The sequence below is a fragment of the Lepus europaeus genome, chromosome 22 (assembly GCF_033115175.1).
Source record: "Lepus europaeus isolate LE1 chromosome 22, mLepTim1.pri, whole genome shotgun sequence".
NCBI classification, from domain to species: Eukaryota; Metazoa; Chordata; class Mammalia; order Lagomorpha; family Leporidae; genus Lepus; species Lepus europaeus.
In genome coordinates this window covers 4,659,463-4,800,587 of record NC_084848.1, presented here as the reverse complement: position 1 = coordinate 4,800,587, position 141,125 = coordinate 4,659,463, and the positions used below count along the sequence as shown (strand labels likewise).

The window sequence follows — 141,125 nt, the reverse complement described above, 5'->3', positions numbered from 1 at the left end:
AGACCGTGAAAGTCAAAATGATGAGAACCCATTCCACTCTTCAGGAACTAAAGACACACAGCAACTAACTGCGTCCTGTGATTCTGGATTTTCATGCTCCTGGGACACGGGCAAAACTAATGGCTTCTTCCTACGGCTGGATGGTAATAATAGCCCAGCGATAATCTCTGATTCTGACAAACGTCTTATGCTTATACAAGAACACATCCTTTCATTTTTCTTTCTTCCTTTTGGTGAAGGAATTACGTCCTGAATTACCTGTCAGTGATAGGACATGACATCAGCAACCTACTCGCGGATGGCTCAAAGGTAATTATCATTACTACCCTGCCACTTTTCCATAAGTTTGAAATTATTTCCAAATTGAAAAATCAAGATAAATATCATATTCCCAGGAGAATTTTAGCCATTGAGTATTTGAACAAAACAAACGAGATTGATTCTTATCCCAGTCATGTTCACTTCTATACTCTTAATCAATGCTAAACTGATGAATTTGGAGAGCACAGTGGGTTTGGATTAACCTAATCAGATGATGAATCCAATTGAAGCTACTCTTTCCACATCTGGTCTTCCTGTTCTTTTGAAACTTCTCAAAATGTACACTTAACTCATTTACTTTTAGAATGTTTTGTTTCCTACCAAATATAAATGATACTGTCAATTTTCCTTTAAATACAAATTTATCTACATCTCCCAAGTTCTTATGTCAGTGATTTCACTGTAATTCAGTTCTGTATATTTTTTCTCTTATAATTTTCTACTTAACCCATGAATTATTTAGAAGATTTATTTTATATTTAATGTTTCTACATGCATTAGAAATAATGTCTTCTTATTATGGACATTTCATTTTGTTTCACCTTGGTCAGAGGATATGGTTTGTATAATGGCTAGTTTTTTGGAGTGTACTGTGACTTCCTTAATGATCCAACACATTACAATTTTCTGTAAACAACCATTGCATGCTTCAAAATAATAAATATTCTCCAAAGAGGATTCTTTATATATTTTCTGCTGGATCAAGATTGTTTTTATTTATCTTTACTTATGAACATTTACTTAGTCCATCCACTCGCAGAGCTGGATAATAAAACCTTCCATGACTGTTCTAAGTTGAAGCAACTACATCTTAGTGTTGTGAAACTGTTGTTCATATTTTCAAGGTGTGTAGATACATATAAATTGAGGTTGTGTGTCATCTTGATGGATTAATCTTCTTAACAGTATGAAATAAGCCTCTCTAAATATTTTAATGCTATTCATATTAAATTATATTTTTTCTATTATTAAGAATGCCACACTAACTTCCTCTTAGTTCATAATTGCCTAATATCTCTTCTCTTTAGACCTTAATTTTCAAACATCCTCTGAATTTTTATCTATTATAACCGTTATAATCTTATAAATTTTAACGTAATCTGAAGTCACTATATTTTGCTTCTGAATTTAACCTATTCACATTTATTGTGATTGGTAATATGTATGTGGGTTTATTTGTACCCTTGTTCTTCCTTTTTCTTTGTTTTTCTCCTTTTATATCTTGTTGGATTGATCAAATCTTATATTCCCTTCCATTTTCCACTACTAATTAATCAGTGATGTGTTCTGTCATTCTAGAATTCTCTCTTACATTTTGATAGCTTACTCTGCATCCCCTTCCCTCCCTCTAGAATCTTTTTTCCTGATTAGGTGTTTCCTCTAGTGACTATGTTGGGGAGAATTCACACAGAGCATATACTCCACTTTCTGGTTCATCTAAAAGTCCCTTCGTGTCGTCCTCATCCTTATAGTTTGTCTGGTACACAGTTACATGTTCACAGTCATTCTCTCTCAGCTGCGAAGAGATTATTCCATCCCCTCTGGCATACGCTGCTGCCCTGAGAATCTAACTGATGATCTGACTGCTGCTCGGCTGAAAGCACTCCGTGTTTAATTCCTGGTGGCCTGTAGGATTCCTGCCTTAGTCCTCATATGCTTCGGTTTCATCCTAAAGTTTCCAAACATGGGGATTAATGAGACTTTCTGCTCTTCTGAAAAACTCCTGGCTATTATTGCTTTAATACTGGTTCACCGCCATTGACTCCAGTTTCTTTCAACACATGTCGCAGCTGCCTTTGCTGTCGTCTGTGTTTCTTCAATTCTGTTGTAGATTTTTCATTTCAATCATTCTTATCCTTGCTGCACTTACGGCAGGGCTTCTACCTTCCATGTCCTAATTGGTATTCTTTTCACATTGACCATCAACCCTGTGTTTTCCATCCGACTCGTCATAGGCTGCCACTCCTAATTCTGTCTTCAAATTCTCTTCAGTTTTCCTGTGTGTTCTCCGTGCATTTAACAGCTTGCATCTCTAACTCTGTGTGCCAGAGGCGACTCCATCAGTTTAGTGCTAATTCAGTGCTTACATTCTAGTCTTCCAATTTCTGTGCCCTTTTCTCTGCAGTGTCTGGTTGATCACACACACCGTGACTAGCCCCTACTTTTTTTTTTTTTTTTTTTTTTTTTTTTTTTTTTTTTACAGGCAGAGTGGACAGTGAGAGAGAGAGAGACAGAGAGAAAGGTCTTCCTTTGCCGTTGGTTCACCCTCCAATGGCCGCCGCGGTAGCGCGCTGCGGCCAGCGCACCACGCTGTTCCGATGGCAGGAGCCAGGTGCTTATCCTGGTCTCCCATGGGGTGCAGAGCCCAAACACAATTTTTTAAGACTTGTTTATCTATTTGAAAGACAGAATCTCCCATCCACTATTTCTCTTCCCAAATGGCCACAACAGCCAGAGCTGGGCCAATCCAAAGCCAGGAGCTTCTTCTGGGTCTTCCAGGTGGGTTCAGGGGCCCAAGCCATTGGGTCATCTGTCACTGCTTTCCCAGGCCATAGCAGAGTTGGATCAGAAGTGGAGCAGCCAGGAATCGAACCAGTGCCTATATGGGATGCTGGCACCATAGGCGGTGGCTTTACCAACAACACCACAGCACCAACCCCTAATCTATTTTTGCCCTCAGCTGCAGAGAACTGTGCCAACCACAGTCTTCATTTGAATGCACCTTGCTCTCCTGCATTTTTACAAGACACTAATTTTATTTTTTTTCCTTCTCTCTTGATCTCAGCTCCACTTATCGACAGTCGTAACACGCAGCATGTTAACTTGGGGGATCCGTGGCTGTGGCAGGGACTGGCCAGAAGCTCTCCACCCCGGTCCCTGCATTCTGAGACCCTCACTCTCCAGCCCCCTTTGCAGTTGAGTCAAGATCCTGTGACGCCAATGAGGTTGAGTGGAAGCAGTGCAAGGATGGAACTGTATATACGGGGAAGAGGGTGTGTAGGGATGCCGGGCTGACAAGAGAGGAGCTGCAGAGACCATCCCTGGATTCTGCCTGCATGCCTGGCGCCCATCCCCACCTCGTACAATGGCATCCCTCTGTACTGAGAAAACTACCTAACCACTGCTGTATGCCCTTGTCAGAGGACTATCAATCAAAGCAGGACTGGCCACTTCATTTGTAGGAGCCTCTCATTACGATTATTAAGAATATCAATATGGCAAGAGCAGAGCATTGAACCAAGGGTGGAACCCTTCTCTGGGCAGGTCTGTGTGAGCCTGCAGGGAGACCACACAGCCAAGTCACCCTCTCCCCCAGGACATGGATGGGTGGAAATCCTGGGACTGCTTTTCCTAGACAGCCCAGTTGGTCTCTGTTATTTGGGTTCCCCAGGGAAGTCCCCAGTCCAAGTCTTTGACAAATCTGATCCATTTTCTTCCCATGAATTCTAGAAGTCCCAACTCCATTTCCTCCCAATTAACCCTTTGAATTTAGCATCCCTGGTGGTGAGAAACCATGAGTAACCCCACTTGAGTCCTGGGAATCTTAGAGGTCCATCTGTGAAAGAGGAGTCGAGACACACTTGCAGGGACTCACACCTGGAGCTCACTCCCAGGGACTCACACCCCTGGGGACACTCACACCCCAGGGACACTCACACCCCCAGGGACCTCACACCCAGGGACTCACATCTCCAGGAACTCACACCTCCTGGGACTCAAGTCACAATTGACAGGAGAGAAATGAGCATGGTATGTGCAGGCCACACCCATGCATGTGCTTGAAGGCAATTCAATGCCAGCCTTTCTGCCTCACTCCATCCCCTCCACCAGGCCATCAACAGCGGAACGCCAGGCTGTCTGGCACTCAGAGAGAAGCATCACCCAGCTCAGAAAGAGACCTAGAGGTCACGTTTTCAAACACACCAGGTACCATGAACACCTCCCTTGGGTGGACTGGGACGTCTGCGAAGGAAGTGGGAAGGAGGAAGAGCCCTGGGGAGGTTAGTGCACTTCTGCCCATGCCCCTCCCCGGGGGCGGCCACGAGCATGCCCTTGGTGGGTGGTCTCTGGTGGTGCATCCAGAGCAAGTCTCCTGCTTCGCAAGCTGCAAGGACCAGACTCTACCTCTCCGGGCTCCCGGCAAGACAGGGGGTGGGCTCTACGGCCTAAACTCAGCCAATCAGCTCCTGCCTTGCAAGATCTGCCTCTTGGACCACCACATGTGAGAAGAGAGGGTTTTGCTGCAGCTGCTGTGGCTAAAAGCTGGTGCTGGGGGCTCCTAAGCAGGTGCAAAACTTGCATCTGTACTTCCTGCTTCCTGAGCCCCTGTGCTTGGGTCCTCTTAGGTCTCGCTCATTCCCAGCTCTGGGCTCAGGGCTTCCTGTCCATGCCAGGGGTTCCCCAACTTCCCAGGAGAGGGGAAGACGCACCTCCTCTCCAGGGCAGGAACGTGAGCTGGAGCCGGGCCTCAGCCTCTCCATTCGTACAATGTGTCACAAAGTACCAGCCTGCCGGCTTGGGGAGCCCAGCCGTGGGAGGGTGGGCCTTGCCTGTGAGCTCACAGAACCCCAGTCTGATATTTGTCCCTCGATTCCTGGAGTCTGAGCACCTGGGTCAGAGCCATGCTTCACTTCTCTGCTGCTGGGCACGTAGCAGGTGCTCAAGAAACCATTGCCCAAGAAGCGAGGGCTCCTGCTCCCTCTCCTCCTCTCGGCCTCAGTTTCTCCAGCTGGAACGTGGCTCAGTGAACTTTTAAAGTCCCATCTTGCTCTGACACCCTTCGGCCAAACTGCTGCAACCCAGGGAGAGCCCTGGGCTGGCTCCGGGGAAGGTGGTGAGAAGGCACTGGCTGCTGTTAGAGTCCAGGCCCCGGCACCCACCCTGGGGGTCCGGGTCTCCCTCCAGGAGCAGCCTGTCCATCAGGGCCTGATTACCTCTGCCCTGTGAAGTGGCTGCAGGAGGAAGCAGTCAGGGAGGGGCAGTGGCCTTGGCCTTGGGGGCAACCTGGTGAGGTCTGGTACAAGGAGCAGCGTGTTCTCCTGGCTCTCCTCCCTGCCCGGCGGCTGGCCGCCTTTCTTAAAAAAAAAAAAAAAAATAGAAAAGGGGAAAAAAACACTCTTTGGGAACTACAGCAAACTAAAAATGCCAAGAATTAAAAATGCAAATTCATCCAAGATGTTTTCTGTCCAAGACGGAGATGGCCACATGGCTCGATATCGTTTTAAATGTTAAAAAAAAAAAAAGGGTAATTTTCAGTAGAAATCAAATTTGCCAGAGCTTGGGTTTAAACGAATCCCATATAGCACTTGGGCACCCGGCCAGTATTAACGAACAGCAGTCCCTTCGAAGGTTGTGTGCGATGAAAACAAGGCGAAAACACAAACTTCGCTTAGGCGGCACCGGTCCTCGGGGGCCTGGAAAGGGCGGCTGGCGGCCCAAGCTAGCAGATCAGTGCACTTCCTGCCCTCGGTTGTCCCATCTGCAGAATGGCCCTGAATAAACCCCACCTGTGGCTATTCAGTAAGATTTGGAGCAATGTCGTGTAATGGTGTCACCTTCTATCACCGAAAAAGAAAGCTGGAGACTAGGCGATCTGAGAGAGGCAGGGGTTGGTTTTGGCTCCCGGTTCCAGAGCCCGAGGGCATGGGGCCAGCGTCCTCTCGGCTTCTAGCCAGGGCCTTGTGCCACTGCAAGTCCAGCAGAAGCAGGAGGCGGGCACACGTGGAGGAGAAGAGAGGTCAGTGCAGCTGACCTCGTCCCCACAAGGACATCGGCCCTCTTATGGGCATGGCGCTGGCAGCCAGATTTCAACACAGGTTCTGGTGGGAACAAACCACATCCAACCAGAGCAAACAGCAGTAAATGTTTTCTTCGTAAGTGGTGAGCAAATATCTTGCCCACCAAGGACATCCCACTGAACAAAGTGTTAGGGCCTGGGGTTGAATCTCAATTGCACTTCCCACCCCACCCGCTACCCACAGCATCACTTGAAGGGTCCAGCACTTAACAGACGCTCAGTAGGAGCTCTGCTGACCACCACCTTGAGAGCTGGCCAACATGCTGGACACCCTGTGCCAGCCAGCGCCCAGCCCCTGGGCTAAGTCTTGTGCTAGCTCTGCCTGGCAGGAAAAGTGTGAGTGCAGGTCTCATACCCACTGGCCTCTGACAGGCCCTTGGGCCATGGGCAAAGCACTAAGCCACTCCACATCTCAGTGTGTCCAGCTGTAAAATGGGGAGACAGTGGAGTCAGCCCACGGCTCTGCTGAGTGTGACTCCCACACTGAACGCCCCTTTCAGTCCCAGTCTGAGTGTCGCTCAACCCAGCGGCTGCCTTAGGTGTCCCTTGGCCTGAAATGACGCCCACATGTGGCCGACACACTCCCCTTAGACGGCAAGCGAGGGACCCGAGCCAGGGGCCCTGCAAGCGTCAGCCTGTTCACTTTGTCTTGGTCAGGACCCAGCTGAACGCTCCACCTCCCCACTCACCCCAAAGTCTCCCACCCCAAAGTCAGCCTTGCCCACTCCTGCACCTGGAACCTACCAGCCATCTCACCCAAAGCCAGGCCCAGCGGCCCCCTGCTCCTGGGCTACACATGCCCCCCCCCCCGCCTCTGGGCCCCTTTCTTTGATCCTCCCCCCAGGTGTCCCCAGGGGTCTTGCTGCCCACTTGCTGAGACAGCAGCTCCTCCTCTCCTCGCTAGCCGGGCAGTGCCAGTGCTGGCCTGTTCTGGTCCAACCCTGCTCCCCCCACTAAAGACCAGTGAGCTCCATGAGGGCAGGGTCTTCTTGGCCTGAGAGCCTTTGAAGGCCAAGGGTCTCAGGAGGGGAGGGATCAGTGGCCGGCCCTGGGTCACCCACCATGAGAACCTGCCTCCTGCCCTTAGGCTCGTCATTCCAGAGCGGCTGGACAGAGCAAGGTGGACCCACGGAGGGTCATCACAAGGCAGCGTCACTCTGTCCCCTCCTTTCAAATGAATTATGGGGAGGGATTGGCCTTGTCCCTGGACCATCTCAGGCCACACCACTCCACAGGTCACTCAGGCAAGAAATGGTCACCTCTTGTCACCTGTGTCACCGGTCACTTCAGCAATTAAAAGTGCTTTGGCAGCCCTGGTCCTGTCTGGCCCAGTGGTGACGACACCACTTGGGATGCCTTGGTTCCCATCCCAAGTCCGCCTCCGGTTCCTGCTTCCTGCTATTTCATGCCCTTGGAGGCAGCAAGTGGTGATGACCAGGTCCCTCAGACAGGAGCCATCCAGCAGCTCCTGGTGTCCCGTCTGACACAGAGTGGCGCTCACCCCATGGGCCCCTGCCTGGCAGAGGAAGGGCCGGCGACGGCTCCTCCCAGGCCTCATCCTGCGCTCTGCACCCTCGCTGAGTGAGGAGGGGGAAAAACCCAGATCCGTCTCCCTTGGGCTCAGCGGGACTCCCTGGGACTGAGTGCGTCTCCTGGGACTCCCTGGCAGACTTTGCTGCTTCTGGTGGAACTTCCAAGTCGGCCGCCTGCCACAGGTGTCTCTGGGCACTGCTGTGCTCCTCAAACACCTAAAGGCAGCAGCCAAGTTCATGGCGCCCGGATAGCGAGGAGAGGAGGAGCTGCTGTCTCAGCAAGTGGGCAGCAAGACCTCCGGGGACACCTGGGGGGAGGATCGAAGAAAGGGGCCCAGAGGCAAGGGGGCAGGTGTGCAGCCCAGGAGCAGGGGGCCGCTGGGCCTGGCTTTGGGTGAGATGGCTGGTAGGTTCCAGGTGCAGGAGTGGGCAAGGCTGACTTTGGGGTGGGAGACTTTGGGGTGAGTGGGGAGGTGGAGTGTCAGCTGGGTCCTGTCTCCTACCACCGGGGCGGAGGATTTTGGCAAATTTCCTGGAATTTACTAAGGAGGTGTGCACCTGCCCCAACGCCCCTCTGACCCCACATTAGAAGCGCGTCCTCCACTGCATGCGGAAAGAGTTGTGAGGAAGCCGGCCTGCGCCCCTGCTCCCCACCCCCACCCCACCCCCACCCCCGGAGGGTCTCTGAGCAACAGCAGTGGCTCCCAGGCACCAGACACCCAGGGCTCTGTTTGCATCAGCTCCCGTTGTCCCACAGGTAAGGAAGCTGACGTCGTGGGAACACCTGTCCTGAAGTCACGTGTCTGACAAGGGGAGAGCTGGGATGGGAACCTGCAGCTGTGGGGGTCCCAGGCCCACGCTCTTTCTCCTCCTCCAGCCCTGCCTCTGGGGAGAGGACCAGCAGGCAAAGGGCACCTGCAGTGGACGCCTGCTTTCCTGCAGGTGCATTCAAGTCCCCGCCAGGTCCAGGGGCAATGTCTCCCTGATAACTGTGCAATGAGGAGGAACCACAGGCAGCACAGCTGGCCACTGACCCTCCTGCTGTTCCCCCGTCCCCCTACCCCAGCCCGACCACACACACCTGGCCACTGACCCTCCTGCTGTTCCCCCGTCCCCCTACCCCAGCCCCACCGCACACACCTGGCCACTGAGCCTCCTGCTGTTCCCCCGTCCCCCTACCCCAGCCCCACCACACACACCTGGCCACTGACCCTCCTGCTGTTCCCCCGTCCCCCTACCCCAGCCCCACCACACACACCTGGCCACTGAGCCTCCTGCTGTTCCCCCGTCCCCCTACCCCAGCCCCACCACACACACCTGGCCACTGAGCCTCCTGCTGTTCCCCCATCCCCCTACCCCAGCCCCACCACACACACCTGGCCACTGAGCCTCCTGCTGTTCCCCCGTCCCCCTACCCCAGCCCTACCACACACACCTGGCCACTGAGCCTCCTGCTGTTCCCCCGTCCCCCTACCCCAGCCCCAGCACACACACCTGGCCACTGACCCTCCTGCTGTTCCCCCGTCCCCCTACCCCAGCCCTACCACACACACCTGGCCACTGAGCCTCCTGCTGTTCCCCCGTCCCCCTACCCCAGCCCCAGCACACACACCTGGCCACTGACCCTCCTGCTGTTCCCCCGTCCCCCTACCCCAGCCCCACCACACACACCTGGCCACTGAGCCTCCTGCTGTTCCCCCGTCCCCCTACCCCAGCCCCACCGCACACACCTGGCCACTGAGCCTCCTGCTGTTCCCCCTGACCCCTACCCCAGCCCCACCACACACACCTGGCCACTGAGCCTCCTGCTGTTCCCCCTGACCCCTACCCCAGCCCCACCGCACACACCTGGCCACTGAGCCTCCTGCTGTTCCCCCTGACCCCTACCCCAGCCCCACCGCACACACCTGGCCACTGAGCCTCCTGCTGTTCCCCCTGACCCCTACCCCAGCCCCACCGCACACACCTGGCCACTGAGCCTCCTGCTGTTCCCCCGTCCCCCTACCCCAGCCCCACCACACACACCTGCCCACTGAGCCTCCTGCTGTTCCCCCTGACCCCTACCCCAGCCCCACCGCACACACCTGGCCACTGAGCCTCCTGCTGTTCCCCTGACCCCTACCCCAGCCCCACCGCACACACCTGGCCACTGAGCCTCCTGCTGTTCCCCCTGACCCCTACCCCAGCCCCACCACACACACCTGGCCACTGAGCCTCCTGCTGTTCCCCCTGACCCCTACCCCAGCCCCACCGCACACACCTGGCCACTGAGCCTCCTGCTGTTCCCCCCGTCCCCCTACCCCAGCCCCACCACACACACCTGGCCACTGAGCCTCCTGCTGGTCCCCTGACCCCCTACCCCAGCCCCACCACACACACCTGGCCACTGAGCCTCCTGCTGTTCCCCCGTCCCCCTACCCCAGCCCCACCGCACACACCTGGCCACTGAGCCTCCTGCTGTTCCCCCTGACCCCTACCCCAGCCCCACCACACACACCTGGCCACTGAGCCTCCTGCTGTTCCCCCGTCCCCCTACCCCAGCCCCACCACACACACCTGGCCACTGAGCCTCCTGCTGTTCCCCTGACCCCCTACCCCAGCCCCACCGCACACACCTGGCCACTGAGCCTCCTGCTGTTCCCCCGTCCCCCTACCCCAGCCCCACCGCACACACCTGGCCACTGAGCCTCCTGCTGTTCCCCCGTCCCCCTACCCCAGCCCCACCGCACACACCTGGCCACTGAGCCTCCTGCTGTTCCCCCGTCCCCCTACCCCAGCCCCACCGCACACACCTGGCCACTGAGCCTCCTGCTGTTCCCCCGTCCCCCTACCCCAGCCCCACCACACACACCTGGCCACTGAGCCTCCTGCTGTTCCCCCGTCCCCCTACCCCAGCCCCACCACACACACCTGGCCACTGAGCCTCCTGCTGTTCCCCCGTCCCCCTACCCCAGCCCCACCACACACACCTGGCCACTGAGCCTCCTGCTGTTCCCCCGTCCCCCTACCCCAGCCCCACCACACATACCTGGCCACTGAGCCTCCTGCTGTTCCCCCGTCCCCCTACCCCAGCCCCACCGCACACACCTGGCCACTGACCCTCCTACTGTTCCCCCTGACCCCTACCCCAGCCCCACCACACACACCTGGCCACTGAGCCTCCTGCTGGTCCCCTGACCCCTACCCCAGCCCCACCGCACACACCTGGCCACTGAGCCTCCTGCTGTTCCCCCGTCCCCCTACCCCAGCCCCACCACACACACCTGGCCACTGAGCCTCCTGCTGTTCCCCCGTCCCCCTACCCCAGCCCCACCGCACACACCTGGCCACTGAGCCTCCTGCTGTTCCCCCGTCCCCCTACCCCAGCCCCACCGCACACACCTGGCCACTGAGCCTCCTGCTGTTCCCCCTGACCCCTACCCCAGCCCCACCACACACACCTGGCCACTGAGCCTCCTGCTGTTCCCCCTGACCCCTACCCCAGCCCCACCACACACACCTGGCCACTGACCCTCCTGCTGTTCCCCCGTCCCCCTACCCCAGCCCCACCACACACACCTGGCCACTGAGCCTCCTGCTGTTCCCCCTGACCCCTACCCCAGCCCCACCACACACACCTGGCCACTGAGCCTCCTGCTGTTCCCCCTGACCCCTACCCCAGCCCCACCGCACACACCTGGCCACTGAGCCTCCTGCTGTTCCCCCTGACCCCTACCCCAGCCCCACCGCACACACCTGGCCACTGAGCCTCCTGCTGTTCCCCCGTCCCCCTACCCCAGCCCCACCACACACAGCTGGCCACTGAGCCTCCTGCTGTTCCCCCGTCCCCCTACCCCAGCCCCACCGCACACACCTGGCCACTGAGCCTCCTGCTGTTCCCCCGACCCCTACCCCAGCCCCACCGCACACACCTGGCCACTGAGCCTCCTGCTGTTCCCCCGTCCCCCTACCCCAGCCCCAGCACACACACCTGGCCACTGACCCTCCTGCTGTTCCCCCTGACCCCTACCCCAGCCCCACCGCACACACCTGGCCACTGAGCCTCCTGCTGTTCCCCCGTCCCCCTACCCCAGCCCCACCACACACACCTGGCCACTGAGCCTCCTGCTGGTCCCCTGACCCCCTACCCCAGCCCCACCACACACACCTGGCCACTGAGCCTCCTGCTGTTCCCCCGTCCCCCTACCCCAGCCCCACCGCACACACCTGGCCACTGAGCCTCCTGCTGTTCCCCCGTCCCCCTACCCCAGCCCCACCGCACACACCTGGCCACTGAGCCTCCTGCTGTTCCCCCTGACCCCTACCCCAGCCCCACCACACACACCTGGCCACTGAGCCTCCTGCTGTTCCCCCTGACCCCTACCCCAGCCCCACCGCACACACCTGGCCACTGAGCCTCCTGCTGTTCCCCCTGACCCCTACCCCAGCCCCACCGCACACACCTGGCCACTGAGCCTCCTGCTGTTCCCCCTGACCCCTACCCCAGCCCCACCGCACACACCTGGCCACTGAGCCTCCTGCTGTTCCCCCGTCCCCCTACCCCAGCCCCACCACACACACCTGCCCACTGAGCCTCCTGCTGTTCCCCCTGACCCCTACCCCAGCCCCACCGCACACACCTGGCCACTGAGCCTCCTGCTGGTCCCCTGACCCCTACCCCAGCCCCACCGCACACACCTGGCCACTGAGCCTCCTGCTGTTCCCCCGTCCCCCTACCCCAGCCCCACCACACACACCTGGCCACTGAGCCTCCTGCTGTTCCCCCGTCCCCCTACCCCAGCCCCACCGCACACACCTGGCCACTGAGCCTCCTGCTGTTCCCCCGTCCCCCTACCCCAGCCCCACCGCACACACCTGGCCACTGAGCCTCCTGCTGTTCCCCCGTCCCCCTACCCCAGCCCCACCGCACATACCTGGCCACTGAGCCTCCTGCTGTTCCCCCGTCCCCCTACCCCAGCCCCACCGCACACACCTGGCCACTGACCCTCCTGCTGTTCCCCCGTCCCCCTACCCCAGCCCCACCGCACACACCTGGCCACTGAGCCTCCTGCTGTTCCCCCGTCCCCCTACCCCAGCCCCACCACACACACCTGGCCACTGAGCCTCCTGCTGTTCCCCCTGACCCCTACTCCAGCCCCACCACACACACCTGCCATTCAGAGGACCTGCCTTCCCAGTGACTTCACCCTGTAGGTCCCTGGGGACACCAAGGACAAAGTGTGGCCCCGGCCCCAAGGAGCCACACCCTATGGCCATTGTGGGCTAGTGGTGGGAAAGGGTTGCACTGGGCACTGCTGGGCTGTGGGTTGTCCAGGTGGCTGCACAGCAAGAAGAGGCAGGAGCATGGGAGGGTAGGGCCGGAGCTTGCCAGGTAAAGGCAGCAAAGAATCTTCCAGAGGGAGGAACTTCCCAAGACTGTCCACCAGAGGATGGAGAAACCCAGGCCCTGGGGCTGGAGCAGAGGGGCCTCTGCCCCCAGAAAGCACCTCCAACTCCAGCCCAAGCTTGAGTTTGCTGCTCTAGAAACAGCCTCGTGTTTCTTCCCAGGAGCATAGCGGGGCTCCAGGGAAGGTCCCCACTCTCCACCCATTGCCGGGTCTGGCTGGCCAGGCTCGGTTTCTCTAGGCTCCAAGCATGGAGGTGGCACTGAGGGTTGTACGCAGAGAAATGGCGTGGTCACAGCTGCTCTTCAAAAGGGACACGTTTAGGACACACCATGCCCAGGAGCTGAGCTGAGGAGGCTGTGCCAGGTGGACCCAGGTAGAGATCCTGGAGCCAGAGACTGGGGTGCAGCTGGGAGGAGTGGGGAGAGGAGCCAGCGGGGACCCCTGGACCCGCCCTGGCATCGGGACAAGCTTTCACTGCTTCTTGCTCCTCCGCCAGCCCCACCAGCCTCCACGGCCAGAGGAGCCTCCAGGACCCTTGACCAGGTGGGTCACAGCCCTCAGCAGAGGCACCCACCATGACGTGCTCCTCTCCAGCCAGCGCTGACCAGAGGGACAATTCACATTCATCTGTAGAATTCCTCAGTGAAGGTCTCTCACCCCACCAGGTGGTAGGTGCCCCAGATTTGTCGTCTGGTAGGCAGCCAATCTTCAGTTGGGTTGGTTGGTTGGTTGGTTGGTTGACTGGTTGGTCAGTTTGTTAGATGTTACTGTGGTTGGTAAGTTAGTTGATATGTTGGTTAGTTAGTACTTTGGTTGGTTGGTTGGTTGGTTGGTTGGCTGACTGGTCAGTTTGTTAGTTGTTACTGTGGTTGGTAAGTTAGTTGATATGTTGGTCAGTTAGTACTTTGGTTGGTTGGTTGGTTGGTTGGCTGACTGGTCAGTTTGTTAGTTGTTACTGTGGTTGGTAAGTTAGTTGATATGTTGGTTAGTACTTTGGTTGGTTGGTTGGTTGGTTGGTGAACAGGTTGATTGGTTTGGCTAGTTTGTATGTTGGTTGATAGGATGGTTAATTGATTGGCTTGTTTGTCAGTAGGTTGGTTGGTAACTTGGGTGGTTGGGAGTTGATTTGTTGGTCGATTGGTTGATTAGTTCATTAGTTGGCTGGTCAGTGTGTCAGTTGGTAGATAAGTTGGTTGGTTGGTTTGCTCTAAATCACCCTTTTAGTACAGGGCTGTGTCTACAATGGGCCAGTAATAAGTACCGTTCAGCACTCTCACATCCACCCATGTTCTCATTTGATTTTCACAGCAGCTCGGTGGCCCAGGGAGGAGAACCTCCAGGTTGTGGCTGAGGAAACCTGGCTCAAAGAGGGATGGAAGTTTGCCCACAGTTCCACAGCCAGGAAGGAGAACGGGGATCCATGCCAGAAGCCCTCATGCCCAGTCCGGTGTTCCTCCTTCTACTTGTGCACAATAAATTCTGGCATCCCACTGCAGATTCCTGGCCCATGACCAGCCCAAGTTCCAGGATCCCGGGTTCACTTAGGCCCAGCTGCCTTCTCTGCTATGGTTTTCTTACCTTGTCGGCTACGCTCCCCAAGACCCACTTGGAAGAACCGCCTGGCAGGTGTGCAAACCATCAGCCTCCCAAAGCACAGGAAAAGCAAACAGGCCATGGAAAATCCAGGAGTGGCTGCCAAGCCCATAGCCAACAGGATGAAGGTGCAGTCCACAGCCCCTGGGGCTTGCCAGAGGGGGCCACACACGCAGCCTGGGGCCAAGGGTGGACCAGGATGAAGGCAGGAGGGGCAAGCACGTCTCTCCCCAGCCCTCCACAAAGGAAAGCCAGCCCAGCCCCTTACCACCATCTGTGAATAGCTCAGATCCCTCCCAGAACCCTGTAGGCCAGGCCTAGAGGGGCAGAGAGCTGGCTGTGGATTCAGCCAGACCAGTCCGCCTTCAAACCCAGCAAGTCAGAGGCATAGCCAGGCCTAGAACCCCAAAGTCCCTGGACCCCTGCTCCTACCCCCATCCCGCGCCGAGGCCATCAGTCCAGACCCGAGCGAGTGTGGCTGTCCAAGGGCCCTTGCTTCTGATGAATGAGAGGAAATCCCTCGTGGCAACGTCAAGCTGAAAAATGAGGGAAAATAGCATGTTTGTTCCCTATTACTAATTGTGCGGCCTTTGGGTTTTCTTAGTCTGTATTTTTGGTGCACTGGTTTCACATTAGGCTTGCCCCAGTCCACAAAGTTGCTCCACAGGCCACGCTGGGCCGCATGAACAGTGCCCAAGACCACCAGTCTCAAATTGGTCTCCACTGGCCACAAGCAGCTCCCCACCACCACCACCACCACCACCACTACCACCACCTAGAAGAACCAACTGACCACTGTGCTCCCCTTGGCTACAACATACCCACAGCGCGCACCACCAGCTGGGCCCCTGCAAAGGGGAAGAGGAACCACCCCTTCTGTGAGTCCCAGACCCTGCTCTCTACCAACTGGCTGAGGGCCCTGAGCCGGTCATTGACCCCCGTGACCAGCGTGGGAGTAACCCCGCGTGCCCTCTGCAGCATGTGGACCAGACTAAGCACAGCCCCGGGGCCCAGCGGTCACGGTTGGCCACACTCCCGGGGCTCCCCAGGCTGGGTGCTTCTCTGTGCACTTTCTCACTTTCCCACAGTCATCTCCTGTGGCTCTCGCCACCTCCTTTTGTGGTCAGCTCAAATGGTACCTTCCCTGCTTGGGGGGAACTGAGACACAAAGCACTAAGTCCCTCGCCCGGGCTGTCACCGCTGGTGAAAAAAGGATCCGAGGCCTGAGCCCAGGCAGCCGGGTGGAGACGTCCCGCTCTTGGCCATTGCACTAGAGGCCCACCGAGAGCCCGTCCGTGGTCAGGGTCACCACCCCGAGGACATTGGGCGCCCACTGCTATAGAAGCCATCAGGCACGCGGCCCGATTCGGGTGCAGGCTGTCTCCCTGGCGCACTGCCTCGGAAGCAAGACTGTCGGGGAAGAGCAAGAGCAACCTGACTCACAGAATCAACCTGAACAGCATGGTTTCCCGAAGTGGAAACAATCAACAAAGACCTCCAGTGATGCCCGCCCAGCCCAGCCACCCAGTGAGCAGAGCACGCGCGCCCACACACGCGCCCACACACGCGCCTGCGCTCCCTCTGCCCCCTTCTCCCCAGCACACAGGCTCCGAACGCCCAGGCTGCACCCAGGAAGGGAAGCTCACATGCTCTAGTCTGTTGCAAGATCAACCCAAAGCTCCCGCCAGCCCGTCTCCAACAGCCTGTGAGTGTGCGTGGTGCACAAGCGTGTGGGTGTGCCTTTGGAGGACACGAGTGCGTGTGACCCACTGTTGTGTGGGTGCACACATGGCCGTGTTTGTGAATGCGTGAGTGTGCGTATCAGTGCCTAGACACCAAGGGGAAGAGGGGAAGGGAACCCCAACACAGGATGGAGAGCATAGCTTGCCAAACCCCCTGCCTTCCCAGCATGCCTTGTTTCTTGTGCCTTGGAGGCCTGGGCAGCTGAGGGCACAGACCAGTCTAGTGCTCTTCCAGCTGAGGACTTGGGGCCTGGGGGCAGGGAGAAGCGGATGGTTTGGGTTTAGGTTCCGTGGCTCCTATCGGCAGCTGGATGTTTGGATGTAACCTGTTCTCGAGACTTCCTGAAAAATGAGCTCACAGTCCTCTGGGGCTCTACAGCCGTGGTCAGCTCAGGCCAAGCCCTCCCAAGACCCTGAGCCCATGGGGGGGGGGGGGTCCCTGTGCACAACACTGGGCCTGGATTCCTGGTCCTCCGGCTCCTGCCCTGTCCCTGCCAGCCCCAAGTCCAGGCCTCATCTCTGGGAGGCCACCACCAGGGTCTTGGGGTCCTTCGGAGGAAGACCAGAGCCCACATGGGAGACGCAGGGACACAGGACCTCTGGGATGGCCCTGCTGTGCCCCTCTCTGGCCCTGCTCACTCATCCGTTCCATTTCCACTTTGCTACCCTGATTCCGTCTTTGCACGTCTTTCCCTGCGTGTCTGCCCCTTCCTCTCTTCGAGAGCGTCTGCTCTCTCCGTGCCTTGTCATCCTGGCTCCTCCTGTTGGATTTCTCTCTGCCTCGTCTCTGTCTCTGTGTGTGGCTTTCTGCCTGTACGTCCCAAGTCTCCCTTCTCTACAATCATCTCCCACGGGCTCCTGTCTCCACCACAACAGGATGACAGTCCCACAGCAAAGATTCACTTCCAGGCTGGTTCCCCTCCTAGCCCTTGGGTTGGATTCCCTTTCAAAGGAATCATGCCACCATTAAGGATGGAGGAGCCGGGGCCAGGGAGGCCGGCTGAGCCAGGCAGTGGAACACCCCTCCTCTTTACGTCCAGCTCCTCAGCTTTTCCCCTGCAAAGCATCCTAAAATGACCACAGAAAGGCCGCGCCTCAGCACCTCTCTCCCCTCCAGGCTCCCAGCATCTCTCCTTGGCTGCATGGTCTGGGTGCTTCTGAGAGTGAGTGAGGAAGGCACCGCCCAGGAGGGCAGGAGCGTGGCCCAAGTCAGAAATCCAGGCCTTTCAGTCAGCGGTAGTCCAGCTCGGTGGGAGTGGTGGGCAGCATCAGTGGCAGGTGCTCTGCGGGAGGGGGCCAGGGACCCACCCAGGGGACCCACCCCCCGCCTCCACCTGAGCCGGCTGCAGGTCCTAGTTTGGGGAGCATACATGATGATAGTCACAGCTCCGTGTGCATGAGAAGTTCCCGGGAGGGTAAAGGACTCCCCTACAAGAGTGAGTTCACACAGAGAACAAGGCAGACGCCAGCGGCAACCTTTGCTGTCCCCAGTGGTGGCAGCTGAGCCACCTGTGGCGCGGCGCCCCGTCTCCCTGTGAGCCCACTTTTCCACCAGGAGGCGGAACCCCCTGTCACCAGCACAGCCCTCCGCCCACCCTCTGCACTCCAGCTAAAAACGGGTCCTGTCTCCGCCACGGGTTTCTGAGGCCCTGTTTCCAGGGTGCCAGTCTCCTCTCCAGGCGAGAACCCGAGAGCCAGGGCCAACAGTTGCAAAACAGGCTCCCTGGAAGGAAGCCCGGAGGGGGTGGGGAAGGAGCTCCACCGTCAGACTGGGACAGCGTTTCCCGGGAGGAGCCAGCAAGACTCCACATGATTTCAATCGGGGAGGACACCGGCTGTTAGCGACGCCGCCCCCAGCAGAGCCAGACGTGGCCCGATGGGTGTGCAAGGTCTCCCCCAGGTGCCACCGTCTCGCCCCCTGACCAAGCGCCTCCTGACCATCTACCATCACCATCGCTCAGACCACTCGACCAGGAGCACAGTTTGCCACGTATGTCACAGCCCTCCATGAGTGACACCAGTGATAACATAGCACAGGCCCTAAGCTCCGCCTGGGCTGCGGCTCCCGGAGGGACGCTTCCCGGTGTTGCGCAGGAAGTAACTGAGTGGCCCTGTTTGTGCACCGTGGGGAATGTGTTTCCAGAGGGAACTCCTGGCAGGAAATCAAATCAACGCCTCTTGCAGCCACGGGGAGGGCTCGGAGGCCACCGCCCTGAGCACCGTGGGGAGCTGTCCTCCAGGCTTCGGGGTCAGGGCCCTCAGCCCCGTAGCCTCCGTCCCGAAACCCTGCAGCAGGGAGAGGACTCCACAGGCGTGGCCTGGGAGCACACAGCCGGGGCCCAGCAAGAACCAGGCTGGCAGTTCACAGGAGCCCTAATCGAGTCCCCTCGGCCTCCTTTAGCACCCGTCACCCCTGCAGGGTGCTCTCTCCCTGGGGCGGGGCTGGTCCGTGGCACACACCCTGGGGCCATTCTTGCGGAACCTCCAGGCTGAGAGCCCGTGCAACGCTGTGGTACACGTACACCTGGACCCGCCTGTCCCTAGTCCCAGGTCACACCCCGCTGGGCAGGTCCCCAGAAAGTTCCAGCTGTGTGCACACCGTGGCACGTGTCAACAGCCACCCTTCTGTGTGCACACCGTGGCACGTGTCAGCAGCCACCCTTCTGTGTGAACACCGAGGGTGCTACTCGCTCACGTCCTGCCCTGGACCTGGAGGGGGAGCCCGGCCTGTGTCCTTTCTCTGCCCTCCGGTCACACTGATGGGCCCTGGGCTGTCAGTGGACCACACGGTCCCAGGCTCCTTCCACTGTAAAACCTCAGAGACCCCCCTAGGAATCCGGCTCCCAGGGGGGCCCAGGTAAAAACTCCGGCTCTCGGTTCTAGTCCCAGCTCCACTTCCTGCTAATGCACACCCCAGGGGCAGCAGGTGTGGCTCCAGCACTTGAGTCCCTGACACCCCTGTGGGAGACCTGCATTGAGCTCTGGGCTCCTGGCTTCAGCCTGGCCCAGCCCCAGCCACTGTGGGCATTTGGGGAGCAAACCAGCAGAAGAGACATGAATCAAAATAAACAACTCGGGAAGCTCGGAGCATCGCGGCGCCCGCTCTCCACCAACGCCTTTCCCGGGAGTATTTCCGCTCCATGCAGCAGAAGAGATGCACTGCCGTGATTTCCAGGACCCCCAGCCCATCGGCTCCCCGCTCCGCCCTGCGTCGTTCCACTCCGAGACGAGCCAGGCCTTAGTGGTCAGGGCACGTCAGTGGGGACCACGTGGGGCCTGGAGGTTTAGGACCAGGGCCCTTCCCCTGGTCGGGGGGCTGTGAACACAGGCACAAGCAGCCTTGCCAAGCACAGGTCAGCACTTGAGCCTGGGAAGACGCAGCAGCCTGCTGTGATGGGGGAGGGGGCGTGGGGGCTTGAGGGTCAAAGGGCAAGCTGCTCGCACACCCCAGAGTGCCTGCAGAGGCAGCCAAGAGCGTGGCCTTCAGAAGGTTCAGTTAAAGGAGAGAGTGGCCAGGAGGCCGACTGCAAGGCCGTGGCAAGGGACGAGTGGTCCCATTTAACAGACGAGAGGACTGAGGCATGAAGAGTTTCAGCCACCAGAGAAGGTCCCACTGGGGTCCTGCTGCCACTTCCCAGGGGCTCCACCACCGAGGCATAATTGGGGTCTGTGGAAACCCCACAAACCTAAACAAGGAGCTCACTATTGCCACTGCCCCCCAAACCCAACCCCCTCCTCCAGCTGAACATAATCTGGGAGCTCCTTGGAGGGAGGGCTGGGTTATCGGAGTGTCAGGTGGGTAATGGAGAACAGGTCGTTTCTGGATGAAGAAATCCCTCCTTGTGGGGCTGGGGGCTGTGGCTGCATCGCGACCCTGCAGGTCCTCTCCTACAGAGGAGCCCGGGAAGCAGGCTCCGTGTCTCGCACCAAACCTCGCTTCAGAACCGCAGGACAAATCGCTCGTCCGGGGTGGAGAGCTGGAAACCAGGGCTGGGCCTGCTTAGCCGGATCCTGGGGGCAGAGCCCGGAAGTGCTGCTTCTGTCTCAGAAAATCCAGCCCCGGGCAGCGGCTGGAGAGCGATTGCCCTCAGAGCAACAGAACGCCAAGGTGCGCCTCTCCCCGTGCGACGGTTCCCAGGGAGGAATAAATTGTCCTAGGCATGAGGCCGACCAACAGCTGTGCCCAGGCGCCCTGAGGAACCCCCTTAGGTAGGGAAGCCACCACAGGGGACGGGGACGGCTCTTCCGACCCGCTGAAGCCATGCGGTCTGCGTGGACGCCCCGCGCCCTCCGGATCCCTTCCTGCCCAGCCTCATTGCAAGCACAGCTTTTCCCTCCTTCGTCTTTCCCCCCTCCGGCCCCTTCTTCCCAGCCCACGGCTCCGGCTCCGGCTCCGGCTCCAGCTCCCGCTCCACGGTGACGGCAGCAGAGTCCGCCCGGGCGCCCCGCCTCTGGGCTCAGCCCCCTCCCGGCCGCCTGAATGAGCCTTGTCACCCATACATCCAGTCGCAGCACTGCCCACCCACATCCCACCCACACCTCCTCAGCACCTTCCAGACCCGCAGGGCCGCCCGCTCTCAGCCCCTCGGCTCCAGCCCCTGCTGCTGCAGCGTCTCCCCCGGACGGTGCACAGGAGACTGGAGCCCACAGGGCCAGGGCCTGCGCGGGTGCTGCGAGCTCACTGCCCTCACCCCTGCCTCTGCCCATCAGCCTTCAGGCTCTCTCCTTGTTGCCCCCACCGACCACCTCTCACAGGGCTCCCCCGCCCCTCGTTCACCCACCTCTCCCCAGCCTCAGGGGTTCGCACAGTGGGGCTGCCTTCCTCACCTGCGCTTCCTTCCTGCACCCGGGATTCAGACACTCCAGCGCCCTCCATCCTGTGGCTCTGCCAGCCCTGGGGCCTTGGACTTCTCTGCTCCCAGAGAAAGCAGGGGCAGGGGCATTTCCGTTCCCAAGAGCCCCAGTTTCTTCCCAACATCCCGCTCCGGAGTGCTAGTCATGTGCTATGCCTTGGTGCCGGGGATTCTGGGAAATGTAGTTCTTCCATGGATAGCCTCGTCTGAGCCGTCACAACACACAGTGGGTGGACAGCAGCCTCCCCGAATGCACCAGGCCGGCTTCACACACCACGGCAAAGCCCTGCCCGATGACCTCCCTCCCTGACCCACCCAGCTCCCAAAACGTGAGCTGCAGCGAGGCAAGAGCAGATCCAGCACCGGGCCACACAGTGAGGGCACGGAGGCTCGGAGAAGGGCGGGACTTGCCCAAAGCCACCGGGGAGGAAGTGTCACAGCCGGGGCCCAAGCCCAGGTGTCAGTCCAGAGGCCTCTCCCGTGCCCCGGCTGTCCCGTCAACGACGTCCACTAAAATGGCATGGCCGTGATAGCCAGCTGAGCAACGATCTAATTTGCTGTTTTAATCCCGAAGCCACTGTGTACAGGGTGGCTTGTTTCTCCTTTCCTTGATTGGCAGCTGGGAAACTCAGAGCCAAACGCCCGCCCAGCAAACGTAAACGAAGGAGGCAGCACTCCGGACCGACGTCACCGCTGCTTTCGCTCTCCCGTTTCTCTGCTCTCCCTCCCCGGTCACCTCACTCGCTGGTTCTCTTCTCTTGCACTGTTGACGGCAGTCCTGTAGGGGCGAGGTGTGGCGTGCACAGCAGTGTAGCACTCATGGCGGGGTGGCACCAGGGCCTCGCTGCCTCCCCGCTTCCCAGGGCTGCTCAGCACCCGGCACACCCCTGGCCCTCAATGGGCTTGGGATCCAGGCGTCTCCCGAGCCCAGCCCCGGAGAGCCTCCGAAGGTGGCCTCGCCGCCATGGCGTTCTTCTCAAACCCCGGCCATTCCTCTGGAACCCCACTGAGACCTTTTCCCAGCATCCAGCACACAAAGAAGCAGAGCCTTCCCGTCGGGAGAACCAGGAGAGCCGAACAGGAAAGAAGAGAAGTGCACTTCGCGGCCGCAAGAAGACTCAGACGCCGGGTGGCTGCGCTCTGCCCTGCGCACGGCCACCCATTCCCAGTTCTGCACGTTGCCGCGCACTGCGGGATCTTCCAGAGTGTCCGAACGTCGTCCACGGTGGAATCGGATGTGGAGCCCTACTTCCTGCCGTGTGGCCGGGCGGCAAGGAACGCCTCCCTCAGCACCTTGGGGTTGTGCCTTTTGAGTCCTGCTCACCATGACAGACAGCTCAGGAGGGCACTGCCCATCCTGGCACCTGGCAGCTCCCCCGCGTGGCAAAGGGGTCCTCAAAGGTGCCAGCAGAGGGACGCACGCTCTGATTCTGGAGGAAATCCTGTGGCCATGGCAGCACCGGGACCCCCAGCCTTCCCTCCCTGTGCCTGACCCCCGGTCAATGGCAGAGCACTGCTCCTCGGCGAAGGTGGGCGGCCCTGCAGCTGCCCCTTTAAGCACACGGCCTGTGCCCTGCCGGGACCCAGCGCCGCCAGCTGCGACCTTGGTTCATCCTCCCAGCCACGGGCAGGGAAAGGATTTGAATCCATAGAGCTCCCATAGCAGGCGGGCACTAGCCTGGGTCCTCTAATTCTCACTGCCACTCTGCCATACCGGCGTCAGCATCCCTCCCGACAGAGCAAGGCACTGAGATGTGCACGGGCCCGCGGCTGGCCTGCAGTTGCACAGGCGATGGAGAGCGGAGCGGAGTGGAGTCGGGTCGGGCCAACCTCGAGTCCTGCACGCGAACACTCACACAGCTGAGCCGTTCCTGGGGCTGAGTGGGCGGGAGCTCAGGGGAGCAGAAGCACGGAGCTGGCCATCCCTGCAGCTGTGTGCTCCCGTCAGGGCTGCCTCTGGGACACGCATGCCCGTGCTCTTCAGTCCGTGAGCCGCCAGGGTCCCAGCCACCAGGTGAGAGGGCGGTGACGCTGGGGAGAGAGCTGGGGAGGAAGTGGGCAGAGCACGAGGCTCCGGAGGCCCCGGGCAGACGGCTTTGCACGGAGCGAGTGTGGCCCATCCGCTACCCTGGGACTCGGTGACATGGAGGTCACCGGGGAAGCTAAGCCCATCCAGGGAGGGGGAAAGAGAAAGCCAGAGCATGTCAAGACGGGATGGGCAGGGGGGCCCGGAGACAGGCGTGGACCACAAAGAGGGTGCTCCCCCAGAACGGGGCCTCCTCCATCAGCACCCCAGCCTCTGCTCCATGCTGGGCCTCAGTTGCCTTGTCCCCCAAGGTCACCTTCAGCCACCACCCCCTCCTTCTCTGGCCACTCCTTCAGCCAGTTGCACACATCAGTGCTTTGCACCTTGATGTGTCCGCAGTAACTGATCATAAGACATGGGACTCCCGCCTTCCAGACCTGTCTACTCCAAGCATGCATGCTTAGTCCTGGGACCCCCAGAAGGAGCTGGAGGCCCCTTGGCAAGGAGAGGCCGAGGGGATCCAGAACGAGCCACAGCCTCCACAGCACCCCGGACAGCATCCCTTCCAGGGCCACTCAGCCCTGTGCCAGCCCCACCCTTCTCTGGCGGTCAGGGTCAAGTGGCCCCATTTCTGAGCATGGAGTCTGTGCCAAACCCTGGTCCTAAGAGTTCCAGTTGCTCCTCCTCCTTTTATACAAAGATTTTATAAAAAAGATTGACTGATTGATTTGAAAGGTGAAGTGACACAGAGAGGGAGGGACAAAGAGAAATCTTCCATCTTCTAGCTTATTCCCCAAATGGCACAACAGCCAGGACCTGGCCAGGCAGAGGCCAGGAGCAAGGAGCTTCATCTGTGTCTCCCACACAGGTGGCAGGAGCCCAGGGACTTGAGCCATCATCTGTCTGCTGTCTTCCCAGGAAGCTGGCTGGGAAGCAGAGCAGCTGGGGCATGAACCAGCATGCAGAGTTCTCTCCCCCTCCCCCTCCCTCTCCCCCGCCCTCTCCCCCTCCTCTCCCCCTCCCTCTCCCCCGCCCTCTCCCCCTCCCTCTCCCCCTCCTCTCCCCCTCCCTCTCCCCCTCCCCCTCCCCCTCCCCTCCCTCTCCCCCTCCTCTCCCTCTCTTCTCCTCTCCCTCTCCCTCTCCCTCTCCCTCGCCCTCGCCCTCGCCCTCTCCCCTCCCCCTCCCCCTCCCCCCCTCCCTCTTCCCCTCCTCTCCCCCTCCCTCTCCCTCTCCCCCTCCCCCTCCTCTCCCTCTCCCCCTCCCTCTCCCTCTCCCTCTCCCCCTCCCTCTCCCCCTCCTCCCCCTCCCCCTCCCCCTCCCCCTCTCCCCCTCCCCCTCCTCCCCCTCCCCCTCCCCCTCCCCCTCCCCCTCCCCCTCCCTCATTTCCATTTCGCTAGTGACTAATGACATTGAGCATCTCGTGTGCTTGTTTGACATTCCTTGTCTCCTTTGGCATGGTGGTTGTTCAAATCTTTTGCCTGTATTTTTATTATGTTATTTGTCTTATTGAGTTAAAAGAATTTTTATATTCTGGATATGCAGACTCTATTAAACATGTTTTGTAAATATGTTCTCCTAATCCATTTTTGTCTCATCATTTTCTTAACAGAGTTTAAAGCAAGTGTTTTAAATTGAAGCCCATTGATCCATTTAAAGCAATGGATTATCAATATTAAATTGATAATTAATTATCAATGTTAAATTTATAACTTAAAGCAAGTGTTTTAAATTGAAGTCCAATGATCCATTTTTCTTTTAGTTCATTTATCTTGTGGTTTGTTTTTATAAATATTTGCCTAATGAAACTATTTTCTCTAGGAATTTGATAGTTTTTGCTCTTATGTTTAAACCTTTGATACACTTTGATTTTTTTTTTACAAGCTACTTTTTTTGGTCTTGGAGATAAAGGCTGAATTTCCCTTTTTTCATGTGGATACCCAACTGTTCACTGAATTGCCTGGGGACTGTAGTAAAAAATCAAGGGGACATATATGTGTGGGTCTAGGTTATAGCCCACTGACGTGTAAGTCTACCTTCACACAATACCAACAGTGTTGATTACTGTAACTTTATGATGAGTCTGGAGGTCAGATCACGTGAGCACTCCAACTTTTGGAAAGTATGCAGGCTCTTCTAGGTTCCTCGTATCTCTGTGTAATTTTTAGAAACAGGTGTCAAGTTCTATTTTAAAAATCATGCTGGGATTTCAATATAATTGCTTTAAATATGTATTTAAATGTAGGGAGACTTACTATTGAGTCTTGCGATCCATGAACATAGTATATATATATATATATATGTCTTCATTTGATGGAATCTAATTTCTCTCAGCAAAATATTGTAGTATTCAGTATACAAACGTGTTTTTATTAGATATTACCTTAAAATGTATTCTATACAGTTGTGTATGTTGCTATTGCTTTCTTTTAGATTTATTTATTTGTTTGAAAGGCAGAGTTACAGAGAGGCAGAGGCAGAGAGAGACAGGTCTTCCACCCACTGGTTCACTCCCCAAATGGCCACAATGGCAGGAGCTGGGCTGATCCAAAGCCAGGAGCCAGGAGCTTCTTCTGGGTTTCCCTCATGGGTTCAGGGGCCCAAGGACTTGAGCCATCTTCTACTGCTTTCCCAGGCACATCAACAGAGAGCTGGATCAGAAGTGGAGCAGCCAGGACTCGAACCGGTGCCCATATGGGATGCCAGCGCTGCAGGTGGTGGCTTTACCTGCTTTGCCACAGTGCTGGCCCCTGATAAAACACACTTGGTCATGGTGTATTATCATTTTATATATTACTGAATTCCAATGACTAAAATCCTGCTAAAATATTTGTCCAAGAAGGACATTAGCCTATAGTCTTCTTTTCTTGTAGTATCTTTGTGTGGTTTGGGTATCAGGGCAATGCTAGATACCCTCTTTTTCTATTAGCAGGAAGAGCTTTGGATAATTAATTAATATTATTTCTTTCTTAATGGTTAATAGACCTCACCTGTGACAGCAGCTATACCTGGAGGGTTTTCACTTGTCTGACTCGTCTCAGTGAGTCTTTAACTGTAAACCCGCTTGTTTTCATGCACACAGAGCCACTTGTTCCTGGGTCAGCTTTGGTAGTTTGTGTATTTTGAGAATCTATCCCCTTGATGTAAGTTGTGGGATTTATTGGCATAAAACTGCTCATAAGACTCCTTTCCATTGTAGTATGTGTAGGATGTGTCATGATGTCCCCTCTTCCAGTCTCAAAAAAAAAAAAAAAAAGATTTACTTATTTATTTAAGAGGCAGAGTCACAGAGAGAGAGAGAGAAAGAGGGAGAGATCTTACCTCTGCTGGTTCACTCCCCAAATGGCTGCAAAGGCCAGAGCTGGGCCAATATGAAGCCAGGAGCCAGAAGCTTCTTCTGGGTCTCCCACATGGGTACAGGGGCCCAAGAGCTTGGGCCATCTTCCACTGCCTTCCCAGCCCATTAGCAGGCAGCTGGACTAGAAGTGGGGCAGCCAGGACTGGAGCTCATGCCCATATGGGATGTCGGCAGTGCAGGCAGCAGCCCACCACACCACAGCGCCAGCCCCACTCGTCCATTCTTGACATTGATAATTTTCGTCTTCTCTCTTTGTTTCCTGATCACTCCAACTAGAGACCAATTGATTTTATTGCTCTTTGCAATGAACTATATTTTGGTTTTATTAATTTTATCTGTTGTTTTACACTTTCTATTCCAATACTCTGCTCTTATCTTTATTATTTCTTCTCCCTGGTTATATTTTCGGTCACCTTTGCTCTGTTTTTTTCTAGCCTCTTGAAGTAGAAGACTAGCATTCCATGCTATTAATTTTTCTGTAAGCATGGCTTTTCTGTGTCCTACAAATTCTGATATCTTCTTTTAAAGATTTATTGATTTATTTGAAAGGCAGAGTGACAGAAACGGGGGAAGAGAAGGAGAGAGAGAGAGAAATCTCCCATCTGCAGGCTCATTTCCACATGCCCACCAGAAGCATGGAGCCCCACCCAGGTCTCCAGCATTTGCTGCCTCCCAGGTGCACAAGCAGGAAGCCGGATCAGAAGTGGAGGCGCCAAGACTCCAATATGGGATGCAGGAACCCCACATGGCAGCCTAACCCGCGCTGCCAAAAAAAAAAAAAATGTCTCCCCATTCCTCCAATTTCTTCTTTGACCTATAAAGCATTACAAAGTATGATACTCACTTTACAATCGCCTTGAGAATTTTCCAGCTTTTAGTTTTGGTTTCTGGTTTAATTCTATTGTGGCCAAGAAACTTACCTGTATGATTTCTAGCCACTTACATTAACTCAGCCATGTTGGAGTGGCCAGGCCACGTCTGTCTTGAATGTTCCTTTTTTTCTTCTTTCTTTTCCTTTTGTTGAGTGACCTGTTCTGTAACTGCCCAGTAGGTCAAAGGAGCAGACAGTGGCCGTGGGAAGGGCTCCACGCTTACTCATTTCCTGTGTCCTGGTTCCATCCAGTACCAAGAGGGCAATGTTGAAGTCTCCGACCATCCTGTGGTTTGCCTGTCTCTCTGTTTGATGCTGTCAGGTTTTGCCGTGTGGATTTCACAGTTCCGTTTGTAGGCTGTGTTCTTTGGGATCCTTCTGATGTAGGTTTGCCACCCAGGATCTTCACAGCCTGCGAAGTGACTCTGCTCGGGCCTAAGCTCCACCAAGGTGGAGCAAACGTTCTCACAGTCCATTTCCCTACCAACTCCCACTGCCCAGAGTCATAACTGCAGGAGGAAAAATATTAACAAAATCAACAGTCACACTTGCAAATCAAGTTCTAGAACCCCATTCCTTGGGTGTTTTCATTTTATCTCTTCTATTTAAATTGACATCTGCCCTAATCATTATTTATATTGTTGCTTTAATTTCTTAAATGTGTTTCTTACCAGACAACTCTGCTTTTACCCTCATGTGTATGCGACAAGCCACTGGCATGACAGTCTGAGGGTCACTGCAAATATTTCTACAATCCATGCTGAATTGTTTCTTTTAAAAAAAAAAAAAGATTTAGCTATTTATTTGAAAGGCAGAGTTAAAAAGGAAAAGACAGAGAGAGAGCAAGCAAGCAATATCTTCCACCCGATGGTTCACTCCCCAGGTGGCTACAGTGACCAGGCTAGCCAGGCTGAAGCCCGAGGCCTGGTACTCCATCCAGGTCTCCTGCTTGGGCGCAGGGGCCCAAGCCCTTGGGCTGTATTCCACTGTGTTCCCAGGTGCATTAGCAGGGAGCTGCAGCACAAGTGGAGCGGCCAGGAGTGGAATCAGTGTTCATACAGGATGCTGGTGTCGCCGGCCCCCGTGCCGAATTCTTGACCACAGCTTTGCACCCCTGTTAGCGCACTTGGCTAAAGACACTATTGCCTGTTTACAAGCCTAGGCCCCTGAAGTCCCAGGAGAAGCCAAGTGAGCTTCCTGCCAGCCTTCGAGGCATGATGACATGGGGCTTGCACACAGCCTGGGCCTGGCAGGTGCCAGGTGACAGTGGCCAGGAAGCCACGCTGGCCGAGCTGTGTGGCGGGGAACCCGGCTCCAGGGCAGGTGTGGTGCATGCTGAGAGAGCAGCCCCGGGGCCCAGCGTCCTGGTGAACGTGACCTTCAATGTCGGTCGTGTTCCATTGATGGGCAGTGGTCCTCTTCCAGGCTACGTTAACAAACAAGGATGATGGCTTCTGGACCACTCTCTCATACTGGGGCGATTAACACCAACCCCCATACCTGCTGTGGGATTCGAGGAGACGACCACTTTCCCACAGCAAAACGCTCGCCAAAAGCCGAGATCGGGAGAAGCGAGGACGTGTTTCATCTTCGGTTAAAGGTGCGTCATTAAAAGGTACTGGCATAAATTATCCTTCCTTTAAAAAAAATCCATACAAGATTAAGAAAACTACGGAGTATGAAATGTCAGGGGCAGAGATGTGGATTTGCCGCGGTTAGCCAAGTGGGCCGGGGGCTCCCCGTGTATCTTAAACAGCATAAATTAAAAATATTGACTGCAACGAAGATAGCATTTGCAATCAGCTCAATGCTGCAATGTGTTATCCAGACCATTTGCTTTTTAAAAAATTAAAATATGAATCAAACTTGGATGACAAAGAAGTTCAACTTCTCAGGAAAAATCAAATACATCATCAAAAGGTCACAATTCGCAGACAAATTGGTGTTAAAATTTATTACTTGTTTGCAAAATGTACAGTTGATCACTGGTAACTGCTAAATGCTTGGGCGCCCCTGACAAAAATAAATGACTAAGCCAAGCACTCTGCATTCGTTAGGGAAAAAATATGAAAAAGCACCTGGAATGTACGCGGCTGGAGAAGGATGTGGAGAGGGAGGGCGGCGAGGCTGGGGGCTCAGGACGGAAGGAAAACCGGCACTGGCAGACTCATTCTGGCTGATTCGCCAAAGCTGAGGTGACCGGAAACCACCAAGTCACCAAAGTCAGGTCCACCACACAGGAACCGGCAAGAGTGCTGAGGCCCTGTGGGACGCTGAGCCGCTCTGCTCACCGTCCAAGGGCACTGCCTGGTGCCGTGCCTGGTGCCATGCCTGGTGCCATGCCTGGTGTGTGCCTGGTGCCGTGCCTGGTGTGTGCCTGGTGCCGTGCCTGGTGCCGTGCCTGGTGTGTGCCTGGTGCCGTGCCTGGTGCCGTGCCTGGTGCTCATGCTTGGTGCCGTGCCTGGTGCTGTGCCTGGTGCCTGTGCCTGGTGCCCGTGCCTGGTGCTCATGCCTGGTGCCTGTGCCTGGTGCTCATGCTTGATGCCCATGCCTGGTGCCCATGCCCAGTGCCCGTGCCTGGTGCTGTGCCTGGCGCCTGTGTCTGGTGCCATGCCTGGTGTGTGCCTGGTGCCGTGCCTGGTGCCATGCCTGGTGTGTGCCTGGTGCCTGTGCCTGGTGCCTGTGCCTGGTGCTCATGCCTGGTGCCCGTGCCTGGTGCCCGTGCCTGGTGCTGTGCCTGGTGCCCGTGCTCATTTACGGGTGGACTCCCTACAGGGCTCTGTACTCGCCAAGGGCAGAGACCACACAGGGGTTGGATCTGCTCCTCCATTGCCCAGCCGAGCAGGGCCCCGCGGGCAGCTTTGTGGCTCGCTTCCCAGCTCCTCCTCCCACTCCTCCTCCCACACTGGGCAGCAGCCACTGCCCATGGGCGCCTGGCAATCTTCCGGCAGGAGAACTGGTTCAAGGACAGCCCCGTGGTCCATTTCAAGGCTATGAGACAGGGCCGATGTTGTCTAGGAATTCTAGAAAGGACAGTGCCTGGTGTTCCGAGCGCTCCTGTGCTCCCCTCCCCAGGGACCGCTGGGATGAGGCTGTGAGGGCAGCGTGGGGGCTACATGCAGTGGAGCAGGCGGTGAGCCAGGGCGAGGCACTCCGCAGGTCCCCTGATGCCAGAGCAGGGCCAGGGGACCATGTGCTGGCCAAGGAGATGGGGGCCGAAGTGATAGTCACCCCCGCCCAGGGCTGCCCACGAGGACCCCTGCATGCAGCCCCCCAGAAGTCCCCCACGCAGGAGACGCGCAGCTACCCCTGGGAGACCCGGCCAGCGCTTTGGCCAGGAACTTTCTGCTGCGATAGAAATTCCGTGTGAGCTGTCGGTCAGCCTCACGTAACCACAGAGCACGCGCAGTGTGGGGCTGCCACGGAGAAACGGAATCTTTAATTCTCCTGCTTCCAGGGCATTCAGGTCTGACTCTCTGCTGGCGGCCACCATGTTGGACAGCACAGTTCTAGAGGAAAAGCCAACAAGACAGAAGGAGCCGGCAACTGCATCACCCCAGACAGCTGCCCGCCTCTGCTTCTACCGCACTGCTCCGCCAGCGAGACGCGAACCTCTGCACGCCGAGGGGCTGGGGTCGTTACCGCAGCTGCCGTGACCCCCTTCCCTGGTGTGCGCTGAGCGCCTGCTGTGTGAACCCCCGCTGCTCTGGCGCTGAGCGCCTACTGTGTGACCCCCCGCTGCCCTGGTGCTGACTGAGGGCCTACTGTGTGACCCCCCACACTGCCCTGGTGCTGAGCACCTACTGTGTGACCCCCCGCTGCCCTGGTGCTGAGCACCTACTGTGTGACCCCCCCACTGCCCTGGTGCTGAGCGCCTACTGTGTGAACCCCCGCTGCCCTGGTGCTGAGCGCCTACTGTGTGACCCCCCGCTGCCCTGGTGCTGAGCACCTACTGTGTGACCCCCCCACTGCCCTGGTGCTGAGCGCCTACTGTGTGAACCCCCGCTGCCCTGGTGCTGAGCGCCTACTGTGTGACCCCCCGCTGCCCTGGTGCTGAGCGCCTACTGTGTGACCCCCCGCTGCCCTGGTGCTGAGCGCCTACTGTGTGAACCCCCGCTGCCCTGGTGCTGAGCGCCTACTGTGTGACCCCCCGCTGCCCTGGTGCTGAGCGCCTACTGTGTGAATCCCCACTGCCCTGGTGCTGAGCACCTACTGTGTGACCCCCACTGCTCTGGCGCTGACTGAGCGCCTGCTGTGTGAACCCCCACTGCCCTGGTGCTGAGTGCCTACTGTGTGAACCCCCACTGCCCTGGTGCTGAGCGCCTACTATGTGACCCCCCCCCCACTGCCCTGGTGCTGAGCGCCTACTGTGTGACCCCCCGCTGCCCTGGTGCTGAGCGCCTACTGTGTGACCCCCACTGCTCTGGTGCTGATCGCCTACTGTGTGACCCCCCCGCTGCCCTGGGGCTGAGCGCCTGCTGTGTGACCCCCCACTGCCCTGGTGCTGAGCGCCTACTGTGTGACCCCCACTGCTCTGGCGCTGACTGAGCACCTGCTGTGTGAATCCCCACTGCCCTGGTGCTGAGTGCCTACTGTGTGAACCCCCACTGCCCTGGTGCTGAGCGCCTGCTGTGTGAACCCCCACTGCCCTGGTGCTGAGCGCCTACTGTGTGACCCCCACTGCTCTGGCGCTGACTGAGCACCTGCTGTGTGAATCCCCACTGCCCTGGTGCTGAGTGCCTACTGTGTGAACCCCCACTGCCCTGGTGCTGAGCGCCTGCTGTGTGAACCCCCACTGCCCTGGTGCTGAGCGCCTACTGTGTGACCCCCACTGCTCTGGCGCTGACTGAGCACCTGCTGTGTGAATCCCCACTGCCCTGGTGCTGAGCACCTGCTGTGTGAACCCCCGCTGCCCTGGTGCTCATTGAGCACCTACTGTGTGAACCCCCACTGCCCTGGTGCTTGCTGAGCGCCTACTGTGTACACCATGCTCGCACCTTGCATGCCACACCTTAGGCAACGTCTCGACACCTGGAGGAGGTGAGCCCTAGCAGCACCCGCGCTTTTCAGATGAGGAAATCCAGGCACGGGCGGCCACACAGCCAAAGGAGCTGACCCGACTCTGGCCCCCGGTGGTCGGGCTCCAGGCCCTGCGAGGGCAGTTCTTGCAGGAACACAGGATGGAGGCAGAGGCTGCACTAGAGGTGAGCGCCAAAGACTTCCAGGGTCGGAGGGGGTGCCGAGTAGGGGACCATGGTGAACAGTGCCCAGCAGCACGCCCAAGGCTTTGATTTCTGCAACTCAACCCACCCCCGCCTCGTTGCTCTAAGGATGCCTGGGAAGGGAGCAAGCTCATACTCCAGGTTTCTGTGCCGCCCCGGGGGCGACCTCTCCACGCAGCACAGCGCACGAGCCCTGCTTCCCGGACACGTGGGCCTCCAGGACCAGTCAGGCTAGACCGCCAGGGCACTGGGCCAGGGTAGCTGTGCCCAGGGTGAAAGGCACCGCTTGCTTGTGGGAGGTCCAGGAAGGGGGCAAGCGATGGCCATGGATGGTCCTCTTCCCGGCCTCTGTTTTAAACAGGTGTATACACCTTGCTTTCTCTTCTCCTCTCTCTGGTCCTGGTGTTTTGCTGCTCATTCGTATTTCATTATGTGTTTTTATTGGTCTGCTCTGAGCCCTGTGAGAGAGGGAAGATCACACATCAGCAATAGAGCATTAAATGAAACGCTGAAGTGGCCATCTATAGACACCTAGCTGCTTCTCTCTAGGAATCACTGATTAATTAGTAAAGTTTCCAAGAACGACATCAGCAAACCAAACAGAATGTCATTTGGGCCCTAGATATACTCTGCCACAGAACCTGGCAGAGGGAAGGGGGAAACGTGATTGACAGGTGATGGAGGTAACGAAACTGAACCCCCATCACACTTCCAAACACAGGCGAAAGGGCTGGGTCGTGCCCAGTGTCACGTGTGTCTGGGGTCCGGTGTCACCTGCTGGCTGCCTCTCAGCCTCTGTCTTCCACTCCCCAACCCATTGCTGCTGCACAATGACGGAGTAGGACCTGGTTGATGGGAAGAGGAGGAAGGGCTAGGACAGGAGAAGGAAGGAGGGAGGGAGGCCCGGTCCCTGCGAGGCTCAGGAGCTCCTTGTTTGGCTGGGAGGCAGCCTAGCCACTGGAACCACGGCTCACAGCACATTCTGACCAAATAAACCAAGTGCCTTGTGCAGCCTGGCCCATGAGCAACACACGGGCATCACTGCCATGCCTTGGGGTTGGACGGATAAGTGACCGCCCCCATCCTCCAGGCAGGATCCCTGTGTTCACAGCCTGGGGTGTGTCTGAACCTGGGCATTAGAAACACAATCTCAGGGCTGGTGCCGTGGCTCACTTGGTTAATCCTCCACCCGCAGCACCGGCATCCCATATGGGCACCTGTTCTAGTCTCGGCTGCTCCTCTTCCAGTCCAGCTCTCTGCTGTGGCCTGGGATAGCAGTGGAGGATGGCCCAAGTGCTTGGGCCCCTGCACATGCATGGGAGACCAGGAGGAAGCACCCGGCTCCTGGCTTCAGATCGGCGCAGTTCCGGCCGTTGCGGCCATTTGGGGAGTGAACCAGTGGATGAAAGACCTCTCTCTCTCTGTCTCCACCTCTCTGTAACTGTCTTTCATATAAATAAATAAAATCTTTAACAAAAAAGAAAAGAAACACAATTTCATTCTCGCTGTGGTCTGGGAGAAGGAAGCCATGGTAAAGGAAGACACTTTGGGTCACGGCAGGTGCAGTGGGGTAAGGGCTGGTTTTCCCACTTAGAACAAAGGACGGGAGTATCTCCTCCCGCGGGTCCCTGTGCTCCCACGCCACAGACTGGGCCTGATCACTCACTGCCTGCCTCCCCAGCTCACAGAGGGTTAGTCCAGGCCAGACTGTGTCCCCAGGCCTGGCAGCGCGGGGCATTCGGTAGAAACTCCAGGAGAGTCGAGGCTGTGCAGCAGAGTGGATAGCCCACCTGCCGCTGAAAAGCAGGGCTGAGTCCGATTTGTGTGCAGCTTCCCGGGGTCTGTGACATAGCAGGGGCCTTTGATAAGCGTTAAATTATCTGGGGAATGGATGGTTGGATGGATGGATGGACGGATGCGAGAGGGAAAGGTGGATGGATGGATGGATGGATGGACGGATGAGGGGTGGGTGGGTTGATGGATAAGGACGGACGTAAAATGGATGGCTAAAAGGATGGATCACTATTCTCTGGAGTTAAGATGCCTACATGGGGTGGGGTTATACTTTCAAGGGTCCCAGCCAACTCTAGGACTCTCCTTCTCCGTGCGTTTCACTGGGCTTTTCCAACCTCCTTGAGTTTTCCAGTGGCATCTCTCCCTCACCTGTCCTCCCCTTCTTGGGGAATCCTCACTCGTCTCCCAGGGAAAGCCCGATTTCCAGATACTGTCTCTTCCTGGCTGACGGGTCAGTCCCTCGTGCCAGCGTCTCTCACTGCCCGTATCACCCCGACTTCCGGTCTCCCTACATAACGTGCTGCTCTCCCTGAGCAAGGAACTCCTCGAGGGAAGAGATCAGACCAGAGGCCGCCCCGCGTGTCCGGGTCCGAGTCTGGCTCCCCCTCTGCTGTAGGCATTCAATCTACCTTCAAGTTTGGTTTAGACGTCAAGTTTGACATCTTCGGCGCATCCCAGGTGCTGTAAGACTGTGGTGACGACCACGCAGGGCAGGCAATTAGTGACAAAGGCTTCACCCACGCACAGGAAAAGCCGTTTCGTCCTCCCTGGCCGGAAAGTTCCATGAGATTCGTTTAGATTCCCATCACGTTAACACTGCAGAACAAGTTCTTCCCATCTGCTTTATCGCCAGGGCAGAAAGGGGCCGATTTCTAGTTCTGATTGTGGAGCTGCAGCTCGAGAGCGAGGAGCCACAACCCCCAACGACGCAGGACCGCCTGTGCTGGAGACCCCTCCTCACCCCGACCAAGGGTTTCCAGCGTCAACTTCCCAGCAGCCTCGTTATTTGAGGCGCACATAGCGTCCCCACAGGGCTCTGCTCCCCGCAAGCAGAGTGGTGCCTTCCGGATTCCCCCTAACTCTTCATTTCACAAATGGGGAAACAAGGGGCCGGCGCTGTGGCGTAGCAGGTAAAGCCACTGCCTGCAGTGCCGGCATCCCATATAGGCGCCGGTTCGAGACCCAGCTGCTCCACTTCTGATCGATTTCTCTGCTATGGCCTGGGAAAGCAGTGGAAGACGGCCCAAGTCCTCAGGCCCCTGCACCCACATGGGAGACCTGGAAGAAGCTCCTGGCTCCTGGCTTTGGATCAGCTCAGCTCCGGCCGTTGCAGCCATTTGGGCAGTGAACCAGCAGATAGAATTCTCTCTCTCTCTCTCTCTCTCTCTCTCTCTCTCTCTCTCCCCCTGCCTCTCCTTCTCTCTCTGTGTAACTCCTACTTTCAAATAAAAGAAATAAATCTTTTTTTAAAAATGTGGAAACAATGCAGAAAAAGGGGAGCGACTGACCTGAGGTCCCACACCCCCTTACTGACAACCCAGTGACGAGAACCGGACTGAGCCTCTGCCTCGTCTCTCTGGCAATGCCCACCTTTGGCCAGGCCCTCCTGAGGGCCAACCCTCTCATCCCGGGCACCTGCTGGTACTCAGTCCAGGAGTTTGTTCCCCAGCCCTCGCTGGGGAGCCTGTCCCAGATGAGCACAGCCCTGTGAGCTTCAGTTCTGCCCTCCGCACACTTCCTAAGGCTCAGACAACTCCGCTTGAAATCCGACCGCAGGGGAGAGCGGCAGCCCAGCACCGAAGCAGCACCGTGTCCCCTTGGGCCTCTGCCAAGCAGGGCCGGGCTTCTGCATGGCTGGCACCCCTGATTCTGGAGCTGGAGCTCAAAGCCTACCTCTGCCTGGCCGGGGGTGAAACAGGGCCTCCGGTGAACAGAGAGCTGTTGGGGTGGAGACAGCCAGAGTGGGCGTCCTCGCCTCTGTCGTCTCGGCAGGCAGGACCCAGCGAGCAGGTTCACAGCAGGGCTCGGGGTTCCACGCTGGGCAGCCGCCTCGCGGGGATTCTTGGGCTGCCGTACGGCCAGGGAGAGTCTGCGGCCTAACGCTTCTTGTCCCTTTAAGAACAGGGGACACAGGAAGCCTCGACCCCTTCGCTCAGCCCTGACTGTCACTCACAAGGGGGAACCAAAGACCCTGTGGGGCCCTGGTGGCCAGAAGTCCACGCATCTCTGCCTTCTTCTATCCCCGTCCTGTTGGCTGCTCTACACCGAGACGTCGGGCAGAGCCAGGTTACTGTGGTCTCCCCTGCAAGGCTTGTTTCCGACGATTCCCAAATCCAGTGTCCTCCAACCCGCTAACGTGCAGTGCGGTGGACAGCAAGGAGTCCTCCTGTATGACTGCGACAACACGCGTGTGGTCAGAGACCACCTCGTCCAGCACCTGCCTGATACATCGGGAAGCACATGGAGTCTCTCAGCCCCCTGGGCAGGACCTCCTTCCCCTTGGATGCTGATCCCCAGGTGGCTCCCAGGGGTCCTCACTGGGCATTCAGGAGACGTCTGCAACTAGACCTGTGAGGCAGGCTTCGGGCACAGCCACGAAGCCGCTGCCTGGGACACCGCGTCCCCCACCAGAGTGCCTGGGTTTTAGACCCAGCTCCACTTCGGATTCCAGCGTCTTGCTCACTGCACACTCTGCCAGGCAGCGGGGCTGGCTCAAGCCGTTGGGGCCCTGCACCTGAGTAGCAGACTTGGCTTCTGGGATCCTGGCTTCGGCCTGGCCCAGCCCTGGCTCTTACAGACAACTGACAAAAAAAAAAAAAAAGCAGTAAACGAGAAGAAAACAAACCTCTGCCTCTATCTTTTAAATAAACAAAAGCATTTTTTAAAAAAAATCAATAAACTAGACTTTAGTCTCGCAGTTCCTGGTCCAGTGCTTTGTCTTCTACACCACTCCACTTGCCCTTGAACTTGGTCACCTGCAACGATGTCAAGGCCAGGACCCACCTCCGGAGATTCAAACGGAATCGGCCCGGGGTCCGGCCTGGGCATGGAGATTCTGTAAAAACCCCCGGTGGTCCTGTGTGCACGCCGAGGGCGCTGTTCCAGATCACGCCACTTCAGCAGAGAAGGGAACCGAGTCTCGAGCCGTTGCTGCCTTTCTTCCCAGACCCGAGCTTCCGGGGCCAGGTCGGGAGGAAGACGCAGAGCCTCCAGCTCCCCCTTGGAGATGAGTTACCCTCCCCCACTTTCAACACACAGAGAAAAGGACAAGCTTTGGCGATCAAGGTAAATGTCCAATTTATTTTTATAACTTGAAACCAGAACCAACTTGGTTTTGAACAAGCGTACAAATGAAATGGGAGACACATGCTGAACTCAACATTGTGACATTAAGGGGGAAAAGAGGCCCAAAATCTTGTACAGAGAATAAAAGGAACAATAAATATTTTTACTAAGCCATATTGAAATGACCCCCTGTCATCTCAACATTTTATCCATAATAAAAAAAAAGTGCCTGTTTTTTAAACAAAGCACAAATACCAAGCAATAATAAATAGTTCCAAACTTGTAGTAAAAGACAAACCTCCAAGTAAACAACAGAAGCTCATACAATAAGTAATAGAAAAGGTAATAAAAATATTTCGCCTTGCCAGTACAAATGCAAACAACTTAGATCAATGGAACTTGGCTTTGCCGGGCCGAGATACAAAGAAGCACCAAAATCACAGGTTTGCCGCGGTCAACACAGCCTTGGACCGCCGGGGACCAGGACGGGAGGAAAGGCGCACTTCCTCACTTTTCACATTTTGCTTAGACTAACGCAGTCTGCTCCTCTCCCCACGAAAGACCCTCGAATGGCAAGCGGCAGGTTCCCAGTTGGGGCAGCTTTGGGCAGAGTTGTGGCAGTGCAGAATCGGCCCGAGGTCGGCGGGGTGGCCCACGCCGGAGGGCCCTCGGGCCAGGCCGGGTGCTTGGGCTCAGCTGCAGAGCACCAGACACAGGCAAGCTTCTCTCCCTGCAGGTGCCACAGGCACACAGCCGGTGCCTCGGGATGGCTTAGTCCTGGCGATTCTGGGTGAGCTGGTGGGCACCGCCTCGGAGGCTGTGCAGGGCCCCCCCGGGGCTTCCACGGGGGAGGGTGGCCCCTGGGTGTTCAGGTCCAGCGGGTGGGAGGCCGGAATCCCGGCTTTGGCTCCCACTCCCTCCACTCCCTTCTCACTTTGCAAAGGTGAAGTGGCAAGGAGCTAAATGCTCACCCCACAGAAGAGCGCCCAAAAGTTAAAGAACTGCCTCCAAAGGATGCTGGGAAAATAATGGTTTCTGACATTTCCTGAAATAAAAAATGGCTTCCTGATATACGTATTTAAAAAAAAAAACGTATTATTCCCTCGTCCAAAAAAATCACCATTATCTTAAAGCTACTTGGCTTTACACACAGAAAAGGGGGGTGGGGGAGGAATGAAGGAGAAAGAAGAGAAATCGAATGCAAATGGGAGGAACAGAGAGAGGACGCACAGAGGCTGGGGGCAGGGGGACGGCAGAGGAGGAGGTAGGGGAAGGCACGGGAGGGGCCCAGGCCCTCGAGGACGCAGAGGGAGAAGCAGCAGAGCAAGGCAGAGCGTCCGCGGCCTGGCGGGGTCTCCCCCACCCCGGACAGAGGCTGCTGAGCGGCCCGGCTGCTGGGTCTCCCTCTGGACACGGACACGCCACCTGCCTGGTCTCACAGCACTCGCCCCCTGCCTCCGGCACCTTCCCGCCCTGCAGCTGGGTGTGCCGCCCTCTGCCCCCAAGGGTGGGGAGGTGGAGGTGCTGGTGGGGCAGGGAGGGCACCTCTGTCTGGCTGCCTCCTCCGGTGCACCCGGCCTCTGGGAGCGAGGGAGAACCGACATCCTTCCACCCCACACGGACGGAGAACTGCCCATCCGGCCTGCTGCGGCCACACCGAGGAGCCTTGATGCAAGGTTCGGGGCGGTCAGAGCCAAGCCCGCCGGAGCCGATTCCGACAAAAACACACAGGGCTGAAATGACTGGTGAACCGAGCGCGGACACCTTCCTTGTGTCTTTTCTCAGGGGCTGTCAGACAACCCTTGCTCTCCTGCACAGTAGGGCTGAACATACAAATTTTTTTTTTTGCAATATTTTATCCTGCCAAATTAAAAAAATATATTATGGCAGCCTGTTTGTTTTTGTTTTTTTTTTTTTCTTTTTATTTCCAAATTCACTAACAAAAAGGTACATTAAATCCCTTTAAAAGGACAAGCTTACAGTTAAAAAATTACAAGCTCCAGTAAAAATACAGCAAGTGCCTACATCATATGAACCAACCAATATATCCATTCCAGAGGGAGGAGGGGAGAGAAAAATAAGTTCAGGGCAGAAATGTGATTTTTTTTTTCTGCAAAGCAATAACAATATTAAGCACTTTTTTTCTACATACTTTTTCTACATGGTGTAGCAATCCCCTTTGAATCCCCAAATACAAGTTTCTATACATTTTTTTTTCCGAAATAAAAATTCAACACCCAAGGCAGAAAAAAATTTACTAAAACTCCGACTTTACAGTTACTGTGACAAGAACAAATTTATAGACCCACCATTTAAATTTTACTGCAACATTTTCAAGGAAAAGAAAAGTTTTTTTTTCTTGTTTTGTAAAATGCCCAGGCATTCTCGATTATTACAAATACTGGTCCACTTTTACAGTAATCAAGAAATTTTAATATATATAATATATACTAAAACCCCGTCACCAAAAGAAAACAATATACACGCAGCCGCTGTGGCATTTTGTATAACCTAGTAAGCAAACTTTGAAAAAAAAAAAATGATCGCTCCAACACACATACACACAATTTTTTTTTACCCTTGTATGTATCCAATACTGTAAACGTATTTTTAAGACAGAGTGCACTAAATTTAACTTTAGAAAAAATTAGCCGTTGTTCCTGAATTGTTTCTATTTTCATTCAACGATAGCAACGTGTAAGTTGCGTCGCTCGAGTTTAAATTCAGCAGTAAGTTACCTCCACTCCACATCTAAGCAGCGTTGTCCCAAATGCAAAAGGGGTTGTGTATAGTTCAGCTCGCGATGTCCAAGGTTGTGCTGGGTTTATGTCTTCATTTGATTGGGTCTTCTATGGCATTTTCATGTCCTCTCTCTTCAACCAGGATTTTTTTTTTTTAATTTAAAGTAAATGTGGCTTTTCTCGTTTTACTATTTTAAAAAGTCTTTTCATTTCAAAAAAAAAAAATTTTGCATTTGTCTCAAGAGACTCGGATAGGAAGATCAGTTTTCAAGGCACTCACGTCAGATTGGACGGCAGCAGAACTGTCCAGCAAGTAACTTGATTTTGTTCTTTATAGTGCCAGCATTGTGAATGCCACGCTTAGCAACACCGACACTCAATCTCGCTGTCCCTTAGAGTTTAACCCACCTCTGGGCCAAAGAGAAGAATATGCTGCAATTTCTTGTTTAGAAGCCATGGAATTTAAATGCAAACAAAAGCTTTTAAAGTGCGGGTCAACAGAATCCAAATGTCTAATCTTAACAGTCCAATGTTGAGCTCCTTCCAACCTAACGAGAGGGGGAAAACTGGGAAGCAGGGCGGGGCCCCCGGTGGCGGCGGGGTCTCTCCCCTTGCTCTTCCGGGGAAAGGGCAGAAGTTCCTAGGGTTCCTCCCCGACCCTGCAGCCCGGCCAGCTCAGCGTGCACCGACTGCCTCCCCGGCTACCAGGCCACGTGACTTCCCGGCAAAGGATCGGCTGGCACCGTGGGACGTGGGGCTTCCGTGGTGGGAGTGGGGGGAGAGGGCCCGTGGGGCCAGAAGTGGCCAGAAAGAACTCACTTACAGGCCACTGACCCACAGGGGGCCAGGCCTGGGGCACAGAACAGAGAGGGCACCCAGGACAGCATCTGCGGGCCACACCCAGCTTCAGACCCCTCTCCGCCCGCCACCACGCGGTAGGGGGGGGCTGCTGAGTTTGGGGGTGCCTCCCCCCAGGTTTCCCTTACAGAACAGTGAGAGCTGAAATGAACACAGAAAAGGCCTCTGTGAGTCGGAGCTCCTCGGGCTGCGCCTCCATTCCACTTCTGAAACAAAGTGCTACAACGTTAGGGATTGTTATCGCTGACATGCCCCCCAAAGACAAAACAAAAGAGCAAAAACCGCATGCCACATTTCATTTCAGGACCAAAAAAAAAAAAAAAGTAAAAAGGAAGGAATAAAAAAGTAACACAATCGTTGAAGTGTTGGCTTCTTCACAAGAAATTACGCATGCTTAGCTTAAATCTCAAAAAAGCAGCGCCCCTACCCCAAATTATAATTTAAAACATTCGGCTCCCTCCACACTGCTTGCGAGTCATTGCTCAGGCTACTACGGGGTTTGTTTGTTAAAAAAAAAAAAAAAAGGAAGAAGGGACGGATACCCAACAAAATTTCTTAAAGGAATTTAAACAGAAGAGAATAATAATAATAAAAAAAAAGTACCTGCACATGCCAAAAAAAAAAAAATTACAAAACCCAATAAATACAGAAATTATTGCACAGTTAAAAGGCTCCACAACGTTCAGTGCCTCCGTCAACCCTCGGGTCTCCGTGCGACTTGGCGGACACAGGTCGGGCGCGCGCGGGGCGGCGCAGGTGCGGGGCGCACGGGCGCGCGCGCGTGCCTGCGCTCAGCTGCGCTCGGCCTGCTCGATCTTGACGTCGTTCGTCAGCAGGTGCTCGCCGTGCCACTTCTTCATGTGTTTCTCCAGGGTGCTGTAGACGCTGAAGGGCATCTGGCAGATGTCGCAGCGGTACACCTCCTTGCCGATCTGCCCGTGCGTCTTCATGTGGCGGGTCAGCTTGCTGCTCTGCGCGCACGCGTAGTTGCACAGCTCGCACTTGTACGGCCGCTCGCCCGTGTGGCTGCGCCGGTGCACGGTGAGGTTGCTGCAGTTCTTGAACACCTTGCCGCAGTACTCGCACGTGTCGCTGCGGCGGCCCTCCTTGGAGCTGGGCCGGCCGGGGCCCGGGCCGCCCAGGTGCGGCGTGCTGCCGCCGCTGGCCGTGCCGCTGCGCCCGGACAGGCCGCCGTCCAGCAGGTCCCCGGGCGGCGTGGAGAAGCGCAGGCTGCCGTTCTCGGACGAGTGCTCGGACGACGTGGCGAAGGGCGACTGGCGCGCGTCGGTGAAGCCCAGGAAGGGGTCCTTCATGAAGTGGCGCGACGCGGCGTAGCCCACGAGCCACTGCGAGTACACGTTCTCGGAGGGGATGAGCGCGGCGGGCGGCAGCTCCAGGTCCTTCTCCACCTTGATGCGCTTGGCCGCGCTGTTGAGCCCGGGGCTGGGCAGCGGCGCGGGCTTGCGCGGGAAGAGCCCCGGGAAGGGCTCGGCGGCCGCCGGCGCGAAGCCGCCCCCGCGCCCGTTGACCGCGCCGCCCGCGCCCGCGTCGCCCGCGTCGTCGTCGCCGCCGCCCCCGCCGCCGCCGCCGGGGTCGCCGCCCGCGCCCACCGCGCGCTTGAGGAAGGCGCCGCGCTTCTGCTTGTCGGCCAGCAGCTCCCCGTAGGGCGGCGGCAGCGCGCCCAGGCCCACGTTCTCCATGACCTTGCCCAGCACCAGCGCCTTCTCGTCGGCCAGCGCCTTGGCCGCGCCGCCCGCGCCCGGCAGCCCGGCCCCGCCGCCCGCGCCCGCGCCCAGCCCCGCGCCCAGCCCCGCGCCCAGCGCGCCGCCGCCGCCGTTCTCACGGTTGCGGCTCAGCTCCGAGTCCATGCTGAAGCTTGACTCGGGCCGGCTCTCGTTCTCCAGCAGCAGCTCCTCCTCCTCCTCCTCCTCCTCCTCCTCCTCGTCCTCCTCGGGCTCGGGGCCCAGCGACGGGTCGCTCTCGTGGTGGCGGAAGTCGCCGTCGGCCGCCTTGAGCGCGTCGCCCGCCAGCTCGCTGGTGCCGGGCTCAGGCGAGCTGGCGGCCGACAGCCCGTCATCCGAGCGCCCGGCCAGCGAGCCGGCCTTGTGCATGTGCGTCTTCATGTGGCGCTTGAGCTTGCTCGCCTGCGAGCACGCGTGGTCGCACAGCTGGCACTTGTAGGGCTTCTCGCCCGTGTGGCTGCGCCGGTGCACGATGAGATTGCTCTGGAACTTGAACGTCTTGCCGCAGAACTCGCACGACTTGCTCTTGGCCGGCGGCTGCGGCGGGGGCGTGCCGCCGGGGGCCATGGGCGGCAGCGGCGGCGTGCCGAGGAACGGGGACTTGGGGCCGGGCTGGAAGGGGTTCAGGAGCCGGTGCATAGGGTTGCCGCGGCCTGGCGACACGGGGGGCGGCGTGGAGCTGTTGCCCGCCAGCTCGCGCAGCCGCCGCGAGAAGTCCATGGCGGGCGAGTCGATGGCCATGGGGTTCAGGCGCATGACTCGGTCGAAGGCACTGGGGTGCTGGGCGACGAGCCCCATCTCCTCGGCGCTCAGGCGGTGCGCGTCCAGGTGGTGGCGCGGCGGCGGGCTGAAGAGCGGCGGCGTGCCGGGCAGGCGGCCTTCGCCGAAGCCCGGGTGCTCGCGCAGGATGGGGCCCGTCATGCGCAGCAGGTTGAAGGGGTTGCTGTCGCCCAGGAAATTCATGAGGGGCGACTGCGCCACGGCCTCGGGCCCCAGCGGCGGCGGGATGGTGAGCCGCGGCGTGAGCGAGCTGCTGGCCGGCCCGGGCTCCAGGTAGATGCGGAAGCCGTGCGTGTTCTGCGCGTGCTGCAGCAGGAACCACGCGCTGGTGAAGGGCTGCTTGCATGTTGTGCAAATGTAGCTGGAAGGCTCATCTTTACCTGGGGAGACACACGGAGAGAAAGAGAGAGGGCCGTGAGTCGCGGCAGGTGGGCAGGTGGGTGGGGCCGGGTCACTGTGCTCACCAGGCGCGCAGGCCGCCTGCCGGCTGCACCTGGGCCTAGCTCCTTCCAGGTGAGGGGCCTGGCATCCTCTGGGTGTCTGGGAGGTGCCTGACCCGGTATAAAAGACCAGCAGGTGCACCTGAGCCATCCAGGCCCCTGTGTACGTGGAACCACTTGGACCACATGGACTGGGTGGGCCTCTGGTGGAGTCCTGGGTGCTGTCCCGTGCCACCTGGGATGTACAGCAGGACTCCAGCCTGCACCTGCTGGGTGCCAGCAGCACCCTCTGTCCCTGGTCACCAGGGCTGGACATTTCCAAACACCGCTCCCCACCCCCCACCGGAAGGGGCAGGGCAAAATCCCAGCCCTTGAGAACCTCTGCTCGGCCATTTCTGAGTGGAGGCAGCTTTACCAAAACACGACCTTTCTTCCGTGAGACTTGGTTGGGAATCCAGCGGTGCGGTGTTCTAGGGAAACCCTAGAACCTGGGCCAGGGTCTGCGGGGAAGACGGCGTCCCCACCCCGTGTCCTGCACACAGCCCAGGCACCCTCCCTCACCCCCTGCAGAGGGCCCTGGCACTGCCAGCTCGCTGAGCAATGAGAATGCGTGCCGTCTGACAGGCAGGCGCCGTGAGCAGCGGCAAATGTTGCTGCATTAGAAACTGGCTCTGGTGACGCTGGCAGCAAATCGCGGTGGACACGGGTGGCGCACGGCCAAAATGTCACAGTCTCTGGCACGTCGTGGGGCAGGCACAAAATGGAGGCTGAACATTCCATCCGGAACCCTGCTCGCGGCAGCCCTGCTCATCTCTGGGTGATGGGCACGCGCTCCAGCCCGAGCCACTCCTAGTGCTCTACAGGACAGACAGGTGTGGGCAGGCCCTGTCTTCCAGCACCAGATTCACCGGCCGGGAAGCCGGGGGAGGGAACGGGCATCCCGGCTCAGCCCCAGGACGAGATACCGAGTCTTGTGTCTTTCCAAACTTTCCCGGACCTGAAGACTGGACAATCCCTGGTGAGGCCAGCATGCAAACCGACTGTCCTACCCCGTACCGGGAAGGTGATGGGCCAGGGGGCAAACAGCGCCTCTGAGACCCCGTGCAGACCACCTGCCTCTGTTGTCCATGCGCTAACTGCGTTCAGGGGCTGCACCCTTAGCGGTGTTCACAGGCAGAGAAACCGCCGTGCGCACAGCAGCCTTGAGGACCAGGTGCCCTGCGTGCCGCCCAGTTACCATAGAGCCAGGACCCCAGGGGACATTGGGGGGGAGCAGAAGGGGCTTCCTGCTGTCCCCCAGGGGAGGGCTGGAGCCACCCCCGGGACCAGGGACCCAGCCATGCCTCTGGTGCTACACAGGGGTCATGTCGCGCTCTGTCCTATGTTGTGCCTGTATTTGCTGTCGCGATGACAGGAGATGGGCAACAGGACAGAAATGAAGTTTTTTCTGAAGTTGCGGTGGGCAGGGGGTCTCTGCCCAGGGCATCTGGGTCATCTTGCTCACACCAGTTCCCCACGCGGGAGCACCCGAGGGGCGTCCCCCCACCTCCAAGGGGGCAGGGAGCTGCTCCACGTGCCTGGCCGCCCTGACACCCACCAGGCCCAGACCCTCACAGCAGAGCCACCAGCTGCCCTGTTCACACCTCTCCTCCCGTGTCTTAGGGCAAAGCAGAATAAATTAACCACCAAAAGGATGACAGATCCCTTTCCTATCCATCCTGCAGGGCCGTGGTGCCCTGACCTGGGCCACCGTGGGTCTGTGCCCTGACCTGGGCCGCCCCCCTACTACCCGCCTCGCTGCTCTGGCCACCTCCCCTCCCCCGCCTCTTCCTCACCACCTTCCTCTCCCTTGATCTGCAGCCACACGTTTTCTAGAAAGTTCTGTGGCTGGAGGAATGTGGCTATCAGGCAAACGCAGAACCCGCAGGCAGGCCAGGAATGAAGCCTGCTCTTCAGCCGAAATGGCAGATTATTATTTTTTTTTTTTTACTCAAAATGGCATCTGCCAGGAAACATGTAACTACATGTCTGAAAGAGCACGGTGCTTCCACTTCTTGTTACAAGAAAAAGATCCTCCTAAAAGGCTGGCTTGGAGCGGAGCGTGTTGGGAATCTCGGGGTCGGATTTCAGGGCCGGGCTGGGCAGAGGGGCCCCTAAAAGACCCCCTGGCCGCAAAGGCCCCCCTGGGGACTCCCGCCACCCCCTCCCCCTTTTCTCCTCACTGGCTTGTCAGCACTGAACAGCTACCTCTGGCCTAGGACCCTCAGCAGCGTCAGAAACCTCGGAGCGCCGCTCAGAACATTCTTCTTCCGTCGGAAAACTCGGGGAGAGGTTTGAGCACGCGACACAGTCACAGACGGCTCGGGGAGCGGGCTTCCGGGGACGCGGGGCCGGCCCCTTCCCCAGGTGACACTCGGCCTGGCTGCCACCCCCTCGGGAGCTCAGGGTCTCCTGCCCGCCGCGCTGCTGCTGCAGCTGCCCTGAGTCTGGCTGAAGGTGCCAGTTCTGGGTTGCTTCGGAGCGACTCAGCCAGCAGTGTAAACCCGGCCACATTTTGCTCGCTGAGTTACAGCGGGCAGCCGGAACCAGGGCCTGCCGCCTGCCCTCCCCCCTCCTCCCTTGGAGACCCCTCCCCGAAAGCCCTCACTCAGGAGCTCCCTGGAGGGCATCCTGGGTTCCAGGTCTGCCTCAGGCTCCCAGAAGGATGAAGCCAGTCAAGTAAATGCAGCCGCAAGCCTTGATTTTCTCATCAGTAGAATGGGAGCGATGCACCTGCCTCCAGAGAGGGAGATCCAGTCCCTACAAATGATTCCCTTTGGTTTGTGTTATCCACTCTTGAACCTGGCCCTGGGTGCCGGTGAGGGGCCTGTCAGACGGACTCCGGCAGGACCTGATCCCTGGAGGAATCGCAGCACAGCAGCCTTGTGCCCGCCAGGTTCCAGGGAGGCAGAAACCTGCACCGTGATGAAACCTCATTTACGGTGACGCTCGGGAAGCGGCAGGCAACTGGACTGCAAAAAACGCTGCTCTCTGCCACAGGCTTTTCTTTAACGAGCATTTAAACGATTGCTCCTCCTCGTTACGCCGGCTGCACTAATAATCCCAATAAAGGTATCGGGGATGTTTAATAAAAAACACACCTTAACTGAATTATTAGTCAATGAAAAGGCCACGATGGAGAGTGCCCCCTGCGCAGGGGCTGGGTCGGCGTGCGGCTCCTGCACGGCCAGCCCACGGCCACAGAGCATCCTACAGCCGGCTTGGCACTTGCACCAGTGCTCACCGTGGTCTCTGAGCGGGGCCGGGCAAGGGTGCAGCCCTGCCAGCACACCAGGAGCTGGGAGCAGCGTCCCGCAGCCAGAAGGGCAGGGTCCCGCCCCTCCTGGGGCATCCTGAGCCCAGCAGGACCCCCACCGCCTCCCAGCACAGAGCACCCACACCACGGGGGTGGGGGCGGGAATCTGTCATCCTGTGTGCACTGGGCAGCACCTGATCCACAAAGCAAACAGCCAGGCAAGAGGTCTTCCCCACGCCCTCTGCGCGTCCCTCTGACGATGCTCGGATGGAACTCGCTCAGGTCTGCCAGGGGCCTCCGCCCTGAACAGGAAACAGGAGACGTTTCCAGATCCAGCTGCAATCCGCTACCTGGGAGGCCTGGTCAAGGGGCGGCAAGACGCCACAGTGGCCGAATTCAGGGGCAGGACGCTGGAACCCAGGGTCCCCTTCCCTCTCTGGGGTGCCCAGTATCCAAGGACAGGGCTGGTTCCACCATCTGACCACTTGGTCCCTCTTAAATCTATGGCTGCTGGCAATGCTGTCCCCACAGTTCCAAAATGATGACCACTGTTGGCCCTCGGCCATGTGGACCAGGCGGTCACTGTGGGCCCTCAGTCGTGTGGACCAGGCAGTCACTGTTGGCCTCGGTCGTGTAGACCAGGTGGTCACTGTGGGCCCCCGGTCGTGTGGACCAGGCAGTCACTGTGGGCCCTCGGCCATGTGGACCAGGCGGTCACTGTGGGCCCCCGGTCTTGTGGACCAGGTGGTCACTGTGGGCCCCCAGTCGTGTGGACCAGGCGGTCACTGTGGGCCCCCGGAGGCGGTCACTGTGGGCCCTCGGTCATGTGGACCAGGCGGTCACTGTGGGCCCCCGGTCTTGTGGACCAGGTGGTCACTGTGGGCCCCCGGTTGTGTGGACCAGGCGGTCACCGTGAGCCCCTGGTCGTGTGGACCCGGTGGTCACGGTGGGTCCTCGGCCATGTGGACCAGGTGGTCACTGTGGGTCCTCGGCCATGTGGACCAGGCGGTCACTGTGGGCCCCCGGTCGTGTGGACCAGGTGGTCACTGTTGGCCTCGGTCATGTGGACCAGGCGGTCACTGTGGGCCCCCGGTCGTGCGGACCAGGTGGTCACTGTGGGCCCCCGGTCGTGTGGACCAGGTGGTCACTGTTGGCCTCGGTCATGTGGACCCGGTGGTCACGGTGGGTCCTCGGCCATGTGGACCAGGTGGTCACTGTGGGTCCTCGGCCATGTGGACCAGGCGGTCACTGTGGGTCCCCAGTCGTGTGGACCAGGTGGTCACTGTGGGCCCTCGGTCATGTGGACCTGGCGGTCATTGTGGGCCCTCGGTCGTGTGGACCTGGTGGTCACTGTGGGCCCTCAGCCACGTGGACCTCCTACTCATTTAAACCGCGCTCCTTTGCAGGACGTCAGTTGGGCACCCCAGGGTGGGCGTCAGTTCCATGTTTATATCCTCCCTGTGCACGGTCACCTGCAAAATCCGCAGCCAGCCCTGCTTGTTCCCAACGCGCTGCAGCGCCCAGCCCCTCCCAGACAGTAGGCACAACAGTGGTGGCAACAAGGACCCCTTACAAAACCCTAACCCAAGCCAGGTTCTGAGCCGAGGGCCCGAGGACCACACACAACGCTCCCAACAACCCATTCAACAGATGAGCAAACTGAAGGCTGAAGAGAAGGTTCTACCCGAGGCACAGGGCACTCGGCACCTCCCGCCACCCTGACCACAGCCGGGTGGGACACTGAGGCCAGCCCTGGGAGCTGGGGTGGGAGGAAGGTGGCCGCGTGTGCCTGCAACGCACACCCTCTGCTCCCGCCTGCGGCTAGGGCGCTGTCAGCCATGCTGCAGTAGGCTAGAAGCGCAATCACGTGGTGAAGTCACCTTCACCAGCAACGAGAACGGGCAGACGCGGTGTGCTCAGGAGAGTCTTCAAAACACGCGGCCCGCAGAGGGTGTCGGTGCTGCCGGTGGCCACGGTGGCCCCATAAGCAGTAGACTAAGAATAAACAGTCCCCAAGCGAGGATGGGCTGACAAAGGCTCCATCCAACAGAGCCACTGCCCCTACTCAAGCACCCGTGGCAGACATTGCCAATCTATCCCCGCACTCCCGCGCCAGGCCTCAGCATGCTCGGCAACTCTGTGCTGCAGCAGCCACTGCCAGTGGAAGTCTGACTGTCTCTGTGCTGTCTCGGGCCTGGGGGCTCAGGAAGCCTGGGAAATGGGGGCCCAGCACAGAGGGGAGTAAACTGCAGCGCATCAACATAGAGCTGCCTTTCTTTTTTGTTTTGCTTTGGAGTTTTTGGAGATTTTTTTTTTTAATTTATTCATTCATTTGAAAGGCAGAGCAACAGAGAGAGGAAGAGACAGAGAGAGGGTGTGTGCACTGGTTAACTCCCCAAATGGCCTCAACAGCCAGGGCCAGGCCAAAACTAGAGTCCGAACACTTGGGCCATCTTCTGCTGCCTGGACCAGAAGTGGGGCAGCCAGGCTCCAACCAGCACCGTGATCCGGATGCTGCAGTTGCAAGCGGTGGCTTAACCTGCTGCGCCACAACCCAGCCCTAGTGCATTGAACAGAGAGGACCCAGCCCCCATCACTGCTGGGGAGACACTCACCTTCCGGGGTGGGGGTGGGGGACACCTAATAACCTCTCAGGGATGTAATGAAAAGTGTGAATGACACTGGGGAGAAGCTGAGGGTGCTGGGAGATGGAAGAATTCAAGGAGGGGGGGGTTTGGAACCTGCATGAGGCCAGCGTCTTGGCTGAGCATCCCGCTGAGCCCCCATACCACGGCCCTTTAACAGAGAAGAGAAGTAAGCTGCTCGAGGGCACACTGCTGGCCTTGGCCTTGTTTTCCCTATGCAGGGTCTGCCCTGGGCAGGCCCAGCCCCCGGCAGTCACGCCCAGATGTCCCTGGGCCCCGTCAGCGGCCCACAGTGGGACAGTCTTCTCGGCCATCTGCCAGCAAGAGCTCCCTTCGGAGCTGGGACGCTGGGACCAAGGGGCTGGACCTCACAGAGCTCCGGGCTCTGATCCGGGTGGTGGACACGCATCTGCCTTCACGGGGCTGGACCTCACAGAGCTCCGGGCTCTGATCCTGGTGGTGGACATGCACCTGCCTTCACGGGGCTGGACCTCACGGAGCTCCGGGCTCTGATCCAGGTGGTGGACACACACCTGCCTTGACGGGGCTGGACCTCACGGAGCTCCCGGCTCTGATCCGGGTAATGGACACACACCTGCCTTCATGGGGCTGGACCTCACGGAGCTCTGAGCTCTGATCCGGGTGGTGGACACACACCTGCCTTCACGGGGCTGGACCTCACAGAGCTCTGGGCTCTGATCTGGGTGGTGGACATGCACCTGCCTTCACAGGGAGCTTCATAGTGTGGGGCTCATCTAGCGTCGCAAAGTGCCCAGGCTGGGGTCCCACGCAGCAGGTGCTGGGTGCACAGGAGGAGCACCCATGCCCTGCGCCCACCACTCTGCGATCCGTGTGTTTCACAGCCATCAGCACGAGGACGAGGGCGTGTGCCCAGCCCCAGGTGAGCCAGACCCAGCGCCGGGCCCTCAACCCCAGGCTGCCCCAGGCAGGGCTGAGTGCAGCAGAAGACCCCCCACGCTGCCCATGACTCCCCACAGCTGTACGCCATACAGCCCCCAAGCAGTGCCGGCGTCCCGGGTGACCAAACAGAACCAAGACATCTCCCACCACCTCCGCCACAGCCCACCCCAGCACCAGCGTCTCCCCACATCACAGAGCTTCCCGAATCAGCCCGCTGCACTCACCGTGCGCTGGCCACTCCCCACCCGGGTCCCCTGTCTCTGAGCCACGCACTGTCACACCTCCATGCCCGACCAGGGCTGCTCCCGCTGCCTGGACATCTGCCTTCATCCTCTACGGGCAAAGCACTGCTCAGGTCCAGCTCACGCCCGGAGGCCCAGGCCACTCGGTCCAGATTGCTTCGCACCAGTGGTCACCCTTTGCCCTTAGCTCTGAGTGCTCCACTCACCCACAGCCTGTATGTGTCATGGCCTCTGCTCTCAGGGGGGTGCTCCTAGCCACCTTAGAACGTGGGTTTTAACCCAGATTTTCTTAAAAAAAAAAAAAAAGAAACCGTCAGCCAGTCCCCAGTGGAGTGCGAAGCCCAAGGTCACAAAGTTTGTAAGTGGCAGAGCCAGGGACACATCCCACCCACCTAACCCAGGGTCAGCGCTGCACAGGGACACACAGCAGGCTGCCCCTCACACCGAGGCTGCCAGAAAGCCACGCCCCATCTTCCCACCTGCACCTGCCAAGCCCCAGCTGCAGGAGGAGACCTCACTCAGCCTCCCAGGCTTCACGACCACCCATTTACCCGGAGGGGATCCATGCAGCCGAGGTCAGCTGCCAGGCTTCACCTGCCCGGCGTTACCTGAGGCTGGGGAGGGGCCCAGGGACCCGGGCCTGGCACTGCCCACAACCGCCGGGCCTGCATAAAATGCCAGCAGGCCTGGAGCCCCTCGCTGGGAGAGGCCCGGGTGGGGGCTGGGAAGACACAGCGGAAGCAGGAGGAGGCATGCGTGGAGGTGACCTCCGAGATGAACATGCAGAGCTGGACGAGCCCAGGGGAGGAGGGCAGGCCCGCGAGGTGGGGCTGACATGGGAGCACATGTGGGCTACAGGCTGCCTGGCCACGCTGGGCAGACAGCACTTCTGTGGGCTGCAGGACAGGGCCGGTCAGGGCAATCGGGAGATCAACCGCTTCCGGCTGGAGCTCCACAGGGCCCGCGCGTCCACCGGGTGCAGGCCGCCCCCTCAGCACTTGCATGCGTTCGCTCCTTCCCCTACAGACACAGAAGTATCTGCTCCGGGCCACGGCCGCTGAACAGGACACACAGAGGAGCCTGCGGTCCAGCACTGGCAGTGTCTAGGATGGGCCAGGCCGCCCTGCCACACGCTGGGCCTGGGGGAGGGGAGACGGACAGCTGGGGCTGCCAGGTGGGGGGGGGGGTCTGTCCTGGGGGGGCAGGGAGGGCGCTGCCCGGCAGAGGAAACCACAGGCATGGAGGCACGGAGGCGGGACCCTGAATTCAGAGTGGGGGACACCGAAGGCGAAACCACCAGGAGGCTCAGGCTCTGAGAACCTGCTAGAAGCCCGGACAGCCAAGAGAGCGCATTCACACAGCGGCGGAGACGCCCACCTCAGGGAGGGAAATGAGCATTTTCCAGAGCGCTTTCAAGGCCTACTCAAAGCCAGGAAGCCTTTGGAGCAACAACCTGGGTGCAGCGGAAGGTGGGGCCCTCGCAGAGCAGCCCTCCGACCAGGGCGCCTGCGGTGCCAGCTCCCACACTCCGCGGAGCAGCTCGGCCACTCCAGCACGCTCGTCCCTGGGGGATCTCCCAGGAACAGCAAGGTCTGGGCTCTTAGCGCAATGGGGTGGGGGCCTTAGAGCTGAACCCCAGCCGCAGGCCCCAGCGCCCCACACTTCCCAGAACGGCCTCGACGGCAACCGCTCAGCTCTGTGGTCAGGCCAGGTGCGCAGCTCTAGGCTCAGCAAACAGCCGCCCAGCCCGCGCTCGGCAACGTGTGGGTGCAGGGTGGGAACGGCCGTGTGTGTGTGAGTCAGACGGGAGAGCCGGGTGGGACGCGCACGGCCCTCTCACACGGGGCGGCTCGGCTGCGGCACAAAGCACCAGGATCTGCCAGAAATAACAGGTGTCCGATGCCCTTGACCTCCACCTTCCGTCGACCTCCGGGCAGGGCCCTCACCTTTCAGTGAGTTCTCACCGAGGAGTCCAGGAGGCCTGTGCTCCCCCTCGACCCCCCAGACTTCCCCAAGAACACTCTAGAACCCTGCGGACGGCAACCGCGCAGAGCACGTGAAAGGGAGGCTCCGAGCCAACCCTCCTTATCACGCAGCAGACAAAGAAGGAGTGAATCAGGAAACAAACAGGCAAAAAAAAAAAAAGGAAAAGCAAGCAGCCGTCGGTCGCAGGTGCGCGTGCGGGTGTCACTCACACGCGGCCCGGAGCCTCCTGCCCGGCCGGGGGCGGGCCTTCCTCCTCCCAGGAACACAGGAAGTCTCCCTGCTCCATAATTCACGACTTCCTCCCCGAGGCAGGCCGCCATCCTTCCTTTCCTTAAATCCACAAAAATCTCCACGTTCCAGCCCAAGAAGTATGGCAGGGGCAGTAAATCTGGTTTTAATGGAGTGTACGTTTAGCTCTGCGGAGATAATTGACGTTATGGAGAGGCTGGATGCCGAGTTATATAGGTTAGCCAATGCAGAGGGGACTCATTACCCACACACTGCAAACAAGTAGTAATAGATGGATATTGTTCCGAGCGGTGTTACAGCGAAAGCGTTCCGGCCCGCGGGGATGGATAAGGCACGGGAAGCGGCAGAGGCGCACTTGTAAATTTGTCTCATTTGTCCCTGAAGTTAAAGGTTATTCCCTCGTTCTGAATTTGTAATGACGACACGCCAGCCCAGGGTTTGTGGGGAATGTTTGAATATTTAAATTGTGGATAATGATAGGCAATTATGGGGTAAAAACTGGACCTCGCGTGGCAGGGGGGAGCCGCGTGGGGCCCCCTGACTGCTCCTGCTGGCGACTCCGCCCTGGAGAGGGGCTGGGGCCGTACCTGGGTCCCGGGGCCACTGCCTTTGCACAGCGCTTCTCTCCCACCAAGGGCCGAGGCGGAGGCGAGGGCACCCTGGGCGCGGTTGGCCAGGGCGTCTGTGACAAGGCCAGCACAGGGAGCGGCCTGGGGGTGACACCTTGAGAGTTTCCTCTGCCCTCACGTGGGGTGCCCCTCTCCTCTGCCTCACCCCCCCCCCAACCCAGGAGAGCAGGGGGCTGGCCGGGAGCCCCAGCTGTGTGTCCGCCGGGGCCGGGGCGGGGGAGGAGGCATCGCAGCTCCCGCGGCTGGAGCCCAGGTGCCCGCCTGGCCGCGTCCGCCCGTCTGCCCAGGTTAACCAACTGCAGTGTGAGACGAACTCCAGGCAGCTTGTCACGGAGCACAAAAGTCATCAGCCAGTGAATGTTCTTTTCTGCACCACAATTAAGACGAATCAATACGACGTGCCACAAATGGTATTTTACTCTCAATAAGGACTCGGGTTGAGTTTATTCAGAATATTTTAGCGCTTCCCCGGGGGATTTTGGGCCGACGCAGATGGCAAATAAAGCACTCAGCCTAAGGCTACAGCACATTATGGTAATTCTAATGTCAGATGTACTTTAATATACAGCTCTATTTAATCACCCCATTATTTCACATTTCCATATGAAAAACCTGCGGCACTTCTGCAGCGCTCTGCCTCTGCCACGGTGCCAAGCTTCCTCCAGCCCGCTGCCGGCAGCCGGGGACGTGGTCACCGTCGCCAGGCGCAGCCGGGCCGAGCTCAAGTTTCCGGGCGCCCGGATGCGCGCCTGAGCTGCCCGCGGAGGTGAGAACAGCAGAGGCTGTGGATGTGCCGAGCCCCACCGCACAGGCTGCGCCGGGAGGGCCCGAGCGTCCTCCCCACGCACACACAGAAACGCGGGGCACACGCACACACATGCAGGGGGCCCTCCCCAAACACCGGCAGCTCCAGCGGCAAAGCCGGGCAACTCGGAGGCTTGGAGGCACGCAGGCACTGGCGCTGGCCCGTGACCCACAGTGGCTGTGCCAGCCGGTCCTCAGCACCGCCTGCCCACCCTGGAGCACAGGATGAAAGTGTCTTCCAGGGCGCCGGAGGCAGGGAGGCTGGGCTGGTGACAAAGGAGGTGGCACAGGGGCTGAGGAGCTGCAGCCAGGCTGGTCCTGTCCGGCTTGCACGAGGGACCCCTGAAGGCCAGATCCCTGGAGAAGCGGAAGGCCCACAGATTCCAAGCGTCTGAGCACCGCAAGGCTGGCTTGGCCGGCCGGCCGGTGGACAGCAGTCAGAGGAAGCGGGGATTTGGCTGGGCCCCGGGAGCCACTGCCACGCAGTTCGCGCAAACGCCGCTGCCCACCCAATCCTCGAGTTCTCGGCGACGGCTCCGCTGACGGACCCACTGACACCCGGCACCCGACCCTCCCAGGCACCCCAGCTGCGAGTCCACGTGTGCAGCCACCGACGATGATTCTTGTAAATGGTGACACCGTGACGTTAAGACAGAGGCTGGCCTAGGAGCAGCCTGGTTCCTAACACGAGGTCAGAACCATCTGCAACAGCAAGAGGGCGGGCGGCAGAGCTGAGACAGCCCCAGAGCACAAGGCACAAACTCTGCACTGGCGTCCGTGCCCCAGTGAGCCGACCAGGGGCCTCAGCCCGCCAGAGGTGGCCGTGGGCACCGCCGGAGGAAGGGCGGGCATCTGCCTGCCTGCAGGTCCGGCTGTGACGGACAGCTCACCGCCCACCACCTGCACCGTTCTAACTCCCGACCCGGGGCTGTCCTCGGCCTCTTGGTAGCACTTGCTCTGGGGCTGGGACAATGGGGACTCACTCTCCCTTTCCAAGGCCTTTGAGTCCACGCGGCTACTATTGCTTATCCTTAAGGCTGAAAATAGATCCTAACAGTCCCCAGTTTGGAAAAACAGGTGAGACCAGAGGTTTCCCAATTGAGCTGGCCCCACTGGGGGGCTTTGGGCAACATCTGGAGGCATTTTGGGGTGATCACAACAGTGAGGACTCAGGGTGTTCCTAACCATGAGGGGGCAGGGCCAGGGAGGTGCTAAGCACCCCCTCAGCGCATAGGACAGCCCCCACGGGTCAGAAGCACCGGGCTGGGGCTTCAGCTTCAACACGGGCTCCTGTAGGCTCTGTCCTTCAAGCTGGCAAAAACAGACGTGAGGAAGAGAGGCGGCAGGGGGGGCAGGGGGTGGAGAGGGGAGAGGCGGGGTAGGGGGAGGGGCCCACACCCTCCACTTTTGGCAGCACTGGCGCTGTGGAATCCCAGTCAATGTCATCATTTGAATTCCGGAGCTGCCTGAAGCCCAGGAGCCAGGGCTCCTAGGGAGCTCCACGCCTTGTAAAGGGGGCAGCAGCCTGGGCTGGCGGAGGGAGCGTGGGCTCCACGTTCATCGGCCCCTCCCCACAGCCTGGTACCCAAGAAGGGTCCCTGGTGAGGGACGCCGCACCGGAGCTCAGCCCGGCCACTCCAGCGGGGACCTCGGGGCTGTCCTAGATTCAGCTGCTCAGCTGTGCGCTTTGCAACCGCGGCTGCAGGAGCTGAAAACCCAAACGCACTTCCTGAAGCCGTGGAGATGAAAATACAATTTCTGCTGCGTCCGCCACTCTTTTTCACGGTGCAGCACCATTGGATGGTGGGCGGGGGGGGGGGGGGGGGGGGGGGATGACCACGCAAGCTTAAGTGATTTTTTTTTTAAAACACGATCCACAGAGATTACATAAAAAGTACAATTAAGGGACGCTCAGAATCCCAAGGCCTCCAGAATATTTTTAGAACAATCACTGGAGTGATTCTTCTTAGTGGCAGAAACACTCCAAATCAGAAAGTCAATTTTTCCTCTATTTGCAGAAGTGAGCTGGCTCCACTGGACGGCCTGCGTGTGTTTTGCTTGGCGGCTGCTCAGAAGACTGTCTTGGCAGCCTTTCCTTGGAGCGCGCACGGTGAACCTGGCTCTCGCACACAGTAGCACTTTCATTCTACGCGCCGAGCCACGCTTCCCGAATAACAGCCTGGGAGCTGCAAAACCCCTATAAGCCCAGCCCTTTAAATGGGGAACAGAGCAGCCCTTTCGGGGCCCTGCTCGCCACAACAGGGATTGTAAACCGGGGCCGGTGCTTTCAATCAAGAAACGTGGCTCTCGTTAAAAAGGCGGAAAACAAAACGATGCCGGCACGCTCCGGGGACAGCGGTGCGCCAGCTTCCACCTCGGCCCTGCCACACACACAGGCCCTGCCCTGGCCAGCTCTTTCCTCTCTCCTGCCACCAGGCCAGGTGCCAGGGGTGTACAGTCAGGACAGGAAGGGGCAGGACACTTGGCGACCACGTGGGGCTGGCCCTGTGGGCTGGGCACGTCTCACTCTCCAGCTTTGCAGGTGTGCCTGAACATGAATGGGCATGGGGGGGGGGGGGGGTCCTGACTCTGAGCTCCGGTTTCCTGATCCACAAATGGGGACGATGCCTGTACCGAGGTTGGTGGGACACCAGAGCCTGTGCGTGGAGGGCCTCGCGCTGACGCGTGCCCAACAGGAGAAGCTGCTCAAAGCTAAAGACGCACATGAGCCAGTGAGTGAGTGAATGAATGAATGAAAGCAGGTGGGGGCCAGGAAGGACAAGGAGGTGACGGACCGGCCAGGAGCAAACGCCCTCCATCACTGGTCACTCACGGCTGGGAGCTGCCAGTCTAAGGCGGGACCGCAGCACCACTTCCGCCCCTCCCGGGCTCGCAGAGGCACGGCTATCTGGGCCTCGGGAAGGGGCTCCCCACCACTGTGTTCATACGCTCCCCTTTCTTTCTCTCTGTGTTGTTTACAAAGGTTTCATTATGTTTTCAACTAATCAGAAAGGCCCCGCTAATACACAATTAACATGTGATTATAAAAAAAAATTAAAATAGCTTCCAGAAGAAGGAAATGTAATTAAGTAGAGAATGCTTTTCAGTAAGTGCTTGCTTTAACCTATTGTCAGAAGACAGCCTACGTCCGTCCACAATGCCTGGAACAGACGCCAAGGGCAGAATGTTAAAGGCGAGTAAAAAGAGGACATGATTTGCGGGAGGAATAATCACCGTGGACTTGGCACGGCGAGCTGGGCTCTAGCTGCAGAGTGCTGACCTCCCCGCCATCCTCGAACCACCCTGTTCCGTACAAATGTTTCCTTTCAGCAAAGATAAAACAGACGATTAAGCCCAAACCTCGGGTGGAAAGTGTAACCAAGTGAAGGAACAATAGCCAGGCAGGCAGGCCCTCCGACTCCACTGCGACCAGGAGACCCGGCCGGGGGCCACAGGGGGGAGTGACGTCACCCCTCTCTAATCAAGTCTGAGGTCACTTTGCTTCTGGTCACTTTTGGCCAGATTTCAGAAGGGATCTGTCTGTGAAAACTCCCCTTCGAACGCGGGCTCTTAACCTGCTCGAGATGCAAGCTGACCCACCCCCAGGATTTTCTTACTTCTCCCAGTTTCCTGAAGCCCCCTGGGGGTCAGTCCCCCCCCCCAATGTACTTGTCAACGAAAGGAGACCTTAGCCCTGGGCTGGGGGTGGGGGTGGATGGTTGCTGCCAATCAATATGGCCCCAAAGGAAATCGCAAATTTCAACAATTTCCCAAGGAAACGGAGTCTGGGGAGAAATGTGCACCTGCAGGCACCTGAGTTGTCAACATGGTCGATCCCCACCCCAGACGTGATGAGAGGAAGCAAAAGCAGGAGGCCCACAGGGAGTGCCAGAGTCCCCACCCCGGGGACCCAAACCACAGGAGCGTAGCACAAACACTCCTGAGCCCAGTCTGCCCCCAGCATCCCTCTAAACCGCACTGGCTCAGAAAACACGGTCAGTTCTGGTAGCACAGGTGCCTGGACAAACATCCCACGGCGACAGCAAAGCCAGGAGGAGGCCTGGTGGGCATGGCCACAGCCGCGCCTTCCTGGCGGCTGCCCTCCCGCCAGGGAGACCCCCGTCCCGAGCTGCTCCATGTGCCTCGGGCACAGGACTCGAATCCAGGGCTTCCATTCCAAAGTGGCCTCCACTCCACAGTTATGAGCTGGGAGACCCAGGGCGAGGTGCTGAACTTCCGCGAATCCATCCCCACTGCCCGCGGCATGCAATTCCCTGCCTGCCTACAGGGGATAAGACAGTCCAAGGTTCTAGCGGCTGGCCCTGCAGGAGGAAGCCGCGGGGCCAGGCCTGCACGGCTTGCATGGAGGACTGCCTCCCTACCCAGAAGCCTTAGCAACTGGACGAAGCCACAGCCTCCCCCCCCCCCCCCCCCCCGCTCTTTGCTCCACCCTCACAGCAGCCCCTGTGCGCCTCAGCTCCCACAGGAGGAGCCCAAGGCGCCGCAGTGAAGGCCCCGGCAAGGAAAGGCAGCTGTCGGGGTGGCCCAACGCTAGCCGAGCTTGCCCTCTCCTCCAGGACGGCACCCAGGCACGCGGAGTCAGAGAAGGGGAAGCTAGGCTGCCGAGGGGACTCCCCCAGCCCGAGCAGGACGAGGGCCTGGGTCTTCAGCTGCTGTGCAGCCCAGGAGACAGGAGGCCCAAACAGCCACAGCACAGCCCAGACAGGCGCTCAGCGCGGTTCTGCCTGCTGTTCCGAGCCACAGCCCACAAACCCAGAACGGGCACCGGCAGTGGTCCACTGTGACCCAGGGCTCCCCTGGGGGACCCCCTGGCACCCTGACTTCCACAGATGAGCCCAGAACACAGGAGGCAGACGGCACTCCCACGACACCTCCCCAGGCTCAGCCTATCTTCCCTAACCCTTTCAGATAACAGATGAAGGCTACAAGGCTCAGAGAGGCAATGCAGCCTGCCTGAGGCCACACAGCTCCCACCCAGCCCAGGGCCTGCAGCGCAGGTGGAGTTCAAAATCAAACATGGGTGAGTTTCCTTGCGATGGCCCCTGGCCCCGGGGATGCCAGGGGTCTCCAGAGCGGGGGGGGGGGGCCTTGTCCCGTTCACCCCCACACCCCTTCACAGCACCATGTGACACGCAATAGGTGCTCAGCCACACCTGCTGGACTCCACCGGAACGGCCCTCCTGCCTGCTGCCCAAGAGAGCCGTTAACATTCTGCAGTCGGCGCCCGCCCCGAGCGTCTGCACAGCGCAGTGAGAACTGACAATTCTTCCTAGATAAATATCTGGAAAGAGGTCGGGAAACAATTAAAACTAGAAGCTAATAAATGATGAAGAAGCCCAGGAGCCAAGTCCTGGCCCAGTTCCCAGTCTTCATTCATGCATCAAAAAAACCCCAGCGGTCCGAGGCTTCGAGAGGGCAGCTGGGCAGTGGGGCCGTCCGGCGCAACATAAATGGGAATTAGATACGATCGAACGTCCTCGGTGCATTCCCAACACCAGACACCACCGCCCGGCGCCCCCGCCCCCGCCACGCCGCCCCTGCCAAGCCCCTCCTGGGGGGAACACGTGACAGATGATCTCGTAACCAGGCAACCAGGGGAGGGAAAGGCTCCGAAGTTCCTGCACAGAAGCCAGGACAGCCGTGTTCTGCCGTGGTGGCTGTGATGCCCTCCTTAGGTGGGGGCAGGGGCTATGCACAAGTCATTCCTCCAGCGCCCTCCCCGGCCCCGGCCAGCACCACGTCCCTCCCAGCGACAACTACGGTCGATGCTGGCTCCCAAAGGTCCCGGGCCACGGCCCTTCCGGAACAGCTCGCCCTGTGCTCAGCCTCCCCGACTATTCCCGGTCGGCAGCTGTCCTGACAGGTGCTCCCCAAATCCAGGGACCCAAAGCCCGGGGCCCAACCTGGTCAGCTGCGCATGGAGGAAATGTCTGCCTCCCGGCGGTGGGAGTGCCTCGTGCCCCTGGGAGACGGAAGCTCTGGGTGCCCTGAGCCAGCAGGTGCATCCGTCGGCTGTTGGAGCTCACGGCACCGTCCAGGGCTGCAGGAGACGCCCCGAGAGCCGAGTGCTCAGGTGAGCAGCTCCTTCGTGGGGGTTTCGTCCTCCCCGGTGAGGCGGGCCCTGGATCAGGCGACTGGAGGCTGGAGAAGGGACAGGGATTGTGACCAGGAACATACCACGTGCTAGGAACTTGGCCTGAAGGTTGCACGCACGGTCTCAAGAACATGCTCTCAGGCCTCGGGGCGCGCTATTTTCTTTCACAGCTGCAGAAACTGAGGCCCAAGAGCTTTGTGCCTGCCTGGCCTGGGCCCTTCTCGGCCCACACGACGGAGCTCTTTGCCAACAGTCAGGTCACTTCAGGGCGCTGTGCGGGGACGCGGTTGGTGGCAATGAGTCAGGTGGGATGAGCAGGTGTGAAGAGGGGACCACAGGCCGAAGGCATGTGTGTAGGGGCCCAGCGTGTGCCAGGCACCACCTGGCACCCGGAAGGACCCCCCCAGCCCTCTCTCGCCAGTCAGCAAAGTCCCTTTGGGAAGCAGGGGCCCCTGCTCAGAACGTGGCGCAGAGCTGTCACTCGCTGTCTTTCTCCCCAACATCCATAAAGCAAATGAGTGAAGTTGGAAAATGGAAAATTGGAAAGGGTGGGCTTGTTCCCTCACGCGGCAAGCCTCCAGCTCCTGCGGGTGTCGGGGGGGTGGCAGTGGTGGGGGCGCTCCAGGGAGGAAATGAAGGCAGAAGTCCCCGCGCATCTAATAAGCTGCTTCTGACATCAGAGACACACAGGCCACTTGCGTGCTTCGCGGCTGCATGAATAGAATCTGATTATTTCTGACGTCTCTGTCTGAATGGAAATGACCACAGCTAGGTGCTAGGTGACGGCTGAAGTGGAGGAGGCTCGCTGACCAGGGCCATCCAGGGAACAGCGGGTGGAGTGTCCCTGCTTGGGGATCGTGCAGCCCTGGCCAGAAGAGGAGAGGCCGGGTGCCATCCAGACCCCAGACTCCCAGTCTGGAGCCATGCGCAGGGTAGAGACGCGATGCCAGCAGAGAGAAGGAGGCTCCGAAGGCAGGGAGCTGCCGCACGGGGCTGGGAAGCCATCCATCACGGCCAGGCTGACACTGTGTGCTTAGCTCACATCCCCTGCTACCTCAAAGGGCTGAATGGTTTTCTGGGAAGTGGAGGGAGGAGCGAAGGAAACCACAAGCTTGGCAGAGGCTGCCAGCGCAGGGTGCCGGCTAGAAACTCCTCTTCCCAGTTAGCCAAAGTCATTGCAGCTCAAAGATGGATGTCGCTGCGTTTTCTGACCTTTGAGGGTCACTCACTTCAGGTAGGAAACTTCACAGATACAGACAAGGATGTGGGAGAAAACGCAAACCAGCAGGGGAACTGCCAGCAAACGCTGCGTCCTCTTCCCTAGAGGCTTAGACAGGTGCACACGGCCAACTCCCTAGGGAGCTGCTGCCGTGCTGGTCTGGATTTGCTCTCTGCTGTGACACCCACGCTTTGCACTGCCCTGCAACGGCCCCTCCCTCGGCAGCCAGGTAGCTGTCCCTGTCCTCCCAGTTGGACTCTACTTGTTTCCAGTCCCCGCTGCGACACGGATGCTGCAGCTGGTGGGCTGGCCTCTCTGCTCTGTCTTCTCCCGGGCATCCTGGGAGTGGAGTGCCAGGGTCAGAGGGCAGGGACGCTCTTCCCACATACTCCCGGCGATACACCCAGCCCTCAGAACACTGCACCATTCCCCACCCGCCCGAACAGCACAAAAGTACCTGGGGGACTCCACATCAGAAAAACAACCCTCCTACGGAATCAGTAATCTTGGAAAGACCTCCCCAGCTGGGCGCTGGCAGGCACGCCCCTCCTGGCTCCGCCCATGCGGGCGGGCAGGCAGGCGCGTCCCTGCGGGTACCCCAGCCGCACTCCCAGCAGCACCCGGGGCACGCGGTGGCACCTCCCTCCCACTCCCTGGACACCACAGAACGAGACTGCACACCGTGCCGTTGTCCACAAACAATCATTTAAAAAAAAAAACAAACAAACAGAAATTGAGCGTTGCTGGTACTTCTGTGCGACTTGTCTGCTTCCTGAAAACGTGAGATAATGAATAAAAATGTTCATTACTGAATTATTCACTTTTCCTCCCTGATTCACGTCCTGGTAATTACCGTGACCGGCCTAATAAAAACGGCTACAAACCGAAGGTCAACTGGCAGTTAGAAGTGTTCATTTTCATTTCAATGTATTCATCTCTGGCTCCTAATGGCCTCATTTTCTCCCATGCTCCTTAATAAATACCACTGAATTACAGGTTAAATAGCTAAATTAAATTATTGCAATTACGGCGTGCAGAGCCCTGAATCTGGGTGTACCTTTCCCAGTTCAATTAGAAGCGCGGTTTGCGCAGCCGCGAATTCTGACGGCTGTCAATATTCTCAGTGGCTGAGGACCTGCGCCAGCGCCCCGACACTGGGGAAGAGCGCTCCGACTGAAACGAAACCACGCCATCACAAGTGGATTTTGGGCATCGACCACTGGGCATAATTGATTCTTCTCCCCTGGAGAGGGAGAAGGCATAGCTGGGGATCTGGTTAGCTGCCGTGCGTGCGTGCCTGTGTGTGCCCGAGCGCGCGAGCACACGTGTGTGTGCACAAAAGGAAAAGCCCCCATCGTCCGGAGGGAAAAAGTACAATTCAATAAATACAGACCCTCCCTCTTTCATGCCACTGGCCCACAATTATTTTATGAGTCCACATTAAAGAACTTCCTCATTATTTAAATATATTCCCACGCTTGTTGCTATTGCCTCGCCACAGGATTAATTATCCAACATCCCTTACAAGACTGAGTGTCTTAATAATACGGAGTGCCTGGGAAGGCAGAAACCCCTCGCCAGCCCTGCTTCCCCGAGCACCAAGCTAGGAGACTCGATTTCTGGTGAAAGAGCTCCCCCTGACTTCGCCATCCCGCGCCTTCCAAAGCCGCCACGTCCCACCGCCGACGGGGACTCGGGTCTTCTTTTCTTAAAAATGACCTGATTAACAGGCAGCACGGGCGAGCTAGGAGTCCCTGCCAGGAAGGGAGCGGGAAGCCTGGATGCTGCGGAGGTCAGAGCCCGCCGCCTTGGCACCGTGGCCAGGCCGGGCTGGTGGCCCCGGGGCGTGGTGGTGCAGGGGAGGGGACCTGGCTGAAACCCCACTGGGAGCTCGGTGGCCCCCGCTCAGAGTGCCAGCGCCTGGTGCTGAGAGGCTAGGATGCACAGCCAGAGGCCATGGCAGTGCCCGAGGGCCCGGGCACAAGTGAGTGGGACGTGCAGGGGCAGAGAGTGCGGCTCAGGCACTGACATCCGGAAGCCCTCCCAGGACCGCCTCCTCCCAGGGGTGGGGTCTAAACCCCTGCCCAGGCCCAGGGGAGCCACCGGATTTCCACCCCACAGCCCTCCCCTACGGCCAGGGTCAGGGACCCCCTGCAGTGCCTTGCCCCTGGGCCCGTGCCACAGCCCTTCCGTGGCCACACAAGCCTGGCATCAGCCAGGAAGCTGGCACAGCCACTGCTGGGCCTAATCCAGGTCAGCCAGGAAACAGCCAGTCCTGCACGAGGACCGGGCAGAGGGCTCGGTACACCTGCGGCTTCACCTCCAGAGCCCAGGGCCTTCCCTGCGGCCTGGCACAGAGCACCACCCCCATCAGTGTTTCCTGACCCAGCGGGAGCCAGCAGGAGCCCAGCCTCAGGCTGTGGATACAGCCAGACCCTTCAAGGCTGGGAGAAGCCAGGTCAGAGACTGGACACGCGGCATGTGGCCACGCCAACCCCCCGGCTGTGGCACTTTCCTGAGAGCACCCAGCTCCCCAGGGCTGTGGCTGTAGCCGTGCGGAGCAGCTACTCTGGCCGGGACTTCATCCCTGCAGTCAAACCACGGCACGCGGTAAAGGACGCCTCGGAGACAAATCGGACGGGAACTGCTGAAAACGGACGGGAGTCAAGCTGTCACACGCAAGTGACACTTCAAATACGGTTTTAAAGGAAGGGCGCAAACAGTGACAGGCCAACCACGGATGAGGCGAGCTCACACCCAGGCCCCAGGCCTTGCAACAACCCGATGAGGCAGGCATCACCATCACCATCAGCCCCCCGTGAGGAACCCACGGCACAGAGAGGTGGAGTGACGCATCCAGAGTCACAGAGCAGAGTGCCTGTGTCCCGTGACAGCTCCCTGGGGAAGCTGCAGACGCCTCCTGGCCTGGGTCCACCTTGATCTGCTCCCCGCAGCCACCTCAGCTTTCTCTCTGCCCCCTGTCCCAAGCACCCAGGTGCTGGGCTAACGCTGGCCACTGTCGGGCCCCTGGAGTGTCCTCCCTCAGCCCGTGCGCTGGTGTCCTCTTGACCTCATCTCCCAGTCGCCAAGCCCGCTGCACAGTGCCTTTGCCTCCTCCGAGCCTGGGCTCAGCCTCCCTCCCTGAGCCCTGCCTCCCCGGGCGTCCCCTGGGGCAGCACACTTGGTCTCGGCATTGCCGGTGCCCGGGACAACGCGGGACTGCACACACAAGCCAAGCAGAAAGGAGGCAAGGGCGTCGCCACACAGCCCAGCCCAGAGCCACCTTCCTGTCCTGGTGACAGCTTCCTACTCAGTGGGAGCCTGGGTGGGGCAGTGTGTCACACGCAGCAGGGAGGGGGTGCGGAGGAGTTGTCTTTCCTTCTTTTTTAACAGATCCCCCCCAAGAGGAGAAAGAGCAGAGGCATCGCCCCATCAGCTGGATAAGTGAAAGTGCTGGGGGACAGTCCAGGGAGAGCCAAGAACAAATCCCAGACGGTCTGCCCCGGGCAAGACAGGCACCGGCACACCTGCTCTGCTGGAACCCCTGACCACTCAAAGGGTGTAGCCCGGCCCCCTCCCGGCTCCCTCCCTGGCCACAACACAGCCCTGGGAGGCAGGAGAAGCCACCCGCTGGCCCCCGGAGCTCAAGGCCAATAGCAAGGGCCCTCCCTGGCCCAGACTCCTCAGGCCAGCTCATGTTGGGGGTCAGCAAGGTGGACCTGGGTCTCAGGAGGTTCCGGCCATGCTGGGTGAGCTGGGACCATTCCTTCCCTCTCTGGGCCTGGGGCTCTGGTCAGGGCGGGGGTCCAGGCCAGATAGCATCTGTTCAAACCTACTGTTGAGAACCCACGGCCTCACAGCTCCAGCGCCCTGGGAAAAGGCGCGGCCATGAAAAGCCCGGGTCTCCTGGCTGCCCATCCTCCCTGCTGCCCGCTGCCCCCTGTGGCAGAGTCGATGGCCGCTGCCTTTCCCAAGCCCCCGCTGTGCGCAGACAGACCCTTCCCCACCGTGTCTCCATTAGCCCCCGCCTCCCAGAAGGAAACTGAGCCTCTCCACTCCCCTCCTGGGCCTGGGCTTGTCCCCTGTGGCCTCGGTGGGCAGAGCGGGTCACAGCAGCTGCCTGAGCCAGCACCAGGGGGTCCCTGCCCAACTCGGGCAGCACCCACAAACCCCACTGCCAAGGGCAGAAACAGCACACGCACACCCAGGATGGCAAGAAGGTCCCACCAGTGAGAAGAGCGCCCTCGACCAGCTTGTAAGTGGAGGGCACTGACCTGCGTGTGTGCGTGTGTGCATGGGGGGGGCGGAGAACATTGACGCTGAGTCCACACCGTCCCTTCCCCAAGGTGGGCTCCCAGGGTTCCATGTAAGAAGAAGTGCCCAGGCCCCATCAACGGGGGCGGGAGAGGGAAAGGGAAAGCCAGTTCCTCGCGGCTTCACCACTGAACAGGCATCCCCTAAAGCACCTACTATGTGCAGGGGCCCTGGGGCCCTGGGGCGAGGCCCCTGCCCTAGAAGAGCTCACTCGTTCACTCCTCTCTTTCTCACACTGTGCAGGGGAGCCTGGACGGAGGGGGACATGGTCAGGAGCCACACCCACGACACCTGCGGGCCCCGTTACAGGGAGGCCTTCATCACAGCAGGGACAGAGAGCCGGACGACAGACAGAAGCAGCCCACATCGTTCTCCCAGGCCGCTGTCCCTGCCCCAGCCTTCCAGGCTCTGCCCAATTTCCAAAGCACAGACATCTAGGACCCCACGCAGGGGGAGCTCAGCCCTGGGCTGCCTGGGGTGTCAGCCGAGCGGGCAGTTGAACTGTGCGGCCGGCTCTCCGTGAGCTATGGAACAGAGGCATCCGTCTTGCTGGGGTCAGCACAGAGCAGCCGAGACACCTGTGACACCCCGGCCCCCGTCTCTGTCTCTTGTTCGTCACTGAGAGGTTGCTGGGGCAGGACAGGTGGGCCGGGTCGGGTCACCAGGGCTGGTGTCCACAGTATGCATCTCCAGTTACGTTACTCTCACAGGGAGGGCGGAGCGACGGGAACCTGCTGGAAAATGCCACCATTCACAGCGGTGGGAAGGGAAGGTGAGGATAAAGCAGGCCCTCCGGGACCCCCAGGCAGTCGGGAGAAAAGCCGAGAACTGGTAGCAATAGTGCTTCTCTCCTTGGCCATTTCTTCAGGCTGGTGTGGCCAGAGGGCCTTAAACCAAGCTACCTGGGACACCCCTGACCCAGACAGCCCCGGCCAGCCAGGCCCAGGTTTTATAGTTTGGGAAAACTCAAGGACTCTCCAAAAGGCTGCCTCTCCCACTCCAGCAACTACTAACTCAACACAGTCAACAGCCAGGTGTCGGCCACGCTGGCGTCCCAGGGAAGGGAGGCCCAGTTCGGAGCCCTCCCTGGTGCCAGGCCCTGGGCTGGCCACTCCATAAAGCACACAGTGACCAGCGATGAGCTCCATTTTCCAAAGGAGAGAAAGCTCAGACACCACCCGGCGGGTGAGGTCAGGAAAGAGTCAAAAACAAACCGAGGTGCGCGTTAGGGAGCAGAAGTCAGTACGGGGGTGCCCATGCTCTCTCCCCAGCAATCAGAAAACGCCAGCACGCCTCCCGGTCCTCGAGAAGGTGGCTCTGAGCCACCGCGCAGTCTCGGGGCCGTCCCCAGCATCCTTCCCCGAGGGATCGCGGTGCCCAGGGGAGCCAACCCCACAGCCGGGGACCCCTCCATCCTGCCAGCCCGACTACTTCACGCCTTGCCTCACCTGGCCACAGGGCCACGGAGCAGCTGAGGGCAGCTCTGCGTGATACCTCAAGGCCATGGGTCAGGTGGACATCCTTGCTCTCAGGGGTCCGCAAACCAGGCCAGCGGCCGGCTGCCTGTTCCCGTAGAGTTTTCTTAAACGACAGCCACGCCCATCTGTGCCTTGCCCATGGCTGCCCCCACACTGCAATGGCGGGGCTCATGGTCTCCCCAGAGGCCACTGGGCCCGGGGCCCTGAAGTGTTCATCTGGCCCTGTAACTTAGACAAAAGCTCCGCCTCCAGTCAGACAAATGGGTTTGAGATTATCCCAGCACCTCCCTACCCTGAGCTACTACTCTTTATCTTCACAAGCAAATCGACTCACCACACCTCCCTTTTTGCCAAGGCTGCCAGGGTGCTTTGCCCTCCGTTACGGTGCGGGCTACGGGGACAACCTGCACCCCTAACTGTAGGATTCCCGTGATTCCACCGCCATTTCAATGCTTCTTAAAGCACGGAGCCCCAGAGTCCTCTGGTTATGACGCAGCTGCGGCACAAAAGGTAAAGGCAGAAAGATAAAGGCGTGAGCGCAGGGTGGCGGCTCTGACTCGGGGTCCCCTCTGCACCAGGGTAAGGCTCTGCAGGCCCCGCACTCAGAACTCACCTGGCCAAGGGCGCCTCACCCCTGCCTTCCCATCTCAACCTGCTGCTGAGTCCTCCCGCCTAGGAATTCCCACAGGAAGCTGGGGAAGCTTTGGCCACTCGCTGTGGCCACCTGCAGTGCCCTGCCCACTCCCGAGGGGCCGGAGAGCTCTAAAGACGTCCCTCCCTCACGCGGACCCTCACCCACCTGCCGCTGCCCTGCACAAGGGGACCCAGAGGCAAGCACAGGACGGGATCCGCACCCCGGAGACGCGATGCGGCGAGCAGCCTGACCCAGCCGTGTGCGCCAAGTGCAGCCTGTGCAGGGAGCTGGCTCTTGGATAAACAGAAGCTCCCTCGGCTGCCCAGAGAGGCCAGGGGGCTTGCTGGGCAGAGTCTGGCCAGGCCAAAGCACAGAGGAGTCCAAAGAACAGAGCTCGGCTGTCCCACAACAGCCCCGAGCGGCAGTTCCTGCCCAGAGCAGCCAGCAGCTGCATGGGACGACCTGAGCCAGGCAGAGGCTCCAAGTCCCGGACTCCCCCCAGCAGCACCACGGCGTTGTTAGGGACTCAGGTCACTGATGCACCCAGGCCGGGCGCTGGCAAGGGTAGTTCAGTGCACAGGTTAGCACTGGCGGTGAGCCCAGGGGGTCCAGGTGGTTGCAAAGGCCGGGAGGAAGAGCTGGCCTGCCCATGGGGGCACCCCAGGGCCCCAAGATGGGTACAGATCCCTACCAGCCTGAACTAGACAGCCTCGTACAGGCCCCGTGCCCCCGTGGACAGGGAGGCCAGGGCCCCAGGACGGCCGCCAGCTGATCACCTCGTTATCTGCTTGCACTTGCTTAGGCGCCTCTGCCACTGGCTGCCGGTGGCCCCCAGGATTCACACCCAGCTTCTCGAGGGCTCCTGCGGCTCAAGTAATAAAAGGGCCAACGCTCCTGGCTCACGGAGACGGGAAGGGGACCCAGCAAGACCCCGCGCTGCGCTGGTTCACAGTGGCCGCGTCCAGCTGGTCCAGGGGGACTGGGGGCAGGGCACGGCATTCCTGGCCCGAGACACCTAGGTGCACTCATCAGAGCTCAGCGCCATGCTGGTCTCGCGGCCCCTGCCCTCAGCCACGGTGGGATCCAGACACCCAGCCAGGCCAAGGGCAGCATGGATACGGGACCTCCACGCCCACGAGGTGCAGGGGGTGGGGCACAGTGCAGGTTCACTATGCAGGAGGGGAGCACGTTGCCCCAGCTGAGACCCTGTGCGGCCGTGTGGTCCTGCAGCACGGGCTTGGCCCCTCTGAGCCTCAGTCTCTTCCTCTGGAAGATGGGCGCAGCCACCCCATCTCAGAGCACCCTGTGAGAATTCAGGCCACCGGGGGAAAGATGGGATGGACACGTGGGGGAGCACCCGCCCTCTCTCTCAACTCACATCCTGAGCCCCCAAACACCGTGTCTTGTTGACCAAACACATGGCCTCCACGGACATCAGCGGGGACTTCTTGGCCAGCGTGGAGACCAGGGAGATGACAGGAGGCCATGAGAAGAAGCCAAGTCCAGGGCTGGGCGAGGGCTGACCGGGCAGGACCAGCACTGGTACAGCTGCACTGCAGGGGACACCCAAGGAAGGGAGGCCCGCACCGAGCTACGGCTGGGCAAAGAGGAACCTGGGCCTGGGCTGGGCCAGCACCCACTGCCCCGGCAGCCAAGAGGCCCGGGAGGGGGAGGCTGGGGCCAGGACAAGGTGAGAGCTCTGGGGTGGACCGGCCAGGTCCACTCTCCTCCATGGCTGTTTTTAAGTCTAGGCCCCCAGGCCAAGCTGTCCCCTCTCTGCACCTTGACTGCAAAACTGGAAAACGCGGCCTGCCCAGGTCGTCCGCTGGGCCCTCCTGGCCCCCAAGAGGGTGGCCACGGTGTCCTCCACCACCCCAGTCGCCTTGGCAGTTCAGTGCCCAGGGAACACCCCCGAGCCGCCAGGCTCTCCTGCAGGGCTGAGGATATGGTGTGCGGCAGGGTCCCCTCCCACCCGTCCCTCGGAGCAAAGCCCGGCCAGGAAGAAAATGCATACTCTACTCCTGGGTCGGTATGAGCGGTTAGGTGTGGCTGCCGGCCTATCGGCTAGAGCCGCGCAGGCCCAGGGAAAAGAGGTGCTGTGACTGACAAGTGATGTCTGCCGCGGCACAGCAGGGAGCAATGGAGGCGCACACCTGACCGCAGTGCATCTCTGGACAGCAGCATCCAGAAGAAACGAAAGCAGACAGATCAAGGATTTTAGGAAACGAAACCTGGCAGAGTTGGTCAGGAGGATGGTGGGAATGGGGGAGCAGAGGAGGAAGAGGCGCCTGGATGCTCCCCAGTCGCTGGGCACCAGGGCTGAGCGCCAGCAGTCACAGGTGTCCCCGCCCACCCCACCCACAGGTGCTTACCAGGAAGCTTTTCTCCAGGGACAGCACAGAGCACAGCTCTCCCTGCCCTGCTGGCCACCACCCCAGCTCCAGCCTCTGCCCCAGGCCTGTAGCAGCCTCCCCAAGGAGCCCAAGCTCTCACACCCGAGAACGGAGAAGCTGAGTTCCTGAGGCTCGGGTCCTTGGCGAGGATGCTCCCCACCTGGGTGTGAGGGCCACACACACACACAAAGACGTGGCCGACGCAGTCCAGAAGCTGGTGGGGGCTCCCCACGGCGGGAAGGGAGAGGTGGAGGGAAGGCCTCCCACTGGGGGACAGGATATGTGGGTCCAGATGAGCAAGGAGCCCACACTGGTGTCACAGGGCCTCTGTGCCTACTCCGTGCCATGGACCCCAAGGCAGGGGCCCAACTCCTGTCAGCCCCCAGCTCAGCCATGCACATGGGGTCCCACAGGCACCTCCCATGGGAGCGCTCTCCACACAGTGACAACGACAACCACCAGACCGTGGGCACTGCTGAGGCTGCCTCGTGCCAGCCCTGCAGCCACGGCCGTATACACGCCCGTGACCCCAAACCATGGTGCCCTCCTCTCAGGGAAGGAGAGAACTGAGGCTGGAAGACGGCCGCCGAGAGCCACAGGCACCCCAGGCCAAGGGGGCAGGCGGGGCAGGTGCAGGCCTGCTCACTCCCCGCTGGGCTCCCTGCCCCACCCTGCACCAGAAGGCACCGGGAGGGCGGCAGAGGGGTGAGCACCCTCCCCAGCCCTGTGCGCCACAGCGGGGCCAGCCACACACTCAGGGGCCGCTTCTGCCCGCACTCCCTCCTGGTCCTGCGGCTCTTCCTTCTCAGGGCATTCAGAGCACAGTCCTCGGGCAGCAGGTGGAAGGCACATTTCACACACGCACATGCACACACATACATGCACACATGGACACGCTCATGCTCCCTCGTGTGTACTCAAAGCACTCACATACATGTGCATGCACAAGCCATGCCCACACGTGCATTCCCACGTGTTCACACATGCACACACACGTCTCCTGTGGCCACTTGAGTGCCTCGTTCTTGTCTCCCAGGGCTGCACCCAACCTCTTTCACACAAACGCACCAACGCACGCTCTGACCTGCCAGCCCACTTCCCACGCCAGGCTCCTCCCACGCCAGGCTCCTCCCCTCCGAGCCTCTGCTCATTTTATGGGAAATTTAACGAGCAGACAAACTGCTCCTCCAGCCGGAGCTCCTCATCTACACGAACTTTCTCCTCTACTCGTCAAGAGCAAGCTTCGACTCCACGCGAGGAAGTGAACTTGAACCCCTGCCCTGACCCACGCCCGCCCAGGCATCCTCAATGAGAAGCTTAGCTCCAAACCACACTTGTGTCAGGTTCCAAACACCAAGCCCACTCGGCCCTGCCCGCCGTCATCCTGCACCTTTCTAAGAGGTGCCGCCGGCCCAGGGGCTCACCGGAGCAGTGGGTGGGTCAGAGCGAGTGGCCCAAGAGAAGCAAAAACAGAACAGACACCCCTCCCCCAGTTTCCAGTAATCACCAAAACTCAAATGGCGTGCCCAGCGCCGGCGAGACAGAGTCCCGGAGGGCCTGACCGCTGCGCAAGGCGACACTTCTCAAGTATACAGTCGTCCCTGCACCTTGCAGGAGACCGAGGCCCCCAGACGCACCTGCCCTGCCACCTGTGCTCAGTACTCCTCGTTCTGTTTGGGCTCAACAGCCTCCTGGGAGCCAGACCACGGCCAGGAACAAGGGAAACCCAGACTAGCCCCCAGCCTGGTCTATAACAATGTCACAGGCCCTGTGACAGGTGTCACTGGGGGAAGGGCACGGAAGGCAGAGGTGACCCCTGAGGCCTGGGATTAGTGGAGACGTCCAGAGAATACTGCCCACCCCAGGAGCAGCGAAGGCCCACCCGTCTGTGAACCAGGCCCGAGGGGACAGAGGCAGACGGCCCAGGGCAGCCCATCTGGGGGTGTTGTGTGTCCCCACCTCCACACCCTGCCTGGCTGCTTTTCCCCAAAGCACGATGCTGGCCTCAGAGACACTTCCTGCACTGGTCCCCATCTCAGTCATTGGAGCTTCCAGGAGGCCCTAACGTGCCCAACGGGCAAACCTGGTCAGAAGGACAAACAAGGCTGCCTCCACCCTCGGCTGAGCAGGACGCCCACCTGGGCCGGGGGACCAGACCCTGTGCCAGGATCCTGGTACCTGCCCAGAATTCACCTCAGCTCACAAACAGGAACCTTCCAGCCACATCTGCAGAAGCTGGATTCCCTGGGACCCCAACCGAGGAGCCCTGGGAATGGGAGAGGCTCGGCAGCCCGCGGAGAGGGGCAGGGCAGGGAAGAGCAGGAAGCCCCATGCCTGCCCCTCTCGGTGCCGCCCACAGCCCCGACCGTCATCAGATGGCAGAGGACCGCAATCCCTGGTGCCCGGCGGATTGGCCAGTGCCGAGGTATAATTGCAAGAATTAACATGATCGCGAGGTCTCCCTTCCAAAAATTCCAGGAACGCCAGAACGCTCTCCTCTGGCCGGGGATGACTCATGTTTTTAATAGAAGAACTTAATTTCCACTTCTGAGGAATCTGGTCTCGGGGAAACATTGTCTAAGAAACACTCGCCTCGCTGGGACCACAGCAAGCTTGGCCCCAAGTGGAACAAAGGTCTCCCAGACCCACGGAGAGCCCCGGCTCAGCATGGTGCCCTGGTGAGGCGCAGCCGCCTGCAGGGCACGCTGAGGCCTCGTCCCTGAAGAGCAGTTGGCACCAAAGCACAGGGCCCTGGCGTGGTCCCCAAGGGGCTGCCCGGCGTGGCTGGGCCCAAGGACACAGTGGGGACAGCACCGTTCTCCTAATCCCAGAAGGGTGCCAGGAGACACAACTGCCAGTGCCTGCTGGAGAGAGAGCCTGAGCCTCCAGACCCTCAACTTCCCTGGCCCCTGCAGAGCCGGCTGGAAGGGCACAGGACCGGAGGCTGAGGCTAAGGACCCCCATGCCTCCTTGTCCTCCAAACCCCCAACCAGAATGGCAGCTGTCAGAAAACCCATGCCACTCAGCCCCCTGGCGCAGCGGGCACGCCTGGGCCCTGCCACTGCCTCTTCCCGAACCTCTGCAGAATCCCCACCTCCTCTCCTCACCCCTGGGAGTGCAGTTTTCCATGAACTTGAACTCGGGCTGGGCGTCTGGGGTGAAGACTTCCGGCAGGCATGGGCACCCGGCCCCTCCCTTCTAACTTACGTGGCCCCCAGCAGGTGCCCGTGCTTGGTCCTTCCAGCTCAGGGACGGCACGTGAAGGGGTGAGTGACACTTGAGGGCCCGGTAGCAAGAGCCGGCTCGAGCCAGGGACACCCAGGCACCTGCACCCCACACCTGAAGAACTTCACAGGTGAGCACTGTGGCAACAGAGGCTGCTCCAAGATACCTGTCACCTGGGCAGCCACAGGTCCCTCTGAGCACTGCCAATCCTGCACCGAGATCTCCCCGGGCCCCCACGATGCCCGGGAGGGCCCTCCCCACCCCTAAGGCCCCACCCTGCAATGAAGAACAGATACCCCAATTTTCCCTTCCCAACAGTCCCTTCCCCGCCGCCTGGCCAGGGGAGAGGCACTAATTTATAAGTCACAGATAATGTCACCCACCATTCATCCAAATGTGTCACTAACATCCCATTAGACTGTAATTATTTTTTAATTAAAACTAAGAAAACTGGCATGCCTGAGCCGACTTTATGCATCTGTTATGGGTTAAAATAGCTTTTAAAAAATGTCTCCGAGACCACAGTCTATTGTGGCCACGGCCCTGCCAAAGAAAACGCAAGCTTGCTTATTTTCTCCGCGGGGTGCAGCGGTGCCTATGTGTGCCGGCACAGAACCGGCTGGCCGTGAAAAGAATTCTAAATAAAACACAAACATGGAATTTGGCAACGCCACAGAAGCAAGCTTAAGACTAATTCCAGCATGCGGACGGCTCTCACATAGTAAGTCTGGCTCCAGCGTAAATGGAACCAGGCACTGTAAAATACCAAGGCGAGTTGGAGTCTCCACTTAAAGAGACAGAACACTGATTCCAGGTAAAAGCAGCTTAGGAAGCCTGCTGGCATTGGCTTCGTAAGTCCATAGGTTATTAGCTGTTTGATTCCAGCCAATCCCGGCGTAGAGAGACGTATGCTAAGGGGGAGAACAGCAAATGAAAGCCATCACTTTGCACTTGACTCTGTGGCTCTGGAAATACTGTGTTCATTATCTCAATCAGAGCACAGAGACTCTCCGAGACCTCAAACACACACAAACCCAGAATGGGGGACGGGGAGCCAGGCAGCTGAGAGACCGAAGGTACGAATTCCAGCAGAAGAACACACGTGGCCCTCGACCCTAATCAGACACGGGGGCGGGGGCCGAGGGGGGAGGGGTTACGGCGATGGAGGAGCAGACCACAGGGACGCTGGCACTCGCGTCTCCGCCCGGGGCACGGCGAGGATAATGACTGTGATGATAATAATTACAGTTATAACAACAATAAAATACAATAGTAATAACTGCTACTGTTCACCACGCTGCACGCCCAGCTGCTGTGCGAGGTGCCTGCTGGCAGCAGGGAGAGGTGTTTCATCCAGGACGGAGCAGAGCGGGGAAGGGCTCTGGGGTCAGACTGCTCGGCTTCCTCACCTGAGGGACCTGCGCCCTGAAGCCCACCACAGACCCCCTGCGTGTGCCCCGCCACCACCACACCACCTGACTCTACGGCTGAGGAAGGGGTGGGGCTGGGGGTGCCCAGAGGCGAGGCCGCCTGCCCCAGGAACGTCAGGCTCCATGGGGACCCAGCTCCAAAGCCCTCGGCCTCCCTGCACACACTCCTGTGGTTTCCAGGGCTGTGGGCTGTGGGGAGGGGGTGCAGGGGGCTCAGCCTCCCCCAGATCTGGAGATAAAAACCAGGGACCTCAGCAGACCCTGGTGCTGGAAGGCGACAGGCACACAGTACAATCCAGGAGGAATTACACGTGCAGGAGGCACACGGATGGCAAGTGCCCCCGCCACACACAGAGCAGCAGGCAGGGGGCGGGACCTGTCCTGTGCCGACAGCTCCCCCCCACCCACACACGCTGATGTGTGTACCCACGTGGGTGCACAAACACCTGTGTGCACACACTCACAGTGCACACAAACACACATACACACAAACACACACTCTCATGTGTATACCCATGTGGGTGCACAAACCCCTGTGTGCACACACTCACAGTGCACACAAACACACATACACACAAACACACACTCTCATGTGTATACCCATGTGGGTGCACAAACCCCTGTGTGCACACTCACACATGCACCCACATATGTACACACAAACACATGTATACACTCACACACATACACACAAACACACACACTCATGTGTATACCCATGTGGGTGCACAAACCCCTGTGTGCACACTCACACATGCACTCACACATGTGCACACAAACACATGCATACACTCACACACATACACACAAACACATACTCATTTGTATACCCATGTGGGTACACAAACCCCTGTGTGCATACTCACACATGCACCCACATATGTACACACAAACACACGTATACACGTACACACAAACACACACACTCATGTGTATACCCATGTGGGTGCACAAACCCCTGTGTGCACACTCACACATGTACACACAAGTACACAAACACACACACACTCATGTGTATACCCATGCGGGTGCACAAACCCCTGTGTGCACACTCACACACGTACACACACGTGCACACATGCAAACACACACAGGGCTTTTTACTGCAGGGTCTGTGCCAGGCCCAAGGACCCTGGCAGAGGCAATGGGAAAAGCCGGGAGAAAATTACATGAGGCAATGTTTGGCTGCAGTGAGAGAGCCAGGAATGTTCTCCCTCCCGCCGCGGTCACTTCTCGCAGGTCGGCTCAGACCTGGAGATTCCAGGGCAGCTGGGCCGGTCGGCCTCGCCCAGCTACTGTCCAGGTACGGCCAGGACACCCCAGCCTACAGGTGCCCACGGTCAGGTTACTGCCGGACAGTCCTCACAACCAATTCAAATGGGGCTGAGGACCAGGCTCCTTAACCTCTGACCCTGCCTCCTGCCCCCACCCCACTCCCACAGGTCCCTGCTGGGCGGCGTGGCCCAGCGCGGTGACATCATCACGCTGCAGCTCCAAGCTGCTCTTCCTGAAAAGATGCAGACTGAAAATACTCCTGGCTTCTCAGAGCCAGTTTACAAAAATAATTATGTTTTCTTAAAAAAAAAAAAAAAAAGTAGATTTTAGGCGAGTCTGTGTCCAGCTATTTTTAGCTCCTATTCAACTCTGTTAATTTTCCCTCATAATGATCACTGCAGACTTCCCGTGAGCACTCCCTCCTGTTACGAATCCTGACTAGGCCGGTGGGCAGGGCGGGGGGCACGGAAGTGACCACACGGGCCTCCTACAGCCACCAAGGCCCGCCTGCCCGCCCGCCAGGGGTGCCCAGTCTTGGGAGAGCAACACGCTCCCAAGGAAGAAGGAACATGGCCACCGCATCTGGGACCAGCTCCAGTTCCACGGGGGACACACTGAGACACACGCATCTTGGATCTGCCCCAGTGTGGGAGCTCACAGAGGACACCAAGCCTGGGTTCCAGGGGCCCATGACCCCGGCAGGGGCAGGGAGAGGCCTGAACGGGGCCCCCGGTGTGCTCAGTCCACAACCAAACCCCTGGAACGGAGAACATGGCCTCATCTGGAAAAGGCCCCTGCAGACTGGACTGAGGATTAAGGATCCAGGATCACCCAGGTGAACGCGAGAGTGTGACGTCAGCAGCTTCAGGTCGCCCAGCTCCCAGCCACCTGCCACAGGGATCCCGGACACGAACACAGAGCGACGGGGAAATCACAGCCCCCAGGCGACACCCTCACCACAGCCTCGCAGCACAAGCCCCTCACCCGGGGTCCCCCACCGGGCCCCTCCCTGTGCAGCAAAGGAGACCAGGCCAGCATGGCCCACACAACAGGGAGAGCCGGGGCTTACCCAGGACACCCAGGGAGCCCCACCCCGCCCCCGCCAAACGCGGGGCTGTTCCTGCAGAGCCACCCACAAATCAGAACCTTGTGGACACAGCAGACAGCGGCAGTGCGACCATCCACTGTGCAACTGTCCCCAGCCCCACGCCAGCAAAGTGCTCAGCTGACGGCTCACGTCCTGGGGGACCGGCACAGGAGAACCACAGGACATCCAGGAGGGGGCAGCCCAGCAAAGGGGCTTCAGGCTGCAAGCCCGAGGCAGGGGCAGCTGGCTCCCGCCCACGCAGGCCCCGGGCCTGTCCCTGAGACGCGACTTCCAGAGCTATCCCATCCCATCAGGTGCAGACGCGAGCACCTGGAAGCTTGGTGCCCCGCTGGTGGGAACGGACAACACGTCGCAGTGGGAAACAGGCGAGCAGCTCTTCAAACCCTAGACACAGGACAATGGCTGACCCTGCCGTCCCACGCCTGGGTGCCTCCACTCCCGGCCCCAGCTGCGTGATTCCCCACGGCCCAGAGGGGGAAGCAGCCAGGCGCTCATCCACACCACGGAATACTACTCAGCCTTGGAAAGGAAGGGGACTGACATCTGTGGATGAGCCGTGGAGACAGCACGCTTGGGGACATGAGGCAGACACTAGGCCAGGCACCTGCCTTACACGTGTCGGTGGGTTCAGGGAGACGGCAAGCAGAGACCAGGGCTGGGGCGGGAGGGGGGGGGAGTCAGCGATGGACTAGCATAGGGTTCACTTCAGGATGACGAAGTTTCTTGGTGACGGCTGCACAACCAGTGAATGCCACTGAGGCGCAGGCCTAAACCTGCCCACAACGGGCCATCCGTGTGCGTGTGCACATGTGTGTGCATGTGTGTGCGTGCGTGTGCATGTGTGTCTGTGTTGCCACAGCTCTCACGGTCTTAGCTTTGGACCAATGCAGGCAAAATGGGCCTTGCTCAGTGGCCTGTGACTACCCCAGGACACAGGGGCTAACCCATCAACAAAGCACAGTGGAGCCTGAAGCAAAGAACGTCGCCTATGACAACGCCAAGAGCAGACCAGAGCACCGGCGGGGCTCGCCTCTCAGGAACAAAAGAATAATCGAAGACAAAATGCCAACTGCCCCCGTTCCAGCAGGTTCTGGCAGGTTCCAGCAGGTTCCGGCAGGTTCCAGCAGGGGCGACTCTGCTTCAGCATTAACCTCCGACCCTCTCCGTGGCAATCATAACACAGGGCTCCGGCCAGCCTGCTGGACAGGGGCAGCCTGGGAGCCAGGAAGCAAGGAGGGGCAGGCCCCAAACTCAAGGAGACCTGGGTTCAAATCCCACCACCGTGTCTGCCAGGTGAGCAATTTCAAGCAAGTCACGTCAACCCCTGCCCATGAACCATGGGAGACACCACCCCTGCAGAGGAGGGGCGCAGAGTCCCAAATGCGGGCTGGGGAGACTCCTGCAGGGGGCCTGATGCACAGCGGGGCCGGCTGAACCTGACCCGGCGGTCCCACTGCCGAGGGACCCCACAGGGAAGCCAATCATGTTTGCTGCTTCCACCACCACTGTCCACACGGCAAGGGCGCAGGCCAAGCCCGCCTCTCGGTCATCATGAAACAAAGCCCAAGGAAGGGCTTTAGGAACGGGCAGGCCACGGGTCCCCAAGCGCTGACGTGTAGCCAAGAAACCCCACACACAGGGACCCCTCCCGCCAGCGGCTTCTTCTGGCTGCTCTTGGGACTGAACTCGTGAGCCTGGGCTGCGTTTGGATAAACCGTATTTCATGGTTTCCACGCTTTTGACTGGCTGTGAGATATGCACGGTACACAACCCTGCACGCTGAGCGTGCCCTGGGGACTGCAGTCAAGGCCATTTCATCCCCCCCCCCTAACCAAAGACACCAGAAAGGACCCCCCACACTCCTAAAAGGAAGAGAAATCGACTCCACAGAACACCACACTCGGTCCTCTCCCCTCTCGACCCTGTGGACAGACCCTGAGCTGGGTCAGCGCTGTGCCCCAGGGGGCCGGGCCCGCCCCCACCACTGCAGCTGGGCACAGGAGCTGGCCTTGAAGGCTGGCGCCGGGGGTCAGGTGACACGTCCCTGACCCCCACCCAGGCAGGCCCCAGAAACCCGGCCTGAGGGGGATTTGATGGGAAAATCTTGTCCAGGCTCCAGTCCTCTTCCACATCAGTGCTTCCCTCTGGTGGCCTGAGGGTCAGTGACTGCCCGAGTCCAGCCAGTGCTGCAGGCGGCCCCTGGGGGAGGTCCACATCTACACCTGTTAGAGACCATGCTGGACAGGAAGAAGCCCCCCACCCAGCAGGCCCCTGCAGCCCTACCAGCTCCCGAAAGCCCAGTGCGAGAGGGCTTCCTGGGGGTGCCCCGCCCACCGTGCCACCTTCTAGAGCCCGGCCGAGCTCCCCAGTGTCACCCTGCACACCAGGGACTGAGGGATGACCCAGGGAGATGGCAGCTTGCTCTGGCTTCCACCAGCGCGCTCCACCTCCGAGGCCCAGACCCAGCGGGAAGCCGGAGGGGACAGCGAACCCCACAGCTTCGAGACCAGCCAGAGCCAAGTCCGAACCTCAGCTGTACAGCCCCAGGTGGGTGGTCTGGTCTCCCTGGGCCCCAGAATCCTGAGCAGGAGGGCGGGGGCTGCCTCTTCTTGGGGCATTATAAGGATGGGGTGCTCAGTTCAGTGCTGTACACAGCGGGCCCGCTGGACAGCAGCCAGCCCTAGGGTGTGACAGTGGCCCTCGCTCCCCTGTCCCCACACTAAGAGACGCTCTGGGACAGCAGCAGACGAGTGACCACGGGGACGCGGGCCCCCAGGGCCATGGTACCGCAGTGTGTCGGCGTTTTCACAGGGACGCGGGGTACCCATTTTACAGGTGAAGAAACAGAGGCACAGAGCAGCCAGCCAGCCTGGGTCCCGCGTTCACATACGTCCCTCCCTTTGGGGAGGGGGCCCAGGGAGGCCTGCCCCCGAAGCTTCCCACAGGGCCTGCAGCCATTCTGCTGACACGTCCATGGTGACAGCTAAGCTCACACACAGAGCCAGACCTCGGAGCTCTGGGGAAATGGGGCGCCCGGCCACGGAGGCACAGCCCAGAAGGGCATGCACGGAGGGGCGATCCCACCGCAGACGGCAAAACCGAGGGTCCAGGCGGCCCCTCAACGTCAAACCTGGCGCCAAATCGAACTGTGCATTTGCTGCAGAATTTTTAAGCGGCTTCTCCTGGGTGACAAGCATCCTTTTCTGGTTTCCATAGGAACTCAAGAAGGGCACTGTGACCCGGCAGACAGGGACTGAGCACCCAGCTCTGGGCTCACATCCTGTGGCCACTCCCCCCACGCTCTGCCTCAGTCTCTCCACCCATATCATGAAGCAGTCAGAGGAAATAATCTCTCAGGTCCAGCCCCTCTTCCTGGATAATCAAGGATGAACTCGGGCCTCAGGCCACCCCCAAGGTGGGCTCTGGCCGGACCCCGGTGTCCACGCGGAGCAGGGCACCAGACCTCCCCTGCCACTGGCCCGAAAGAGCAGGCGGCCGCCTTGGGCTGAGGTCTCTGCTGTCGGTGGCCGGCGCTGCTGCTTCACATCCACTAACTGCTTGAAAGCTCTGCACCCAGCGCTGCATTAAAAATTAATTACACATGCTATTTTATTGCCAGTGCATAATGTAATGAGCACCAGCTGTGCTAAACAGCCAACCTCCTTTTTAAGACAGCTATAAAAAAAAAGAAGAAGAAGAAGAAGAAAGGAAGGAAGGAACTGCACTTCCAACTGCCTCTCCTGTCAGAGCAGAGAACAGCAACATCTTGTACGGATTGGAACAGAGTTCTTTGATTTAGCTCTGCCTTCAAAGGTCTGAAGGGCCGACTCGCAGAGGGACACGGACCCTGGCGGGGCTGCAGCGGCGCCCTTGCCCCGGACCCCTCTTATCTGAGGACAGTCACGCGGGTAGGTGCCCGGCCAGGCGGCACAGCCCCTGCCCGGTTCCTGTGGGCTTCCAGTTGTGCCAGAGGGGATCTGACTTCTCGGAGATGTCGATGTTGGGGACAGGCACTCTGCTGCCAGCCTCGGCCACCTCCACCACCCTGGAGAAGCCGCCTGCTCCAGCCCCGGGGACCATGTAACCCTCACGGGCCTCTGGGGCACGTCCTGCAGTCACAGAGGGAGGTGGCGACGGCGGCCTCTTTAGGGTGTGATCCCCACCCACGGGCAAACAGCAGAGGGGAACCCACAGAGCTGGGGTGCACAGCCCAAGCCGGTCGCCGCAGTGGGCACCCGGTGATCTGTGTGGGGACCACAGCCCCTTCCCAGGGCTACAGCTGCCTATGGTTTTCTGCACCTCCCCTAAAAGCCCTGCCCCCACCGTGCGCCAACCCCCACTGACACTGGGACAGGTGAGCGTCCCCAAGGGTACCCCGGAGCAAGCCCCGTACTCACCCTCCCTCCCTCCAGAGTCTCCTCGGAGGCTCCAAAGCCCTCCTGGGGTCCCCTCGGGCACCCCTGCCCCAGCACTGAGGCGGAGCCTGGGCGGGGCCTGGCCAGTGTGTCCATCTCGGTCTGCTGCTCATTGATCCTCCAGTGTTAATCAAACCCAGTCTAGGACGAAACTACGGCTCGGCTCGTTCTGGTATGAAATGCGCCAAGCACACGCCATATCATTAACATAAAACTTCCAGAAATGAGGCCACTTTCCAGACAGACTGTATTAATTGCATCAAGCCTTCACAGCTAGGGTGGTCTGATCCGCAGCGTCCCATTGGACGGCTCCGGTTATAAAACCAACACAGAACGAACACCGGGATATAATTGAAGGAGGGGAAAACGGCCGAGTCCACTGTTAACTTACCTACCATTTACTTACAGGTATTCTTTTATCTTTATTGTCCCTTTAACCCATGCCAAGAAACCCCAGACTAGCTAAATAACACAGCTAGCACCATTTCAGTAGAAAAGTAAATTGAATTTAACTTTACAAGATTGCCCTGTGATTTCAGCATATACTAATGACTGCAACTGACTCCCTCTATTAAACCCAAACACATCCACTTCCCCGCGCTGGAATCCTGTGTGTTCTACGGGAGACCTTGAACCTCACAGTGGCTGAAGACCATTCGCAGCTTTGAACTATGCGATGGGGTGTCTCGGCCCCCTTCCACCTGCGACGCTGGCACACCATCGAGCCAGGCAAGCCGCAAAGGCCTGGAAACGGGGACGGACACTAACCACGGCCGGTGGTGAGGCCCTTCCTGCTGCTGCGTGAGCCCGTGAGCCATAACTGCTTCAGCACACACGGGACGAGGCACCGTTCTCAGCCCCGGCCTGAGCTCATGCGACCCTGAGAACCACGCTTGGGAGCGTGGGCTGCCATTAGCCCATTCTGCAGATGGGGAAACTGAGGAATCAGGAGGGAAAACACATCCCCTGAGGCCACAGAGCGTCACCCCACAGCGGGCTGATTCCTCTTGATCACGGAGAGCTCACAGCAGGCAAGGGGGAGGGGTGTGGCAAAGCCCCGAACACCCCACCCCTGTCCTGGGAACCCCAGCCAGGCCCAGGCTGATCTGTCTCAGAGAGCAACACGAAGGCCTTATTTATTTTTCTTTTCTTTTTTTTTTTTTTTTTTGAAAGATTTTTTTTTTATTTGAAAGTCAGAATTACAGAGAGAGGGGGAGGGGGAGAGAGAGAGAGAGATCTTCCATCCTCTGGTTCACTCCCCAGATGGCCACAAAGCTGGGCCAGGCCAAAGCCAGGAACTTCATCCAGGACCCTCACATGAGTGGCAGGGACCCAAGGACTTGGGCCATCTTCCCTTGCTTTCCCAGGCCACTAGAGGGGAGCTTGATCGGAAGTAGAGCAGCCGGGACTCGAACCAGTGTCCATATGGGATGTCAGCGTCGCAGGCAGCAGCTGAACCCCAGGACCTCATTTCTAAACGTTACAAACACACACGCATGCACACAAGAAAGTTTGTGGGGACACAGAACTGAGTTCACTTTCAATGACCTCTTGTATGCCTGGAGTTCAAAATCTGCACCCAAATAACATTATTTTCTAACTCCAGTCCTCACAAATTGCTCAAAATGTTGTGTGTGTGTGTATGTGTTTTTAAAAAGGGGTGGGGTTATGAGGCTCAAAAAGGGGCAAGGACTTGTTTGAGGCCACGAGCCACGGACCCCTACCCACGGCCACGCTGCCAGATTGTGTGGACTCCTCAGAGACAAAGCAACCTTTCACCAGTGGTGACCCTCGGGAGGCCAGGGGCTGGGGTCCAGAGAGCCACAGACACCCAGGCCTGGGGCTTCCGCAGCGCGAGCACGCGTGCACTGGGGCGCTCCCTATTCACCGGGATTCTTGGGTTCAACGCGTCTGACCCAGGGGGCAAAACAACGTCAGTCCCGGGCCATTCCGTGGTTGCGGCCGACGGCGGCTTCCTAACGGTTCCTGGGAATTTAATGACTCCATCCCAACTACTAATTAAACAGGCACTAAAAACACTTAAGTGAACGGCCCAGTGCCAGAGGCAGAAACCACAAAGGGACAAAAACTACTGGAATAGGACATTTTTCAGGTATCGCAAGTGATCAGAAAATACGCTGGCGGAACCTGGCTGCAGACTCCCGGGCGGGGCCCGGCGAAGGAAGCGGGCAGTGCTGGCCATGGGGCAGAGGGCTGGAGGCAAGAGCAGACCCCCAGGAGGGCCTCCCCACCCAGGAACGGGGCATCCTGCCTCGCTCCCCTCCCCACACACCACACTCAAGTGCTCACGGTCCCCAGTCCTGAAGTCCAAGGAAGCCTCTGAGCCGGCAGGTGAGCCACCAAACGCCCAGATGAGGCCGGGGCCAGGAGAGGAGCCCAGGGCCCCATCCCACCTCCACCACCTCCTCTCCCCTCACTCCCCAGGGACCCCATTCGCTCTCCACAACCCGCGCACTGCAGGCAGGTAACCCACAGGCCTGGTTCCTCCTTTGTCTGCAGGCTTCCCACACATGAGGGGCTGGGAAGCGGCTCTGAGCTAAAGAATGAAGGAGCGAACATACACAAGGAGGCATGTCAGCCATGAGACCTCAGTCTCTCTGTGGGGTGCAGCAGAACCCCAGACTCACAGGTGCACACACGGGGCGGGCGTTAGCGCAGTGGTAAAGATGCTGTGGGAGGCACTCGCATCCCAGGCTGCAGTGGCTGTGTCTGGTCCAGCTCTACTCTGCACCCTGGGAGGCACCCAAGTGGCTGAGTCCCCACCACGTGGCCATGGTGGGAACCTGAATTGAGTTCCTGGCTCCTGGCTTCGGCAACACCCAGCCGGTGGCTGTGGGCACCTGAGGAGTAAACCAACCGAGGGGAGATCTCTCTCTCCCTCTCTCTCTCTCTCTTCCCCACTCCCCCATCCCAACGCCCCCCTCCCCACCCCACCCCACCCCAGGCCCACTGCCTTTCAAATAAAATGAATGAATGAACACTTTTTACAGGAGTGCACGCACAGCGGCCGGCACAATGCACGCGCGGTAGCCCCACCGTCCTGGGTCCTTCCAAGGAACCCGGCGGAGGGGCAGGACCTGCCGGCGGCAGAGGCAGGGGGACGCTCGCTTGTCCTCCACCGATGAGGACAGAGGCAGTGTGGCTCCCTGGGATGAGGGCTGGTCCCAAGGACAAATCCCAGCTCGACAACCTTGGCCTTGCCCTTTACCCTCGGAGCCTTTGCTCCCCACGTGCAAAGTGGGCAGGTGGCAGCTCCCGCTCTGCACTGTGCACAGAAAGACACGGACAGGACCCGGCCCGCCGCCGGGAGCGGCTGGGTCCCCCGGCTGCGTCTCATCTACTGGTGAGCAGGGACAGAGCTGAGAGCAGCGTAAGGAGGTGAGCGGATCACTCCTCTGCATACACAGCTTGATCGGGTCCAGACGTAAACACTGCGTGTGGCCCCGCCAGGGAGACGGCAGGGCAGGGCAGGGCAGGCTCCCCCCCCCCAGCCAGCCCCCAAGCCCCCGTGGGGGGGTCCTGGGGGCCACGGCAGCCAGGACAGGCCGCTGACTTCTCTGCAAGTCCTTCCCAGGTGACTGCGGTCTTTGTGCACTGAGGCACAAGCCCAGTAAGAGGCCAGGGCTCTGAAGGTCAGCCCCCGCCCCCTCCCAGCAGGAAGGCCCAAGGGCTCCTGACCGCCCGAGGCCCTCTGCAGAGTGGTGGCTCCCACAGGGACTGTCCCCTGGGACAGCTTCAATGGAAAGAAAAACGCTGCCCCATAGAAATAGTTCTAAAAGCCTGCAACACGCCTGGTGACAAAGCAGACACACTGAATCTGCACCCACCCTCCCCTGTCCCCTGCCACGGAAACCAGGCCACAGCCGCTTGCCACGTGTGTCTGTCAGCATCCTGGCCCCGGGCGGCCACACAGCATTTCACACCAGGCCCCACCAGCAGGCTGCAAGGAGCCCGCGGCCTGCATATCCCCAGGGACCCAGGCTTTGGCTTTCAGAGGGGGAAGAGGAGGGAGGGAGTAGAGGCCAGCTGGGGGCCACCGCCCAGACGTAGGGGTCTGGGGTCTGCCCAGGACTGGTGTACAGTAGGTGCTCAGCCTTGCCCAGAGGCCCACGCACCCCAGAGCATTTGATGCCTGCCTGGGGCCAATTTTTTTTTTTTTTTAAGTCTCCTTTTTGAGCAATTGGGTTTTTTTCCTTCCAAGTTAATGGGCAACACATTGTCCCGTAAAGAACCGGAGTTTTGGATGGCTTCAGGGATGTGCAGAGACAACCGGGGTGGGGGGGCTTCTCGGCCTTGCCTTGCTGGGGGTGGGGGCGGCAGAGGCGAGCCTCAGATGTTAAGCGTTATCCAATTAAGCGCTGGCTAAACAGAGACCAGCTCTGGAGCCTAGGCAGTGCAGGCTGCAGGGAGACTCAGAACCGGTGAGGACCTGGGAAGGTGTGGGGATGGCCTGACCTGGGGCCCGGGACCGGGGTTCTGCAGCTCTTGGCCACAGCCTTCACCACTTCCTCTGGCACCCCCAAAGCAGCCCCCAGGCTGGGGGGCCCCACCTCGCCCCGGCTCAGCCCCCGGCACATCCCGCCATCCCCGGGAGCCCGCCCGACCCCCGCGGCGGCGTCTATTACCTGACCACTGACACTGGCATCCAAAGGGAGCCTCCGTCTGACCCTCACCCTGAGGCCCGTCGCCCGAGCCGGGGCGCGCGCTGCAGCACGGCACGGGGAAGCAGGGCGGGAGAGCGCCCAGGGCACGAAGAGGTGAAGTAATCACGGATGTGTGAGGGTGGGAGGAGGAGGCAGCTATGGGGGCCATCGCTGGCAGCTGGGCAGGCCTGCACGGCCCTGGAGAAAAAACAATAGAAAAAGCTGGTCAGTCGGGCTGCGGGCTGTGGGCTGCACAGGGGGGGCACGGGGCGGGGCCGGGCCAGGGGCTGCAGCCAGCCCTTGGGGTGGGAGCGGCGCTGGGGAGAGGCCCAGGACCACAGCTGCCAGGTTGGGCCGTCCAGGAGGGACCCCAGGGAGGGATTCCGGAGCAAACTGGAACAGGCTCCGTTTGGGGATTCGCTCCCCCCAGATCTGGGCCACCCCTCCCTGCGAGAGCCAGGAAGCTCAAAGCCATGGCTGTTTGGACAGGACTGGGGTGCCTCAAGTGGCCTCGGAGGGTCTGCTCACTGGCTGACCACCCGCCGAGGAGGGGGGAGGGGGCTTCTTCCCGGCCCCCAGGCCCCAGCACACAGCACCCCAACCCCAAGGTTTCCAGAAGGCTTCGATGCCCCCACCCCCTCCCCGAGAAGACTTAGCACTGCCCACACCCCTCCTAAGGTCTCAGCCCTGGCCTGGGTGGCCTGCCCGCCTGGCAGTAACCACAGAGCCGGGGCCGGGCCGGGGCTCGCCTGGGCTCCCGGGCCAGCAGGCCTGCGTTTGCTTTGGCCGTTTATCTTAAATGGCTGAGAGACCACCAGGGCAAAACATTTGTGTGAAGCCGTTGCCAAAACCACAACCACAAGTGAAGAAGCCCAAATTCCCCGGGTAAATGATTGAGTGTGGAAGCATCAGAGAGACAGAGAAAACATCAACAAGATGACGGGCAGCTGGGCCCGGCCCGCTGCACCAGGGAGGCCTCACCTCCCAGCACAGGTCCCCCAGGGTGGGGGTCTGCCCACTCTGTGCCCTCCCCCCACCGCTCAGCGCAGACCGCCCCCTCTCAGGACAAGCCAGGACTCTGCGTGCCTGCCTCGAGTCAGAATGCCATGGAGCTTCCTAACACGCCCACCCAGGCGGGCACCCATTGCACAGACCTGAAAACTGAGGCCAGGACAGCAGGAAACTGCAGGCCCTAGCAGCCAGGCCCATCAAAACCCAGGGTGCCTGGCTCCAGAATCAGGGCTACGTTTTCTCAAATACGAGTTATCCAGGACTGGAGGCATCAGGGCACTGGGGAAGACCCCAGGCGTGGGACTTGGGCCAAAGCTAACATGGACATTGTTCAAGCGTGTCTGAGCCAAGGAAGACTGCTCTAGGCTGGGCCCAGGGCCAGGAGTGTTTATGAGGCACAGCCCCGGAAGGGCGTGACCAAGGAGCCTTGAGCAGGGCCAGCCCCGGATTCAGCAGGGCCTCCCCTCCCCCACAGCAGGGAAGGCGGGCACCCATGGCCAGTGTTGCTACCCCTGGCCAGCCCCTGCCTGAACCACCTGCCCTCCCACCCCCAGCAGCCAGCATGTCTATGACTGGTCTCGAATCCTTCTTAGGGCCCCCTTCACATGGGTCACCTGTAACCGACAGCGGATTCGTGCTGGGGACACCACAGCCATCGTGCTCAGCAGGAAAGCCCATGTCCGTTCCCTGGGGAGGGGGAGCTCTGGAAGTGGAACCCAGCTATCTCCAAGCTCTGGCTGTGTTCCACTTCCCTCCAGGGCTGGTAAGGTGGGGTGAGCAGGGTGCCCGGGTCCTGAGCACAAGAACCAAGAGGGGTGGGGGAGGCCTGAGGGGCCTCAGGCTCCACTCCGTCGGTGGCCAAATCCCGCCTCTGGCCCCTGGGTTCTGGGTGAGCCAGGACAGAGGCAGCACCATGGACACGGCCGAGAAGCCAACAGAAGCAACTCACAGGCTGGTCATGGCTGGTCCAGCGAAGGCAGCTGACCACGCTGTGCAGGAGGAGGAGTTAGGGCAAGAAAGACACACCTGTCCAGCCACAGCCTTCTCCTTCCACAAAGCAGGGGGTGGGGCACGCCCGGGCCAGAGTCTGTCCAGGGGGCTCACCCACCGTGTCAGGGTCAGGCACACCCTGCGGACACGGCTGCTTCGGGATTCTGACCTGTGGCTGTCCACCTGCTCCCAGCAGCTACAACGCCCAGGGCTGGGCCAGGCGGAAGCCAGGGGCCAGAGCTTCTTCCATATGGGTGCAGGGACCCCAGAATCTGGGCCATCCTCCACTGCTTTCCCAGGCACATTAGCAGGGAGCTGGATAGGAAGTGGAGCAGCCAGGACTGGAACTGACGCCCATATGGGATGCCAGCGTTGCAGATGGTGGCTTTATCTGTTATGCCACAGTGCAAGCCCCACCCCACAGCGTTTAAAAGTACAATCAGGAAATCCAGAACACAAAACAGCACAAGATGTGCACGAGGAAGCCACGGGCTGGGAGACAACTCAGCCTGGAGACAGACCAGCTTCCCACTGCTCCTCTGCTTGGCCCTGGCCTTGGGAGCTAAGGTCAGCCACGGGCTCCGGGCCTCAGTTCCTACACCTATGGCAGGCTCAGGGCAGCCCTGACCAGAGCCAGGCACCTCAGTAAATGGTCTCCATCATCTATGCACTGGTGTCCAGTTCTGGGCCTCCTAACACTCGCCATGGGCCTCGCCTGATGGACATGGGCCCAGAGCACAGATGAGCCTCAAAAGCCCTGGGGGCAGTCTGAAGAAGCCTTCTGGGGGCCGCACTGTGGCACAGCCACCTCAGCCTCTGCCTGAGGCACCAGCACCCTATCCGGACGCTGGTTCAAGTCCCAGCTGCTCCACTTCCAATCCAGCTCCCTGCTAATGCGCATGGGAAAACAGCAGAAGATGGCCCAAGTGCTTGGGCCCCTGCACCTACATGGGAGACTCGGATGAAGCTCCTGGCTCCTGGCTCCTGGCTTCTGCCTGGCACAGCCCTGTCCGTTGCAGCCATTTGGGGGAGTGAACCAGAGATGAAGGTCTCTCTCTAACTCTTTCAAATAAGTATTATTTTTTTAAAAAATCTTATTGTACAGGGTTTGATGAAAAGATTCTGCAGCCCCCGCAGACCTGTGTGTGCCGAGGCCAAGGCCCAGGGACCCCCTCTCGGCTTGGCCTGGGATGGGGAAGCCCCTGGCTGCCTCGCTGCCCCTCGCAGAAGACTGGAGGCTGCTTCAATCCAGAAAAAAGACAAGCACTATTCAACACTTCACACCTATCCTGGGGCAGGGAGGCCCAGCTCAGCTCCGCCTCCTGGCTCCACGCCCCTGCCGCGGACACGGGGGTACCTCCAGGACAACCCCGCAATGCACCTGCGGCTAGGAACCCGGGGCCGAACCCCGCGCCAAGCCTGCGCCAAGCCTCCGCCGGGCCTGCGACCCCCCGCCCCTCGCCCGCAGCCCGCAGAGGCGCGGCTCCGCGGCTCACACATGCGCGCTGCGCGCAGGCAGAGCCCCCGCCGCGCCGGGGTGGGGGGCGTCTCCGCCCTAACGGAGCGGGGGCGGGGGCGGGACAGACTGCGGGCCGCACGCGCGGCAGGGGCGTCTTCCCGGCCGCCGGTGCTGTCCTGGGTCCGTTGCTGCCGGTGCAGAAATGAGTCAGAGATCAAGGCCGAGGACAGGCAGGGCCGGCGCCCGCGCGTGCGGGACACTGGCAAGCAAACCTGCCAGTGCCCGCGCCCCTCCTCCCGTGCCAAGACATTAATTCTCACAAGTCGGAGAAAATTACTATGCATGAATGCAAAAAGCATGATCAGGAGTAATTAACATGGCTTCATATGCAAATTTTATTAATGCAGAAGTACAAAGTCATTATGCAAATGAAACTTACGTCAACTCTCTTGACAAATATTCATCTCTGAGGCTCAAGTTTCTCCCTCTTTATTTATTTATTTAATTTTCTCGCTCTTCCCTCCCCCCTTCTTTCCCCGGGTTGGTGGGGGTGGGGGTGGGGACAGCGGAGGGGGGCTGGCTTTGGTGGCCACTAAGCGGCCAGCGGCGAGCTGGGCTGGACAAGTTTGCAAAGTTGTTTTTCAACCAGAGAAATTTATTCTTGCATTGTTGATTTGGGGGGGGGGGGGAGGCGGGTGTTGTTGGCAGGTAGCAGACAGCTCATAGGAGAAGGGGAAAAAATTTTAAAAAATAAATAAATAAAAGCTCTGGGCAGCAGGCAGCCAATCAAAACGCCAGAGCCTGTAATGAGGGCGATTGATGGCTGTTTGGCTTTTACTGCAGGGTAATGAACTAGAATCCAGTCTGAGGAGGGGGAAAATATGAATATTCATGAGACTGCGCTCCTGCCTTTGATGATTAAAGAAATTTTTAATATTCAAATAAGCGCTTGCCAAGTGATTAACAAAGAACAAGCGCGCAGAAATATGGAAATGGGAGCTGGGAAGATTTGAGGCGAACACTCTGTGCGGGGAAGGCAGCCCCAAATTTCATAAACAAGATAGGCAGATAACCCAGCTCGCACACGGGCAAATAAAAACATTTCTTTCTGATCGCTTAAATATTTTGCCAGCTACTTTGTCTTAAGGATGATAAAAATGCTATGGATGGGGAGGGGGGGCGGACACGAAGCGAAACACGGTGCTCCCAGGCAAGAATCCTCGCCCCAGCCCAGCCCACCCCCGCCCCGACGGGAAATTAGGGTTCTTTTTCCGGTCTGCTGGAGAGAAGATGGAGGGGAAGCCGGCTCAGCCTGCAAACCCCAGGGCATGAGATCCGAGCCTGCCTGTTCAGGGTGCTAGGGAGCCGTGACGCTGCCTGGGCAGGCAGGGACCTAACGTGTGGTCACCGGTCCAGAGGCCTAACGGAGGGGGGGAGAGGGACCACTAGGGACCTCAATCTGGGGACCCAGCCCCCACCCCCGCTCTGCTCGCCTAAGGAAGGTGGTAACAGGAAAGGAGAGGACCCCCACTGCCACTGAGAAGGGGCGCCCCCACCAACCCGCAGGCTCCATCACTGTCTGCGTGGGCCCCACGCTCCTCTCTTCACAGCTCCGCCACAGGCTCACACGGAAGCCCACAGAACAGCATTAGCTGGTAAAACAAGCCTGCAGTTAAGACACAGCTGATTCGCCGCCGGTGACGTCCACGGAAGACATGGACGCCACCTTAAGCCGGACTCACCCAGGACACCCAGCCCTCCCGCCTGGGTCTCCTTGCAGACCGGTGCCCAGGGGCCCTCCTGTGGCCCAGTCTCAGAGCCACGCAGGGCTGGGGGACCTCAGAAATAAATTCCTTCACTCAGCAGGTGTGACTTCCTTTTCTCGGGTTTAACTCTCGAGACCTGGGGACCAGCAGAGACTGGAACTTGCCGTTCATGTCATCATAAAAAATTAATAGTAATAATAATAACACAGAGCAGAAAGGAAAACCCAAGCGTTTACGTGAAATAAACCATAAACTGCCACGAAAGCCTACAAGTACAGGATGGGTCCCCAAGCCAGGACCGCAGAGGCAGTGGGTGTGTGGCCTGGCTAGAGCCCTGGGACACCCAGAAAGTCTAAGCAGGAGGCTAGGACGCCCCAAGGCCACTTCCTGCTTCTGGACCCCCATCCTAAGACCTGAGTGTCTCGTGCCAGACCCAGCGGCCATCTTGGGTCCCCAAGCCCTTGCTGGGGACATGGGGTATGGTCTGGGGACGACTGCCCAAGTGTCCTTCGATAGAGCAACCAAAAGGGAAAACGAGGTCTCATAAGGGCTTGCCGGGCTCTGCTCAGGAGCAGCTGGCGGGGGAGGGAAGGACCAGGACGCGGTGTAAAAGCCCGCCTCGATTTCCTCAACAGCCAGCTGGGCCCTACCAGACCCACAGAGGGACCCAGTGGAGTGCCAGGCACCAGGGGGCGGGGGGCTGGCCAGGGGCACCCCGGAACACAGGCAACGCGCATCTCTGGCCTTGAGCCACCTCTCCGAACAATCCTCCCCCACCCCCACCCCCGGCCACCCCCCAGGGCCCTGTGTGGACACTTGGGCATCCCCCCACACCCACTGCAAGAAGGTTGGCCACAAAGAAGAGACAAGAAGCCCCTCTCTGAGAGCACGCTGAGCTGCGCCCTCCTGAAACCGTGCCCACCAGCACCGTGGTCACTGCAGACGCTCGGCCACTGCCCGCACCCCAGCAGAGGAAGGGCCATGCCCACAACCACGACGAAAATCTGTTTTCCTGGCGCAGGGGACAGCTCGCAATCAGAAGCTGGGGCAGGCACACCCTGCCACTGGCTCCAAGAGCACCCGGTTCCCTGCCAGCCAAGCCCAAGTTCCCCAAGATGCGGCTGAGATGCACCAGCTCCCCTTTCTGCACACCAGCCAGGGATCGGTGGGTGAGCTGACACCACCCATGTCCCAGGGCCTTGTGTGGCCCTTCAGAGGGAGAGCACGGGGGAATGGCAGGTGCTCCTGGGGAGGGGGTACCCCAGACTCATCTCCCATGGGAGAACCACTCAGGGTAAGGTGGACAGGGCTAAGCGTTCCCACCCATGAGCAGGCATCTGCAGGGGCACACGCCGGGTAGCCTGGCCTCTTGCTTTCGCTTCTCTCCTGGGGAGCCCCTGGAGCTCTCTCCACTGCTGGGAGGCAGATAAACCACACCACTTGCAACAGCTTCAGGATGCACAGAAAAATGAACCCCAGTCCTCTGGGGAGACCTTGGCAGGCAAGACCCACCATGCTGGGACCTGGGATCCAGGAACGGACAGGCCTGGGGACAACAGAAGGGGACGTCATGTGCTTGACTAACAGAAAAATGTGTGTGTGCACATCTCTTAGGGAGAGCGAGACTGTATCTCCCCACTCGGATACCTGCACAACCACACCTATCAACAGCACGGTCAAGTGCATCCCAGTGGCCAAAGGCAAACAGCAGTGAGCAGCTAACGGACACCAGCAGGGGAAAGGTCCCCCTTCCTCGCTGGTTTAGGCCTCCTCTTAGAGGCCAGGGAGCTCCTTCTGCCCTGCGCACCCTCTGCCCTCAGACAGAGCTCCTCCAACATCCTGCTGTCGTTTCTGTCTTCCGGGGCACCTGGGGTGCAAACAGCGTGCTGCATGGCTCTGCACGAAACAACGGGGCGGACCGGAACCATGCAGTCTACAAGCACGAGGAGAAAGATGGCTGCAGCCCTCTGGATTCCAAGCACGAGGAACCTGGGATGCGGGCGAGGACCCTGCAGGCCTCTCCAGACAGGACTCAGTGGCCACACCGCAATGACAAGCTTGGCCAGCCACCCCGTACCCACGTCCCCGTGTCTCCATGAACTCAGAGCCGGGAATCCACAGTCAACACAGAAGTCACACGTGCAGAGTCTAACCCGGGAAACGCGCCTTCAGACTGGGCACCTACACCGCGCAGCAAATGAGGCGCGCCTTTTCCTGGCCTCTCGGCACCCACTGTACCCAGCATCGTGCGTGAAAAACACGCATACACCCTGGTGTGCTCAGGAAGTTGTGGTCCCACAAACTCCAACGCCGGCTTCTGCTCAGCGGCCACGCGCAGACGGCGTGACGCGATCAGTACAAGCGGGAAGTCTGGCCTGTGAGAATCCCAGGGAATCAGGAATGAAAACAACACGGCCCAGCCAATGAAAAGAAAGTAAAGAAAATGGAGAGCCCAGCGAGGAGGTGATGGAGGTGACCGTGACGTGACAGCTCGCCCGGCCCAGAGCAGGCGGCCAAGGTGTCAGGTGCAGATCTGAAGAATGTGAACCGTGCGCCACCCTCTTAAGATCAGACCATAAAATTCCATCGGGGCAGGAGAGGAACAGGCGACCACAGGGCCAGCAGGGTTTCTGGTTTTAGATGGAATGGAAATAAACTTGGTGAGGAGACGTTAAAAAAGAAAGAAAAATCAAATTGCAAAAAAGGGGACTCATGCTATAATTGAAATGTGTATCTTGTTTTCACAACAAGCAATCGATCTCTGCTATTGTAATAAAAAAAAAAAATCCAGCTCTCCCTGGGTTTTGCTGATGACCAAATCCTGCAGCCCTCGCCCCCCATTCCTGTTTACCTTCTCCTAACGGACATTCTAGAACAGCGAGGCACACCGCTCTGCATCACGTAGGAACAAAGTCCTTCTATGGCCCCTTTATGTTCTCAGCCCAGTCTCAAATGTCACTGCCTGAAAAATGGAGCAGGCCTGTAATTACTTTCAACTAAGTAGCTCCTTTAACTGAGTTTTCCGTATGTAGATGGCATTTAATGCACATATCGCAAGCCGTCTTTTCAGCCCGGGCAGCATCTGACAGCGAGAGCCTCACGCTCTCCTTCTGGGGAGGCCGTCTGAGTGCCCCCTTCCAACTCGGCTTTTGACGTGAAATCCGTTCCCATCCCGGCCCACGCCAGAGGTGCCGTGCGGTGTGTGTGCACAACAAAATCTGTAAAAATTAACACTTCGCGGCACTGATTTAATAAAGACTGGGCGCGCATGAACACCGGTGACGCTGCTCCTCGCCACTCCAGGCAGCCACGCGCCCAGCGCCGCTGCACCCGGTGCACATTCGGCTGAGGCTGGTGCCGCCACGAGTATTTAAAGTAATTAAAGCAACCAGCAGCACAGGCCTCAGCGGAGACAGCGTTTCTACTGCGGGATATTCCCACCAGAACCTGGGGGGATCACAGCGCTGACTTTGATTTGGGTTTTTGTTGTCATTTGTTTTCTTGGCCTGGGCTGATGGGCCGAAGCCCACCCAGAACTCTCTGGGGAAGCCCTGCAAGGGTGCCATGGCCACACAGACCTGGTCTCCCTCCAGCGGTGCCCACTGTTTATCAGCCACTTACTGGTTTTTGGAACTGTTTTAAAAAAAAAAAAAAATTTCTAACCTTCAGCCTTCATCTGTGATTACCAAGAAGTTCTATGCCCAACAAGCAGCCCTCCATCACAGACCCCTCCCCCCAAACCGGGTGGGCCACAAGCACCCCAGGGGATGGAGGCCTCCGCGCTGGTTCTCTGCACAAACACCGCCGGGGCTGCCTCGCAGCCTGCAGCTCCAAGCCCAGGTGAGGGCACGGCTCTGGGCTGCCGCCCCAGAGAAGGAGGCTGAGAGATGGAACAGACACAGAAGCCGAAAGAAAAACCTTCGCAGCCCATCCCCAAAACGGCAGAGCAAAGGAAGCCTCGGGACGGAGACGAAGGGACCCGGGCTCAGCTCCCGGGCCCAGAGCAGCGCCTCTGCCTCCCGCAGCCTCCGAGCGGCCACGTGAAATCAGACCTCGCTCTCCCCTGCCTGCTCCGTGGCCCTGCGCTGTGAGCGTGACTGGGGGTGGGGGGGTTTCTTCCCCCTTCCCCTAAGTGCATTTTAATACCCTTATTCTACATCCTAATTTCTTTGAAAAAAACATCAGTGTCACTAAAAAAACGTCACTCTGTTTTGCAAAATCCAGCAGCTCCTTGGCAGCCGGCTCGGCTGGCTGGCATTAGCCCCTCATTTGACAAAACTACTACTTCTGGGCATGTACTCAAAAACAGGTAGGAAACAAATGCTGAGAAACAAGGAAGTAAAAACAGCCAACAGACTTTTCACTAGCATGAATGCCAAGCGTAAACACGATTTATTTAGCTGTGTTCAACGTGGCTGTCCTCCGCGCAACTTGAAGCCCACTGGGGCCCAAGGGGAGGGTGGGCGGGAGCCGGAGGACGTGGGGAGGAGGACTCGGGCCCGGTTCGGTTCGGAGCTCCAGGAGACCCAGAATCTTCGGCCCCAGAACACACGCACGTGTCAGAGAAGGCAGCCCTAATCTGCTGGTTAATTAACGAGCTGCCGCGAACAAAAGATGGAACCCCAGCTCACACGCACGCTGTTTACATGGGAGTCCTGAGACCTCGGAGCCCACTTCCCTACCTGTTTTTGCAAACCACGTGGGCCGGGAGGAGGGACGGAGGAGCAGCCGGCCGGTCGGCTGGGAGGTTCCCAGCTGCCACCGGGAGCCAGGGGGTAAATATCACCGGCTTCCCGGCCCATCCTAGCATGCCCACACGGAGTATACTCAGACCTGTATTCAATTAAGGAGCGCCAGACGGCTGCTGGCTCCAAGCCCTCAGCAACGCAGACTCGGGGTATCTGCCATCCCTCAACCTCCTCCCTCCAGTGCCCATGCCAGGGAACAAGGCCCCCCGTGGAGCAGGGAGAAGGCACACTCCCCCACCCCCCGCCCCAGGTCTTGGCCCAGCCCTGGGAGGGGAGGCGGAGACAAACCCGAGGCATCAAGCCAGCGTCCATATTCCCTAAGTAGCAGAGACTTGGGGCCCAGTCAGAGGCGACCCCTATCACAAATCTAATGCAGGTCACCCAGCATTTGCCAGACAAAAGCTACCGAGCCTCTTGGAAGGAAAACAGCCCGCCGGCAGCCTGCCGATTCCCCGGCGCGGGTGCCCGATCCTCGGCAGGCAGCTGTGCGCTCCGGGGGCAGGACTGCCGGGCTTCGGGAACTTTCCGAGCCGGCAGCAGAAGGGAAGGGAGAATTTCCTCACGGAGCTCCTTCCTCACCTGCACCGGCCGAACCGTGCACACGCGCGTGAGGGCGGTCCGAGGCTACACGCCGGCGCTGCTGGGGCCAGGGTCCCGGGATCAGGAACACACCTCTTACTGTGCACACAGGTCAAGGGCAAGGACACCACGCCGGGATTCCGCGTCACGTGACCGTGCCCACCGCTGACCCCCCCCACGCTGTGGTACCTCCACCATGAATGGGCTCCACAGAGGAGGCTTTCCTGTTGGTGTTGGGTTTCCAAACTGAAAACCCAAGTCCTCCCCACTTAGCCTGCCCCCCCCCCAAGCCCCTAATTCTTCCTCCCTTGCATTAAAAAGGACATCCTATCCAGGCAGCCATTTGATCCCTTCTGGGAGTCAGCTGCCCGCCCCGCCCCCACGCCACCCCCAGCAACCGTCTCCACGTTCTGATGGCTCTGAAATCCCTCACTGCTTCCTCCTGCCTTCCTGCCACTTCCTACAAGAAGCCACCAGCGCGCCCTGGGCTGCTTAGGCAGCACACGCGGTCAAGGCCGGGCAGTGCGGTGGCCCCACGCTGCGATGGCCCTGGCCGCTCCAAGCAACGGCCCGGTGTTCACCGACCTTCCGACTGGAACCCAGGTGCTGCTCCTGTAGAGAATGCCTTAAGAAAACCTGGACGGCTCTGAGCAAGGTTCCTGAAGCTCTTAAGGCCCCTGGGACTTCAACAGCCCCTCCCCCACCCCCCCTTTCAAAGCACATCTCTCCCAGGCTGCTCCAGGCCTTGGCCCTGCCCAGGGGTCTCAGGGCAGCCCACCCTGCTGCCTCCCTCCAGGAGGGACCTGGAGAAGAGCCTGCCACCACTCTGCCCCAGCCCAGCCCACAGGATCCACGGGATCCACGCCACCATCAGGTCGTCAAGATAAGGAGAACACAGACGACAGCCCGCCTCCTCTCAGCGCAACAGCCAGCAAGTCCGCCAGCCACAGGCACCTCGCCTTCAAGCAAAGCATGAGCAGTTACCCCGCACATGCACACGCATGCACACACATGTGCACACACACACACACACCTTGTCTCCAAAAATCTCCACCACGTGCATCTCTGTAAAGGAATCCTACAGACCAGGGGGAGCTCCTGACACACACACACACACACACACTGTCTCTACAAAGGACTCCAGGAACATAAATCGGATCACACACGAGAATCTGCCTTTCCATCTTGGCCCACGACGAGCGCCGTGGCGCGATCCTCACCCACACTCACAGACTCGGGCGGATTGTGTCTTGTTGGAACTGCTCTAAATGGACATTTGAGAAACCCAACAGCAAGTCCAGGCAGATAGCAAACCCTGCCCGCCCAGGACCGGCAGTCGCTCTGAGTTCTCAGGTGTTGAACCGGTTACCTTTCCTTTAGGGCTTTCAGAAAAGAAATTGACAAATACCTTCAGATTCCTCCACCAGAGAAGCTCAAAGTGCAGGTTCGCTCAACCTGAGATCTTTGTAACAACTCTCACTCAACACGCCATGGAGGCATTGTTTGCACAGTACCTTAGAAGGAAGAGCACAGACTGTGCTATTTCTGACCCAAATCATAAATATATATATATTTACAGATTTTTTAACTACCTTGCCTGTTGTTACAGCAAATCTATTCTGTGTGGTTCAGCCTTATTTCCGAATAATGGCACACGGAGCTGTGGCTCCCATCCTGGCTGAGAAAAGCTGGTTTAAACCTTGCACAGGCAAGCAGCGCGCGTTTGCATCTCTGCAGGAACAGCTTTGGGAAAATGCTGCTTCCCCACAGGACTCAGGTGGGTGCACGGGGGGTGCACGTTCTGCCTCGTGGGGTCCCTGAGGAGGGGGCTTATTGGGAGCTTTGAACAACCCGAGGCCAACTGAAAGGCAGGAAAAACAGAGAGGGTACTAGCAAGGTGACCCTGCGCAGGCCAGTTCTCCGCCGAGGGAGGAGGGCCGCGGGCTCCTGGGTTTCCTGGCGCTTTGTGTCCTGCTCTGTGGAGGGTGCCATCCCCACACAGCCGGGCAAGCGCCGGCGTCCCCAGGGCTTTAAATCCCAGCCCCAGGGATGTCCCTCGGCAAAGCCGGGCTCCTTCTCCCAAGGCGGGCTGAGCGCATGCCAGACACCCTCTTCCGGCCAGGCCTGTCTCCCCAGTGGCCACAGGATGTGCAAGGGGGGACTCAGCGCAGCACCTGCCCGGCGCGCCCAGGTCAGCGGGCGCCTCCAGGACAATGGCGGCGGCGGGGAGGACCCAGGACCCGGCACCGACGCGGGGCGCAGAGCCGCCCCCGGCCTGAGGCCCCGGGCGGGGCTTTCCAGGGGTCCGGGAGTGCAACCCCAAGCCCGGGAAGGTCATTCGCCGGCGTGCGCGCCCAGGCACCCGGCAGGGGGAGTGGGGCCGGCGGGGGAGGGGCGGCCCCAGAGCACAAAGGGGCCCGGGGCGGGCTCCCCGCCCTTGACCTTGGGTCTCCGCCTCCATCCATCTCCGCCGCAGCCAGGGAAAGGGGCTGGCCCCGGGCCAGGGGCGTGCTCGCCGGGATGCTGCCAGGCCGGGGGCCGCCGGGGGGCCGCCGGGGGGAGCTGGGGGGATGGGGTGCGGGAAAAAGACTCGAGGGCTGCACACTGCTCCGGAGACCTGCATTCCAGCTCCGCGGCGAGCCGGGTCCTCTGTGGCTCCGATTCGCTGCACGCCCCGGCCCCCAGAGCAAAAGTTGCACGGAGGCAGCCCCCTCCCCCCTCGACTCACCCCCACCCCCACCCCCGCCTTCCTCGGACCCGGGCCTAGGGGGAGGGGAGCTGTCAGAGGAGGAAGAAAGGGGCGCGCCGCGCGGCCGAGGCCAGACGCGGGAAGGGTCAGCTGCGCCTCCGCCGGCTCGGGCAGCTGGCCCATTAAGCCCTCGAATTATGCATGGGCCCGGAGCCCCCTCTGCCCTCCCGCCCCGGGGAGGCACAACCAGCGAGGCGGCGGCCGCTGGTCCCGGAGGGCAGGAAAAGAGGCGGCCGGTGGGCGTCGGGCTGCGCGCCCCGGACGCAGGCTGGAGGCCGCGGGCGCAGGCCAGGCTCTGAGAGGCGGTGGAGAAGCGCCGCGGGCCCCGGGCGGGCCCAGGCCCACGCAGCGTGGAAGCTCCCCTCGTCTAGCGCCGCCAGCCTCCGGGAAGGCCATTGTGCGCCCGGGCTTGGCGATGCGGGGGCACCTGGAGGTCCCCCGCCGGCCGGGCCAGAGGAGCTGAGGTCCCCTGCGAGGGGCTGGAGGAGGGGGTGGAGGAGACCTCGGGCGGCATCGCTGCGGCCGGTGAGGCTTGGCACTGGTGGGAGGCAGGGGCGCCCGGCTTTGTGCAGCCGGAGCACAGGCTGGGGCACAGCGATGGAGGCGCGTGGGCTACCGCCCCAGACAACGACCGGCCCGCGCGCTCCCCGCCGTTCCCGAACCTCGCCCGCCCACCGTGGGCGCTCGGAGCACCACTGACCGGGCGGTTCTGCATGTGTCCGACTTCATCCTCCGGGTCCCCTCGCCCCCCAGACAGAGGCCAGGTCGGGACAAGACCACACTCCTTTGTACCCGTACATGCAGTCGCCGCGTGGGCAGGGCAAGTTCTACAAGCCCTCACTGGGGAGCGCGGCTGACACGGCCCTGGGGAACTTGGCTCTGTGGGGTCTCCCGGCGCCCAGCGCTCCCAGCCCCCAGCCCATAGGTAGAGGGGACATGGAAGGGCTGCCTGGCTTTCTTCTTAAGGAGAATCCAGACTGAATGGTGCCACGGAGCCCAGGACAGGCAGTCCCTGGCCCCCAGCCCCAAGGAAGGACCCCGGCCACATAAGGCAGGGCTGCCCTCACTGCCTACAAAGCCGCTTCTCCTCTGCTTCTGAGGATCCCTTTGGCACCTGAATTTAGGAGGACATTCGGGCTTCCTGGACTGGATGTGGGGGAGGGGTTCCAGGCCGCAGGCACTGGGGGGGCTCCTCCTGGGTGCACGGTGACCCACACCCTTTTGCCTGTTGTCCACACCAGGAACCCCAGGGCCCGGGGAAGCTGCCAGGCACTGCTCCTGGACCAAACATCTGCAGTGATCCAGTGTGGTCCTGAGCCGGGAGGGTTACCCTTGGGGAGGGGGCGAACCAACAGCTGCGGTCTGTGTGGCCAGCGCCGGCAGAGCCGCTGACTCGTCACCTGCCAGGAGATGCCACTGTGCTGAGCGCCCAGGCTCCCAGGTCCAGCGCAGCAGGCGGCAGTGTCCCCAGGCAGTGGCTAGGTAAGGAGCAGTGCACCCCTCTCCTTCCAGCCCGACACCCCGACACCCCCACCCCGGTGGGCTCCCAGCCCCTCTGCACAGGCTCCTCCTCCCGAGCCACTCCAGAGGAAAACCAGCAGCAGGGCCCCAAGGAAACCCACTTGAAAACAAAACGAAAGGAGGCCCATGCAGCCGTGGGTGCTGCCCCTCCCTGTGACAGGTGTGGGGCCAGGGCGGGGCCAGATCTTGTGGGGCCTTGGGTTTACAGAACCGGGGGAGGGGGGACGACACTCTTCACAAAATAATATTGACAATTGCCAAACTGTCAGCTCCAACATTAGGGACAGGGCCTTGGCCCTGCAGAGACCCTACGCGTCAACCCTGTCAACCTTAGAACCATCACCCTCGGAGCACACAGACGGCTGATGTTTTAGTAGAACCGTCTTCACTGTACGGAGAAAACTCACTTCCTAGGCCCAATGCGTACAAAAGAGTTGAGGAGCTGGCGCTGTGGTGCAGTAGGTTAATCCTCCACCTGCGGCACCAGCATCCCATATGGGCACCGGTTCTAGGCCCAGCTGCTCTTCTGACCCACCTCTCTGCCATGGCCTGGGAAGGCAGTAGAAGATGGCCTAAGTGCTTGGGCCCCTGCACCTGCGTGGAAGAAGTGAAGAAGCTCCTGGCTCCTGGCTTCGGATCGACTCAGCTCCAACTGTTGCAGTCACTTTGGGAGTGAATCAGCGGATGGAAGACCTCTCTCTCTCTCCCACTGTCTGTAACTCTACCTCTCAAATAAATAAATAAAATCTTTAAAAAAAAAAATGAAAGAAACGGTTGAAACACCAGGGCTGCAGGGTGGGAAGCAGATTCAAATGGAGGCCGCCACTGCCTCCCACACCCCCACACCGCGCTGCCTGGCTCTTGCAGCCCCTGGAACCCACCAGTGGCTCCCGACCACTCTTCAACTCAGGCCCAGAGATGGGAGGGCCCACTCAAGACACACAGCAGGTCTGCCTCACGCCAGAGTCTACAGCCCCTCCCCACCCCCACTGGTTAATCCTCCACCTGCATCACCAGCATCTGACCAGGTCACTAGCCCACTAGCCCCGACCGGGGTGGGGGGTGGGGTGTCAGCTCAACAGGAGATGCACAGCCACAGGCGGCAGTCAATGCCCAATCCACAGGTGTGGGCAGAGGGTGAGGCCCTGCCCTGGTCCCCCCCAACTCCCCCGTGGAGGTTCCTCCTTGGTGTGGACACCACTGATGGCCTGGCCAACAACAGAAAGACCGTGCAGTCAGGGGCAGGTGCTTGGTGTAGCCATGAAGACCCCTGTGTCCCAAATGGGGGGAGCTGGGTTCAATTCCCAGCTCTGGAGCCTGCCTCCAGCTTCCCGCGGGCGTGCTCCCTGGGAGGCAGCAGGTGCTTGGGTCCCCGCCACCCACGTGGGAGACCTGGATGGAGCTCCAGCTCCAGACCTTGCACGCATTTGGGGAGTGAACCAGCAGGTGGGGGCTCGCTCTGTCTCTCTCTCTGTCTCTACTTCTCTAATAAATAAATAAAATAAAAGGCCTCCCCATTCCCAGGGGGCCTGGGCTCCCACGGACCTGACCCAGTGCCTCCGTGGGAAGTCCGGGCACAGCCCAGCTGCCGACTCTCGAGGTGACTGTGCAGGGACCGAACCCGTGTGACTCAGCTGCACCCCCAACCCCAGATGAAACCGGCACATGGTGTCCGGGCCCATGGAGTGGAGATGGTAGATGGAAACGGAAACGTAGGATGAACCGTGACCACAGCAGCCGTGGTCGGCAGGGTAAAAGCCAGGACTGTCCAGGCTGAGACCCGAGGTCCCAGCGCACCGCCATGCGACCTCGGGCAAAAAAGCAAACGCTCTGTGCTTCAGGCTCCCACCTCAGTCACCAGAGAACAGTGGCCGTCACATGTGTGAGGCCTCCTGAGCGGGGGCTACAGTCAAAGGCGGACCCAGGGCACGGGAGCGACGGCCAGGCTGCCCCACTCAGGTCGACGAGCGACCCAGAGCCCACTCGGAACAGATCCTGGAGCTGCTGGTTATGCATTAGTCAGGCATGAAAATTAGCAACAACAATAACAACAACAACAAAAAAACCTGTCAAATGCCTAATAAAAAACTTAAGTCAACTGCTAACGATTTACTGTCAAATAAAAACCTAACGATGAGAATGCCCAAGTCTCCAACCTCTGGCCCGCATTGCCCCAGAAGCAGGGAGACAGCAAGGAAGGCCCGAACCCCACCAAGGGAGATGCGCCCCTTGTTGACCAGTTTTTTTGTTTTTTTTTTTTTTTTTGGTCTTGTTCTTGTTAAACCCGATAACCACAGCTCAGCAAGGCATCATGGGGCGTAACCGCCAACACTGTGCTCCTGGTTCACACGGAGGCTCCGTCCCCGGCCTGCCTGGGAGGCCAGCAAGGCAGGAATACTCGCTCACCGCCCTGGACAGCAGAGGAGACGCGGACGCCCCAAGAAGGTCACCAGTCCTGAGCTGGCTCTGCCAGTGCTGGGTGACACAGGCTCAGGCCAGGCCCTGAACAGCTAAGACCGGGAGGGGCTGGCAGCAAGATTCTCCCAGCCTGGCCCAGGAGGCCAGAACCTGCCTGTGGATCCCAGCAAGGCCTCCCAGTGCATACGAGCAGGTCACGAGCCTTGGGATCCAGTTAGGCCAGGGGGTTTCCGGAAGGTCAGAGAAAGGCGTCATAAAGAAACGGCGCACGTATTTCCAACGCTGCACCGAAATCAACGGGTCCTCTCTCCTTTTCTCCTCGCTGTCCAGATCAATCCTACAGCAAGCCTAGAAGAGAAACGTTCTCTTCGTCTTATAGGAAGCTGAGACTGAGGAGGCGACGGTCACACAGCAAAGTCTGTGGCAAAGCCAAAGTCCCACAAAATACAGCAAAGTGTTTGCATGCGAGGGGAGCCAAACAATGCAACAACAAATATGAAATACAGCAAAAAAGGTCTGTACGTATATACCGGGCCAGGCCCATCTGAGTTCAAGTTCAACTGCACCTCCCCAAATCTCCACCAGTAGGAAAGTAGGGGAGGGTGCCACAGGTGGTGGGTCCAGCCCTCTGTGCCATCCCCACAAAGGTCAGATCTAGGGGAGGCTTCAAAGACCACCTGGGTTGGGGTCCCACTAGTGCCAGTCCCCAGGACCCCACCAGCCAGGCAGAGTAAAGAGCACCTCTCCCTAGAAGCCGCCAGAGGAAGCCAGGCAGACCCACGGCCAACTCTACTTTGCTGCATGACCTTGGGCAAGTCCCTTAACCTCTCTGAGCCCCAACTCAAAGTGAGCCGGAAATGCCCATTCCGAGGTTGAAGAGTGAAGTTGGCTAAAACTCAGGACGAGCACCTTGCACGGTGAGCCGCACTGGGTACTGGCCAGTTCCCCAGCACTCTCCAGCCGTGCCCAAGCTCTGGGGTCAGCCCTGTGCACACGGCCAGGCCCCCGGCCCAAGCCCAGAACACCACGTCACGCCTCGGTGCACACAGAACTAGTAATTAGCAGCCACGATTTAATAACAGCGAAAAGATAATCCACGCCACAACGCACACGGATTTCACTAATCTTAATTTGGAGGGAAAAATCACAACTCTAAGAAGATCAGATGGAGGTTTTTAAGACAACCTGTGAGGGATTTATCTCCACTTTCCAGCACACAACCGAGTCCTTTCGTTTCTCCCACTGGCCGAGCTACTATTTTTTTTTTTCACATTTTATTTTTAAAAAGTCAGAAGCAAACATCATCAAAGCCTTAAACCCAGAGGCCTTCTCCCCAGCACACTGTGCTTAGCGATGGTCACCAGGACCCCAAACAAAGCCCCCACACACGCCGTCCGCCTTGGGACCCCCAGGCTCATCCCTGGCCCTTCCTGGGACCCACACAAAGACAGATAACGCAGGAGCTACATGGAAGCGCAGCCCACCTGCCCCTCCCAACCCGGGGCACCTGCCACCTCCTGCCTCTTGCCGCCAGCCCCCTGTACCACTGCAGGAAACTGACATTCTGGGTCTGGGGGCGGGGACGAAAAGGCAAACCAGTGAGTGACAGCTCTGCTTCCTGCAGGGATGCTAGGGTGACAACAGGAGAAACCGAACTGCCTGGACCCTGCGCTGCGCCCCCCGCCCCCGGCTGCCCGGTGGGCCTCCGGAGGCAGGGTCTGGAGGGACGGCTGAGAAGTGGGTCTCGGGTGCGCGCTCACGGATTTGACTACAGAGAGCTTGCTTTCTGGAAACTTCCAGTCCAGGTCCTCCACCTCGGGCCTGACCCTGTGGTAGGTGGGAGTTTTTCCCTGCCCCATCCCGTCACGCTGAAGGGTAGGTGCAGACAAAGAAACTAAGGCCCAGAAAAGCAAAGTGACCGGGCAGCCAGCAGGGAGCAAGGGCACCAGGATGTTCCCCAGAGAGGCAACCCCCCCACTCCCTTGACATCCAAGCTGCCAGGCCCTCCCCAGCAAAGAGAAGCCACCAAGTGACAGCCATGTGACAAGGCAGGAGGGGACGTGACGCACGCCTATCTCCTGACACTCCCCAGAGCGGGGGACGCTGGGCTCCTCCCCAACCCTAGCAGGGAGCCCAAGTTCAGGAGACCCACTAAGGAAAGCAAAGTGCCAGCAAGGAAAAGCTAACATCTCCAGCCCCACCCTGCCCCACCCTGCCGGGCGCCCAAGTCATAAACGTCCGACTGGCACTGGGCTCATGCACACAGAAGGGAACAGAGGCTTGGAAGGTCAAGCCACGTGCCTGCGGCTGGCAGGGGGCTGCTCGTGGCCTTCGAACACCACACCCCGAAGTCCCTTAACGCTCTCCCAGGCAGCGGCTCAGGGACACCTGCTCTCTGTGTCTCCCCTCCCTTCCCAGGTCGGGTGGGCTCTTGTCTCTTTCTCAGTGGGTAGGTCTTAGCCCATCACAGAGAACGCCATGGGTAGGGGGTTTAAGAAACATAAAGAACTTGGTGCTGGTGTTGAGGCACAGCGGGTTAAGCAGCCACACCTGTGACACCAGCATCCTACATGAGCTACAATTTGAGTCCCGGCTGCTCCACTTCTGATCCAGCTCCCTGCTAATGCACCTGGGAAAGAAGTGGAAGATGGCTCAAGTGCTTGGGCCCTTCACCCATGTGGGATAAAGCTCCTGGCTCCTGGCTTCAGCCCAGCCCTGGCTGTTGCAGCCAGCTGGGGAGTGAACCAGCACATGGAAGATTCTCTCTCTCTCTCTCTCTCCCCCCCCCCCAACTCTGCCTTTCAAATAAATAAATCTAAAAGAAGGGAGGAACGAAGGAAATGAAAAGAAAGGAAAGGAGGAAATGTAGGGGCCAGCGCTGTGGTGCAGCGGGTAAAGCCACCGCCTGCAGTGCCAGCATCCCATATGCGCGCCGGTTCTAGTCCCGGCTACTACACTTCTGATCCAGCTCTCTGCTATGGCCTGGGAAAGCAGTAGAAGATGGCCCAGATCCTTGGGCCCCTGCACCCGCGTGGGAGACCCAGAAGAGGCTCCTGGCTCCTGGCTTCCGATCGGTGCAGCTCTGGCCATTATGGCCATCTGGGGAGTGAACCAGCAGATGGAAGACCTCTCTCTCTCTCTCTCCCTGCCTCTGTGTAACTCTGACTTTCAAATAAATAAATAAATCTAAAAGGAAGAAAGAAAGAAGGAAAGAAAGAAAAGAAATGTAAAGACCTCCTGTGCCGACAGAACACAAGACCAAAGACCCTACCTCTGCCCAACTGCACTCTGGTCCCCAAACAAGCCAGAGACCTTTCCGCCCAGACTGCTGGTCCTAGGCATATGAGACCCTGACAGCCACCTCAACTTGGACATGACCAAGCCTGGGTGGCCAGAGCTAGAGGCGGAGTCCCAAGGATGAACAGCTGCCCGCCTGCCAGGGCCTGGCCAGGGCCAGCGCACCCTGAGGGGCAGCAGGGGGGCGTGGAAGGGCTGGAAGAGCCCCTTGCAGCCACGGCCATGGGGCAGGAGCACCAGGGGCCCGGTCCCGGCCAGCGCTGGGCCTGGGCAGCAGCTGTGTGGATTCCCGGAAGCCAGGGTGGAGAAAGCCCTCTTAAAATATAAAGACTCAATTATCTCCGAGCAGCTTGCTTTACACATGAATTGACACATTTATTTTACAATAAATAACTGAAAGTTATCTGTGTTTCCTTTACTGTTAATCTACACAGAGAAATAATAAACAGGGCTTGTCTAGCAAAATGCAACTACTGAGGTCCTCAGAATTCAATTAAGCTAAAATAATTAATGCTCCCACCATATTAAATTACTTTACACATTTGAGCCACTGAAGTTTTATTCTTTAATCTTTCCTTTTTATTAAATAAAAAAAAAGGAAGAAAAGTTGGTGCCAAAGTCGGGAGGGAAGCGGGAAGAACGGGGACTAGAAAGGCCGGGCGGCGAGCGGATGGTCGCCTTCAGCTGACACAGCGCGCGGGCTGTTTGGTGCCTTTGATTAAAATAACATTTTAAATGCTTTGAACAAACATATCTCTTTAGACTTCTAAGGGGTTATTTTACATATTTCTCCTCGAATGAAGAAATCCATTCGTCCTGTTGCTGAACAGAAAACCCCAGAATATCTTTCGTCACACATAAAATAAAATGCTGAAGGTTGCTGCGTTATTACAACTCGGGGTGGGGGGGGACAAAGCTGCCCTGGAGATTAACTTTGCCTTTTATGAAATCACATTGAGTCTCTTTCTTAAACAAACCAACCCACGGGGCCTGCAGCCTCGCGTTGGGAAATTCCTCCCACACGGAAGGAGGCGGCGCGTGTTTTTGGCAAAAGCAGCGAGAATTCGCACTGAAACATAAATGGGGCCCATGGCTCCTCCCAGAGGCCACCCCTGAAAGGTCTGTGTGCACTGACCCCAGGCGCTTCGCCCGCCAGGAAAGGCCCTCTGAGCTCCGACGCACCTGTGCTGCCCTTGCTCTCCGTGCCCCCTGCACCTGGGAGGACAGGGTCCACCCAGGACACCCCCCGCCCCGCACGTGCCTGCAGGAACCTCATCGCTCCCATTACGCAGGTGGGCAAAGTGAGGCCCACAGTCACAAAGCTGCCATGCAGGAGACAGGCTTGCTGTAGTGACTGCCTCCTGGGGGGCGGGTCCCTGCCACGCCCTCAGCCTCCCCCCACGGCCTCAAGAGCTTCCACGGATGAAACACAGTGGGCACGGAACACACGCTTCCCCAGCCGGCCACCCCCGGCACGCTGCAGCGGAAGAGTTTGTCCTGCTCGTGCGCTCCCCATGCCAGGCCTGTTGTGACCACGCCCTGGGACAGATGAGGAACACGAGGCTCAGGCCCACGACTGGCCCGAAGTCACCGGCAGGACCCGCACTCATCGGCAGGAACCCTGCTGTCTGTCTTGCTTCTGGGAAACACGGGCTGGCTGGGGTCTCCCCCACCCCCATCTGCCCCCGGCCTCCTGCGCTCAGAAGCAAACACTGGTTTGCAGAGGACGCGGTGGCTCCTGGAGAAGGGTCCAGCATGACCCGGCTGTGGCCATGGCCATGACCACGACCATGACGCAGAGCAAACCTCTGTGCCAAGAGGCCCTGGATGGAGGATGCAGGCTCAGGCCTGGGGCCCACCCTACACCTGCTCTTCCTGCTGTCCAGGGGGCCAGCTGAGGTGCATGCCAAGGGGCACAGTGCTACCGCAAGCTCCCACAGCCCCCTCCCCGGGACTCCTTCGAGGCCAGGCAGTGTCAGGAGCAGTCCCTGAGACCAAGGGCCCTAACCCTCCTTCTACAGCCTGGAAGCCGAGTCCAGAACAGAGTGGGGAGGAGCGCTGTCACTCAGGGTGCCTCCAGGGACCACCACACACCCTCTCAGCCCACCCCCAGCGTAGCTCCCTTTAAAGATGGGGAAACTAAGGTGCCCAAGTGACAAAGGACAGATTCTAACCCAAGCCTGCCTGGCTGCACAGCCAGGGACGAAGTCAAGACCACCAAGCAGAAGCCCGAACTTCCGTCTTGTGCTCCCGGCCACCGCTAGGTTAGGCCCCAAGGCAGAGAGGAGTCCCCTGGTCAGAAACAAAGCACGCAGGCGTCCATGGGGCCTCCCCAAGCCCAGGCCCGACCCCTCGGGAAGGGAACCTGGATGGTGGGCCCTCGGAAAGGCGGGGGGGGGGGGCCGGCTGGCCGGCTGGTGGCCCGGAGGCCACGGAGGGGCCCCAGCACGTGCGGCGTGGGACCGGGGTGGCCCCTGCCATGGCCAGGTGAGCGCGTGGTTCCATACCTGCAATGTTCTCCTGCTTGGGACAGATGCCTTTCGTGGGCGACAGCAGGTGGTCATCTTCGTCGGGGGTCACCTGGATCCCGATCTCCACGGGCTCGGACACTTTCCTGAGCTCGGAGCGCGAGGAGGGTGGTGGGCTACCCTTGTCCAGGCCTTTGTCGTAGCAGGCAGCCAGGCTGCCCCCACACTGCTTCTTCTTGTGCTCTATAAAAACCAGGATGTCCCCCAGGGGGAAGTTCATCTGACACTGGCCACAGGTGAGCAGGTCAGGGTCGGGGCCACCGACCAGCAGCCCCAGGCTGCCCGGCTCCTCTATCTCCAGACCCTCGTCTTCCTCGAGGATGGCGGCCTCCACATGCTCAGCCTCTGCTGTAGACAGGAAGGACACGGGGGAGGGGCAGAGAAGACAGAGATGGACTTAGGCAATCGCAAGCACCCGGCGCTGGCCCGACCCCTCCCCACCAGGAAGCAGCCCCCCGCTCGGCTGCCAGAGCTCCCCAGGTGCTCCCCGGGGCGGGGGCGCCACTGTAGCTCCCAGAAGTTGCCACGGAAGCAGTGCTGACCTTATGTCCACTGAGCTTATATATCTGGCCATTTCTCCCCCTACACACGCTAAGAGCACACATACACACGTGTGCACACACGCACACATCCCAACTGCTACCAGACATGGCTCTCAAACTCCCCAACATGAGAGCCCCCCCCCCCAGCCCAGTCACACTGGGAACCAAACACCCGCCCCCTCGCAAGGCTCTCCAGGTGACCACCAGCCAGCCAGCCGCCGCCCCTCCCCCCAGGACACTTCCATTCACGTCCCTGCCTTCCCCATTCACAGACTCCACCTGAGGCCTGGCGCACACCAGCTAACCAGGGCGTCGTCCCACCGGCTGGGAAAGCGACAAGTGAGCACCAGGGTCCCAGGGACAAGGCACACAGCGCCAGGGGTGCGGAAGCAGGAGCCTGCCGTCCTGCCGGGCCCCCGGCCTGTTTCTGTGTCTCCCGTGGGTTTCCCAGCGCTCATCAACTCCCCACCATCCGGGTTGGGTTTATTTTCACTTGGGGGAGTGGGGGGGTGGGACTTTGTTTCCAGCCTCGGCAGCAGGTAGGGGCAGACAGCCCGCCGTCTAAAGAGATGTGTTTGCATTTCTCCTGCAGACAAACTATGTCCTCCCCTTTTTTGTTTTCTATGGTGGGGATCGCAGGACCCAAATATTTTGAAACGCATGAAAGACTGGCAACCCCCTGAAGGGAAAAGAGCAGCTGCCAAAATAAAGGGGGAGGGGCCTGGAGTTTCGGGGGTGGGGAGCACCAGGGGCAGGACCTTCGCGGGAGCCCACGGATGCAGGTGGATCCTCAGCGGCCTGCGAGTTGGGAACAGGGACAGCACGGAGAAAGCAGGCAAGGGAGGAGACACACATCCTGTGCGCAGGCCGCAGCCAAAGAACAGACAATTCAGCGGGAAAACCCTGCGGCCTCTCCCACCCTGCCTGCAAACCGCTGCTCTGGGCCTCGGCATGGCCCGCGAGCCGGCACACGGGACACACGTGACGTACATGTGCGTGGCCGGGAGGAGGCGCGGGCCTGGCTGAGAAAGGAAGGCTCAACTTGAGGGCATGCCTGTGGTTCCCGGGAAGGGACGGCGCCCTCGGGGAAGTCGAGGCAGGAATGCATCAGCCCCATGGCAGCGCAGGAACACCGGCGGGTGAGGGCGCCCTGGCTCTGCCGTCTGCAGACTGCCAACAAGAAGAACCGACAAGGTGTAGAGGCAGCCCTCACAAAGCTGCTCCCAGAAACCATTAATTACACTCGAAAAAGAAACCCGAGTTTACTTAGAAAGGAGTTGGAAGACAATGCTACATAATTAATTTACCAATTTATTTTATGAAAAGACGCTTTGCTATGGTGAAAATGCAATCCCCACCTTCCTGCTGAACACGGTTCCGGGGGGGAGCCCGGGCCCCGGGAATGGGTGTCAGAATGTAAAAGGTAATTATTCGGTGCCTCCTTTCCCTTTAATGCTCTAGCATTGAGCAATACTGTTGATATTGAAAAGCTCACACCTTTAATTACCAATTACATATACGTTTTCGGAGCCAAAGGAGAGGGCTGGGCAAACAGTTCTTTAGAAATATAAGGCTGCATTGTGCGCCCTTTGCAGGGAAGGGGCGCTAACAAACGCAAGGGGGTGTCAAAATATTGTTTTGTTCACAAAAAGGACAGAGAGGCACAAAGGAAACGAGCAAGGGACGGAAGCGAAATCGAGAAGTGGCGTGGAGCGCGGCCACCTCCACGGGGCGTCCGCAGGTCCACGCGGCCCCTGGTCCCCCTCTCTGGGGCTGGGGAGCCTCTTTTGTTTCCCGTTTTATCCTGGGTGCACTTTTGATGGCTTCTCGTTAACTTTCCCAGCCACAGGAGCCCTCCCGGGCCGGGAGTCCTGGCTGGCTGGCTGCTCCCAGGGTCGAGGCGACAGCCCTCCAAATGCATTTCTACTTCCGAAGAAACACAGACTGATCACACACGCCTCCCCCACCCCAGCCCTCTATTGCCAAGACGCTACACCAGCACGTTCCCCCCCCCCTTTTTTTTTTTTTGGTAACATCTGGTAGTCTTTCCTCTCCGGCAGCCTCTGCCCGCGAGCCCCGGGAACCCAGCGTGGAGATCTCCAAGGCCACTCACGCTGCTGCCGTGCTGGTCTCTGCAGCTGCAGCCAGGCCTCTCGCAGCCACCGGCGTCCCATCCACAGCCCTGGGATCAGCCAGGGCTCCGGGCTGGGCTCTCAAAGCCACGGCCACATCCCATGTCCCAGCCTGGGGATCCGAGAAAGAAACAAAAACAACAACAAAACCTCCCCCTCCCCTCCCACTTTCAGCATGGAAAGTAAAACTCCCTAAGATGACAGCCTGCTCGCCCAGCCCATTCCGAAGAAGGGGTTCTCTCCCCGCCGCCTAGGCCCTGGGGCTCTGGGCTTCGGCCTCCCGTGTGCCACACTGCTAAGCAAAGTGGCAGGCGCAGCCCCAGGGTTCAGGCAGCAGAGTCAACCTGAGCCCCAAAACCTACTACCTTGGGGGGGTCTGGGTGGGGGGGAAGGCAGCTGCTTGGGCCTGGAAGCGGCCGCTCAGGGCCTTCGGAGACACCCAGAGACTGTGGTTTCACTTCCGCTGGCAGGCGGCGACGGAGCTGGGTGGAGGGTGTGTGTGTGTGTGTGTGTGAGCGCGCGCGCGCACCCCTTCTTAGAATTGCATCAATACTTGAAGAAATCGAAGGAGCAAGAGCCCCCTGGCCAAGCCCAAGTCGGTCAAAGCAGAGCACAGCTCCTCCCCTGCCCTGTGCTCACCTGAGCGCCAGGCCCTGCTCTCGCCAGCAGTGGTCCAAGCTGCCACCCAGAGACGAGACAGCAGCAGAGAGAGAAAAGACAAAAAACAGCCTTGCCAATCCCCCTCCCGCAGCCTGGTCTAGGAAAACTCAGGCAGACGTGAGGTTTGTGCTTTTGTGAAAAGCTCCCCAAGTGTCGGGCAGCCCTGCAAAATATCACTGCTCTCGATAGATGAGGAGCCGGATAAAGTCGAGCACCTGCTAAAATGTTTGACTCATTAAGAGGAGAAATGAACGGATGTGGCAGGCAGCGTGTTCAAATGCCAGACACCAGAGGACCGGGCTGAGTCCTGAAATGTTAAACCCTGAAGTGCACGCATGAACAAATGGATATTTACACACACACGCACACACACACACGAGTTAGAATTTCTTTTACAACAAAACCACATTTTATTTACAAGGCTAGGCCTCCTCCCAGGTGGTAAGTGCATTTAGAAGCAATGAAATCAGGCTTCACAAATAATAATGGACATCATTGTTAACCGGAGGGGCAGGCACTGGATCCTGCCACCAACTTCCCCGTGTCTCAGCTCAGCCGGGAAGGAACTGGGCACAGAAGATGGAAAAGGCCCCAGCGGCTGCAGAGGCTCAACCAGGCCTTACCTGGTGGAGCTGCCCCCACGTGCATGGCTCCAAGGCCCCATCTGTCCCCATCCCTCACCAAAAACTGCCCTTGCACCTGCCCTGTGGAAAATTCCAGCCAAGGGGTCAACCACCTGCTGTCGCCAGAGCCCAGGGCGTGTGCATCGCCACATACACAGCACATGTGGGCACTGCTGCACACAGCTGTGGGTGGCTACACGCACACACACATGTGCGTTATTGCATACATACACAGCACAGGAGCTCAGGCTCCCGCACCGATTCACATCCAAATCTCGATCTGGAATGGCTGAGCCACAGTCCAGGAGAAACATACGCAGAATTATCACTTCAGTGGGGGGGGGTGGGGGGAGAGGAAAAGGATGTGGGGGAGGAGTGCAGGGTTCTTAAAATCCTGTGCCACCGACGTCACAGCCTCCATGGTGAGCTGCATGTGTGTTTACAAGAACCGTTCGGCAGTCGCCCGCCCGCTACAGCCCTGCATCTGACTGGAGACTTGACACCTGCTTCCTACGAAGACGCGTGCGCGGGCAATCCGCAAGGGGATCTCTTCATCCTCCTGCCGGCGAACACCCAGGGAGGGGCGAGGCGCACGACATCGACACGCCACCAACACACACAGCACTTTCTGAGCTGCCATCAATTTTTAATTTATTGGATCCAAGGGAAAATAACAACCGTGGGGAGGAGGGTAGGACAGGGGTGGGGAGGGGGAGAGAGCTGGAATCAATTCTTGGTGCAGAAAATAATCTATGGCCAGAGGATGCTTCAAGGCACGCGGAGAGCTTTTATGAAGTCCTCCTCGAGGGGGGATAATGAAGCACCCAGCAGAGGCGCGGACACAGCTAAGAGCCCGGGAGGACACAGCCAGGCAGGGTTCCCAGCGGGCGGTGTCATCACCGGGGGGACCCCTCTCTGTGCTGCCCACCTGCCCACCTGCAGGAAGGGCGGAGCAGTCCAGCCCCACACCCCCCTGGAGGGACGTGTGCACACCGCAGCCACCACCCCACAGCCAACCACAGCACATGCCGCAAAATGCAATTGTCACCGTTTCTGACATCTGGGCAGAGCAGAGCGCCAGTGCGAAAACATGTCAGCAGTGTGCGTGCCCCTCCCCAGAAAAAGACCAGGACCCAGCTGACTTGGCAGCCGGCACAAGGTTCAAGCCTGGCCTGCACGCCAGGAAGGACCTGGCTCACCTGGCCCTGGCCGGCAGACTCTGGGTGGGCAGAGGGCCTGTGTGGGTACCTCTGCCCTGCAGAACTCCAGCCTGGACTCGGGGTGCTGCAGATTGGCAGCAGCTCCCCCAAGAACGTGCTGACCCGCTCAGCAGATCTACAGATCTCGTCCCCACTCCCCCCTGCCCCGCTGCACACACCTTTCCAGAACCCCACAGAACTGCGCTCGGGGTCTCACCAACGCGAGAGCAGGAACAAGAACACATCGAGAAAGAGAACGGCACTCGGGGGGCACGCGCGGACCCTGGCCGTGGCTAAAGGACCACAGATTAAAAAGCCAGGTCCAAAGAACGGAGGGACCCAAGTCTTGAGAAATAAAACAGTGGCTTTGAAGGGAAGAAAAAGCAGATGCTTCGCCGCTCTGCGGAAGTCCTTCTAAACACAACCGAACACAAGCGGCAGCCCCTTTAAGACTGCAGACGCTCGGATCCTGGGAGCCACAGCAGGGCTTGGAGTGCTGTGATCTGAAAGTACTCTTTGTGGCCAAATGAAGAGATTTTGTTTTACTGAACATTATGCTGCTTCAAACGTGCTAAGGGGAAGGGAAAAAAAAAAAAAAGACTTGCACTGGACTGCAGGCCGCGGGCTGGACCAGCTCAGCGTCACACAGACTGACAGCAAACCAGCGGCAGCCGCACTCAGAGCCCCGTTCCCAAGGTCTAAACTTCAACAGGACCCCCCCCCCCCGCCATTTAATTCGCCGCCCTGCATCGTTTCCACAGGCACATGTCAGTCACGGTCACACGGACACTGAACTTCCTGGGGTCCTTCTCCTGCCTTGTTTCGGTGGAGAACTATCGAGAACATTTCCCAAACCTATTTGTATTTCAGTGGAAGAGGGTCAGAACATGTTATGTAAAACAGAGGGTTGTTTTTTTTTTCTCTCTCTCTCTCTCTCTCTTTCTCCTTTACTCTGAAGGGCCTTCATTTTGTGTAGTCTGGGATTTTAACTGCAGTCGCACGGCACGGGCCGGCTAGGGCAACACCCAGGCTAAGGCTCAGCTGCTGCGGAAGGGGGAGAGAACGCGTTTCTTTTCATTTCAGCTGCTACACAGGGCTCGCCTCGCCGTGAAGACGCTGCCTGCAAGTCCTGGTGGCCGTGGCCCCGTTCACCGAGCCTCGGTCCAGCGTCACTCCTGCTGCTCAGCTTGTGCGGGAGGCACAGAAGTGAGTACCTCTGCTTCAGAGCGTCTCCCTACAGCCTGCTCCCGGCCCCTCCGAAACCCTTCCCCGGGAAACTGCTCAGGGCCAGCCGACGACACACGGCGGTGCTCGGGCGAGGGTGCAGAGCCAGGGAATGAGACGCGCGCAGCTCTCCCAGGGCCCGCAAGGAAGATTTGTGGGATCGGGGAGCAGAGGACCAGATCATGTGAGTAAGGAAAGGCTGGAAGTGACAAAGCCACCGTCAGCAGCTGGATGACACAGAACTCACTCCCGGCATTCTCCCGTGCCCCTTCTCCACCCAGAAACACCTGGCTGTGCAGCCAGCATCCAGACCCTGACCACGGGGTGCAATGCCCAGCTTCCCCTTGTTCCCCCCAGATGTGACGCCAGCAGTGACCTGGAGGCCAGAGCCCTTGCAGACTGGCAGCCAACGGTGAGGCCTAACCGGCTCCCTTCTTAAGCCACAGGAGGTGCAGAGAGTCCCCCGAGGGAGAGCACCTATCCCCACCCCTCCCCCACATATGTCTCTTCCTGCAGCATCAGCTCTGTGATCTCTGGTTACAGCCGGTGAAACCAAGTTCCAAGGCAAAGGGTTGCAGATTGCTAAACTGATTTTTCAAACGGTCTTCCACCGGCCAGAAGCCGCCGCCCAGCCCGAGGCTTCCGGGTGACCATGCCCCTTCGTGCCCAAGCAGTCCAGTGCACTCGCTACCCGCCTTCAGCCGGCTGGGTGCAAACACTCAGTGAGGCAGAGAGATCATCAGATAAATTGCTGGTCTTCAGCACTGGAGAGTGAAGGCTCTTTCTCTGGCTGATGACAGCACGAGGCTTTTGTCTGACCTAATTTATTTCTCTTTCAGGTTACAAGGAGGCACGCTTTGCTGTCGCCGGGTAAGCTCCTCGGCTCAGAGACGGAGCGCCAGCGTAAGACTTGGGGTGGCTGCACCGGCTGCAGGCTTCCTGAACTCGGCAAAGGAGACGGTAGGATCCAGACACCCTGAGAGCGGAGGAGCAAGGCACCGGGCACTGAACCCCATGGTCAGGGAGAAACGGACTCATCAGAAGCCACCCGTGACGGGCACCGTGGGGGGTGGAGGCTGTGTATCAGCGGTGGCAGCGGCAAGCCTGCACCCCTTCCAGACAAACTTTTGCACGTTATTGGAGCTGGCGTTTAGATCTCCAGGGAATGGGGCAGTGGGCACACTTCCTAATAAATGGAATTGAGACTCCAAGCGTTATCAAGTCGGAGCTAACAGGCTGATTTTACGCGCCTGACTCCCGGCTGCTGCTCGGGTCTGGGACAAGCCAGGGACAAGCCAGGGATACAGCACAGCACAGCCAGCCCTGCTGCCTTACCCCCAGAGGGACACACTCCCCCAGGAGCCCCCGTCTCATCACTTTATCAACATAAGGGGATTTTCAGAACGGCAAAGCCACAGACTGACTGCGGAAAACACAAGCCTTCCAAACAATTCTAGTTATTAAAAAAAAAAAAAAAGATTAAAGAAAAAAGCCTCCCCGGCCTAGTGAAGCGGCCGCCGGAAGAGCGAGCTCTCCAACTTATGTCCTCGCTGTCCTGCACGAGCCTCTGCAGGAAAATCAATACTGCAACTTCACACCTAGACACTCTGCAGCCACGGAAACTGCTGCTGGAAGCCCGCGGCCAGCCGTCCTCGCCCAGGCACCAGGCAGCCAAGACACGGGCACCGAGCGCCCCCTAGCCGCCAAGCGGCGCCCGCCGCGCTGCTGCCTCTCCGGCTTGCCATGCACCAGAAGGCAATGCAACCCAAAGTTTATTTGGGAAAGTATTTTATCACGAGCAACATGGAACGCAAAGCAATCGAGATAGGAGATGAGAGGGGTAAGTGCAGGCGGGTGCAAGCCGGGCTCTGAGCTGCGAGACAGCACTAGGAACTGGTGAGCGCGCAGTCGGAAGCTGGGAACTGGTTTCCATACCGCTGGTTCACCTGAGACAGAATCCTACTCCTGTCAGACACACCCAGACACGGCCTGGCCCGCGGCGGAGGACGCCCCGTTAGGCCCCTCAGAGCGGGCAGCAAGGCGTGGCGCCCAACCATCCAACCCCCGCCTCCCTCCAGGTGGCAAGGGCTGCTGCGTTCCCTCCGGGACTTCAGCAACGCCTGGTTTTTTTCTGTCACAGAAGGCCAGACAAGTCACCACGGCTAAGGCACAGGCAGCCAGCGACCTCCCCGCCCCGGGTCGAGAAAAGAAATAACGCATCTGTGCATCTGTGCGTGACCCTCAGGTAGGGAAAAACACCCTCTCTGAAAACACCAGGGGCTGTTAAAATATGCTCGTGGCATTCTTCTCTCAGGTGTGAATTACAAATGAATACAGCAGCCTGGTCCAACACCCTGGATGAGTGAATTTGTAGTCTCCTGGGAATCAGGGCAGCCGATTTCCATCACGCGTCTCCCGATGCAGGGCTCCCGTCTGTGCAGCATGGAGGCAAACTTCGCTCCCCGCACCAGCTACCAAAAGCGGGAAACGCGGGCCCAGGATCTCGGGAAATTTATCAGAGGCCCAGTTTCCAAAGAGGACTAGACCCTTGGAGTTGCGCTACCCCACCCCGGCCGGGGAGTCGAGATCATGGAGAGCAGGACCCCCTTCAAAGCAGACAGGCACAGCAAAACCTAATTCAAGGGGCAACCATGGAAGGCATGCAGCTCGCCTAACTTCCGCATCCAGTCTCGGGTGGTCCTGCAGGACCGTGGATGCACACGGATCACTAACCTTCCCAGGAAATCGGCTGTGCTGCTGAAAACCCACCTAGATTGGGGTCCGGGGATCTGCCGTGGACACAGCGTTTTCTGCAGTTTGTTCTGGAAGTCTCAAGCTCCCGCCTTGCACCGAGAACACTTTCCCTTGCCTTGGCCCTGGCTGGCACGGCCGGCCCGAGGCCTCTCCCTGTGCCTGGTCCGCCGCCGGCCTCTTACCTCCCCTCTGCCCTGCTGTCCCTGTGCTGTGTTGTTTGTTTTTATTAATAGCCGTGTCTGTCCTCTGGTTTTTCAAAGCCATCTCCATCTGGGTCAAACGTTCTGAAACAAACCAGAGCCCACGGCTCCCTCTCCAGCTGTCCCCACACTCTTGTCACTGGCCCTGTCGGTAAATTTAGCCCATTAGGGAGCCCGTCTTCCCAACGCACCCCCCACCTAACACCAGCCCCCACCCTCCGGGGACAAAGCTGCCGGGTGCTGTCTGCGCCCTCCTGGCTTCCCAGGCCTGCCTGTAAGTTGCATCACCCCTAAGAACCTGAGGCTGCAGCCGCAAGGCCCGGCTGCCACCCGACCAATGAAGATGCACTGTGTTTGAGGGGCTTTCTTTCACATTTAAAAATCCCCAACACGAACCCCCCGCTGGGGACAGTGACAGCACCCTCTTGGGTAGCCAAGGCTCCGGGGCACCCTAAATCCCCGACTCCTGCCTCCCTGTACCGAGGCCTTCAGCCCCAACCGCCTTCCCCCTGCCTGCTTCCACCTCCCCGTGACACAGGGCAGAGGGAAGCCAGCTGCTTCGGGGTAATAAATGGCCTTGTCTGAAAACTGGTTGGGCCACCCTCCCCGCTGAAACCCTGCACAGACCCTGGCTCTCCATGCCAGGAGCAGACAGGGGCACAGTCCCTCGGCTCCCTGGTCTCCATCACCTCTCCCTTCTCCCCACCTCTCGGCCCTGTATCTCTCTTTCCCCTGCCTGCCAGTGCCCCGGTGTCAGCTGCTTTGCCCAGCGAGGCTCGGAGCAAGGCTGGGAGACAGAGAACAAACGAAGGTGGGCGAGAGGCCCCAGGCACCCCTCGCCCCGTCCTCCTGTGCCCAGGGCTGTCTCCCGACGCCCCAGCGCTGCCGGGAGAGAGAGGAGCCAGCGCGAGGCAAACCTACCTGCTTCTTTCCCCTCCCGCACAACAGCAGCCGGCTCCTGGTGCTCGCCGCTGCTGCCAGCCTGGCAAAGCACCCCCAGCGACTCCCCCCTTCCCCGGCTCCCCCACACTTCCCCCTCCTCAAAAAACAGCCCTAGCAATTAGACAGAGGCTCACGGGGCAAAATTGCCTCCTGGAGAAATTAGGCATCTACCAGTACAGAGGCTGAACAGCCACCCCCTGCCGGGGGAGGGGGCTTCCGCAAAGGAATGGAGTGTCGGCTGGGGCAAGGGACCTGGATCACCGGAGGCTCAAGCCGGTTGCAAAACATTTTGTTTTGCAGGGAACCAGTGAGTCTTTGATGTCTGCCCGGTGAGGGAAAAAAAAGAAAGAAAAATAAAAAAGAAAGCCCGTCTTCCCTCCGAAGCGGCATCCCTCCCGGAAGGCAAACCCCGTCCTAGTATCTATTCCTCCTCCCAAAATATTAGTAATAATAAATTCGCAGAGTCTTACTAAGGTATCTGGAGTAACAAAGGAGACAGCGGCCACGGCAATTGCTCCGAGCAGATGGCTCCTGTGCTGGGATTTCAGAGGAGGGGAGAACCCCTGGATATATTTATTTATTTATTTAAATTTTTTAAAATGTAACATAAATATTCGGCCCTCGGCCGCGCGGCTGCCTTCTTCCGCGGCGGCCGGAGGCGCGCGCGGGCAGCCCGGCCCCAGCCCGGGGCGGTGCACGGCGGGCTGCAGGGCACCGGAGGACGTCTGATTCCTATTGCAATTTAAAAATCAAAAACAGAGAGCCGCGGCGACCCTGGCGCGGCGCGGGAGCGGACGCGGGAGAGCTCGGCGCGCGGCGGCGGCGGAGCGAGGCGCCCTTGGCGGGGCCCGGGCGGGCGCCCCTGCACTCAGCCCGGCCGCCCGCGCCCGCTCCGCCGGTTCCTGAACGGACCCCGCGCGGCGCGCGAAGCGGCCTGACTGTGCGCGCCCCGCCACGCGCAGGAAAGCCCTCGGCCGCAGCCGGCGCGTCCGCACGGCTCCCTGCCCCGCGTGCTCGGGTGGGGAAGGCGGGCAGACCCGGCGGGGGGCGGGGGGCTCTCTCGCTCGCTCTCTCTCTCTCTTTTTTTTTTTTTTTTTTTTTGCGATTTTACAAGCGCATCCGTCTCTCCCCACTCCTGACAGCCTTCCCCCACACACACTGTGTAGCGCGGGTTTTTCACCAACTCCAATCCCCCCACCTTTTTTTTTTTTTTTTTCGGAGAGGGGGAAAAACAGACAAGATCATCCCAGGAGACAGGCGGAGGTGGGGAGGGGGCGCTGGCGCCCGGCTAGCAGCCGCGCAGCTGGATTCTTTTGCCCACAGCAGAGGAGGGGAGAGAGAGAGAGAGAGGGAGAGAGAGAGAGGGAGAGAGAGAGAGAGAGAGAGGCGGCTGCGGGCTCCTGCGACCGGCGTGGCCGGCGGCGCCCTGCCGGGCCGGGCCGGGCCCGGCGCGGCGACCGGGGACCGGGCACCCGCAGCCGGCGGCCGCCCCTCCGCCCGCGCCGTCAGCGCGGACCCACGCGCTCGCCAACTTTTCCCCACTTCCCGGCTGCCCCCTCCCCCTCCGCTCCCCCAGCCCCCTCCCCCTCGCTCGCCGCCGCCACACACGCCGCTCGCAGGGGCGACCGTCCAGCCGGGCTCGGCGCGCACTCACGCCTCGGGCAGCCCGCGCGCCCCCGCCCCGGCCGGCCCCGCAGGCCCCCCGAGCCCCAGGCGCGCCCGGCTGCGGAGAAACTTCGCCGCGGCGCCCCGCCCTCCCCACGGCGCTCGCGGCCGGCCCGGCCCGGCTGCGCCCGGCTCGGTGTCCCCAGCCCCGGGCCCCGGGCGCGCACGCCGCGGACACTTACGAGTGATGAGCTCCCTCTGGGACAAGTGCTGCGGGTTGCCCTGTTTACGGCGGGACATTGCCCCGGCACCTATTCCGGCATCGCCCGCAGAGCCGCACCGATGGGGGCCGGGTGGGGTCCGAGCCGCCGCCGCCGCCGCCGCCGCGCCTCCTCCTCGGCCTGGGTTGGTGTTTTTTTTCCCCTTCCTCTGCTGCCCTCTCTTCCTCCTCCTCTTCTTCTTTATTTTGCTCTGTCTTCTAGGCTCTTTTTTGTTTTGTTTGCAAAAAGAAAAAGAGAAGAAAAAGAAGGAAAAAAAAAAAAAGCCACCCAAAACCTCCCGATCTAAAAAAGGAGAAAGAGAAAAAACAAAACAAAACAAAAACAAAAACCGCTGCTGCTGCTGCTGCTTGCCGCGCGCTGGCCGGTTTCTTTAAAAATATCTTCTTCCGAAGGAAAAAAAAAAAATCTCCTAGACTTCTTCAAACTGCTTGGCTGCCTGGACTTCCAGCGTCTTGGAGAGCTTGAACCGGGTCTCTGCACCGGCTCCTGACACTTTTCTTTCGGGGTCTGGTAGATGGAGAGCGCACTTCTACCAGGAAAGGGGCAAAGGAGAAAAAAAATGCAAACAAATGAAAAAAAATAAATAAAAGAAAGAAAAAGGCCAAGCAAACTTGGGGACTTGTCGCGGCCCCCTCTCACCCCGCCCCCTCCAAAAACGCACGGCGAGGTAGCGCTGCCCCGGCTCGGCCGCGTCCGGGCTGCGTGCGGGCCGCCCGCGCTCTGCTCGCAGACTGACCCTGCCGAGGCTCCGGGGGACCCCGGGAGCGGCTCCTCCCAGTCCACCTGGCAGGCGGGCGCCGGCCGGAGCGGCTGCCGGGTCCCCGCGAGCGCTGCCCGGCGCTGCCCCGGCGCCGCGGGCCCAGGGGCAGCGGGGCCGAGGGCGGCTCGCCCAGGGCGCCTGGGTCGGTGCGGGCGCGGACTGGGAGCTTATAGATTGCAACGTGAAGATGGCGGAGTCCGGGTTCTCCGGGAGCTCTCGGTCTCTCTATGGCTGGGGCTGCCTCTGTACAATGGGATAAAATTCAAGTTCAAGTGCGGACGTGACGTTTAATCTGCACTAGAGACAAAAAGACCCAGCGCGTCGGAGCACTGGGGGCGACTAGCGGTGGCTTTTTAACATTGTACCCTGCAAGAGAACAAGCCGCACACACAGGCGCGCGCTCGCCCGCGCGCAGCCCCGCCGCCCGCCGGCCACACGTGCCGAGCGCGGGCCGCTGCGCTCCGGCTCCCCCGGCACCGGCTGCGCGAGGACGGCGGGGGGCGGGGGCCGGGGGGGCGACGCTCTCCCCAAAAATCCCCAGCACCCCCTCCTCTCCCAGGGCCAGGACCCCCGGGAAGGGGGCGCGGCTAAGTGAGGGAATGACGGCCGGTCCCACCCGCCCACCTAGAAGCTTTTGGGGAGCTGGGGGTGGGGGGTGAGGCGGCCACAGGAGGCCTGGGGGCTCAGTGGTTCGGGCCCCCCGGAAAGTGGCCGGGTTGCTTTTACTTTTGTTTTGTTGGGGGGCCGGAGTGGGGAACCTGGGGTTAACTTCCCAGAAAGTGCCCCGGTGTGGGCCCCGTGGGAGGGCGAGGTGCACGGTGCGAGGGAGGGGTACCCGGGACCTCGCTCCGCGGCCCTGTTTGGGAGGGATTTCCTCCCGAATTTTGGCCTTGCCTCCTCTCATCCCAGCGACTCCAGGGGTCACACGCGGCCCCACTCCGATCGCTGAGGTCCGAGCTGAGCTGGGGGCGCTCCACGTGGGACGGGAACTCGGAGCCGCCGGCCCAGGCGGAGGTGTGGCCGCGGCTCCTCGGCTGGGGGTGACTCCCGGCACCCTGGAAGCCACTCCCCACGCGCGGCTCGGCGGGCCCCGAGGACTTGACATCGCCGGGCAGCCTCGGCAGCTGTTTGATCCGCAGCCGGCGAGGCCCGGCGGAGTCGTGGGGGGCGGTGCGCGGCCCGAGGTCCCCGTGGGCAGCCCCGTCCGCGCCCTTCGTCCGCTGGATGACCGGGCCTCCAGGGCTGGGCGCGCCACGCGGCTGGACCCCTGTCCCTTCCCAGGGCTCCTCTGGTGGCGGCCAGGGCGTGCCGAGGCCTGGCCCGGGCTGGGCTTGGCGGGCAGGCCCAGGCCCCCGCCCCCGCGCGCGCACCCCGCGCCTGGGCCCGCTCGGCAGGCTTCTCCCGAGCCAGTGGCGAGGCCGGACGCTCCGCGCGCGCCGCCTGCCTCGGGGGCACGGGGTTTTGGGTTCCCGCCGAAGGTCTCGGGTGCAGCGATGGCACCGACGACCCAACAGCGCGCAAGGGAGGGAACGGAAAGAGCCCCCCTCCCGCCCACCTCCCCCAAAGGAATCATAAAACGTGCCCTCGGCTTGGGTCTGCGGCCCAGCGGGTGGGGACGCGGCGGAGCGGGCGCGCACCTCCTCTCCCGGCGCGGGCGACCCCAGCGCCCCCAGCGCCCCGCGTGTCCCACGGTCTGGGAGCGCCTCCCTACGCGGCCGTCGCGTCCCACCGAAGGAAGCTCTCCAGGAAAGTGGCCAGAGAGGAAAAAAGGCCCGCACGCACCTTTAATAAACTTAAAAAAAATCCATAAACTGGCCATCCTGATTCGCCGAGGCTCCCTAAGGTGTGCGTCCAGGGCGCCCTCTCTCCCTCTCAGAACCTACGACTTGACGTCCAGAGAGGGTGAGACCCCTGCCCAAGGACACACAGCGCACGGGGACGAGTCTGCATCCAGAGCGCCGCCCGACACGTGACCCTCGCGCTCCAAGGACTGATTACAGAGAGGGGGTACCCAGGCAGCGGCTGGGGCGAACGGGAAAACGCTCCCCACCCGAGGCTAGGGGCCCCTCCAAGGGCGACGCAAAAGCACAGGGCGCGGGGCGGGGGGGGGGCAGATAGGGGCCCCCAGCTGCCGCTGCCAACTCGCGCGCCATCACGCGGCCCGGCGCGGGCAGGGGACACCCCCGCTCCACCCCCGGCAGGAAGTGGCGGGCAGGGGGCGGCACGGGCCCCCACTGACCCGAGGAGCACTTCCTCATTGGCCCCGCGCTGCCCCGACGGCGGGGAGAGGACGCGAGGGCGGGCAGGCGCAGGGCCGGACACGCCGCCGACGAGAGGCTGCCCAGCCCCGCGCCGGCCCCCAGCCCCGCGCCGCCGCCCGCTCCGCTGCCCCCTCCTCCTCTCCCGGGAGGCGGCCGGGCGCAGCGGCGAGCGAGCCCAGCTGCCGCTCGCGTCTCCTCCTCTTCCCCTGCGCGTCTGGCACGGGCATCATTAGCGCTGCGAGCTGTTAATGTCTGGTCTCACAGCTCCCCCTTTAGTCTCGCTGCGCTCCCTGTCTCGCGTGCAGGGCGGACGGACAGCGCCGCTCGGCCGACCTTGACCTCCCGCTCGACCCCGCGCGGCCTCGCGGCCCCCACGCGGTCCTCGGGCCCCCAGGCTTTCTGGAAAGGCCCCTGCACCTCCACCCGCGCCCCCCACCGCAGATCCACCGCGCCTCCCCCGACACTGAAGTCACTGCCACGCCCCGGAGAGGGGATGCAGGTGGTGACCCTAAGGACGGAAGCGGAAGGCGCAGGTGCAGTGCGCCCTGAGCCAAGGTGAGGAGACGGACTCCCTTGTGCGGCACCTGCCGCCGGAACCGGGGCCTCTGCGCCGACGAATCCCACGGAAGGACCGCCGCATCTCGGCACCGTCTGCCGCACACGCACGCACAGCAGATGTCAAACAGGCTTTCTGAACTCACAGACGCTCCCTGCCACTCTTGCTTCCTAGCTCCTCGGTGCATTCCAGCAGATACCCCCCCCACCCCACCCCATTCTGCATCACCTTACATCTCTTTGTAGAGGGAGAGTTCAGAAATCATCAATCAGGGTGCATCTGTAGTAACCCTCTGCGGGGCCCTCGCTCCCCGGCTGTGCCACCCGGAACACGCCAAGTAGCGGGGGCCCACCCGCCATCCACCCAGCCCCAAGCCAGGCTTTTTGTTTGAAATCCGTCGAGCCCCAGCACTAACTCTATGGAGGCTGGGCTCTCTTAATGTTATCTTTGCCTTCTGAGCTGTTATATTTTCTCTCATGTCTTTACAAAAATTTGGAAAGAATCAAGATAAGAAGTGTCGGTAGAAACGGGAACTCCTGATGTTTCTGGGGAAAGAAAGCTGACATTTCTCTTGTTTTGTTATTTTCTTTTTAACCAGGATCCTCCTTCTAAAATGTAGTCAAATAACTTCGTAGCCATACGAAAGCTCAACAGCACATCAACATTAATTTGGGCTCCATTTCAGGTGCTTTTTTGAAAAAAAAAAAAAAAAGCAATGCAAAGGGAAAGCAGAGCTCTGAGTATTCGCCGGCGCAGGGCAAGCTCGGGAGCCACCGTGTTGCTGATTCTGTCCCTGCAGATCGTAAGCATCGTGGACTTGGTGCGATCGGTGGATCGGTGGATCCGTGGACCGACTTTTCCTAACTTTCAAGGAAACTGCCATTCAAGGATTAAGCGAATCTGATTTATGTACAAATGAATAAGGCTCCCGAGAGGCTCCTTATCTTCCTCTCCATTCTGGAATCTTCAGGAGCTACCAAACCCAGAAACATGAAGAGGCAGAGGAGGCCTTTTGAGTTCGCTGGCGCGGCCTCGGCACCGCCACACATTTCTGGATGCCGTCAGCACTCGACAGGCTTCGCCTGCCTTGGTTACTGGCTTGGTTCTTAACCAGGTACTGAATTTAGCAACATTGCGTTTGTTAAAATATGACATCATGGCGCCTTATTTTTGTCTGCAAGTGACACTTGGGTTTGATCCAGTGGTAGGTTTTTGGCTATTGCTCACTGTGCAAGGCCCATGTAGGCTCTGGCACAACCAAGAAGCACCATCGCCTGCTGTCTTTATGTCTGCAGCCTGCAAGGGGTTAAACTAAATTCACCGTTCCTGATTCATGTATTATTTTCCTTAAAAAAATACTTACCCAGCTCTCCGTATATGAAAAAGACTCACACCCACATTGAATGTTCCTAGCTCTGTCCCTGTCATCTGAAATGATATTGAATGGCTGGGTACTAGGGGAACTGGGACTATTTCTACAGCTTTCTCACCTCATTTGGAATTTTCTTGCCTTGCTAATTTTAATTCTTCAAGTTGAGTCATCAATTCAAATTTGGTAGGGACTGGTATCACCCGGTTGGTCGCCTCAGGGGAAATGTTACTGGTGAAGATGACCGGGTCCCCCCGCCACCCCTCAGCATGGCTGGAGTCCAGGGCGCACACACTGGGCATGCAGAAGGGTCTCTGTGCTGCTTGCCCTCCTGCCAGTGTGCAAGTGAACATGCAAAGGGAACTGTTTTCCTGAAGAGGGTAACACCTCTGCTCTACACACACATGCACAGACGTGCACGGGCACACACACACAAATCATATGCAGCCGAGGCTTTCAACTCGCTGATCTGCTGACCGTCAACCTGCCCTATTTAGAGCCCAGACAAGAAAGGGAAAGAGAGTTGAGATGGCTCGTCTGGGGAGAGCGTTAGGATTCGGAAGGGAATTTTCTGATCCGACTCTGGCTGTCAGCCGGGTGAGAACTGGAGCGACAATGAGGTGTCTGGTGCCAGGGAGCGGCTGCAGAGGAAGGCAGGCACCGTCACCTTCCACCTTCCACCTTCCACCTTCCACCTTCCACCTTCCACCTTCTGCGCCAGGGTGTGTGTGGCTGCAGGATTAATTAGTTTGAGAAAGAGGAAGCTGCCCCAAGTGCGAAGCGGGAGTTGTAGACAAGTCTGACTCAGTGGAGAGCTGTCCCCCCCGCCCCATGCCAGCCTCGGAAGGCTGTCTGCGCTATGCTGCACTTGGAAGGAAGTGAGGGGGAGCGCCGGCTTCTGGAAGACGCGGGGAGAGGCGTGAGTCAGGCTAGCCTGCCTCCCAGAGGCACCGCTAATGAGGATGTGCAAGAGGGCGCTTACCAAAAAATAAAAATAAAACCCAGCCACACCTGGGTGCAGAGATGCCTTCCAGAGCCAGAAAGAAAAAAGAGCTCTGGGAGATCGCATCTGTTGTTTTGTAGTTTTAGAAACCGCCACGCGCACTTTCGAATGAAGTCGGCAGAGGTAGTTAGTATCCTAGAGAACACAAAGTGGCTTCCCCTCTGTTTTTCGGAGAAAGGTGGAGGCTGCGAACTGACAAACCGGCCAGGCTCTGCAGCACAAAGTTTTTACCGCAGGTGCATTGCTAAAGACAGGATGATATCTCTGTAGTGCGCGGAAGTTATGGAAAGTTGTTCCATTACGGACGTATTAACACATTGCATCTGCGTGAACGTGAACTTCCAGCTCAGTATACAAGGCAGACAATTTGCTACAACAAAAGATCATTAATGCCACCCCGGGAAAACCGAGAGGCTGGATCTCTGTGCATTCTGGTAGCAGTGTAATCTGGATCCTTTTTTGAAGAAAAAAAAAAAGATTTCAGTGGATTTTAAGCCTTCGGGATCACTGTAACTACAGTGGCTTCTAAATTATGGATGTGGCAATAACATCTCCCACTGGAACCTGTGACAGAGCCCCTCTGCCTGTCCCTCCCACGTGGACCATGAACTGGAACACCAGGCAGAGCAAAGATGCTCACCTCTGAACTGTCTCCAGGCCACCCTGGATCTGGAGATCTGGATCCCAAATAGGGCAGATTTATGGCCAACTGTTGCAAATCTGTGTTTGGACCTCAGGATTAAAACGGGTGGATTCATCAGCTGTTGGGATTTCGCACAGCATCTGCAGTTTCATTATTTGTATCTGCTTAACAGGAACAATTAGGGAACCGAAGGCTGAGAATGCCTGTGTGGGGATGGGTTTGGTATTGTACCCAGACCACACATTCCGGCTGGGAAGAACACAGTAATGTACAAAGCATTAGTGGATGTAACACTGTGCCGTGCTTGGGGAATCGAATTGTTGATGTTTCTGGCAGGAACGCATCCTCCAACTCAAATCTATCAAACACCTTAATTAGCTCCGGGTACCTAAATGCACCCAACCCAGAGGCAGGCTGGAAAGCAGCAGCCGGGCAGGGCAGGGGCTGGCGCAGGGGCCGCGCCGGCCGCCCTCAGCCGCCCCCAGCCGCCCTCAGCCGCCCCAGGGCCCCGGGGCCTCAGGTTGCAGGCCAGGATGAAGGGACCATGGCGCAAAGTCACACAAGTTGTGCCTTGCCCACAGCAGCGGTGGGGACGTGATGGAGGGTGCCTGGATGCTGTGACCGGCGCTGGCTGAGGGGATGGGAAGAGGCTACCGCGACACGACGCTGCTGCCGACAGTAGCCGAAGTCTTTTCCTGAGCCAACCATTCCACCTGGACCTCAGCACAAATTATTGTTTTCAATTACCACCTGTGTATTCCTTCCCATGCAGCTTATTGATGTAAAATTACAGCTACACCGGTATAAATAAGTTATGCTGCAGTTGTAAAATGGAAGAAATTTTGTTGTAGCAATTATGTTCAGCAAGATGACAAAATAAATTTCCAGAGCTATGCCTGCTGTAACCTGGGGAATTTAAACCTCATAATTTCCATTCATTTCAGATAATTTGGAGTAATTTCTATATGTAATAACTTTGTAATGAAAAACACAGCGGTACTGAAGTGATTTCGCTCCATTTTTTTCTCCTATGGTATACATGGCACAAAATAAATGATAAAAATAATATTTCCTTTTTATATGTGTGTGTGTTGAGTAATTCCTTCAGTAAAAATCATAAACTAATACCCGGACTAAATCTCTGTCCACAAAATGAAAAATAAATTGAGTTAAAGAAAGTGAAGAAGTATGAAAGGCTTTGGATGTTTTATTGTGACTTTATTGCATTGTCTCATTCCCACATCCCTCTGATCTCACAGGGTTACAGTTCCCAGGCACGGGGCAAACGCAGGTGAGCCCCCGACGGCCAGAGGCGGCCACACGGGGACCCCGAGGGCTGGAATACCCGCAGCACGTGGCCTGTCTCCCCACGAGCACGGGGACCCTCGTTCTCCCGACGCGGGCAATCTCTCACTGAGTGGCTGATCACCCTCCTTGCTCATAAGCCTCTCGCCAAGAAGGGGAGGGCCCCGTTAGGGTGCACGCTGGTCGTGTAGGCTCTGACATCGTTCCTGCCTTAATTAAAGGCCGGGCGAGGCGGTGCTGCCTTCCTCCCTGACACTGGCGCCCTGCCCGGCCTCTGACAGTGACACCTACGACTGACGCACACAGCCCTGCGCCCCGTGCCCGACTCCCCGGGAGCTCCTCCCGGGTTGTTAGAAGGTGACAGGAACTGCAGCGGCTGCATCAACTCACAGCCCTGTGCAATTAGCCTCTGCCGCTGCCATCGCAGCCATCAAGGGCTTTCTTGAAATGAAAATGGAGGCTGTGGGAAGAGGCATCCTCTAGTGAAACCCACCTGCCAGGAGGGATGGCCAGCCTGGCCGCCAGCCGCCTCCCTGCTGCCACCCTTGCCCTGCAAATCCCACCCCTGCCTGCTGCCAGGGTGCAGAGCCCTAGGCTCAGGCCACATGGAAAGACACCCACTGCCTGGGTGGCCTGGGGAAGGGGCATTCCTTCCATTCATCTCCCTTGGTAGACCTGACAGGTGCACCTACGTCAAACACCTGGCCAGGTCTCTGCCACTTAGTGGTTCCATTACCAGCGTCTCTGTTGTGGTTCATTCCTTGAACCACACACATGGAAGGGAGGCCTGCTGACAGATGTCATATGCCCATAGTGGTCTTGTGCCTCTATAGCGAGCAGGATTCCTACGGTCGGGCGACGCTGAAGCCATCCCAATGCCAAAGCAGACCGCAGAGCCCACATGCATGTGGCGTGACCACTGCACACGCACCGGCTGCACTGCTGTTGGTAAAGGCAACAAGTGACATGATCCTTCTTCTCACTGTTTTAGAATGGAGTCTCCTACTCCCGAGAAATACGTCGCCTGCAAGACAGTGCGCTGTGTGAGGCTGGCCGCAGCCTCGCCCCTTGTGTTTACCAAGTCTCTGGTTGCACCAAGAGGCCCCCGGGTGGGTGTGCTGTTCACACGGTGACAGAGCCACCTAAGGACATGTCTCGGAATGCTGCTTAGGCTGTGCCCTGTCCTGAAGTGACATGTGACACACGACTGTCCTGGAACGGGGCTAGGACAGCCCACCAGGCACACTCACGCGGTGCAGCCCAGGTGCCATGGGAGTACAGGGGCAGGGGCCAGGGTCCTGATCACAGGTTATAAAATCCTCCCAGACCCTCAAGCCTGCGAGTCAAAGAGAACCCCTAATTACCTGGTCAGGAAGCTCATCTTACCGAATCCGCCCCATCTCACAGGAAGCTCAAGGCCGGGCGTGAACTGGCAGAGAGACTGCCGCAAGTTGGTCCCTGTGTGTAACCCCTACACAGCTCTCCGCCTGGATCCCGGCCCCAGCCACCCTGCAAGCCCGCCGCAGGAAGCTGGCAGCACTGGAGGTGGAGTCAGGACAGCAGAGGCCAAGTCGGAGCCGGACCAGGCCGCGGGGCAGGAAGAGAACACCGGGAAGAGGAACAGGTCTGAAAGCAGCAGGCAGGGCATGCCGGACTAGCGCAAGGAAGACGGGCACAGCCACGAAGCCATGACGACAGCCAAGACGCAAGGAGCTGCTGAGGCAGAGAGAAACGGGGCGAAGGAGGAGAGAGTTAAAAGACCTGGAGGGGCCGGCGCTGTGGCTTAGCAGGTAAAGCCACCACCTTCAATGCCGGCATCCCATACGGGCGCCAGTGTGAGTTGGAGCTGCTGCACTTTTGATCCAGCTGCCTGCTAATGGTCTGGGAAAAGCTGCAAAAGATGGCCCAAGTGTTAGGGCCCCTGCCATCCATGTGCAGACCCAGAAGCAGCTCCTGGCTTCTGGCTTCGGATCAGCCCAACCCTGGCCGTTGCGGCCACCTGGGGAGTGAATTAGCAGATGGAAGATCTCCCTCTCTCTGTCTGTAATTCTGACTTTCAAATAAATCTTTTAAAAATTTTTAAAATGCACCCAATGTGTGGATCACACCAAATCCCCCATCAGAAAGCCCCCAGCCCGGGACCTGGCACACAGTAGGCATTTAATCAATAACAGATGTTATTCTGTGCTGCAGAGAGAGTCACGTCCCACTCAGTCCACGGTACACACTTGGTTTCATTTCAGGAGTGCAAAGAAAAACTGTCCCAGACCTCATTTGTGAACACACTCAAATAACACTGATAAAATATTTTGTCTTGGTTCATTTGTGCTACTATAGAAAAAGAAAAATAGCTTAAGGGCCAACACGGCACAATGGGTTAACCGCCTGCGACGTCGGCATCCCAGAGCAGACGCTGTGCTTCTGATGCAGCTGCCCGCTGCAGTGCCTGGGAAAGCAGCAGAAGATGGCCCAAGAACTGGACCCCGCCAGCCTCGTGAAGACCCAGGGAGAGTTCTACGTTCCTGGCTCCGGTCCGGCCCAGCCCCTGCCCTTGCTGCCACTTGGGGAGTGAGCCAGCAGATGAATGACCTCTGTCTCTCTCTCTCTCTCTCTCTCTCTCTCTCTGTCCCTCTGTGTGTCACTCTGCCTTTTAAATAAAAAAATGAATATTTTTTAATACCTAAGACTGGGTAACACAATGCAAATGTAGTTTGCCATAGTTCTGGACTCTAGGAAGTCCAAGACCAAAGTGTCAGCAGGTTTGGTGTCCGGGAAGAGCTCGCTCGCTCGCTGCCTTCAAGATGGCTCCCGGGGCAGCGTCCTCCAGGGGGACAAACGCTCTGTCCTCGGGCAGCAGAAAATCAGCAGGGACCCAGCTCGTCCCCTCCGCCTCTTCATAAGGGACAGCTCCAACCATGAGGCAGAGCCCGGGGCTTGTCCCCTCCGCCTCTTCATAAGGCACAGCTCCAACCACGAGGCAGAGCCCGGGGCTCGATCCCTCCTCAAAGGCCCCACTGCCTTTTGAACATTTTACTTATTTACTTACTTACCTATTTACTTTTCTTTTATTTGAAAGGTAGAGGGGGAGGGGGGAGAGAAGACAGAAGAGGTATCTTCCATCGACTGGTTTACCCTCTAAGTGGCCACAGGAGCCAGGGCTGGGCCAGGCCAAAGCAAGCAGCAGGAACTCGGTCTGGGCCTCCCACGTGGGCAGCCACTTGCACCCTCCCAGGGTGCACAGCAGCTGAGAGCTGTGGACAGAGCTGCAACTCGAACCAGGCACTCAGTACGGGATGCAGGCACCCCGAGTGGTGGCTGAACTGCTCCTCCAAATGCCCCACGCCGAGCCACCACCCGAGTGGGAACTCAGCCCCACGTGAAGTTGGGAGGCTCCCGGGCCAACCACCGAGACTGCTTTGTCTCCTCTGCCGCTGACGGGCGCACGGTGGCACGTGCAGGTCTCAGAGCAGGTGGTGCTCTGTAAGCCACAAGCTGTGCCCACAAAACAAGGCGGGGAGAAGCCCTTTGGAAGGAGTCAGCCTGGAGAGGGAGGGGGATGGGGGACCTCATCACTTGCTCTTCTTACTCCCCCAGATACCCCACAATCCACATTTACGGGTTTTATAATCCATCCCCCCAAATCCAAAATTAGAAGGTGCTGCCGCTGAGCCTTCTGCCTAATTGTACAGGGAGAAACAACAACAACAAACAGATCACCTATGGAAAAATAAAAAAAAAGAGACTAGAAGGAGATTCAGAAAAATGATGGCTGCTATTGTGTTAGGATTACGGGATTAGAGGGACTTTTAAAGGGAGTTCATTTCCCGAACCTCCTAACGTGTCATTATAGGCTTGCTATACATCTTTATAAATAGTTTTGTCAAACTCTTCTTTGCAAAAGACTCTGCGGCTGAGTGCCGCGGGAGGAAGCAGAGTTTCCTGTGGTGCCAGCCTCGGGGCTTGGTCCACCGGGGTCGCTGTGCTGGTGTGAGACCACTGGGGGCGCAGGAGGGAGGTGGGGCGGGGCCCCAGGGAAGGAGCTACCTTCCTTTCCCCTCTGCACACGCAGGCAGGAGCCGGGCACCACGGATCTCAGCAGAGTCCACACAGGCTGGCTCTCCACGCCACCGCGCGTCCCCACGCTGGGGACACCACACGGAAGCCGGTGGCACTGGGGCTTCCCAGCGGGCTGTCGGCTGGGTGCACGCGAAGTGCGGGGTTCTCACAGACGCTCACAATGAAGAATGTCCTCTGACGCTGCCTCCCCCTTCCCACCTTCTGTCATCCGGGGAGATAATTCATTTATGCAGCTTCACAGAAGACTGACATTTTCGACTTTTTTAGCAGAATAAATTTATAAGGTAAATTAGGGGGTGGGAGCCCTAGTGTCCTAGGCAGACTCAAACTGGCAATTACAGAGGGCCTAATTATGCATTCACCACGGAGCCTTCTGGAACAGGCAAGGCTGAGAACGGCTCGTGTTCTTGCTGCAGGGGACGTCCCCCTGGCACCTTCACCGCCAGCCTGAGCCGGGGCACGGACGCACCGTGTCTGCCAACGACCTTGACCTCAGCGGGAGCTCAGAGTTTCCCCCACCGCCTGCGAGGCCAAAGATTCTGCAGACCGGGGCTCCTGACTCAGATGAAAGTCCCAACCTCGAGGCGAAGGGGCGGCCCTGTGGCCCAGGGGTGAAGCCTGCCCTTAGGACACCCACATCCCATACTGGGGTGACTGCGTTTGAGACCTGGCTCCATTTTGCATTCCAGCTTCCTGCTGATACACACCGGGAAGCAGCAGGTGATGACTCAAGTGCTTGGGTCCCTGCCACCCGCATGGGAGACCCAGGTGGAGTTGCTGGCTGCTGGTTTGGCCTGAGAGCCCCGCTGTTGCAGGTATTTGGGGAGTGAACGAGCTGACGGGAGATATGTGTGTGTGTGTGCACGCGCATGTACAAGGCAGGGGGGGTTAAAGTCATGCTCTGCCCTGCTTTCCCCCGTGGTCCCCCGCACTCTGGATCACACCCACCAGCCTACAGCACCAAGAGTGTCACCTTCATAGCCTGCTCCTCTGTGGCCAGGAGCTCCCTGGGAGCAGGACCTGTCTCATCGGCACAGGATCTGGCCTCACTGCAGCCACTGAGTGTATGGGCACGTGAAAGGCCAGCACGTGTCCAGCGGCCCTGGCAGAGGAGGACTCCGGGCCTCGGCAAAGCAGTGAGCTGGATGAACGCCACACCTTTCTGACACAACGCGTGCTCCCTGGTGTGTGGGTAAACACACACACCTGAAACGCAAAGCCGTGCTCGCTGAGTCCCTTCTCCCCGTGTGCCCCCAGCATCTGCCTCGCCCCAGGGGGCTGTGCCTGTCCACCGGGCCTCACATGGAAGCAGGGCTCTGCAGATACGATCAGCTAAAGGCAGCGACACTGCATTAGGGTGGCCGTGTCCCCATAAGAAGGCCACCCCCTGAACACAAAGACACAGAATATCACGTGACAATGAAGACAGACTGGGCCCATCATGCAGCGCAGCCGCAGAAGCAGGAGGTAGGCAGGCCCCTCCCTTGGAGTCTGCCGGGGGGCTCAGGGTCTCATTTCAGACCTCGGCCCTCCAGATCTGAGAGACGACGAATGTGACGATCTGCTTCGTCACAGCCGCCACAGGCTGGACAACGCACAAGGCTCAGGGCCCAGAGCCAACGACACTGACGCCGATCCTGTCGGCCCCGTGACAACTTTCTCTCGCGCTTCGTCCCTGCAAGGGCAGTACTGTGACCGGGACAGTCGGCCGAGCCCTCCTGGGCCACCCAGCTAAGAGCGGCAACGAGCGGGCTACAGGCACCCTGTGCCATGAGGGTGAGGGTGGTGACGGGTCCATCCCTCACCCCTCGTCCCGGCTCCCAGCTCCAGGCACAGGTGCACTGGGGGCTGAAGGACCTTGGCGGCACCCTGCACACACACCTGCAGTACCCGCAGGTCAGCCTCTGAGCAAGAGGCCGCACCCGGCAGCCGGGCGAGGTGTGAGCGAGGCCTGTGGTTGGCTGGTTTCCCTTTTGCTTCTGTGACAAATAAACAAGAACACACTTACCAGCAGGCTAGGGAAAACGGAGCTGGGATAAAAGACACATCTCTTTGGTTTTTACCAAGCATCATTTTTGTCGTCTCTGCCCCCAAAACATTCAGGCAAAGCCCCCCCACCCCCACCCAGCTCCTGCAGAAGGAAGAGCAGACTCTCTTGACCTCTTGACCTCTTGACCCTTCTGCCCCCAGCAACCTCTGCAGAAACCACGGGCTCTGTGTGCACCCCCGGGGGGGACGCACGGTTCTGAGACGCGCTGGGTCTGCAGCAGCCGTGGGGCGGGTGTGTGTGTGTGTGTGTGCGTGTGCAGGCGGCTGGAAGCCCTGGGACCTCTCCTGGCTCGATGTGACCCTCCAAGACTGGAGTCCCAGGGCCAGGGCCACAGACCGGAGCTGACTCAGGCTGTGCCCTTACTGTGCGCCAGGCACTGGCTGGACATCGGTACAGCCTCCACGCAGGCACTGGCACCCCGGTTCACAGGGGGAAGCCGAGGAGTGCAGCCTGCCCCAGCCGCACAGCCAGCAGCAGCCGAGCCAGGAGCCACAGTCAGGCGTCCAATGGCGCATGGACTGTTCTGGTTCAAGTCCTCACTCAGGTCGGTCAGGACGCGCCCAGCTGTGTGTCTGGATGCTTACCTTGTCACTTGCACCTTGAGCTTGTTGGCAGCCCAAGGCCACCACAACACGGACGAAGGGGATGGGGTGACCACAGGATCTTAGAACCTGTGACCCCAGAACTTCTGCTCACAGGTGACCCCAGAACTTCTGCTCACACCCCATTGGCCAGCACCGGCACTCGTCACGTAACCGAAGTCAAGTGCAAGGGGAGCTGAGAGCCGTGGCCTGCGCAGCAGGGCTGGGTGTCCAGTGGGTGCTGACAGAGGCCCAGCAGGGCTCAGCCAGACATGGGCTGTAGCCTGGGCAGCGGCACTACAGCGCGACACAAGTGGGAGCCTGCCTGGACTGGTCACAAGATCCTGCTCTGTGGTGACAGACTTCCCCTCCCTCAGGTGTCTCTGTCCACCCGTCACCGTGCCTGCCCCATCGCGTGGACCTAGGCCACAGGCGAGGCCTTCCCGGGGACTCGGCGGTCTCCTTGGTCCTCACCAGCCATTTCCCCATCAGCAGCAAACCAACCTACAGACCTGGGGGTCAGCCGCTCGCTCCCCGCCACACGACAGGGCTCCTGCAGGCCAGGAATGTGTCCATCTGACATGCCAATCACAAGAGACGTCAGAAGTTTGGAAGGTGCGAGGCAGGTGTGTGGGATAATGTAAAAGCACCCAGGCTTCACTTCAAAGCCCTCTAAATAGGGTTTGATGGATGGATTTAGAACATAGAATTTTTAAGCTGGAAGGAACCAAGAGATAATGCAGTCCACCTACCTTGGGAGGCAGTGGAGGCCACGAGGGGGCGGGGGCCTTGCTGCTGGGGAATGCTGAGCCCCGGGGCGGGCCAGCCCATCTCCCCCCAAGAGGGACGGCTGGGGAGCCCCACACCTGGGGAGCCCCATGGCCTGGTCTCTAGCAAGCCTGATGCAGGCTTGGGAAGGCACAGACGCCTCCCAGCGGGTCCGGCGGCCGGGCCCACGGGGCTGCCCGGGCAGTCACCAAACCCCGCGTGTTGGTGTCCTGCCCCGCGGGCCCCCTGAGCCGCTCTCTGTGCCCAGCCTGTGGAATTCATTCAGAGCAGAGCGCTGGTCCCGCCTGCGGGGTGACCCCGGGTGGCGCCCAGAGCCTCGCGCCTCCTCTGGAGGGTGGACGACGCAGGGTGTCCCTCCCAGAGGGCTGCCGGGGGAGGAGCCTCCTCACTCCCTGTCGGGCCAGGGGCATCTCCTCCTGCCCCTGCACGGCTGCCCCCAGCCCCTGGGGCGGGCTCTGTCCACCGCGGCACATCTCCCCCAGTCTCCTGCCGCCCCATCGCCGCCAAGAAGCAGGTGGGCTCGGCGTGGTCTCTTCCCCACCTCCGTGACCCCATCGTGACCCGGAAGTGGAACACGCCACATGACAGCTCCCAGACCCCCGGCTGTCCTCTTGACCGGCTGCGCTGGGCCGCGGCTGCCCCAGGCGCCTTCCCGTGGCTCCAAGAGAAGCAAATGCTTGAAGGGAGCTGTGTGCCCACTCGCCCTTGAAGCTGCTCCGTCCGTTTTGACTTCAAGCCCCACCCCGGGCCACTCTCACTAGGGTGGCCGGTGACCTCTGTGTGGCCAGCGTCCAGCCGTCATCTCAGCCTCGGGCGTCAGCAGCCCACGCGCGGGGCATCATTCTCTGCCCTTCCCTGGGCTTCGGGTCTCCTCCTGACTCACTGACCGGCAGCCTCTGGCCTCGACTCCGTCTCATCTCCCTGCCACTGCCTTGGCCGTGTCAACACCTCCCCTGTGGCTGCCAATGCCATCTGTATGTCCAGTGTGTCCCAGATGTCCACCCCAACAGAGCCTCCATGCATCCAACCAGCCGCGCCACCCCTCACTGGGGGGCGAACAGGCACCCCACACTCACCTGCCCCAGGCTGAGATCTGAGCTCCCCTCCCCAGGTCGGCCCCTCCCACGATGCTCTCCAGCTCAGTCATTGCTCAGAGGCCCAAACCTGAGAGCCATCCCCAACCTTCATCTTCCTCCCACACCCTGCCAACCCATACCGGCATCCTCTTGGTCCTGCCTGCCCACCGCACGACCACCTCTCACTACCATGGCCACTCCTGGGACCAGGAGCCTCCTTTCTGTGTCTTGGGCGGCCAGGCTGACCTTGCCGCACAAATCACATCACAGCACTCTTCTCAAAGCTCTATCAGCGTGAAAGCGAGAGGCCTGCAGCGGCCCCCAGGGTCCTGGGGACCCAGCCGCACCCCGCACTGAGCTCATCTCCATCACCACTCTCACAGCTGCTCGGGGGTCTGAGGGCACCCGGCTTGCGCATCTTCCATCCTCTGTCTTCCCCATCCCGCCTGATTCTTCCCCGAACACTGACGGCCCACCGGACATGGACGAATCCTTGAAAAACACCACTACGGCCACTGACGTAAGAAGAAACAAAAAATGCTGAGTCCTTTGTATCAAAGCCTGAATCTGTGATTTAAACCTGCCCCCTCCCACGCCTCTGTCCGCCCACAAGAAAGTTGCACCAGATGACTTCACTGGGGAAATTCTTCCAGACATCTAGAGAAGAGATCCCGATATAACACAAACGCTTTCCGAAAATTTAGAGACAGCTCTGCCCACCTCACATGAGGACGGAGCAGCCTGACACCAGCAGCGCCCAGGACATTTCCAGAAAAGGAAACTCCAGGCCTTTGTCGATGGTGAAAATCCCAAAGACATCAGGAGGAAGCTGAATAAGGCGATGCATTCAGTGCGGCCTGCAGGCTGTGGGGTTCACTCTGGAGCGCGTGGCTGGCGCTTATTCAGCAACTGATGAACTCTGGGAAGCCATTTCTAGAATACAGCGTGAAGTAAGGCAGTAGGAGAGAAGCTCTAGGGTGTTACATCTGGAGAGAAAGAGAGGGAGAATGAAGGGGCCGCGTTGTGAGCAGCAGGTTAAGCCAGTGCCTCTGATGCCAGCGTCCCATATGGGCACCAGTTCAGTCCTGGCTGCTCCGCTTCCCATCCAGCTCCCTGCTAATGCACCTGGGAAAGCAGTAGAAGATGGCCCAGGTCCTTAGGCCCCTGCACCCACATGGGAGACCCGGAAGAAGCTCCTGGCTCCTGGTTTCATTGCATGTGTCTTAGAACCTCCTCTTCCCACAAAGACACACAGTGGAGTGGATTACAGCCCACTCGTGTGACCTCATTTTAATTATCTCTCTTTTTTATAGATTTATTTACTTACTTGAAAGGCAGATTACAGAGAGAGAGAGACAGAGAGAAAGGTCTTCCACCAGCTGGTTCACTCTCCCAAAATACCTGCAGCGGCCGGAGCTGGGCCAATCCAAAGCCAGGAGCCAGGAGCTTCTTCCGGGTCTCCCATGTGGGTGCAGGGCCCAAGCACTTGGGCCATCTTCTGCTGCTTTTCCACGCCATTGGCAGGGAACTGATTGGAAGTGGAGCAGCCAGGACTCAAACACGCACCCATATGGGATGCTGGCGCCACAGGCGGAGGCTTTACCAGCTGCACCACAGCACTGCCCCCTTTCATTATCTCTTTAAAGACCATCTCCAAACAGTCAGATGGGAGTTAGGACTTCACAAACAAATTTCAGGAGACCACCATTCAGCCCCTAATGGTCACCGCCAGGGCTGTGTGAGGACGGGGTAGAAGGGTGGAGGAGATGGGAGGCAGTGAAATTGTACCTGGCGCACACTCACAGAGAAGAGAAATCCTGACCATCTGGCTTAGGCCTGGCCCAGTCCCGGCTGTTCCCGGCGTTTGGAGAGGGAATCAGAGATGGAAGTGTTTTTTTTTTTTTTTTTTCCTTTCTCTCTCTCTCTCTGCCTCGCAAATAAAATAAATAATAAATATTTGTCAAAAATCAGAACGCAGAGCTCTATCCCAAATAAATAACGTAGCTATACTAACGGGGGAGGGGAGCCGAGTGCTTTTCAGTGTGGT

The 141,125-nt window shown here is 59.1% G+C and overlaps 1 protein-coding gene across 4 annotated transcripts; it reads right to left on the bottom strand.

The window, feature by feature from the left end:
- Positions 1-42,168: 42,168 nt before the first annotated feature.
- On the bottom strand, positions 42,169-122,627 carry BCL11B (BCL11 transcription factor B). Of its 4 annotated transcripts, none has more exons than XM_062181375.1 (4): positions 122,570-122,627; positions 110,426-110,794; positions 87,363-87,578; positions 42,169-44,279 (listed from the first exon to the last, which is right to left on the bottom strand). In XM_062181375.1, exons 1-4 carry the CDS (start codon positions 122,625-122,627, stop codon positions 42,169-42,171), a joined length of 2,754 nt encoding a protein of 917 aa, XP_062037359.1. The 4 variants fall into 4 exon arrangements, with proteins under 4 accessions (XP_062037359.1, XP_062037360.1, XP_062037361.1 ...); XM_062181376.1 differs by having other exon boundaries at positions 110,426-110,791; XM_062181377.1 differs by lacking the exon at positions 87,363-87,578.
- Between the last annotated feature and the right edge of the window lie 18,498 nt (positions 122,628-141,125).

Excerpts from the sequence above, each read along its gene's own strand:
- BCL11B (XM_062181375.1), bottom strand. The coding sequence starts at position 122,627 with ATGTCCCGCCGTAAACAGGGCAACCCGCAGCACTTGTCCCAGAGGGAG. Across the intron at positions 87,579-110,425 it reads CAAGCAGGAGAACATTGCAG|GGCCGTGCAGGCCTGCCCAG; the intron begins GTATGGAACCAC and ends TTTTTTCTCCAG. Across the intron at positions 44,280-87,362 it reads ATGCCAGTGTCAGTGGTCAG|GTAAAGATGAGCCTTCCAGC; the intron begins GTAATAGACGCC and ends GTGTCTCCCCAG.